Source organism: Onychomys torridus, chromosome 3, assembly GCF_903995425.1.
Source record: "Onychomys torridus chromosome 3, mOncTor1.1, whole genome shotgun sequence".
Classification (NCBI taxonomy): domain Eukaryota; kingdom Metazoa; phylum Chordata; class Mammalia; order Rodentia; family Cricetidae; genus Onychomys; species Onychomys torridus.
The window spans coordinates 12,694,409-12,807,334 of record NC_050445.1 but is presented as its reverse complement, the minus strand read 5'-3'; the positions used below and the strand labels follow the sequence as shown (position 1 = coordinate 12,807,334).

The 112,926-nt window shown below is 45.8% G+C and overlaps 3 protein-coding genes across 6 annotated transcripts; 2 read left to right on the top strand and 1 right to left on the bottom strand.

Moving 5' to 3' along the window:
• Positions 1-27,908: 27,908 nt before the first annotated feature.
• LOC118580905 (pseudouridine-5'-phosphatase-like) lies at positions 27,909-34,848 on the bottom strand. Its single transcript, XM_036182948.1, has 2 exons — positions 34,735-34,848; positions 27,909-29,793 (listed from the first exon to the last, which is right to left on the bottom strand). Exon 2 carries the CDS (start codon positions 29,774-29,776, stop codon positions 29,087-29,089), a length of 690 nt encoding a protein of 229 aa, XP_036038841.1. The 5' UTR covers positions 29,777-29,793; positions 34,735-34,848; the 3' UTR covers positions 27,909-29,086.
• A 171-nt stretch (positions 34,849-35,019) lies between these two features.
• Positions 35,020-41,857, top strand: Ggct (gamma-glutamylcyclotransferase). 2 transcript variants are annotated; one of them, XM_036182092.1, is made up of 4 exons: positions 35,020-35,239; positions 38,731-38,876; positions 40,424-40,559; positions 41,490-41,857. In XM_036182092.1, the coding sequence occupies exons 1-4, from the start codon at positions 35,099-35,101 to the stop codon at positions 41,637-41,639; spliced, it is 573 nt and encodes a 190-aa protein (XP_036037985.1). In that variant the 5' UTR covers positions 35,020-35,098; the 3' UTR covers positions 41,640-41,857. The 2 variants fall into 2 exon arrangements, with proteins under 2 accessions (XP_036037985.1, XP_036037986.1); XM_036182093.1 differs by lacking the exon at positions 40,424-40,559 and having other exon boundaries at positions 41,490-41,547.
• Positions 41,858-51,676: 9,819 nt separating this feature from the next.
• On the top strand, positions 51,677-107,999 carry Nod1 (nucleotide binding oligomerization domain containing 1). 3 transcript variants are annotated; one of them, XM_036182628.1, is made up of 12 exons: positions 51,677-52,044; positions 81,806-82,125; positions 83,343-83,517; positions 84,224-86,048; positions 95,853-95,936; positions 97,024-97,107; positions 98,154-98,237; positions 99,487-99,570; positions 100,306-100,389; positions 102,979-103,062; positions 103,766-103,849; positions 106,880-107,999. In XM_036182628.1, exons 2-12 carry the CDS (start codon positions 81,925-81,927, stop codon positions 106,950-106,952), a joined length of 2,862 nt encoding a protein of 953 aa, XP_036038521.1. In that variant the 5' UTR covers positions 51,677-52,044; positions 81,806-81,924; the 3' UTR covers positions 106,953-107,999. The 3 variants fall into 3 exon arrangements, with proteins under 3 accessions (XP_036038521.1, XP_036038523.1, XP_036038522.1); XM_036182629.1 differs by lacking the exon at positions 51,677-52,044 and adding an exon at positions 77,604-77,623; XM_036182630.1 differs by lacking the exons at positions 98,154-98,237; positions 99,487-99,570; positions 100,306-100,389; ... (1 more) ...; positions 103,766-103,849; positions 106,880-107,999 and adding an exon at positions 97,403-97,664.
• Positions 108,000-112,926: the final 4,927 nt, after the last annotated feature.

Here is a 112,926-nt window from a genome sequence, read left to right as displayed (position 1 = left end):
ACTGCCTCAGAAAGAGGCTACCCAGCCAGAAGCATCCTCGGAGGATAGTGCAGGAGGGGGACACGGAGGTGGACTATTTGGCCACCATAAACACGATAGGTTTATGGGGCTATATGTAGTGATGGTAAGTGGCCTGCTTGAGAAAACAGAAGTCTCTACCTAGAATATTTCATGTTTAAATTTGATCGTGTGCTATCCACAGCCACAAAGCTCACCCGTGACTTCCTATCTCCAGGTCCAGGTCCATCCTCCCAGTGGCCTATGGTCAGCCTCATGTCTAGCCAGTCCCCTCTCATACTCAGCCCCCAGCCACGTCCTCCACACCTGGCCTGTACCTCATATTGGTGAGGCTACTAGGGAAACACGTGACATTGGGGCAGCTCAGAAGGCACAGCATGGAAATAAATCAGGGGATTCAGAGTCGGGGAGATTCTGGCAGACAGGCTCTAGAAGGTTTGGACCAAAATAGCAGAGCCGTGTACTCCCAAGGAACTGTGGTCACGAGTCAGAGGTGTGAGGACCAGAGGTAGAGAGCACGTGCTGTTGCATCCGAAGAGGAGGAAGGTGGTGTGAAGGTCAGATGGGTGTGGGGACCAAAGGAGGCAGAACAAAGTTCTTTGAGCTTCTCTGGCCTTTCCCCCTAAGCTGACGAGTCTCCATCTCCATGTCCGCCTTCCACCTGGGGCCCACATGCCCTCCTCCTCAGGAGCTCTCCCCACAGACTACTACGTGACAGTTACTTTGTATCTGTCAGTTTGACTGGGCCACCGGGCTGGTCAGTCTTCATTGCTGTAACAAAACACCTGGGAGAAACCAATGAGGGAGGGATTCGTTTTGATTTCATTTCAGGGGTCACAGTTGGTGGCCGGCTCACTGTTTCTGGGCCGAATTTAATAACTGCTGTTTACCTCACACAGCCAGGGAGCAGAGAGAGAAAGCGCTATAGGAGGTATAGTGGGTTCCATCCTGCCAGCCCACCTTACAGATGCCTGACTCTCTAATCTCCACAATCATAGGCATCCGTCCGTCCATGTTCCCGCATGTACACACACATAAATACTCACACACCCTGTTACTCCCGTTTCACTGGAAAACTGGAAAACATGGAGAAAGAACTCAGCTGTGCACAGTGTTTGGCACATAGGTGAGGGATAAAGAATGTTTGGTAAGTGCTATGGTTTGATGTGAGATGTTTGGACACCGTGGTCCCCAGCAGGTGGAGCTGTTATTTGGGGGTGGGGGGTGGGGAAGCACATTTAGGAGGTGAGGCATCGCTGGAGGAAATTGCTCACTGGGAGGCAAATCTTAGGCGGGGGTTATAGTCCATTCTACCCCCCTCTCTCTCCCTCCCTCTCTCCTCTCCTCCCCATGCCCTGCCTCCTTCCTCCCTCCCTCTCTCCTTCCTGACTAACGTGACTTCACTAGCTGCCTTGTGACCTCAGATATGCTGGAGGACTGAGCCACCTCCTGCCATGTCCTTCAATCACCCTGGACTGTACCCCCAAACTGTGAGCCAGAATAAACCCTTCCTCCTTGAGTTACTTCTTGCTGAGCAGTTAGTCACAGCGAGCAGAAACGTCATCGTCGTTGTGAACACAGTAGGTCTCCTACAGTTTTGTCTGATACAACCAGCACTTGGGGGCAGCACAGCCCCCATCAGGCCCCACCACCCTGTAAGAAATAGCCATTCCTTCCATCATGCTTTGCAGGGCCAAGGCCCCAGCATCCTGGGACACTGGCCCCTTGTGTCCATTGTCCTGTGAAAATGTGCCATCCCTGGCTGTTGTGGGTGGAGAGATGGAGGTGCTGAGTGTCTGGTCATCTTTTGTCCTTTTCGCCTGCAACCTTAGGACGATAACACATTGAAAGTGTAAAATATGGGACCCGCTCTTCTAAGTCATTTTCCAGGAAGAAAGTGCTATTGCTTCCAACATTGCTGCTTCAGGATGACAGATAAAAGTCTTGTGTTGTGCATCATGAAAATGATTCAAATTATTTTTGTGATTTCTGTAGTGATGTTTAGGAGCTGTGCTCTGTCCATTCTCGAGGTTTCTGTTCTGGCTAACCCAAACAAGCCAGGCTAGAAAGATTCAACATTGACACCAGCTGCTTTAATGAGGACATTGAACTTACCCTCTGTTGTCATCATCATAGTAGTTGAGCAGGATGAGGGTGGAGTGGATGCAGGTAAGGGTGGAGTGGATGCAGGTAAGGGTGGAGTGGATGCAGGTAAGGGTGGAGTGGATGCAGGTGAGGGTGGAGTGGATGCAGGTGAGGGTGGAGTGGATGCAGATGAGGGTGGAGTGGATGCAGATGAGGGTGGAGTGGATGCAGATGAGGGTGGAGTGGATGCAGATGAGGGTGGAGTGGATGCAGGTGAGGGTGGAGTGGATGCAGGTGAGGGTGGAGTGGATGCAGGTGAGGGTGGAGTGGATGCAGGTGAGGGTGGAGTGGATGCAGGTGAGGGTGGAGTGGATGCAGGTGAGGGTGGGGTGGATGCAGGTGAGGGTGGAGTGGATGCAGGTGAGGGTGGAGTGGATGCAGGTGAGGGTGGAGTGGATGCAGGTGAGGGTGGAGTGGATGCAGGTGAGGGTGGAGTGGATGCAGATGAGGGTGGAGTGGATACAGATGAGGGTGGAGTGGATGCAGGTGAGGGTGGAGTGGATGCAGATGAGGGTGGAGTGGATGCAGGTGAGGGTGGAGTGGATGCAGATGAGGGTGGAGTGGATGCAGATGAGGGTGGAGTGGATGCAGATGAGGGTGGAGTGGATGCAGGTGAGGGTGGAGTGGATGCAGATGAGGGTGGAGTGGATGCAGATGAGGGTGGAGTGGATGCAGGTGAGGGTGGAGTGGATGCAGGTAAAAAAGGTGGAGTGGATGCAGATGAGGGTGGAGTGGATGCAGATGAGGGTGGAGTGGATGCAGGTGAGGGTGGAGTGGATGCAGATGAGGGTGGAGTGGATGCAGATGAGGGTGGAGTGGATGCAGGTGAGGGTGGAGTGGATGCAGGTAAAAAAGGTGGAGTGGATGCAGGTGAGGGTGGAGTGGATGCAGGTAAAAAAGGTGGAGTGGATGCAGGTAAAGGTGGAGTGGATGCAGGTAAAGGTGGAGTGGATGCAGGTAAAGGTGGAGTGGATGCAGGTAAAGGTGGAGTGGATGCAGATGAGGGTGGAGTGGATGTAGATGAGGGTGGAGTGGATGCAGACGAACTCAGAGACAGGAGTCAGTGTGGACTGCTGGCACAGTGCTAAATGCTAGATGAAGTGAGGGCCTCACACCAACTAGGCCTTAGCTTCCTTGGAAGGGTCTGGTTGGTTTTTTGAGATAGTGTTTCACCATGTATCCCACTAAGTGACCAGGACTTAAAAGGTCCTTTAGAGAAAGGGAGGAGCCACAATAGATAATGGAGATGGCAAATGTCTGGCCTCTTTCTCATACTACTGACCAGAGACAGAGGCCTAAATGGCTTTTCTCCCAGAGTGTCTGACCAGTTTGACAAGTTCAAGGCTAAACAAGGACATGTTTACCCCAAAGCCGTGGATCTATCAGTCTCACTGTCTTTAAACTGACCAACCCTAAGTGAGAGTAGAAATATCCTTAAAAATCCCAGCCTCTTCCAGAGGACCCCGGTTCAATTCCCAGCATGCACATGGCAACTCATGACTGTCTGGAACTCCAATATCTGATACCCTCATACAGACATATATGCAGGCAAAACCAGTGCACATAAAATAAAAAGAAATCAATTATTTAAAAATAATCCCAGCCCTCAAGTAGAGTCATGGCTTCTACTCTGTGGAGGGTCTTTCTCTCCAAGAACCCTACTGTGAGTATACCCTCACCTCCTAATCAAAGCCTTTTTTCTCTAGTTGGCTTCTATCTGCTGTGTCCAAGAATCTCAGGGTACTACCTATCACGCTTGAGGTCCTTTTAGTGACAGAGAAAATGAACCTGACCAAGACCCACAGATGATAACACCAAATTGATCTTGAACTCACTCTAAAAGCTAGATCAACCTCTAGCTTCTGCTTCCTAAATCCTGATATTGTAGGCATGTGCCCCAACACCTGATTTGGAAAATACATCGTTTAGTCTTTAACAATGAGCAAGCTTGCTGGCTCTCTGGGATGGGGGATATGGTGTCATCAAAGCCGTTCACTTATAAACACAACCTGAGAAACGGCCCAGGCAAGTAGCAATTGAGGCCTTGCACTTTGTTGTCTCCTGCATCCAGGAGCAGTCAGGGCCGGAGGTGGACTACCTCTCACAAATACCCGCTACAAGGTACTTGACCAAACTGAACTTTCCTTTGGCTGCTCTGACTCATCAGACTCATAGAGATGGGGACCAAATCTGCTCACTTTGATTCCTACGTCATTTAAACCCGAGGCAGGGCTGGAGCATGGCTGAGCAGCAAAGCATGAGCTGAGCATGCACACACAAGGTTGAGGTATGACTCTGGCCAGCCTTGGCTGCTTAGCTGAAGCACTCTGTGGGTGGCTAGTTGCCTCATAGGTACTGAGAATCTTAATTCATTTGTTTGTTGTTCTTATAAACCACCCCAGACTGGGGCATTGATAAGAAGTGGAGACATTTATAACCTTTCCGGATACTGCAATGTCTGAGGTTGAGGGCCAGCACTGGGATAGGGGCTTCTGACTGCGTTACTCCTGATGATACCACATAGGAAGAGCTGTGCATATGTGTGAGACAGCCGCTTCTTTAGGAAAGCCACTCCCAAAATAATTAAACCTGTCCCGAAACACTGGCTTCCATCCATCCATCCATCCATCCATCCACAAACATGCACCCTTCTTGATGACACCACAGTGAAGGTGGCCATGCCACTGGCCTCACTACCCCATTTTAACCCTCTCTGCCTCTAATTTTGCCTTTAATGTTTTTCTTCCTGGTAGTTCCCTTCTGCAGTTGACCTTGGATTCCAGGAATGACAGGCCTGAGTGACAAACACCTTTAGGACAAGGCACTGAAGCACCTCCGAGCAACAGTGAGTCTCACAGGACAGGTTACCACACCTGTAAATGAGGGCACTTGCCCACAGTGGTGAGGAAGCATGTGGAACAAGAGCAGTCAGATCATGGGACCCAGATTGCTTCCCATAAGTGATGACAGGAGAGTGGCTTCCCAGAACCCCTTGCAGAACATAAGTGGGATGGACCAGCCAGACCCCTGGCCTGGTAAAGATACCAGCCGAGCATGCCTGTCCTAAGTAGGGTTTTTATTGCAGTGATAAAACACTGTGGCCAATCAAAACTTAGGGAGGAAACATTTTTGTTTGTTTGTTTACAATTCCCTATCATAGTAAGTCATCTAGGGAAATCAGGGCAGGATCTCAGGGCAAGAACCTGGAGGCAGGAACTGAAGTAGAGGCCATGGAGGAGTGCTGCTTACTGACTTGCTCTTCATGGCTTGCTCGGCCTGCTTTCTTATACAATCCAGGGCTACCAGCTCAGGGGTAGACCACCCACAATGAGCTGGGCCCTTCCCCATCAATCATTAATTAAGACATTGCTCCACAGGCTTGCCCATAGCTTGATCTTTTGGAGGCATTTTCTCAATTGAGGTTCCTTCCTCTCATGTGACTCTCTCTACCTTGTGTCAAGTTGACATAAAACTAGCCAGGACAATACCCAAGCCCCTCTCTTCCCTTGCTAGCCTCTGATGATAGACTTGATCTCCTTTTTCTGTTCTCCCCAATGTGCCCTCATTCATTAAATCTCCATTCTCTGCCTTTCCCCACGGCTTGTCCACTGGGACACTCAGAGCCAGGACTCTTACGTTATTAGACCAGAAGCAGCAATGACAACAATTCAGTGAGTCTTGGACAGCCAAACCATAGCACTGCCTGTGTGAGTGAGAGATGTATAATGTGATTTCCATTTATGTGTTCATCTATAGCCTAAATGACGGGTGGTGGTGGTGTGTGTGTGTGTGTGTGTGTGCGCGCGCGCGCACAGTTATGGGGTGCCTGGAGAACAAGCGATATGTATGCCAAATGTAGACTCAAGTTTCAGTAGTCTGGGCAGAAGGGCTATAGGCAGTAACAGACAAAACCCCATCCCACCACAACATGGCTGAGAGGACCCTGCCTATATTCCTGTTTGGGCTCAGGCACTTAGAAGCAGAAGTGAAGGGAGCATAGCCTGGCTTTGCACTGTATCACTAAAATCTCGGGTGTCAGGGACGGAAGCCCACCCTGACCAAACACAGACAAGCTGCCTGTTTTTCTTCCTCCTTGTACCTTCCACACATCCTGAGACACTCAGCAGTCACAGAGCAAGCCTTGTACCTCTGCCCATGAGCTCTAGACCCTAGCATGGCCTAGACACTTTGAAAACCTAGTTAGGAGTCTAGATGATTGGGCAAATTGAGCCATGAAGAATTTAGGGTACATCGCAGGATTAAGGGAAGAACTAGTCGGGTTCTGGGAAGGTCAGACACTTCAGGGGCGACCTCAGGAGCTTGGCTTCGGTCATCTTTGTGCTCCCATTCAGATTCAAATTCACTGAAAAGAATGAGCTCTCCTGGGGACTCATAGTACTAGGATGCTTGCCTGGACCCATGAGGCCCTGGCACTGTAAAATAATAAATAGCAACAGTAACTTCTGGGGAAAGAACCAAACGTCTCAGCTGCTCAGGGCTGATGCCATCTATTTTGGTTTGGGTTTTGTGGAAGAAACACCAGGTATGTCATGCTCGGCCTGTCGTCCCTGGAGAAGGCCTAGACAGCTTCATCAATGAAGTGATGACCACAGGAACCAATCAATACCCCAGGACAATCACAGTAAGCCTCAGGGAGGAGATGGAGGGCTCAGGAGGCAGCACACTGAGGATCACAGAGCTCAGGAGTCTCAGGCAAGAAACTCCTAAGACCCGGAGCAAAGCATGAGGCTTCTGTGCAGTGTTAGACATTTGCTCAGATCACCCCTGGAAAGCTCACTCAAGGTCACGGAGAACTAACATTAGTCCACTTCACTGTACACTTCAATTTCTGTTTGTCATAGCTTTGTGCGATCTAAAGATTTGACCTCAAGAATGCACCTCCACTCTTGCTGTCAGGAGTTCTGGGCACTCTGGAGCAGGACTTTCTGAAACCTGCCCCAAACCAGCCAGGAGTCGTCCAGCAGAGAGAGGGTTCAGTTAACTCGTTAGCAAGATCACTGCTTAGAGGTAGGTGAGGAAAGAGAACTTAGTGAAAATACTCAGATTTGAAATCGAACCTGCTACCGTCGTGGGTCTCTTTTGGAAATGAATACTAACTACCTACTTCATATAAAGTGACATGTTTAATGTTAAAGATCCCAAAGAGATAGGCTACTCTCTGGATGCTCCCTGGACAAGGGTGAAAGCATTTTGATATTTAGGGGAATTGTCAAGAGTTAAGGTCAACAAGCTATTGTTAATTGTAGAGAGCTGCGTGCAGCCGTGCCTCAAAGATGGCGCCGCCTTCCGCCTTCCGCCTTCCGCCTTCCCGATGGTGAGCCCTCTGTGTGATAAACAACTCCTTAATTGGCTAAGGCTGAGAATCTGGCTTGCTTACGGGCACCTGGACCTATTGGTAGTGCCCACATGGCATATCAGGGTTGGCTTCCCAGTGATTACTTAAGGCTGTGAGCGGGTTTCCCCGGGGTCAGAAGTCAGAAGATTGTTCAAGGTCCTGAATAAACTGCAGAAAGAAGAGCCTGGTGTTGTGTCTTCCTTGCTGGTCGAGGCGGTCATGACAGTTAATGTCACGGCTTCTTTGTGGTTATTAAACGATGCTTAGTGGGTATTGGTGTGACTCAGTGCTAGAACCCTTGACCAGCACCCGTGAGGCTCAGTCTCCAACATCACAAAACAAAAATGATGCATGCTGGAGAGAATTGGGAAGATTAAGAAATGTAAAAATCGCTTCTTGTTCTGTCACTAGAAATAAACACCATTAATATTTTCTCTGCCTATATGGTCATAATAATGAGCATTTAAATGTAAGGTTTATTCTTGGCCAGAGAACAGGAGAAGCCTGGGGACCAAGAGAGCTTTACGTCATCAGCTGCTCCCTAAGAACTAACACTGGCTTTACATACCCGTGCGGCACAGTCCGTGGTACACTCATATCATGGTTCCCCCCCTCCCCCCACGCACTGGCTGCCACAGCAGCCCCGGCTTTACAGAGAAAAGTGAAATGCTGTGAGGCTAATCAGCCAGTCTCATAACCAGTGAGTGGCACTGATCAGACTCACCCAAAATTTCTTGTTCTCAGATTCTGAGCCAGCCCGAGATCGTAACCAACAGAGGCTCGCTCTGTCACTAGAAGGACAATGTAAGATCCTCATGGTGCCAGAGCTGGGGTTCGTTTCAGGACACTGTGAAATACTACGGACAAATAAGAGCTGAAAGAGCTGTATACTCAAAGACAAAACAAACTAAAACAAGCAAGCAACAACAATCTGCATGAAACTTTGGTCCCTGCCAGCTCTCTATTATGTTAAGGGAAGAAGCTCATTTTGGGAGAGGAAAGAATGCCAGCGCCTCTTAGTACTGTACTGCCCCCTGGTGGAAATAATGGTGTATAACAAGGTTCGGCAAGACTAGCTCCTAGGGGTGTTCCTAAGCTGGGGAAGAAAGGAAAGGAACAGAAAGTGGGAAGGCTTAGAGAAACTCTCATCATTCTCCTGTATGGCTTATTTGGGCAGCAGTAGGTGTTGAATGTAGGGCCTCTGGCATGCCGTGAAAACTCTATCATTGAGCGACATCTTATACCTAACATATTCTCCCCTTTTGTTGAGACCCTCATTGTTTGATTTTTGATAGAGGGTCTTGCTCTGTAGCTCAGGCTGGCCTAGAGCTCCGGATCCTCTCACTTCACCAAACCCAGACCCTCCCACCGTCTTCTGTTACAATGACTTTACCTCTGACTTCCCATCTACAGTACATTGGATGAGGACTAAATATCATTCAGCCGTTTTTAGGACTTACAGGACAGCATCTAAAAATCTACTCCTCTATGACTGCTAGAAGACAGAACAGTGGTTGCCTACAGCAGGGGAGAGGGATGGGAGAGGAGGGGCTGGAAGGGGCATGGAAGAGCTTGGTGGGTTTGGAAAATGTCCTAATCCTCTTTGGAATGGTGGTTACACAGGTGTACACATACATATAAATGTACTCGTTGCAAACTTGAGTTCTGTGCGCTTGATCTATTATTCACAACAAATACAGAAGTAACACATGTTGTCTATCAGGCTAACATGGAGCAACTGCCTCGCACTCTGCAAATGTCAAACATCATTGGTCCAGTGTTTTCTTTTAGCTGAGGCTGCCCTACCCCAAGTCCTCTGTCCATCAAAGCCACACAGGGCTCTTGTAAGTGGAGAGGGGTGTTGTCAGCTGCCTCAGGCCTGCTGAGACCTGAGCTGAGGCTAGCCCTGTGCCCTTGGCTGAAATGTGGGCTGCTGATTTGAGGCCATGGAGAAAAGCAGAGTACTAACTAGGAGGAGCTCAGGAGGGTTGCCGCCTGAGAATGCCAGGGAGGGCGTGGTGGGAGTGGCTTGCAGCCTACACAGCTTGCTGATTGGGTCTTGCCTAACACAGCCCTTCTTCACAGAAGCTCTAGTCCCAAGAGCCAGCAGGTGGCAGCAACTCAAGTGTGCCTTCACATCACAGCTGAAGAACAGGGCATATGCACCAAGCGGACTATGACTCAGTCATAAAAGGGGAGGGGATATGCCAAGTGAGGACATATGCCAAGTGAGATGAGTGACATACAAAAAGACAGTTATCACATGATTCCATTTATAATGATGTGCCGGCTAGTTTCATGTCAATTTAACACAGCTAAGTCATCTAAGAGTAAGGAGCCTCCATTGAGAAAATGCCTCCATAAGATCAGGCTGTAGGCACTCAGGAGGCAGAGGCAGGCAGATCTCTGTGAGTTCAAGGCCAGCCTAGTCTACATAGCAAGTTCCAGGACAGGCTCCAAAGCTACACAGAGAAACCCTGTCTGGCAAAACAAAAATAAAAAAGATCAGTCTGTAGACAGGTGGCCTGTAGGGCATTTCCTTAGTGATTGAAGTGAGAGGGCCAGCTCACTGTGGGTGGTGCCACCTCTGAGCTGGTGGTCCTGGGTTCCATAAGAAAGCAGGCTGAACAAGGCAAGAGAAGCAAGCCAGTGAGCAGCACCCCTCCATGGCCTCTACATCAGCTCCTGCCTCCACGTTCCTGCCCTGCTTGAGTTCCTGCCCTGAATTACCTCTGTGATGGAGTGTGACCTGGAAGTTTGAACAAAATAAGCCTTTTCCGCCCCAAGTTGCCTTTGGTCATGGTGTTTCATCACAGCAATAGAAACCCTAACAAAGACATATGAGGTGTTTAAAGTAGTCATGTTTGTAGAAGCAGAAGGTGGAATGTAGGGGATCGAGAGCTAGGGAAGGTTCTAGACACCCTGGCTGTGTGGTCCTGTCACCTCCTGGCCTCCGTGGCTCCTGGTGAGGTGACAGCTTGATGTAGAAGAAACTCAAAGTAATAGAATTGGTGTTACAAAGGATGTGTACATATATGTGCTTAGGAAACATTAAGTCACACAAAGTAGAATTTAGCTAAGAATTTTGTAAGTAGTTTGCTAACTAGGCCTGTTAGAGATAAGCAAGGTTTACCATGCTAGGATGTAAATGTTCACCAGGATTGACCAGCTATTAGGTCCATCCCCAAAGAACATGGTTCTAGCAGGCAGCTCAAGGAGGCAGCATAGGTCACTGCCATCATTAAGTCCAGACCTGCCATTAAATCCTGCACTCTTATCAGGAAAGACATAATTCTGCCAGATGGGCAAGCTGACCCTAGGTAATGACTATCCAAAAAAGAACAACACTTAAAATAATTCCGGCAATGTACACTATCTTTGCCATGAAATATTCTATCTGCTTAAGCAGCCAGACTTGCAGACTCCTGGCTCTGTTTCAGCGGTTCAAACGTAACCTGGGGCCAGGACCCAAAAGAGATTTAGGGAGGGCAGTGTGCCAGTGGCGGGCACTTCAGGAAAGGGCTCTCCTTCCTCGCTCAGTGTGCAGAGTGACTTCTCCTCAAGATGGCATCTTACTTCTGTTACAGGCTGTCGGTCTGGCTGGGGTTCTCCTGTCAGCTGTGCCTCAGTTTCCAGATTGTTCCAGCATTTTTAGGATGAGGTAGCTGGTCCACACATCTGTGTGTGTTTAGCTAGCTTGGCGCTCATTTCATTCCTTGGGTTTCTTAAATTCAAAATATTAATCATCAAATAAATGTCCCTCTAGAACTTTGGAAAACTTCAGCCATTGTTTAAAGAGTTTGCTCATCCCATTTTGTCTTTTGATGACTTGCTTAGGCCTTGAACTCACTATGCAGTTCCAGGCAGACCTTGAATTTACATTCCTTCTGCTTGGTCTCCTAAGTAGCTAAGAATTGCAGATGTGTGCCACCACATCTGGCATGAGGAGTGTTTTTTAACCTAAGGTGAATGCTATTGACTTACTTAATTTAATGTGTGTATTTAAATATGTACATACAGAAACATATGGATTAATTTTTGAATATCCATGAATGAGAGCTTAGAAAAAGAAGGACTTTGAATATCTTTTTATTTTTCTGGGTGAGACTGGGCACATGTCTGATCACCTCAGGCAGGTATCAAGAGATCAAAGAAGCATGTTTATTGCGGTTACTTACAGGAACATGGTCCAGGGCTACATAAAAAAGCATGGGTGACTCAGGAATTCATGATGCCCATTGCAAAGTTTCTAAGGATGCTACAGTCTGGGCATCCCGTCCCACTAAAGACTTAGTTTACTGAAAGAAAACAACAACAACAACAACAACAACAACTTTAGATGCACTCTGCTCTGGAATCAGAAAACCATTGACATTTATGAATGTAGATGACATTTGGTATCCACCCAGGACTTTCAGATTAAGAATCCTGCTTTGAGCTTACATGTTATCATTTGCCACCTTCCTTCATCCCTTCTAAACTCTCTTTTGTATGGGTCAAAGCATCAGATTATGAACAAACGGCCATGGTCCTTTTTGCCCATTTTCTTTCCTAAAGCCCTTTGGACTCCACAATCCACTTCTCTCAAGCAATTCAAGTGGCTGCAATTTTTCCAGCTAATGGATTTGACTGATACGACCTTCTAATACATTTGTTTTTGTTTCTTTATTTACTAAGACAGCATCTTACTAAATAGCCCTGGCTGGCCTGGGACTTTGCTCTGTGGACCAAGCTGCCTTTGAACTCACAGATACCTAGCCGATTGCCTCCAGACTGATGCTATTAAAGGCATTCAACACCACAGTTGGGCACGTTTATCTGTCTTAATTGAACTGTAGCCCACAACCATACTAGTCCTGAAAGTTACAAAAGCCTCAAAAGAATTCTGGGAATGCCAGGGATGAAAGAGACATTAGACTCTTCCTCCAGCTGAGTCTAGGCTAATTAGGACGCTGAATGCCAAATGAGTCCAGGTGTCTTTTAAAATTGTATTCGTGACACCTCAGACTGTGAAAACTCCTCCACGGTGGTCTGATGTCCTGCTGCTGGAATGTTACTAAGGGCTTTATTTCAAGCCAGCATCCAGTGGATAATAACTGCATCACAAACGCTGAGCCAGGAGTGTTGGGCCTGCCCGCATCCCGGCTGTCCTCAGGATAAGGGGAATCTGAGCTCAGGTCTGCATGTTCATGTGCCCAATACTTTACCAACTGAGCTACCTCCCCAGGACCCAAACAAACATCTTATTGCCCCGCTATTGGGGTTTGCACCCTGCAACTGCTTTGCTTATTTGGTGGCTGAGGTGGTTTGAATAAGAATGGCCCCTGTAGGCTCTTGTATTTGAACACCTGGCCTTCAGTTGATGGAACAGTTTTGGGAAGGATTAGGAGGTGTGGCCTTGTTGGAGGAGGTGTGTCACCTGGGGGGTGAGCTTTGACTTTCGAAAGTCCATCCCAGACTCAGTCTTGCTGTCTCTCTGCCTTCCAATTGCCAGCTCTCAGCTACTTCTCCAATGCCATGCCTGCCTGCCTGCTGCCATGCTCCCTGCCACGACGATCATGGACTCACCCTCTGAAATTGTAAGCTAGCCGCCAATTATACTTCCTTTTATAAGTTGCTTTGGTCAGGGTGTCTCTTCACAGGACTAGACAGTAACTAAGCCAATAGCAATCTATATATGATGGATGTCCTCTGTAAGTTAGTGTCAACTGTGATTTAGACTGAACTGTCTCTGAAATGCTCCTTTCAAAGGGAATGGCATGGAAGACGGGGCACTGTGGGAGACTGATTAGAAGGGATTAATATGTGGACCACACAGAATCGTGATACAGGTAAGCAAGGAAAGATGAAGGCTAGAGCAGAGAGGAAGACTGTAGAAGGTGCATGACCCAGGGGCACACAAGGTAGAAAATGGGGTCATCACAATTCTGTCCATGCTACCATCTGAAGATGGCTGAGAGAGGAAGCACCAAAGGAGACTAAGCAGAGTTACTAGAAGCTTCCTCAGGGATTGTCTTAGTTAAGGTGACTGACATTGCGATGAAACACCATGACCAAAAGCAAGCTGGGGAGGAAAGGGTTATCTGACTTACACTTCCATATTACCACCCATCACTGAAGGAAGTCAGGACAGGAACTCACACAGGGCAGGAACCTGGAGGCAGAAGCTGATGCAGAGGCCATGGAGGAGTGCTGCTCACTGGCTTGCTCTACATGGCTTGCTCAGCCTGCTTTCTTATAGAATCCAGGGCCACCAGCCCAGTGATGGCACCATCTACAATGGCCTGGATGCTATGGGATGTCTTTTCTGTATGCTGTGAATATGTTACTCCCATTGGCTAATAAATAAAACTGCATTGGCCTAAGGCAGGGCAGGATGGAGCCAGGCGGGAAAATCCAAGAGAGATAGGAGAGAAGAAAAGAGAATGGGGCAGACACTGTGAGCCGCTGCCAGGAGAAGCAAGATGTGAAAGTACCCGTAAGCCATGAAGCCACATAGCAATGCATAGATTAATAGAAACAGGCTGAGTTAAGTTGTAAAAGCTAGCTAGCGAGAAGCCTGAGCCATTATGCCATACAGTTTGCAAGTAATGTAAGCCTCTGTGTGCTGTGGATATTGCTCTATATAACTAAAATGCTGTTTGGCCAGTGGCCAGGCAGGAAGTATAGGCGGGACAAGAGAGAAGAGAATTCTGGGAAGTGGAAGGCTGGGGGAGGAGAGAGACACTGCCAGCCACCGCCATGACAAGCAACATATAAAGACACCAGTAAGCCACAAGCCATGTGGCAAAGTATAGATTAATAGAAATGGTTTAATTTAAAATAGAAGAAGTAGATAACAAGAAGCCTGCCACGGCCATACAGTTTGTAAACAATGTAAGTTTCTGTGTGTTTACTTGGTTGGTTCTGAGTGTCTATGGGCCTGGCGGGTGAGAGAGATTTGTCCTGACTGTGGGCCAGGCAGAAAAACTCTAACTACATCTGTGTGTTTACTTGGGGCCAAGCGGCTATGGGATGTGGGGTGGGGGCACAAGAAAACGTCCAACTACACCTAGGCTCTCCCCCATCAATCACTAATTAAGAAAATGCCTTACAGCTGGATCTTATGGGAGGCTTTTTCTCAATTGAGGCTTGCTCCTCTCTGGGGACTCTAGCCTATGCAAGACAACATAAGACTATCCAGCACAGGGGCAGCATGGCAGGAGGCTAAAAAGCTCTATGAAAATAACTGAGCAGTGACAAAACGCAACAAGGAACAAGCAACGTTATTTTATGAAATTCAAGTGTCACTGGTTGGCTTGAAAACACCCCCATTTCAGAAACCATAAAAACGTCGTCTAACTTGGAATTGATAGAACACAGCGGAATGTGGTCTGACAAGGGAGCAGTGAAGGCAGGAGTCTGGAAGTTATGGGCCTTAAAGAAGGGCCCTGCTCCATCTTGGTAGGCAGGTACATGCAGGACTGGCTTTGTGAGCTGCCACAGTTAGAGGTGCAGAAGGAGGCGTGATGTGTAGACTACCTTGGCAAGAAATGCAGGGAACGGAAAGTGCGATGGAGCTTGTGATGAGGCTGAGAAGAAGAAACAGACGGAAGCTAATGGGAGAAGCTGGTGGGGAGGTCAGAGGTGGAAGGTATGCATGAGGCAGTGTAGTATAAATTACAGCAGAGGCATGACTACCGAGGAGGGCTGGGTTTCAGTCTCACTATGTAGACCAGGCTGGACTCAGACTCACTATGTGGCTCAGGCTACTCTTGAACTGATGGTCCTCCTGCCTTAGCCTCCCAAATGCTGGGAAGCCAGATATGCTACATACCCAGCTAGGACTGAGTTTAAGAAACTTTCGCTTATTATTTGTGTGACACTGAACATCTCCAATTTCTAAGCCCTGTCTGCCTTGCCCCACCATTTAGAGGTGCTGTAGAGTTGAGATTACTCACATGAAATATATGGTAGGAAGAAATGGTGAATGGCTCATGAACTGACCCACTATTGAGAAAATAAGAGAGCATCAATGATGAGCTAAGTCCAAGAGGGAAGGATGGATTCAGGCTAGCCCTGAAAAGGAAAGGCAGTTGGTACACTTTTATTTCAGAGATAGACTCTATTTCCTTTCCTTCTAAGGGCAGATGTCATTTAGTCACTTCCTTTATTTAATAGAATTTGGAGGAAGTTTCCATATGCAACTTCAGAGTGAGTTACAAAACACATTGCAGCTTATCCATGCTATTCTCTTAGCTCACCAGGCTCAGCAAAGTACACACACACACACACACACACACACACACACACACACACACACACACACACACAAGAGAATATCCAAGCAACTCTGTAGAGAGGCCTGTTGTTAACAGCCCTGTGAATGTGCCTGCCACCTTGGAAAAGAATCTCTAAGTGATAGTGGCCCAAAGACACCTTGTCTGTGATCCTATGAAAGGCGCTGAGCCAGAGTTGCCCGGTTAATGACTTCCAGATTGCCATTTCTGTGGAGTTATGAGGTCATTAATGCTTGATCTTTTAAAAAGATTTATTATTATTATTATTATTATTATTATTATTATTATTATTATTATTTGTGTGTTTGTGTGTACCCATGTAAGCCAGAAGATGGCACTGGATCCTCTGGAACTATAAGTTACAGGTGGGTATGACATGCACAAGGCAGGTGTTGGGAACTGAACTCCAGGCCTTTGGAAGATCAGTGAGCACTCTTTACCACTGTGCCATCTATCCAGCCACACCTCCCAAATGCTTCGTCTTTTAAGCTGTTCGGTTGGGAATGAATTTATTATACAGCAATAGATAATAAATACACCTTCTTTCCTGGGGTATAAGGACATCAGAGAACAAGTAAAGGCAGGCATGATATGGGAGGGAGAGAAGGGGAAATGCCCGATGGTGTCTGTTTTCTCTGTAAACTTGAATGTGCGGTTTGTCACCTGCTGACAATGAGGTGGTATGGTTAGGCAGGCAAGGGATTGGAATAGCTGTGCAGAACGGGAAAGGAACTGGGCAGGGAACGTAGTCAAGACTGAGGGCTTCTTGGTGTTCACATTCCTTTGTGGCAAATCCAACCTCAGGTCTTAACAGCTGCTAATGAAGCCAAATCAGAAGCTGTGGGATGAGATTAGGTCCTACACATAAGAGTCTGAGGCAACCCAGGGGCCCCTTGGGAGCAAACTGCTGACATCAAGTTCAGGCAGATGATGGCCCTGGTGCCCCTGAGAAAAGTGCTCCCCACTATCAAAAGTGATCTGTGGCAGCTGGAGCATTGTAGTAGGATAGACCATCACAGGAGAGACATCAGCAAGTGTCTGTCAGCTGTCTTTCTCAGCAAGCATTCTGCAATAAGGGGAGGCATTGTCCCCAACACCACACCCACAGGCTCTTAGCAACAGAGCCCTGGGAGTCACCCCGACTCAGCCATCTGTCTTCTGACTTCTCAGACTAGAACAGAGCTCAGAAACACACCTAGAAGAAACCGGGCCAGGCTGTCATCTCCCAATGTTCCTTTAAAGATGTCGTACCGCCAGCTCCTCTGTTCTCCACTGGCTTTCTAGAAACTGCGTGGCTGTGTTGCCCTGCAGAATGCCAACTCCTCACTTCTTCCTAGCTTGACTTTTCTGTGCTGACTGTTGTGTTTGTAAATCAGGGAACTGAAACTGCCCTGCAGAACGATGCCTTTTCTACCACACACAATAGAGCCTATTCATCCATTGAGCTTTCCACTCACTGGGCTATTTGATTACTTGGCAACCAGCTACTGAATGCCTGCTCAGTAATAACGCTGCATGTTTCCAAGGCTGGGAATAGAAGGTGAGGACCGGGAATAGAAGGTGAGGACCGAGTGTAGATGCACTCCGCTCTAGGAGTAGCCTGTAGAAGCACTCAGCACCCATGTATTGAATTGTGTGTATTGAATGGATGATAAATTTTGTTCTCTTGGGCATTCTGATACAACACAAGAAAGCATGTAGTTGAAAACTTTAAATCCTTTAACACAGAAGTAAAGGAATGGATCGAATATAGTACAGTGTACAGAGGATCTCATCAACTAGAAGTTAAGGGTGGTTTGAGACAAGAGGTAATATTTGTTTACCTTGAAGAGCAAATAAGCATTTTCTAGAGAAGGAAAGTAAATTTCTTTGTAGGTGTTCCAAAATCTCTCTCTCTCTCTCTCCCCCTCTTACACACACACACACACACACACACACACACACACACACACACACACACACACACACACACACACACAATTTTTTCTTCTTTTCTCATTTTTGAGACAGGATCTTACTATGTGGTCCAGGTAGCCCAGTCTGGCCTGGGGCTCCTGATCCTCCTGCCCTTGCCTCGCTGGAGCTGGAGCGGAATTAGAAGTGGGAACTCCCACGGCCCAGCTCCATAGACCTTCTTTGGTTACTTTGTTTCAAGCATTGTTCCCTCGAGCCTGGGCTCCTGCTATGCTAACAAGCTGAATTTAGCTACTGTTCTCAGTATATAAAGACACAGGTGGTGGTGCAGACTGATTGTCAATTTGACAGACTCTAGGATTGCCTAGATCCGCCCCTGGGCTTGTCTGAAAGATGTTACTGAAATTAGATTAGCTTTCCTTGGTAAGTCTGTGAAGTTTATCCAGACTAGGATAACTGAGGTGGAAAGATCATCCTGACTGCCACAGATGAAAAGGAGAGAGGGAGCATCAGCATCCATTGCTCTCTTCTTCCTGACTGTGGATGCAATGTGAAGGGGGCATCCATTGCTTTCTGTAAGATGAATTGCTAAACGGTCTTTTATATATATATATATATATATATATATATATATATATATATATATATATATATATAAAACAAACCATGGAGCCAGATATTGGGGTAAATTCTGAACAGAGGAATAGGACAAGCCAAAGCCAACCTCACCTTACCAGCTCTCAGCTTCCAAAGAGACCTACTTCCTGTATACCCGCACCTATATTCCTTTCTGTTCTGCTAACTCATTTCTCTCTCCGCCCAGCTACATCACTTCCTTCCTGACCAGCTCTGTTACTTCTTGTCTGTCTGTACAGTCCTCCAGGCCTTTATGGTTAACTAGTGTTGGAATTTAAGGCATGTGCCACTACACCTGGCTCTGTTCCCAGTGTGGTCTTGAACTTACAGAGATCCAGACAGATCCCTGCCTCCCGAGTGATAGGATTAAAGGCATGTGCTACCATTGCCTGACTTCTATGTCTAATATAGTAGCTGGCTTTTTCCTCTGATCCTCAGATAAACTTTATTGGGGACACAGATAAAATACCACCACAGCTCTCTGCTTCCTAACTGTGGAGGTGATGTGAAGGGAGCCGAGATTCAGCACCCATTGCTCTCTGCTTCCTGACTGTGGATGCAATATGACCTCCATCTCCTGCCACTGTTGTTGGAGTTTTTCTTGCTATCTCCTGCCACGCCCCAGCAGTCCCTCAACCCACATATAAAATAATCACTCAAACACTTGTATGACTTATAAACTGTATGGCTGTGGCAGGCTTCTTGTTATCTACTTCTTCTATCTTAAATTAACCCATTTATATTAATCTATAAGTTGTCACATGGCTCGTGGCTTACCGGTACCTTACATCTCATTTGTCATGGTGGCTGCTGGCAGGTCTTCCTGCCTCAGCCTTCCACTTCCCCGAATTCTCCTTTCTCCTTGTCCCGCCTATACTTCCTGCCTGGCTACTGGCCAATCAGTGTTTTATTTACTAACCAATCAGAGCAACACATTTAACATACAGAACATTGCACAGCATGCCACCATGCCTTCCCACCACAATGGATATACCCTCTAATCATGAAACCAAATAAACCTTTTGTCCTTTTTTTGTGAGGGACAAAAGGACATTTTATTACAGAAAGGACTAATACACCCTAAGTCTATCTTTGGGGTCCTGACATGAAGTTTAAGTTAAATATGGGGCAAGAGGTTTGTTGCCCAATATCCAAGCAGCCCTGGTCAAGGAGTGGTCCCACCCATTGCTGTCTCCACTCCAAGTCTTCCCTGGAAGGTGGACTGACCAGCTGTCAGACCATGTGAAATCTCTTCCTGGTGGGCTCCGGGCTTTCCTCTCCTAGCATGGGAGTTCAGGAGAAACTCCAGTTCAGTTGGGAGCACTGTTCCAATAGCCCAATAGCATGAGAGGACACATGCTATTTTTAGATGTCTTCCTTCCTGCCGGGGCAGTCACAGCTTCAGTCTCTTCAGTTTGCTTGTAAAAGAACTCCTCAATATTTTGTTGGATTTGAAGTCTTTGAGATTGTTTTTGTTATAACAGGTTAGTGAAATTGGAAACAACTCAATAAAGGAGATTTTGTTTATAGGATTGATAAAATTCAAGAAAAACATATATATTCTAATTTTCTTCCTGACTTTTTGTCATTTTACAACCAGGTGAAAGACAGTCTTCCTTCATAGTAACAATCTCTTCAGGGCTGGGGATATAGCTCAGCAGTTAACTCACCTGCTGCCAATACGTGAGGCTCAGGGTTCCTTCCACACTCAGCGCCACCATTTTTTTTTTAAGTGTCTTTGCTACCTTTAAACCTTTCATCCCACTCTTAGTTGTGAAGCTGCATCCTGCACCCTGTTCCACACCAGACCAGTGGTCTCAGTTCTTGGCTCACTTTGGAATGGTTCAGAGGACCATCTGACACTCTACACATGAATCCAAAATGGCAGAAGGACTTGGAACAGCAAAGAGCAATAATCTAACTTGTCACTATCAATTCATTAGTGATTAAGTACGCTGAGAAAATTCTTAACTGCTTGACAGCACAGAAAATTACCTTACACAAGGGAGCCGAGCTTGCTAAGCCAACAAGCACTTGTGCTTGGAATTCAGAAGGAACTTTTATTTGCAGCAGGAAGGGAGGATCAATATTGACACTCACTGAAATGTTTTAATGAAGGGGCCCTAGTGTGTTTCAAGATCCAGCTGGCCTGGCAAGACCTGCCTGTGTTGCCCCTCTGTGTCCTATGCTAATTAGGTGTGTCCCATGCTAATTAGGGTTATCCCTGAATCTGTCCAACCTGCTCTAGTCCTCTTGTAAATGATTTGACAATCATGAAGAAATACAATGGAACAAAGAGAGAAAAGTGGGGACCACCAAAAACCCAAGTCCATACAGCTCAGTCACTTGCTCTTGGCCTTACCATCAGATTCTTATTTTTGTAGGGCTGCAACTGTTATTGTGTCAAACAAAAGTTGAGGAGCCTTTTTATATATAGTGCTACTGTTTCAAACCAACTACAAGGCATGTAAATAGCAAAATTTCTGAATCAGCCTTGTAAGAGAATGTTCCCTACCACTGGCAGAGCCTGGGCAAACCAGAACAGAACAGGGCAGAGATTTGCAAATCTTCCCTTTCCACCTGGGCCCAGCTTGTGTTCATAAAAGATGGTGCTTCCAGGAGGCTTTAGAATAACACATATAAGCCAGTTTCTTCCCAACATAAGGAATTCACCCATCAGTCCCTGCTCATTTTGTGGGCCATGTGTTCTGCTACTCAGCTGTTCAATACGGTGTCTGCGGGCTTCTCCACCAATAAGATGGTAACAAACAAAAAGCAGAGCTGTCTTTTGGTAGCTCTATGATCACAAGGTGTGTTCATGGGAAGGCAAAAAATAATATTATAAATATAAATAAAAAAGAAAATTAGAGATGGCTGTCAATACTGGGTCAGTCAGCTATACTGGAAAGATTTGAAGATACCCAAAGGTTTTTGTTTTTGCTTTTGAAAAGGTCAACTAGAGTGCAGATGTCTCTGAGAGGAGTTAATTGTTCATTAAAAGCCATTGGAAACACTGACAGCATGAACTCCAAGCACATTAATTAGTTAAGCAGAAGACTCAAGCATAGTTCCTAATTTCAAAGCAAAGAAACCAAAACATTACTAAGGCTTAAACCAGATCTCATTCCAAAAATCCTTCAATGGAGGCATTGCAAGAACTCTAGGTTCTCAACTAATAATTATACATGATGTTAAGAACTGGCTGAGTTTAAACCCCTTTCTAGAAAAAAATCGGGATTTCTAATTAAGTAAATCTACCTCACTGCTCTAATTGTCAGCAATAGATGAGAGGCAACACAAATTTTCCTTTACATTTTAATTTCAGTTGATTTTTCTGTTAATGTTTGAAGTTATCAAACAATGTAATTGGTCTCATTGTGGTCAACTGAATTTAAAGTGTTGCAAATATCATAAACATAGCTAAGAAACAGGTATATTGGCTTTATGTTCTGAGAGGAGTTGACCATGCCATAACAGTCATCAATCTTGGTATGTCTGTCTCAGTCTGACAGTATTATCCTAGCTTGTTTTATGTTCCTGTGATAAACACTATGACCAATAACAATTTAGGAAGAAAGGATTTATTTGGCTTACATGTTCCAGTCCCAGTTGGTCACAGTTGAGGGAAGTCAGTCAGGAGAGGAACTCAAGGCAGGAACTGACACAGAAGCTGTGGAGGAACATTGCTTGCTGGCTTGCTCCACATTGTTTGCTCAGTTTGTTTTCTATATAGCCCAGGACTAAAGTAGTCTGGCCCCTCCCACATCTATCATTAAATCAAGAAAAAACCCATACACTTGCCCATAGCCCAATCTGATGGCAGCAATTCTCAACTGAGGCACTCTCTTACAAGATGACCCTAGCATGTGTCAAGTTGACAAAAAGCTAACTAGCACAAATGCTATGGGAAATGGCATACAGAATGATGAATGGTTCTTCCAGAAGTGACTATGAAGGCTGGCAGCAGGATCCAGAACAGATATATTGTGTTCCTCTCCTAAAGCAGCCTGGAAAACTTTGGCTCTTGTATTCACAGCAACTGCAGCCTCTCCAGATGAAGTCTCACTATACCGTAGATCAAGGTTGACAGGATCCAGCCTGATTACCTGATTGACATGTTTAGTGGTACAACAACCTGGGAATGTGTTCACTGTGTGGGTTTCCCTTAGCACAATCTGTTCAGTTATCACCCTCCTTTTATCTGTCTGACCTTAGATCTGCAGATAGAGACACAAAATTCCATAAAATAGTGTTACTGTGAATGTAATAATACATGTATTTTAAGAGTTTTTAACTACTTATTGTCTGGAGATAGAACTTAGTATGTTGTGCAAATACTCTACTCCTGAGCTGTATCCCTTTCTTCATTGTGTGTTGTTGTGGGATATTTTGTTCACATTCTGATACTCCTGAGACTGTCCAATAAAGTTATACCTTGAATCGGGGGCAGAGCCAGTGGCTAGCTGGCCTGAATTGGCCATAAAGAAGCCAGCAATTTGGATAGAGAAGACATACAAGAAGGAAAGGGCGGGGCTAGAGTTTGAACTCTCTTGGTTCTGGTACGAGGGAAGAGCAGTGTCTCTTGCAGTGTCTCTGGCCAAAAAGCAAAGTCAGCTAGTTGCTATTCAGCCTCTCTGAGCCTTTGACTTCTGAGTCTTATTGGCAAATAGAATGATAGAGACTTAATTTAAACCTATATATGGTGGCCCTGGCAGAGCTGGGGCTGTGGGACAGTAAGCCCCACCAGGCTGCAGTCTGAGTGCCTATTGGGGCACTAACTTAGGGGTCATGGGGCAGCAGACAATAATTAAAGTATCAGTAGATTCATGTACAGCCACTAAGCCAACAGAAAAGCATCAGTGTGTGTATGCTCTGTGTGTGTGTGTGTGTGTGTGTGTGTGTGTGAGAGAGAGAGAGAGAGAGAGAGAGAGAGAGAGAGAGAGAGAAGGTGTGCACGCATCTGTTGGTGAAGGTTAAAAGAATTTTTCAGGTTCTTTTCTATCACTGTGGGTTCTGGTTATTAAACTTAGGTCACCATGCTTATTCAGCAAACTCTTTTACACATAAAATGATCATGCCTACACCTACTATGGTTTTAATATATTCCTCCCCCAACCCCATGTCAAGACATCACCTATACTCTGGTTCACTTCCTGCCATATCACAAGCTAGAAGATGTAACAACAGTACCACTGTGTTTGATAAAGTTTGCTTAGAAGTATTAGTATAAAGCTTTAAATCTTAGCTAAGAACTAAAGGACAACTGTTTCTCCAAAAGTCCAGGGAAATTGAAAAGTTCAGAAAGAAAAATGATTTGGGAGCCAGAACCAGGTCTCAGAGCTTTTTGACTCTGGGTCAATTAATCAGCAACTATTTAGTATTCATCTATGCTGTGGTAAGGGTTGAAGACACCTAAGGTGTGGTCCCTGACTCCAAAGAGTTTACCATCTACTGGGAAATCAGCTGGGTAGACAGAATAGAATCAGATAATAATGGGTTTGCACAAGAGCCCACGTTTGGTAAAGTAATAAACCAAAGATGCTTCCACAGGTCTTTACAGAAAGGTGGGATATGATAAAAATCAGTGTTGAGTAACATGTCTGCACTCTGCTTCATCCCATCTTGCAACCACCACTCAGGCCCAGGCTTGCCTGACCTTGGCTGCTGCCATCTCCCCAGCCTATCCTCTCGCCGGCCATCTTGAACACAGCACCAAGAATGATGTTCCAAAGGCATACAAGGGACACTGTCTGTTTGCAAAGAAGCAATGACTCTCTTGTGATCCCAGAAGAGTCTTCTTAGTTGTTAGTGCAAAATCCCAGGTCCTCCCATAGACCATGCTAATATCCTTCCAGGCCCGCCTCTCCTTCCCTGGTAGGTATCTTGTGCTTTGCACAAGTGGAGCCACTCACCATTCTCCAAACCCACTTTCATATTCCCTCCCGTGATTCCTGCCCCACCCCCATCCTGGGCCCTTTTCTGTCCTGCAGTAAGCAGAATCAGAGAAGGCATCGGCAGGGAAGTTGCTGCTGGCTGATGGGGAGGCAGGAGGGACTAGAGGACAGCAAAGTGGGACACTAGCTGGTCATGGTGGGTCACAGAGTGCTTTTAGGTAGCAAATGGAATTCCCTCTCAACTCTTCTTACTCCACATCTGTGTGGTCCATGCTTATTTCACACTGTGTAACCTGGAACATTACAGAATTGCTGACAGTTTTTCTATTCTCCACATCATTAACATATGTTTACACTGATTTTTGAATGTGGAGTGGGGAGGCAGCAGGGATGTGTGTCCCTGTGTGGGAGGGTGCATGTGTGTGTGTGTGTGTGTGTGTGTGTGTGTGTGTGTGTGTACATATGGAGGCCAGAAGTCATTCATAGGTGTCATTCTCCAGGAGCTGTGTACACCTTGTTTTCTGAGACACAGTTACTGGAACCAGGGGCTTGCTAGCTGGTCAGCCAGCCCCAGGGATCCATCTTTCTCTGCCACCCCAGTGCTGAGATTTATAAGTGCATGCCTCCTAGCCTGGGTTGTTTTTTTAACGTGGGTGCTGGGTATTAAAAACCCAGGTTCTCATGTTTGAGCACAAGCACTCTACCAACTGAGTGATCTCCCAGACCAGACACTTAGTGCTTTTGAAAGATTTTATTTGTGTGTATCTGTGTCTGTCTCTCTGTGTCTGTATGTGTATTTCTGTGTGAGTATATGCTACATGCAATTGGGTTTCCAAGGAGGCCAGAAGAGGGTGTCAGATCTCTGGGAGCTGAAGCTACAAGTAGTTGTGAGCCATCTTACAGCAGTGCTGGGAACTGAATTCCTCTGGAAGAGCAGCAAGTGCTTTTTAACTGCTGAACCATCTCTCCAGCCATCTTATTTCTATTACTATTTGAGATTGGGCTTCACTGTGTAGCCCAGGTTGTCCTTGAACTCATAATCCTTTTGCTTCAATCTGATTGGTACTGAGATTACAGGTGCATGACATGTCTAATTACTTGAAATAATGCAGGCCCACCCAGCAGCGCACTTACTGTGGGAGGTAGAGGTCTTTAAGGCACACCCGAAATTACTGATGTGAGGTTAAATGTATTGCTTTCCCAAACCACATACATTTAGGAAGAACTGGTTGGTGTGGTTGCCCACACCTGTAATCCCAGCATCTGGGAAGCTGAGGCAGAAGGACTCCAAATTCAAGGCTAGCCTGGGCTACATAGCAAGTTTGAGGCTGAGTTATATAGCAAGACTCTGTCCCAAGTAATGATACATTGTTGCCCCATATTTCATGAACAGTGTTGCTTGAGGGCTAGACTCTTTGAACTAGAGAGAGGAACCTGCTTGGTTTCAACAACCGTTGGGGCGGCACTGGAATGTGCTCATGTTTTCTGTATCTCCCTTCTCTGATTTGGATGCCATCTACTTCGGCAGGCTCACCTTTATCTCTTTATCCACATGTCTCCTCCACCAACTCAACGATGAGGCTAATCACTTAGACCCTGGTTCAAATGACTGGAGGAAAACCAGATCCCTTTGGTCATCTTTGAGCATCACTTCCTTCTCCAGAAGAAAAATCAAGAATGACTTCAGTGAGAGTGGACCCAGCGTGGACTCCCGGCAAGTCGCCCAGCAGGTCTGGTCTGCTTAACCATGTGAAAGCATTCCACGTCAGCCCATTTCCTCTGCAGCCTCACTCCCTCCACCCTAGTCCAAGGTACCATCTCAAGCTGTCAAAACTCGGGCCATGGGAGCAGACTGGTGGTAGAGCACTTTCCTAGCATCTGCGAAGCTCTGAATTCAATCCTCTGCACCACAAAGCCAAAGTTTTGTAAATTTCACAGTAGTTTCTCTGTCTCTGAACTACTGAATCCCCCATCAGTATCCAGAATCACTCAGATGAACTAGAATTCAGGTCATATCTTCAGGACTAAGAGAATCTTGTTTCTAAAACAAAAACAAAAAGTGATCATAGTATGCAAAGTGGAAGAGCAAGCTGGCCTGGTAAAGTACAAAAATCAGTCAATTCAATTTTCACTTATTTAAATGAAAATAGTGGGAAGATCCTTCTCTTTAGCTTGTCTTTATTAGTAAAGTAACTTACATAATCATTTAGGAATTTTGCATATTCAGTCCTCAGTCAGCAGATCTCTTCAGCATAGGTGTGAAGCACTACAAGGGAAGGGGTGCTGCTGTCTTGGGGAAGGGTTAACAGTGAAGTTGGCCCTCACTCATTCACCTCTTCTATCTTGGGACTTGGTCATTTGCCCGTGCTTGGTTAAAGGTATCTAGGCAGCAGGTAGTTCTCCATAGGCAGGAATTGAAAGGAGGCTGTCAGTTAAATTACAAACCAGCCTCCTAAGCATTGAGGACAAAGAGCAGCAAGACTCCTGCCAAGGTCAGAGACCAGCCACACCTGCTAAGGTTGGCATTGCCAGCAAGTGAGCCAAGGTCAGCAGCTAACCAATAAATTAAAGGTGGACAGAGTGGGGCTTCAGTGTGTGACTCTTCCAACCTGGCAAGCAGCGGGTGGACACCCTTTCGATTGGGCCAGAGGGTCATGCCCAGAGTGTGTGGGTGCTCCACTAGCTTGGCCACAATATGTCTACAGAATTAAACTATCTCAATAGAAATGACCTCAGTCATTGTCTGGTTTCGCCATAAGTCCTATGAAAAGGCCCTATGCAGACAGTGCATCCATTTTAGCCTCCTCTGGGGCCCTCCCACTCAGTTCTCTCAGATTTCTTAATAATCTGCCTTTGCTTTGCTCTCTTCTCTTTATTTAACTTTATTCCTCATTGACTTGAGACAAAGAACTCCAGAGCGACTATCGCAGGTTGGCTTTTGCACCTTAAGCCCATCTGGGCCGACAGAGGCCCTGTCTCTCAAAGATTTGCATCAAATGTACGTATAATTGATTCTCACAAAATGGAAACATGATTTAAAAGACTTCTACAAAGAACCGGACCAGAGCTGAAGGAAAAAGGTCATTTTTCAGGATTCTAGTACACGCTCCTGTAGCACATTCTGGTGTGCAGCATTTGGTGATGACTTTGTAAGGAATGATAAGGACAGTTAAACATGGCACTTTTTCATGCTCTGCAATTTCCTGCAATGTGACTCTCCATTCTCCACTGTGTATTTTTAATCTTGACCTACAGTGCCTTGAAATTGGCTAATGGGTAAATTTCACAATTTATATCAAAGTTAAAATAGTTCATTTACTTTATGATGGTTGGAGGATATTTTATTTAAAGGCAAAATCATGACTCCCATTTAAATATTATACAACCAAATCACCGCTGTGAGAGAGCTAGCGAGACATCAGAACTGTTTGGAAGAGGAATGAACGGTAGACTGGACGTGTAATCAGGAATGTCGAAATAAACTTGTTACAGCAAAATCAAATTCTATTTTTTCCCCCTTAGGGTAGAAAACACTCCAACATGGATAAGGGGGTAGGTAAAAGATATACAGACAAATCCAGACAGAGGGATCTCTTAGAGATGGAGCTCTGTCAGACATGGAGTCCTGCTGAGAAAACACTGAAGGAAGACCCCAGACTCAAATAGTATGCATGAACAAAGAGTGTTTATTACTATACTAGCATACGCGGGGTCGTTCATCTGTACAAAATGGCGATGACCACAAGAGGAACGTTCAGGGTCCTTTAAGCACAGCTAGGGGAATTTCAGGGATGGTTAGGTCATCTCAAACGTAATTGGCTAAGCAAGCAGCAGTTACAGTAGTGTACTTTTAACTGGCCGAGTTTTTCTCTTTGGACACACTTGGGTAAGTTTCAAGGGGTTGCAGGAACTGTCTTTGAGACACTGAGAGGCTGACCCAGACCTTGTTTGTGCTCTCCCTCGTCTCTGCTGTCAGGGGCCTTTTGATTAATAGCCCTTTGTTTAAAAAACGGAAACTTAGACCCAGCTTGTGAAATGGAGGACGTTTAGACTTCTCAGTCCAAGGCCAGGGAGGTGTCTGTGATGATAGTGAGGCTGGAGTGAAAGGATATTTCTTGATGCTCATCTATCACAAGGCTGATCTGCCATTAAGGTCAGAAGGAGGAGAGAGGAGACTTACTTATCAGTTGGTATTGCAACATTAATGTCTACCCTGAAGGCAGTGGAGTGGTCTATCATATACATGACCTATTACATACACACACAATCTACACATACATGTATACATCTATAATGGCATACACATATACATATATGTGTATGGAGTTTACATTCCCAAATGCCATTATTCACAAAGATTACAAGGAAACCAACATAAATATGATTTTACTCTGGAACATTATGCATTTACATATATACTTAATATATATATGTATGGATATATATTGGCACATGTGTAGTCACACAATGCTGTGTGTGTGTGCATGTTCATTTTCTTCATAAACCACATCACTTTATTACATGACTGTACTCAAGCTGTGTTCTGGGCCATCTCTGTTTGCTATCTACTGACCCAACCACAATCCAGAGAGATGGCCAAGCCCACACAGATGGGGATGGCCATGTTCACAGGCTACAGTGTATAAGCAGGCTCAATCTGGTGCTATGCTTTGTCTTCCCCTTTCTCCTTAATGGCATGGACCCTGAATGTGGCCCCCCAGGATGCCATGTTTCCCCCAGGAGCTATGTGGCCCCCAAGGGTGCCATGTAGCTTCCCCAGTATGCCATGTGCCCCATCCCCCAGGATGCCACAAGGCCCATGGCAGCACCAAGGCTGCCACCTGTCACTCATAGGCAGGCAGACCAAAAAGCTCAGGCTGGAAGTCCTCCAGGGAACTCAGCACCACTGTGGCCTTTCTTGTTAAGTCTCGACTCAGATTTTCATCGGGAACCATGACAACCTGCATCCCAGCTGCCAGAGCTGCCTCCACTCCATTGGGAGCATCTTCAAAGACGAGGCACATGTCTGGGGCAGGAGCAGGATTGAACCTCCGTGCACAGGAGAGGAATATGTCCGGGGATGGCTTCCCGCTGTTGACCTCAGGATCATCTCCTAGCACAATGTGGTTGAACAACCCGAAGAACTCCTTGTGCCTGCTGGTCTTCATTTCGAAGGTCACGGAGCCTGAGCTGGTGGCCAGGGCGAAGGGGATGCTGTGCTTTTGGAGGTGCCGGATCAGTTTCTCAGCACCTGGCATGAGGGCGGCTGTGGGGAAAAGGTCTGCCAGCTTTGCCTGGCTCTCCTCCACCAGCTCCTCCTTGGACATGGGCAGCTGCAGGACGTCGATGATGATCTGCGCGGCTTCTGGAGCCTTCTTCCCCATCACCAGGGACTTGACCTCCCAGCTGTACGTCTTCTTGTAGCGACCGCACAGCTCCTGAAACACCACCGAGTACAGCCTCTCTGTGTCCAGAAGTAGTCCGTCCATGTCAAAGATGAGGTGGGTGACCTGTCGCGGTGGGGACATCGCCATGGTGCCTCCTTCTAAACCTGGGTGGATGGAGGACTTCATTTATTTTTAAGTGTATATTTTGTGGTTATTGTTATCATGTGCTAATAAATTAACAAGTAACAGTATCCATATAATGTGACATAATGCTATTTATTATGTCTTTAATGTATAGTCACATAGGTTAATATACAGAGAATTGTATTTGTGCGTGCTCAAAAAATTTATGACACAATTAAAACACTTGAAAGACAACTGGATTAAAAGATGGCATTTGGAAAACATCTGGCCTTGCTATCATTATCATTAAGTGACTGAAGGCTAACATTATTGTTTCATAATATCTTTGATTGTAACACAGGGTGTATCTGGAATTGGTTATTATTATATTTGGAGCACCCGATTATATTATCTATTATATATTCTATCTAGAGTGTTGCAGGGTGGGCAGTCTGGGCGGCAGCATCCAGGAGTGGTGGAATCTGCTTCAGTCATTGCTAACTACAGCCCGCATGTCCACACCCATGACAGGATAACAGTACCTTCTGTACAGAGCTTTTTGCAGAGATAAGTGACTTAGTAAACAAAAGAATTTAGGCCATGGCCTCACAGTTAACAAGGGTTAGGTGAGTGTTAACTAGTACTAACTTGGGTTTAGTTGAAATTGACAAAACAAATACAAAACCCAGAAGTAACCTTGCTATTTACTGCCCCTTGCTGGCCAACATTGCTTTGCACACCACATTCTCTACGGGATAGCTAAATAAATAATTGGAATAAACAAGACTTTCAGAGTTTAAGGAAACACTGATGCTTCACTTTAGCATTCTTTTCACAAAAACCAGTGTGGAGAATAATTAACAGCCATGAAATTATGCCATCTGAAAGATGTATAGGAAGAGAAAAGAAATAACCTTTAAATAGTTGAATTGCTGGATTTGCTGGACTGGATTATAATCCCAGTACTCAGGCTGGAGAGTTCAAGGTCAGTCTAGACTGCTGCTGAAAGGTCAGCCTTCAGCAGGTCAGAGACATCGAGAGAAGAGACAGAGGAGGTAGACTACTGGACAGACGCACAGATACACGGGGACTTTTCTGAGGGCCAAAGCTTAGCTGTTCATGTTCTTTTTCTCTTTCGGTCACTCCTACTCTTTCTCTCTCTGTTCTAGTCTTCTACCTGTTGTTTTCCTTCTTTTCCCAGATGTTCTCTTTCTATCTTTTCCTTGATGTTTTCCTTCTATTGTATCTTTATTCTTTCCCTTACAGCTTACATGCCCCAGCAAAATCTTTAAAGCAATATAAAAATTACAATGTGGTTACATTCTATTTTTCAAATGAATGATTATAACAAATGCAAGTAAGAAACAGCATGTTGCCGGGCGGTGGTGGCACACACCTGCAATCCCAGCACTTGGGAGGCAGAGGCAGGTGGAGCTCTGTGAGTTCGAGGCCAGCCTGGTCTACAGAGCTAGTCCAGGACAGGCTCCAAAGCTACAGAGAAACCCTGTCTCGAAAAACAAAAACAAGAACAAAACAACAAAACAAAAACAAAAACAAAAAAAAAGAAATGGCATGTTTCTCATTTCACTTACGTGATTAAGCATTTTACATATTACACGTGAAAAACACATCATTCCCAAAGGCCCACATACATTCTTGTCTAAGCAACTTGTTAAGTGTAGGCAAGCAAGGTTCTCCACTAGTTCTTTTACTGGCAGGCTACAGTTTGCAGTTACAAAGAAAGGATCAATCATTTTATTATTTACCTCAAAAGGTATTCTTATAAAAAAAAATCTTAGAAGAACCACAAATCTAAACTTTTATATATAAAAAATAGTCATTTCGCCCTCTTTCTGCTCTCTTCCTTCTGTGTGGTCTCTTCGGTCTCTATCTCTGTCTCCCCCTTCTCCTCCCTCTCTCTCTCAATAAAGCTCTAGAAAGGTAATAAATAAACAAACAAACAAATAAATAAATAAATAAATAGTTGCCAGGCGGTGGTGGCGCTTGGGAGACAGAGACAGGCAGATCTTTGTGAGTTCAAGGCCAGCCTGGTCTACAGAGCGAGATCCAGGAAATGCGCAAAGCTACACAGAGAAACCCTATCTCAAAAAACCAAAAAAAAAAAAAAAAGTCATTTCTACTTTAAGTCCTTAGAGTACACACCCACTCATCAACAATTTTTTATTAAATCATACCTAGAAGACAAGGGCAAAAATAGGTATAAGAAATTAACCATCACCTTTGATTACCAACCCATCTTTACCAAGAATAACATGTCAGCTAGTAATAACTGGGCTGCCTTTGTTCTCGTCTCCTGCTCAACTATTAAAAATGTGCCTTTCCAAACTTTAAATTGTTCCCCAAGATTTTCTACATTAAAGCCATGAACAAAAACACCTTAACCTAACTTTACTAACAGTCTACATGTCTAAATTCTTTCTAAGGTGGTAGTTGAATCTGCTCCAGCAGCAATGCTTGGAAAAAGTCAATCACTATTATTGTAAGTAGCAGTAACACTGCCCAGTGAGTGGCTAGAAACCCCCTGAGAGTTTTCATACAACTCATAGATTATGAGGGATGTGGTGACCGAGAGGGCAATGAGCAGAGTTATGCGCAATAACAGCATGAGGTCCTCAGGACACATAGACCTTGGGGCTCTTCCTCTTACCCAGCATGCTTATGCTGACCGCGCTGAGCCATATTCCATGAGTTCCAAAGCTGCTTGTTGTTCCTCTCATATGGTCCCCAACACTAGACAATATTGCAAAACTGTCTCAAACAACAACAAACAAAATCCAAACCCACATTTTTTGTAGTTAGAAGCACATCTTTAAAACAGAGCCTTACATTGCAGTACTCTGAAGCGCAGCCCTTAAGAGCATAGGGTAATTTAGAGAATGTCAGCTGATAAGCAACTCACTCTCTGAGATGACAAAGTAGGTTTCCAGTTCTGCCCTGGCAGCTGGGGTGAGCAAACAGCAACCTTCTACTTGCAGGTTATACAACAATTGTCTGTTGAGGCACACTAGTACCATGTGCTTTCCTGGTACCTTTTCTGTTTTTCCCCCTCTAATATGAATATGTTCAAATATAAATAAAAGAACAGTATAGTGAACGATAAATACATATCGTTTCCGTTAGCATTTATTTTTTCTCAATTACTTTAAACTATAGATAACAAATGTGTCAGCCTAAACATCCATCTGCATGTAAAAAATTAACTCATTTTTCTGCATAAGCACAAAACCATTATCCATTGTCTAATATCATCTAATATTGCAATCCAAATCCAAGTGCAGCTGTCCCTAAAATATATTTCTATTTGAGTTACTAAATCAGAATCAAGCAAAGACAAGCTATCACATTTACATCACATCTCAAGTTTCTCTTAAGCTAGAACAGCCCTCCTTCAGTCTTCTCTTTCTAAAAACATGTTTTGTTTTGTTTTTTTACATCTATGCATTTATTGATTTTGTATGTATATGTGGGTGCAAGTGGAGGTCAGAGGAAACCCAGGAGTTGGATCTTTCCTACCATGTGGGAACTGGGGCTCTAACTCAAATCTGCAGGTTCCGCAGCAAGTACCTTCACCTGCTGATCCACCTAGCGGGCCCAGCCTTTCCTTTTATGTATGTATTTATTTTTGGTTTTTCGAGACAGGGTTTCTCCATGTAGTTCTGGTGCCTGTCCCGGATCTCGCTCTGTAGACCAGGCTGGCCTCAAATTCACAGAGATCCGCCTGGCTCTGCCTGAGTGCTGGGATTAAAGGTGTGCGCCACTGCCGCCCAGCTTACCTTTTATTTTTAATCACAATAATTTAACAGCTAGGTTCTAGGTGTTCCTGATTGTTTCCATTTTTCTTCCATGGAAATGGTTTCTGAAACATGATGATATAAAAGGCTTATGTTGAAGTTAAAGACCTTTGTAAATTTCAATTCACAGATGCTTGAGTTTTGGGTTGCTTAACATCAGAAGACCATGTCAGGCTAGTCTTCTTTATTGGTGAACAGATTGACTTGCCACCAGGTGAGAGAGTTTAGATTTCTCAAGTGGTTCTGGTCTCCCTCCCCCATGACTAGCAATGATGCCTGGGAGGATACCTGATACCCTACATCTATCTTTGGCATTCCCAACAAGCAGTTTCATTGATGCTCCTGACAAGAAGGTTTGTTTCATCAGAGACTGAATGATGATGTTGTACCCCCTTTTCCTGCATTTAGCTGGTATACGCTGTACAAAGAACTGCTTCTCCACCAGCTAATGCTATTTGGTTTTCCAAAAATATAGTACTAGAAAGGCAGAATAAATACTATTTTCTTAAACACTTTTTAAGAGTAAAGGTGATGAAATGTTCACCACTGATAGTGTGGCAATATGGCTTTCTTTTCTGTTTTAATCTGGCTTACTTCCTAAGGGGAATAACATACTATTAATGCTAACGACCATTTTCGTTTCTAGATGTTTTGATGCTCAAAGTGTCCTCATTTTTGTCTAGTGGGGATTCTTTCAGGAAGGACCTTGTTTGTCTTGGGATCCTCCCTTTCTGAAGCCTGTTCTTCTCAGAGGTAGTGTTCATTCCCAGCTTTGACCTGGATTCAATCATATCTCCAGGAATCCTGGCACCTGTCTGTGTGGAGTTGTATTTAGATCACTATCTGAGGGCTAATGGCAGTCATTTTTCTAGGCCTTCGGTTTGCACGCCTATCTTCATTTCAAGATTAATAACATAGAGGTTTTGTGTGATTCGTTTTTAAAAAGACGAAACAGCGAGCAAAGATGAACAGTCAAGTGTCTAGTAGACGCCATGCAGGGTCTGAACCTGGGGAAGGGCCCCAGGCACCCAGAGTGGCAACTTCAGGGAGTGAAGGATCCTTAGAAAGCCTGTTGGGTTAGCTGGCAGTCCCCGCTCCAGGGAGGCCGAGGCAGGAAGACTGCCGCGGGTTCCAGGCTAGGCCGAGCAGCAGTGTGAGACCTTGACTTACCTGCGCCGTGCGTGGAACCTACCGAGCGAACTAACCAGGGTCTGCCAGGCGGGGAGAAGACGGAAGCGTGTATCCGCTCTCGGACTGCCGATCTGGTCCGCCAATTAGCGTAGCCTCAGGCAGGGGGCCGGACATCCGAGGAGTGTATCCAATGGGAAGGCGGCCCCAGTGGGCGGGAGGCGGTGCAGACAGGCCAATCACAGTAGTTGGCTCACGCCGGCAAGCCGGCAGCCAATCCGCAGCGCGCTCCCTCTGCAGCTCCGCCCACTGCTCTGCTCTCGCCGGTGGGTGGCGGCGCGCTGCTCCTGGTGCAGCGCTGGTCCGGCTCATCAGTGCTTGGCGCTGTAGGCGTGGACAGGCAGATATGGCGAGCTCCGGCTATGAGGACCATGCGGGCCAGGAGGGGGAGACGTTCCTGTATTTCGCCTACGGCAGCAACCTGCTGACCGAGAGGATCCACCTGCGAAACCCCTCCGCCGTGTTTTGCTGCGTGGCGCGCCTGCAGGTCAGTGCCGTTGTGTCCGCTACCGGGATAGCGGGCCAGGTGCGACCCCTGCCGGGAACCTTTGGCTACCTTCGAGGTTCATAGCCCTCCGCTGGCTATCCTTACCCACCGACTTCGAGTATCCTGTAGTACACCTTCAATGGGTGCCTCTTAGACAAGGATTAGCTGCTTCCCACCCTGTGCATATCTTGTCACAGGACTTGTTCCACAATTCTGTGAAATTCTTTGTATCTGTCTTTTCCTCCGGATCTGAGTGAGTGAGTGATCTTGGTCTTGAGACTTGGATCAGGACCTGGAGTCGTGTCTTCCATAGAGACGGCAGTGTTCCCTCAGGAGAGTATCCCTATCCGATAAACTTTAACTAACTCTGGTGAACTGTTGCTCTTGACCACAGTTCATTTGCTTATTTAATTCGTACTCTCCTGGCACTCAATGCTGGGGTTACAAAGATGACTGAGCAGCTTCGCTACTTGGAGGACCTACCAGTGTGCAATCCGATTGTGTGTAGTGTCTTTGACAACTTGAGCCAAACACACATAGTCTTTGATAACCTTGTCAGTGTTCTTCTTGGTTTCAGTCAACAGAAACCGGCTGGTTTAAGAAAGAAAGGGGATGGGAGGGAGGGTGTTGGAAGGCTGTTAGAGAACTCATGGGATCACCCAAAAGACTGGAGTACAGAGCTGAATAAATAGGCAGTCCTGGTGTGTGTGTGTGTGTGTGTGTGTGTGTGTGTGTGTGTGTGTGTGTGTATACAACCAGCATCTCAGGAGAGAACCAGCCCAGCCCTGGGATGCACCCTTCCTGAACTAGTAAATACGATGTGGAGCTGGCTCCTGCCTTCTGCTGTGCCACAGCCCTGCAGTTTCTGAAGCCCAGAATGGAGTCCCTGATCATCTTGAACACTGTCTCTAATTGAGAGCCTCTCTGGGTCCCCCTGATTGGCTAAATCTCACTATGCCCTTACTGCAAGACAATCTGATAACCAACTTCTAGCCTTTGAAGTTTTAAAACTGGGAGTCATACACTGTATTCTATCTGCAACACCTAAGAGTGTAGGAAAGGAGTGTAAATGCTTAGTCAGCACAGGAAAGAAATGTCGCATAAATAATAAATTATAGCTGTGGTTAGCCCTAAAAGAGGACATGCAAGGTGCAACAGAATATATGACCAGAGGATCTGACCAAAATGCTCAGGAATGTGTGAGCTCCTGGGTGGAACTTTGAAGCTAAGACTTGGAGAGGTGAAGGGCAAAAAAGCCACAAAAGAATACTTGTTAAAAGAGCCTAAGAAAAGAGGAAGTGGTCGTTCCAGTCAAAGTGTCTGGAGTCTATAAGGGAGATGTGGCACGAGGGTTGGAGAGATTAAAACAGTAGTGCATCTTAATGTGACCACAGAGACCTCTGGACAGTCTCCTGCAGGCCCTGAGGATCAAAGTGAATGATGGGATTTATGTATTTGAAAGCTCACTGGTTACTATGCAAAATGGAGCAAGGGTGTATATTGGAAGCCTTGTCAAGATTTTTGCCACATTCATATGAAAGATAATGCCACCATGATCTCACAGGGTGGTGTCAGAGAAGGTAGATGTCTCTGAGCAGTACAGAGATAACATCATTAAACCTTGATGAGTGTGTGTGAAGAGAAGCGATATAAATATGACTCAGGTTTTTGCACAACCAGGTAGATGATGGTATTAATGTTAACAGAGGAGAATCAGGTTTGGGAGGTAAAAATTATTAACTACGAGTTTAAGATGCTTCCTAGACAGCCACACAAACAGAAAAATATTAGGGAACATTTGTTAGGCATTACTGTGGGCTAGGCCCTGTTCCAAGTGCTTTTGAGTCTCAGAATAGAGATGTGGCCTGATTTTAAAGGTGGCCAGAGCATTCCATGGTATTAGAAGCTGCTGGAGGTGGTGAGGCTGTCTGGGCTCATTGCTAAATTCAAAAAGGGCCTAAGATGAACCCCAAGAAACCCTGATGTTTCAAGATGGGGAGTAGGGGGAAGTTGCCAAAGAGGTGAAAAGATCAGGTCCAACTCACATCAAAAGAAAGGGCTGATCTGGAGAGGTGGCTGCTTGTGTCTCACACAAGCAGTGAGCCATGGAAACAGACAAGGAATGAAATTGCCTGTAGACAGAGCTTTCCTGTCCTGACTGCCTGCTCCCAAATAACTGACACAGAGGCTTAATGTTATTTATAAATGCTCAGCTGATAGCTCAGGCTTGTTACTAGCTAACTCTTACGCTTAAATTAACCCATATTTCTTATCTATGCTTCGCCACGTGGCTCATAGCTTGTTATCTCATTTTCTATATGTCCTGCTTCCTCGGCAGCTGGCTGGCATCTCCCTCTGACTCCGCCTGCTTCATCCCAGCATCCTCAGTTTGATTGCCCCACCTAACTTTATCCTGCCTCACTGTAGGCCAATCAGCTTCATTATTAACCAATGAGAGTGATACATATTCACAGTGTACCGAAGGATTATTCCACAGCAATTGCCTGCTGCATTTAACAATAGGCTGCCAGTCTCTGGTGTGGATTGTATCTTTGGTAAGATCTATTGATGCTGGAATACCCAGTATGCTGCTGGAAGGTCCTGGTTACTTGGACGAGCGTTTTCCCTGAGTTATCAAACAAGGTTTTTGAGACAATCTAGGTGACAGGGATATATAAACCAGAAAGGACTACAGCACTGTCATTTAGTCCATCCTGTGTGCTGTGGAGAGATGGAAGGACATCTTCTTAGGTCACACAAGGCAAATGCCCTCACTCCCTGGCTGCCCATCAATGATAGTAGAAGCTAAATTAGAAAGATGTCTCTGTTGCTTATTAGTTATAAGACCTTAGGGAAGTGACTTAATCCTTCTACACTGTAATTTTTCTGCTGTAAATTGAGTAAAACACTGGTTCATGTAAAGTAATAGCTAGTGCATATAGCACATAATAAATATTCAAGAAGTATTAGCTGCTGTTAAGTTACTGGAAATAAATTGATAACGTTCATGAAGATTAATGTTCATATACCCTAAGCCAGCTCACTTAGAGTAAATACAGTGATTTGCAGGTAAGTTACTCTAGAGACATAAAAGTATATTATAACCCCTATGTAACCATCACCCAGAATGTCTGAGTGGAAATACATGTGCACTTAAGTAGACTGAGAAGTCATTTGCAAAAATGAAAGCTAAAACTATTGTACAGTATATTGGGTTTCCTTAAGCGTTTTTTTTTTTTTCCTTTAAATGTTTAGATGCCAATATATTCAGAACTAGCTTCAATTTTAAAGGAAAATAAGAAAGAATCTATATTCCTTGAGATTTGGGTCTTGGTCTGTTTCTCTTTATTTTCCACATCTTTACACACAGAAACAAAGGTTATTGAGTGTTTTTCTTGCATGGAAGCCAAGGCAAAATCATTTGTATTTTGAGGAGGGAAATTCCGGCTAAAATAGGTATTGATCATCTATCACTTTGGTTTTCTTTGCAGGACTTTAAGCTCGACTTTGGCAATTTCCAAGGCAAAACAAGTGAGAGGTGGCATGGAGGTATAGCTACCATTTTTCAAAGTCCTGGCGATGAAGTGTGGGGAGTAGTATGGAAAATGAACAAAAGCAATTTAAGTTCTCTGGATGAGTAGGTGGCTTCTAATTATAAGTTAAAATAATACTTAAAGGGGGTTATATGGATGTACATTTGTAGATACACTGTAGATACATTCTTTATACTTCAGAGGCAGGACAGTAGTTAGAAACTGCGACTTTACTAATACATCTAGAAGGGTCACACCTACTGATTGTGGATCAGGGCGATGTTTGTAATCTCTTAGGCAAAAAGATAGAAGCCCTTATTTTTTAATTGTCTGTCTTTTATTAAAAATTATCCTTTGCCGGCCAGTGGTGGTGCACTCAAGAGGCAGAGCCAGGCGGATCTCTGTGAGTTCGAGGCCAGCCTGGTCTACAGAGTGAGATCCAGGACAGGCTCTAAAGCTACACAGAGAAACCGTGTCTTGAAAAACAACAACAACAAAACAAACAACAACAACAACAAAAAATCTTTCTAGTTTCATATAGAAAAAGTCATGAAGCTTTTTATAATCATTACGTATTTTTATTGACCTGGAAAGTGAGTTGGTTCTGTTTTTTTAATTCTTTGAGGTTACAGTTGAATAAGTAATAATCATTTTAAAGGCATTGACTAACACAGTAGAACTAAAATTCTCAGAGTTGTGTGACAGAGTTCTTGATACAATGCAAACTGTCGGGGAAGAGCTGGCCTTGAAAGAACATAGTGTCTGGCACTCTGCACTTGGCCCCGGTTAGAGTAAGCAGTCCCTCTGCTTTCTCTTCCGGTATTCTCTTGCTGTCAAATTACTGCTTCAGGGCACAGAGGTTAAAAATAAGCATATTGAAGCATGTTTTCAGACAGTGAAAAATGCAGAGATCTGCTAGACGTGCACCAAATGCAGTTGTTCCTCTGTGTTCACCGGGCATTGCTTCAACCTCCAAGCACACCAGAATCTACAGTTGTTAAGTCCCTTTTGTAAATTGACGTGATGCTTGCATGTGACCTACCCTTACCCACCTGTACTGCAGTATCATCTCTGGGTTCCTTCACTGCTTAATATGATAGCAGTGTATTTTACCGTAACGGCTTCCCTTCTAAGGGAATAATGACCAGAAAAAAAAAATCTGTATGTATTCAGTTAAGACACAAGTTTTAAAAATCTTTTCAGGGGTTGGGGATTTAGCTCAGTGGTAGAGCACTTGCCTAGCAAGCGCAAGGCCCTGGTTCGATCCTCAGCTCCAAAAAAAAAAAAAATTTTTTTTCAGTCTTAAGTTGGGTGAATCTATGGATCCAGAAGTCAACTGTAACATTAAAATGCTAAGGTGGCACACAGAAACAAGGCTGGGCACACTTTTAATCTCAGCCCTCAGGAAACAGAAGCAAGTGAATCTTTGTGTGTTTGAAATCAGCCTGGTCTACATAGTAAGTTCCAGGCCAGACAGGGCTGCATAGTGTTAAAAAGAAAAAATGCTAAGTGTACATTTGATCTCATGAACTGAGTGAGCAAGCATGGCTATGTAGTATATCATTAACCTTACACTTCAGCTTGAGTAGCACATCTTATAAACCATTCCTCTGTGTCCCCTGTGGCTAAAATGTGCTTCCTTTGCTTTCAGGCAAGAAGGAGTTAAAAGTGGAGTGTATGTTGTAATAGAAATTAAAGTTTCCACTCAGGAAGGCGAAGAAATAACCTGTCGAAGTTACCTGATGACGAACTATGAGAGTGCTCCCCCATCACCGCAGTATAAGAAGGTGAGCTACTTGGACAGTGCTTTTTAATTTCACTGGGCTAAATTAGAGAGCATTTCCTCTTTAGAAAGCTTTTAAGAATTTAAAATTCCACATGAACATTTTAATCAAAATGTTTTAAATAAGGAAAGTGTATTTTTTTTTTTTTTGAGCTGAGGATTGAACCCAGGGCCTTGCACTTGCTAGGCAAGCGCTCTATCACTGAGCTAAATCCCCAACCCAAAAGTGTATTTTAATAGATATGATAGCTATCATATATGTATAATACTCCATACATACACTTTTATAAATTTTTTTCTTCAACAAACAATATCTCATAGAACAGATTCATTTTTCCATGGAGGGGGAATGTATTTTCTGCTGCTGGAGTATTGTCTTCCTTAAATGGGAAGGTCTATAGGCCTTTTAGAGTCAGGGAATCCACCTTCCAAATCACAAGACACAAGTGGGCTGAGGCTAGATGCCCCTTGGTGGTAACAGCTGCTGAGCCTCTGGTGTGGTGTCCAGAGATGAGCCTGGTGGGGACCTGGGGGTCCTCTGAATGGTCATCCCTTGTCCCCCCGTGTCTTATCTAAGCAGAAGTAGACAGTGGTGCTGACAGCTGCTGCCTAAAAGCTTGGCCTTTTTTTTTTTTTTTTAAGACCGTAATTTTTCTTAAAGCATCATGTAACTTTTATACCATAATAGTGCATTTTGTCTTAATAGTAAAGCATTTGAAGTGGTGCTGTTGAGTAGAACCGGTACTCTGCCGGGGCGTCAAGGTGCTTTGAGAACCCTTCTGCAGTCACTCTCAGAATGAGGAGCAGCTGGCTATGCCTTGGGTGTTGTAGAATGTTGCAGTTCTTTAGTCTACAGCCAGGACCGTGGACCTTCAACCGTACAGACAAAGCATGCTGCTAACTGAAAGGCCTTCCGTGTTTTAACCATTTCCAGGTTATCTGCATGGGCGCGAGAGAAAACGGTTTGCCACTGGAGTATCAAGAGAAGTTAAAAGCAATAGAACCAAATGACTATAAAGGAAAGATCTCAGACGAAATGGAAGAAATCATCAGAAAGGGGGAGTCAAAACTGTATAGCGCATAACAGGATCTGAGGATGCTTCTGTGTGCTAGTATGCAGTGTTTTTCGTGTTGGCGAGCAGGAATCTGGGACCTTCCTGTTTTTAACCTATTGATTTTCAACAGCGCGGTGAAGGGCTTCTCACTTAGGCGATTCCGTGTTTTCAACTGGAAAAACGAACTGGGATGGGGGTAGGAATTAGACAATTAAAAGGGTCCAGGAGTCCCTGGAGTGTGTAAGTGGCGATGGCTGTGGGTTCTCCTGCGCACGTTTCCATCCCGAGTCGCATGGAAGCATGACAGTGTGCTCTGTGGCACAGGGTAGGTTTGCAGCCAGGTGGTGCATTGCTGCGCTTGGTCTGCTTTCTGCTCGTTTTTGATGAGCTTGTCAGAGTGAGCAAACTGTAGAGAGCTGGTGATAGGATTTTGAGAAGTAGGCAGACAATACACTGTCCTTTGGAGTGGGTGCCTTTGTGGCTGTAAGGGATTCCCAGCAAGTGCTCCACCTCACTCTGCTAAGCTCAGACTGCACAGAGCAGCCTCGGCCTTGTAGAATCGGCCTTAAATAGTGGTATGGATCTAGAGCCACGCTGGCCTTGAACCTGTGTCCCTCTTGCTCTGCTTCTCCTGTAGTTGGGATCTCAGTTCTATGCCGCTGAGCCTCGCTGAGCCTCACCACTGTCCAGTTGAGACGTGAGCTTTGGTTCTCTGTACCTTAGTTTGTCTCATCTGTACGAGGAGGGATAATCGAAACACCTGTATCTCAAGCTTATTTTGAAAGTTTCATGAGTAAACACGGGGCAAGCTTAGGTCAGAGCCTGGCACTCACTATTAGCAATCACCATCAAGGTTTGGGGTTTTGTTTTTTGAGACATAAGCTCACTCTAGTCCAGGATGGCCTTGCATTCAGGGTTGCCTTGCCTTTCAGCTTTCCTAGATCTAGAGTTAGGGGTGTGTGTGATCTGTGTGGCAGGGGATTCGGGTGTTTTTCTTTTTTAAACCAGTGCTTTGGGCCCTTTAACAAACAACACAACTCTTAAAAAACTAAGAAAGAAAGTACAATTAGACCCTAGATTGCAGAAAAATAAGAGAACTCTTCAAACGGCCAGCCCCTCTCCCCGGGGGTGGGGGGTGGGGGGTGAATTGTGAGCTGAAAGAGCAAATACTGGGAAGAAATGGCCCTGATGTCCTGGAATTAGACAAATAGCTGTGGAGCCTTCCTGCACAGAGTAGGATAAGAAACCAGAACTCTTAGGAAGGACTAACTTGGCTCCCCTTGCCAGCCCCAGTTGTTCCCGAGAGTGTAAGCAGAGACAATAGGAACTTAGAGCTGGGGAAATAGCGTGGTTGGTAAAGTATTTACCACACAACATGCAGACCCAAGCTCAGTTCCGAGAACCCCAGTCAAAACAAAAAAAAAGCTAGGCTTTGGTGTTGGAACCTTGCAACCCTGGTACTGCAAAAAGCAGAGACAGGTAGGTCTCTAGGGCTCACTGGCCAGCCAGCCAGCCTGCTTGGAGAGTCCCCAAGCTGCTGAGAGACCCTGTCTCAAGAGAAAGGTGGGTGGCTCCCAAGGAATGACTCCAAGGTTGACCTCTGGCCTTTGTGCACACCTTCCTCCACATGAACACACACACAGCTGAAGAAGGTAGAGCTGTTTTTAAAACAACAGCTTTACCAGGCATGGGTCTGTGAGCTTGTAGTCCTAGCACTCATATAGTCCTGGGCTGAGGTGGGATGATTGCTGAGTGCAGTCTGGTCAGTATAGTAAAGCTTCATCTCAAAACGACACACAGAAAACCCACACCAATTTAAAATCGGGATGCATAGAGACTGGTTTCTGGGAAGACTGAGTAGGTGTGCTTTTCTCTGTTTCTCCAGTTAAGGACAACTCAAATCTCTATGTATTGCTTATGTGACAGACTGGGGCAAGACTTCAGTAGGGCCTCAAGACCCAGGGCCTCAGGGTGCTAAATTCTCTGAGTTTTCTTCTAACTCATACAGCTCAGGCTTATAACTCAGAAAGACAGTACCCCCCCCCCCCCAAATACCAAAGAGGATATGCTTGAACACATACAGCCTGGTGTAGTGATAGTACCAGGAAAGGGGCAGCCTGACTATATAAAACATTTAGAGCTCAAACACACCAGTCAGGTCATAGAGAAACACTGTAGACTCCAGCTTCCATCATGCTAGCAGAGGCCCAGAGGAGAGCATGGATTTTCACATACACCAAGCATAATAAGACAGACACCCTATAACCACTTTCCCACCACCAATGTAGTGTCTAAAAGCTTGGGAAGGACCTCCTGGCAGCAACACCTCCCCTCAGTGAGTCATCAGAACCATGGGGACTTACACTCCATCCATCACTCGTGGTTCCTCTTGCCTCCCCCCATGCTAGAATGATTGCAGAGTGAACCAGCTGGAACAGGACTTAAATAGACCCAGAGCCTCATAAATGTCCAGTGGACTCAGATTTCAATTGATGGTCACATGCCAAGAGCCAGGAAAATCCCAGATATATGATAAATGATAGGTATGGGTGCCAAGGTGAGGGAATGTGTGTTAAGAAACAGCCATCGGTGGCGAGCTGGTTCAGTTGGTTAGTGTACAGAGCTCACAAGGGCAAGGTCATGAGTTTGATTCTGCCACAAGCTGGGGATAATATAGACCACTACACTTGTGACCATTTCCAATGACCAACTCAAAATGTACATCACCAAGCCAAAGTGCCTTACTCATCAGAATGCCTTCACTTAACCACAGTGACTGAGTAAACAGCCACCATTGAAATGTCACAGCAAGCAACGAGATCGTGCTGGAAGCCAGTGAAAACATAGCCTCAGTGGAGCAAAGGATAGACCCAAATGTATTTAAAAATGTAGCTGAAATCTGAAAACTCAGTGAGTGGGCTCACCAGCAGAATGATGGGGACAAAGAAAGGAACAAACGAACTGGGTGATGGGACAGTAGCTGCCAGTGTGGGGGCGGGGGGATATAACGAGTTGGAGGCAAGACCAAAAAGCCAAGAGGTTTTGGAGCCCTGTTAACTTCTAACAGAAGAGCTGACATGTTACAGGAAGAGGGCAGGCTGCAGAGAGGCCAACACAAAGGACAAAGAAGCTGAATGGGCCTCAAGCAAGCCCAAAGAAATACACACCCAAACCCTCCATAGTCAAAGTTGGGAAAATCAAAAATTCTTAAAAGTGGCGAGAAGTAACACTTTCAGAGAAAAAGCAGAGTTGGCAATTACTTCACCTATCCAAAATGGTGGAGGCCAGAAGAAAGCACATGTCATGAAGAGCTGGACAACAAACCCAAACCAAGAGACCCCAGAATCTCTAAGAATGGGGGCAAATTAAATAAATAAATAAATAAAATTATTAGCCATCCTTCCCAAAATAATGAAAATAAAAGAAATAAGGAAGCTTTGAGCATCAAAAATATAAGGGTCATGGTGAGAAAAACTAGGATAAATGCAATAGGCTTCCCTTCTCAGACTCCTCATACTTGACAACAGAGCAAAAGTTTTAATACTAACTGCCAAGGTCCTGAAATACAGAGCATGGTTAAAAGGAGAAAGCAAACAAGCTAAGTGTCCCATATTTGTGTAAAATACACCAGTAGGCAACCATAAAACAAATGCAGAAAGGATTTACTCAAAAGGAAAAATTAATTTAAAAAAGAAAAACCTCATATCTGTTAGAAGACAAGTAGAAAGCTTGTGTGTGTGTGTGTGTGTGTGTCATGCGCGCACATGTATGTATACCTATAATCTTAGCACTTGAAAGGCTGAGGCAAGAGGATCATGAATCAGCCAGCTTCAACTAAAAAGCAAAATTAAAATAGCAGAGGATCAGCATCATCAGTCATATTAAGTGGAAGTAGTCTCAGTATGCCATTGGAGCTACCAGAAAGTCTCTGGTTACAAGTGTTCACTGCTCTTTAAAAGAGCTGGATTTAGGGGTAGAGCGCTGCTTGCCTAGCAAGTGCAAGGCGCTGGGGTCAGTCCTCAGCTCCGGGGCTGCGGGGGGGGGGGGGACCTGGATTTGGTTCCCAGCACCCACACAGTGGCTCACAACCACCTCTAATTTCAGCTCCAGGGGGTCCAACACCCTCTCCTGGCATCCTCAGCACCAAGCATACATGTGGTGTACATACATACACGTAAGCAAACACTTGAACATCTAAAAATACATTTAAATACGATAATTAAAGAAATTGGCAAAATGGGTTTAAAACATAGCCCAGCTTCATGCTGTCTACAAGAAACTTCAACCGTAATGAGTGAAGCAGTTTGAAAGGGAATGGTGGACAAAGATCTGGGATGCAGCCATGAGCCAAAGGAAACAAGAACCTTGTTAGCCCCAGACAAGTGTAGAGCAAAGGAAACGAACAGTTGCTAATCTTACCTAGCTCATTTTTATGAAGCTAGTATTAGCTCGGTACCCAAACCAACAAAGATAATACAAAAATAAATAAATAAATAAACCCACAGGTGAATATTCTTAATGAGTGTGGATTTTTAAAAAATGCTTAAGGAAACAGGAGTTAATAGGATTCAGTCATATCTAAGAGTTGTGAGCCATGACGAAGTGGTTTATTCCAGAGATGTCATGATGGTGTAGTATTTGCAAATCTGTCAAGCCACTTACTTCAGTGACAAAAGAAAAGAGAAAAAAAAAAAAGCCACATATCAACTGAGGCAGAAAAAGCATTTGGCACAAGTCAACACCTGTTCACAATCAAAACACTCAGAAAAATATGCACCAGGAACTAAATTTGAAAGAGTTTATAAAATTATTGTTGGAAACATTACACTGAATGCTTTTCCTCTAGAATTGGGAGCAAGATGGACATGTGCTCTCCCTACTCATTCAACACAGTTCAGTTAGGTGAAGAAAAAAGTACAAATAGTAAACTGGGCCGGTGAGATGGCTCTGCAGGTGAGGACTGGGCCGGTGAGATGGCTCTGCAGGTGAGGACTTGCTGACAAGCCTGATGACCTGTTTGATCCCTAGGACCCATGTGGTCGAAGGAGAAAACTGACTCCTTCAGGTTTTTCTCTGACTTCTGCGCGTGCACTCGAACACGAACACACACACACACGCACACACACACACACACACACACACTTTAGATCTAATAATTTGAAAAAAAAAAAAAGTTGAACCATCTATGTTTATACATGGTTGACATAATTGTCCATACAGAAAATACCACGGGAGATCTTTTTTTTAATCTCCACATCAATGAAGTAAGTTCAGCTGGGTCAATGAATACAAGATGATGTACAAAAAGTCCATAGTATTCCTCTACACTAGAGATGAACTCATAGGCACTGAAAGTAAAATACAGCACTGGGCTTGTAGCTCAGGAGGAGACAGCTTACCTCCCAGGTGTGTGCCCTGCATTTGATCCCCAGTATAGCAAATGTAAAAAACACCGGGCAGAGAGAGTTCAAGTGGTTAAGAGCACTAGCTGCTGTTCCAAAGAACTTGGGTTCTTTTACCCACATGGTGGCTCAGGATGTGATGTCCTCTACTGGCCTCCACAGGTACCAGGTGTTCATGCAATATGCATACATACACGCAGGCAAAACACTCATATACATTAAAAAGCAAATTTTAAAAAAGAACACCACTTCCAGACTTTTAGCTATATTTTTATAAAGTAGTCATTTTAAGTGGACAGTTGGCATTTTATACATTCAGTGTTATAACCGTCTCCAGTTCTGAAACATTTATGTCACCCCAAGTGAAACCAGGTACAAAAGGTTGCTACCTGCTCTTCTCCTATTTCTGTCAACCTCCAGTCTATTCTCTCTGTGTGTAGATTTAGTTATCCGTGTATATTTTATATAAATGGGGTCACCCTCACTGTAGCTGGCATCTGAATCTTGTCCCTTTTTATGAATAAATACCGCAAGTTGTATGCATACATCACACTTTGTTTCATCCCATCATGGGCACTTGGACTGTTCTCATCTCCAACTATTATGAGTATTTCTTCTAAGAACATTTATGTTTACATTTTTTGAGTACTACTTTTCAATTATTTTGGATTTATACTAGGAGCAAAATGATGGATCATATGGTAAATATATATATTTACACCACAATTTCCCACTTGGGCTGGAACATTGTAATTCTTACCAGTCATGTATACAATTTCTTTTTTTAAAAAAATGAAAATACTAGCTTTGCTTATACTCACTGTGCTTGGGAGCCTGAGGAGGCAAGGCTGTGAGTTCAAGGTGTGCATGGACCACACAATGAGATTCTGCCTCAAAATAATAGCAAAAAAGAAACCAAAACCATGAAAATGCTTAAGTGTAAATCTTAGAAAACTATGAGCAGAAATCAAAGTGGGCATAAGTGAATGGAAGACAAATGGGAAGAGTCATGTGTTGGAAGACCCAAAGTAAATATTCATGGGGAAGACCCATAGTAAAATTGTTGGTTCTCCTCAAACCCAGAACAGAATTAACAAAACTCCTGTGTCAAAATTGTAACATGATTCATTTTTCTAAAACAGTCAAAGTGGAATCGGTAAAGCAATTTAAAAAGAGAGAATAAAAAGAGACTTTGGTATAATTGCTAGTGAACGGATAGATATATAGAACAATGGAGCAGAACAGAGAATGCAGGGAAAGAGCCAAAAGAATACACCCAACTGACTCCTGGCCAAGGCAGTTTAATGGGAGAGCCTTTATAGCAAACGATCCTGAGTCAGCGATGGAACACTTTGCAAGGAGAGGGAGGACTTTAGAGTCGAAGAGCAATTGTCTGCTGTGAACTGGCCAGCCATGGTGGCATAGACTAACCCCACAACTTGGGGAGGACCACAAGTATGAGGCCAGACTGGGTTATATTACAAGATCCTGTTAAGGAAAACAAACAATAGAATCCCAAACCTGTAAAACTATTAGAAAAAAAGACATAACTGCTAATTTTTAAGATCTAGGAGTTGGCAGAGTTCAGATTTGACTCCAAAAGCACGATCCATCAAAGGGCAAGTGAGTAGGCTGGGCCTCACAAAATGAAAGGGCAAGCCAGGGTTTGTGGCATGTAACTTGGTTGCTAACAGTCCTTGCCTGGCATGCCCTGGGTTTGGTCTACGGTGTCTGACCATGGTGGCATGTTTTCAATCCCAGCTCTTGGGAGAAGGACTAGATGTTTATGGTCATATTTTGTAGTAGAATATTATTTTAAGATGTGCTACTTTTGTTTATATTGCATTTGTTTAACTCTGTGAAGCTGTGTTACTGTGCCTGTCTAAAACACTTGATGGTCTAATAAAGAACTGGCCAATAGCAAGGCAGGAGAAAGGATAGGTGGGGCTGGCAGGCAGAAAGAATATATAGAGGGAGAAATCTGGGAGAACAGATAAATCTAGCAGCCAGAGAAGGAGGAGGACTCCAGGGGCCAGCCACCCAGCCACACAGCAAGCCACAGAGAAAGAGTAAGATTTACAGGAGAACCGGAAAAGCCCAGAGGCAAAAGGTAGATGGATAAGTTAAGGAAAGTTGGAAAGAAAGTAAGCCAAGCTAAGGCTGGGCATTCATAAGTAAGAATAAGCCTCTGTATATGACTTATTTGGGAGGTGGGTGGCAGGGCCCCCCAAAAAGAGTAAAATACCAAAAACATCAATCTTTGGCAATAGAATGGGTTTCATAGAGGTAATATGTGACATCCTGGAATATGTGAAACCCTGTTGGAGAGAGGGAAGGAAGCAGAGAAGGAAGAGGAAGAAAGAAAAGGCAAAGAACTGGAGAAAATGTTTACAAGCCACACATAGAAACTCTCAACATACAACACTTAGAAAATGAACAAGAGACACAGAGACATGCTCTCCTCAAGAGAATACACAGATGGCAAGTAGGTACATGCAAGAAGTCCAGCATCATCAGCAAGCTAAAACCACAGCGATGTCTCACCAGGACAACGCAACTGGCCAAGATGAAACAGGACACACCAGAGGCTGGTGAAGAGTATGAAGAGTCACTTGTTCGAATCTCAGATGGTCTCTTAATAAAAAAAAAAAAAAAAAAAAATTAAATTAAATTAAATTAAAAAAAAAAAAAAAACCCAGAGCCAGATATCAGGATGAGAGCTGAAAGATCAGAAAGATCAGCCAGCCACTAGTTCTTACCTCTATGAAATCCTCAGTCTAAAGAGAGTAAGTTCCTGTTTCCTCATGCCTTATATACCTTTTTCTGCCCAGACATCATTTCCTGGGATTAAAGGTGTGTGCCATCACGGCCTGGCTGTTTCTTTCCTATACTGGATCAATCTCATGTAGCCCAGTGTGGCCTTGAATTCACAGAGATCCATATGGATCTCTGCCTCCTGAGTGCTAGGATTAAAGGTGTGTGCCACCACTGCCTGACCTCTATTCTAGTGACTGGCTCTGTCCTCTGATCCTCAGGCAAGTTTATTAGGGTACACAATATATTACCACGGTCACTTGGCAGGTTGATGGTGGAAATGTTAAATGCTTTAGCTATTGCAGAAGATAGCCCAGCAGGCTTTTGAGATACTGACCTGCAGATGAAGACTTCAGCTTAACCACAAGGTTGTATAGGAATGAGCAGAGTAGTTTCCTCATTGTAATCACAGGCTGAAAATCACAGGGTGTCTGTGAACAGGTGAGCAGTGTTTTTTGTTTTGTTTTGTTTTTTAAGCTACCAGAACTCATGTCTTGAAATACTGCCCAACAATAACAATAAAAGGGAAGTAACTATCGATACAAGCAATGGTCTACGTGAATCCTTTCAGGACTATGCTAAATGAAAACAAAACAAGAGTGAAATACTATCCAGAGCTGAAATGGCTCAGTGGGTAAAAGTGCAGGCCACCAAGTTCAAGTTCAATCCACAATGGTACGCATGTACTCACACATGCAAACACACACACACACACACACACACACACACACACACACACACAAAGAAATGTAATACAAAAGTTAAAATGTTATCCCAAAGTGCATCCAGATGCACGATTCCATGTATTTAAGTCTTGAAAAATTATAGAAATGGAAACAGGTTTTCAGTTGCCAGAGGCTGAACAGAGCGTGGGGTGATGTAAAGGGATGCTTCTGGTGGACCTGTTCTGTATCTTGACTGTATTAATGTCTATTTTCTGCTTACCGTAGCTTTCAGTACCATAATCCACAGGGTTAGGGGGAAACTGGGTCAAGGGCGCATGGATCTGTGTATTATTTCTTCCAATTCTTTATTAATCTACAATTTTCCCCAAATAAAGGAAAAGTCCAAAATAACATGCAAGGAACAGCTGTCTCAAACAAAACAAAACAAAACAAAACAACAACAAAAGCCAAAAAAAAAAAACCAAAAACAATATAAACTACAGACTAAGCGAAGATCAGAAGACCGAATATGAACAATGGGCGGGAGGTGCACCGTGCGTTTTTGGCTCTAGGTCCGTCTCCAGCCCTTGAAAACAGATCAGACTCTCAGAAGAAAAGTTAGCTGTCTCTTCTGCGTGGAGCACCGCAGCACACCGCAGGAGCTAGGAGAGTCGCGGCCTTCAGTCCCTCCACCCCACCCCACCATCCCCGCAGTCCCCCCACCCCACCCCACTCCACCCCACCATCCCCGTAGCGGCCCACCGAGCTCGCAAAGTTTCGGTTTTGCTTCTTCTCAGAGGGCCAGGCTTCACGCGTGCTTTCATATCCACGACTGTATGTGGCCACATATCTGAAAGCACTTTTCATTAATTGTCAGTAACGTCTGAAAATACTCATACCGAAAATGTATTAGAATGTTAACAATTCCTTCGCGTGGTTACAGTAAATGAAAAGGCTCTAAAACGTTCACGGTCAAGAGAAACTTAAGACGGGGATAAAACTTCGGTCTCTAAAAGTAGATCGAACTGAAGTTTGCTTAGTGGGCAGCTTCTTGCGAGGCACAGACTCCATTTAACAAGCCTTCCCGCCCGGGTCCGGGCCATCGGTTGTGGTTACGGGCACCGGGTGGCACTTTTAGGGGGCGGGCCTTGGCTCTCGGCGGCCGTGGCAGAGCTGGCACGACGAGTTCCCAGTGTGTCACCCCTGGGCGAACTCCGAGGCCTGCCCACTACCTCCCGGCAGGGGCGGCTCTCCCAGCGCAGTATGCGGCTGCTCTGGCCTGGGAAGAGTGACAGGGAGCAGCGCTCCGGCCCGTCCCCTCCTCGTCCGCCCGCTCCGCCCCATTCTTTCCCGGGAGCCCACCCGAGCCCGGGCGCGGCAAGGCGGAGCGGCCTTGGTGCTCGCCAGTTCCCGTTCCCCGATCGCGAGCCGCAGTGCCCACCCTGCCCTCCAGCTGCTGCCGTCCCCTCCGGATCCGCGACCCTAGTCCCCGGATGCCCACACTGCGGGCCCCCGAGCTCCCGGGCCACCAGAGCCAGCGTTCTGTCAATTTGGTAAGTCGTGGGGGTTGGTGCGGGCAGGCTCTCTGGATCAGCTGGGGAAATGTAAGGCTGCTGTCGAAATGCTCCGGCTGAAACCGGGCGGAAAAGCACCCCGCACCCCCCCCCCCCCCCGTTGCAGATGCAGTCTGAGTTTGGAGTCGTGCACTTCCGAGCCAGCGGCATCGAAGATCCCACTGTGATCTAAGGCCCGCATTCTCAGCCCGCCAGCCTGCAACTTAGAATCATCAAGTGTGGACCTCGCAGATCCAAACGACCAGACCATTCCACAGGCCAATTCTGTTGGAGTCTCTAAGCTATTACTTCAGAGCTGCCTGGGTGATTCTAATGTGCTCGTAGGGTTGGGAGCCAAAGACTAGACCAAAGGGTAGCCGCCAAAAGAAAGTGCCCGCTGTTTGGGACCTTCCCGAGTGCAGCGTGCAAACAGGCTGGCTGCTTCCAGGGACCTCCTGCGGTCCTGAGGTCCAGGGAGGACTTCCCTTGAGTTTCATGGGATACAAAAGAAGGAAGCAAGACAATGCTTGCTTGGCAGGGTCGCCTTTAAGGGTGAAGCCAAAGGTGTGCCTGCAGGGTAGACTCTGATTGCTTCCTTAAAAGCAAGCTTCCTTGCTTTAGATTTTAAGAATACCAGGAGTGTTCAGGGTAACTTCCAGGAAGTCTGTTGGGGAGGAGAGTCCTCCTGTTCATACCTGGGAGTAGATGCCAGTGATTGTAATCCCGGAGCCACTGGGAAAAGGACAGGCATCCTCATATATGCTGGTCAGGAGAGAGGCAGATTTTAAAAATCCAGGACCTAGAGGTAAAAAAGGACCCTTTCAAAGGCTGCAAGAGTAGGTTTTGTTTTTCTGGAATGGAGACCCAGTAAGCCTGGTTCCGATCTTATATTCTGTCACCTAGAGTGATGTGATCTGCAACAAGTTAAAAATGAGCCCTCTGAGCCTCTCTTTTCTTACTGATAAATCTGGACAGAGTGAAGCTAACAGCTGGATAAGGTGGCATTATCCGGCTGTTAAGGTGGTCCACAGCTGGGGCTCCGTTCCTGGAAGACAGAGTAGTGGTAATTTATGTGCCACCATTATCTATTTTAGTGTGCCCACTATGAAGGAGTGTGTTTGTCCAGAAACTGTCTTCCTTAAAGCCTCACTCTGCTGCTCCTCTGCATCAAATACATGTTTAAACAGTTCCTTTCAAGAAAGCTGGGCTGTCAGCAGGACTCAGAATTGATGCGGCACACATGGCTCTCCTGCTGGCAACAGCCGGAGATATTGCATCCAAAGTTCTTGGTTCGCTCTGGACTGTTGGCCAGGGACTCTTTCATCAAGGACAGTCAGGAATCTGTACGAGAGAATTCCAAATCCTGCCCTGACTGATGCCTGCCTTCCATCTGAAACTGCCACCCAGCCGCCCACTCTGATGGGACTGTCGCTGGCAGAATAATAGGGGCACTGTTTAGATACGTTCAAAATGTAAAGTGTGAAGCCATGGGGGCATGGAGGACAAGTGTCTGTAAGTGTATGTGTGGTCACTGATATTTGCTTCAACAACAAAATACCAAGGCTGTGTCTTGTATTCAAAGGAAAGGTTCACTGCTGAAAATGGAAGGCATCTGATTTCCAGAATTTGAATTTTTAAAAGACAGTTTCTTCTATGTTTTTCCTTTGGAAGGTTTTGGGCAAGATGAAGTTAGGAGAGCTAATATGTACTTGTGTGTCCTGTAGCAGCCCATCCTTAGATGTCTGCAGGTTATGAGTGTATCTGTGGAGGATCAGGGAGGGCAGGTGTTTCATCTGAACTTGACTCTGTAGTGAGAGGGAATAGTTGCTGTCTTTTCAATTAACTGATGGATTTCAGCCAGTGCTGGAACTCTGGCCAACACAAGACTTCCTGGCTTGGATGCTTACTTAAACTTGAATTTCATCTGGAATTGGCAGGCACCAAACTGTGGGCAGAGAGTCCTGTCAGTCACAGCAGGAAGCTCCACCCTCCCCATTTACTCTCCTGCCAACCCATGGAGAGTAGGCTGTCATCTGATGGGGCCCTATCCTGGGCTCTGATGGAACACAGTCCCTAGTAAGAGATGCATTTCTTTATAGCCAACAAGGCAATGAAGTACCATGCTTCCTTAAAACCAACAGGGTACCCAGTAAACTCACTTTAGAATTTGTTTTTGCTGACAAGTAATTTTCCTCTGAATTACAGAAAAACTATATGTATATATATTTGGTTTTTTTGAGACAGAGTTTCTCTGTGTAACCTTGACTGTTCTGAAACTCTCGCTGTAGACCAGGCTGGCCTTGAACCCACAGAGATCCACCTGCCTTTACCTCTAGAGTGCTGGGATTAAAGGCATGAGCCATCACCACCTGGCCAGAAAAGCCATCTTTTAAAGGAGTAATAAATGGTTGAAGACAAAGACCCAGGAAATGCCCAGTGAACACCTGATTGGCACTAGGTCTTGGTACATCATGATCATTACTACTGCTGTGTTGGGGACTGAACCTAACACTTTGAAAATTCTAGGCAAGAGCTCTGCCTTTGCACTGTAACTCTGCCCTCTTCTTACTTTTAAAATCTTGAGTCAGGGTCTCACTAAACTACCCAGGCTGTCCTTAAACTCTGTCTGTAGCCCAGCGAGACTTGGGCCCCACCACTTTAACCTCCTGAGTAGTTAGAGTTTCAGGCCTGCATCCTTCTATATTTGTTTAGAATGGAGATGTCCCTTGCTCTTCTGTTATATGGTCCCCACCACATATGTTACGGTTGGAAAAAGTGGGGGGTGGGATAGTAGTTAACGACTCTGTGGATGCTTTCACAGCCATGTACCACTAAGACAGTCATGTATTAATGAAGTAACTTCTTCAGAGAGCTGTGAGAAGGTTAAATTTTCCTTGGGAGAATATGTGTATTATTTCTAATTCCCAGGAGATTAAAAATGCAATGGCCAAGAACTTCTGTGCTTCATGTTAACAAAATGCCATTTCCCCCCTATGACCCACAGAGCAAACTTTCTGGAAGAAAGCAGGTAGAAGGCTAGACTTTCTCTTGGGGACAGGCAGTCTCTGTATACTACAGGACAACAGACCCTGTCTTGAGAGGGCATTCCTGGCTCTATTTAACAGTGGAGTTTTAAATTTTATTTTATTGTTATTATTATTTTGTGGCAGGGTCTCACTTAGTAGCCTTGGCTGTCCTGAAACTCACTATGTAGACGAGGTTAGCCTCAAACTCATGAATCCTCTTGCCTCTGCCTCTAAAGTGCTGGGATTGAAAGCAGGCATTACCATGCCTGCTACAATGGAGATTTCAAAAACATGCAACCAGGCTTGCTTCCTGGGGCTTCAAGTGCAGGATCTTGATCTCTGTAAAGCAGATAGCAGATGGATGTGGAAGAAACCTTGGGATGTGGAAGAAACTCACCATTACTTTATCCTTAACTAAAGGTGGTATCTTCATTTGTAAAATAGGACTTTCTTTCCAAACAGGGTGTTTTGAGCTAATGATGAGCTAATCTTCGAAGCACCCTCCACCTCACCTTGCTTCCAGTAACTGGTGATTACTGTGGTGATAGCAATAATGACAGCAACTGTGGTTCTAGGGCTGTTTACCATCTCCTCGTGTGACCTTGGACCAGGCTCTGGCGTCTGTAAAATCGGGGTCAATGCTCATCTGGATGAACCGGGTTGACACTAGGTTTGGTGAAATAAAGTGATGATACAACAGATTTCAGATAAGGACGAACAGGTCCACAGACTAGCTGCGTGACACACTGGGCTAAAGGATGCACGATGTGTTGTTTTTTTTTGCTTTGTTTTTCCCCCCACATTGTCTTCCCAACAGCCTCCAAGCCCTTAGCTGTATCTCCCATCTTCCAGGTCGGGTAGCTGAAGTCCCGTGAGGTTAAAGAACTAACCCCAAGTCAACAGTGTTCCACTCAGGATTTGCAGCCAGCCCAGCAAGCCTGGGCTCTTAATTTCTGCCTGGATGTTCAGTGGGACCCCACCCTCTCTGCTGGCCCCACCCACCTCTCCAGGTTCCTACCTGTAATTAAGGGCAGGTGTGCGCATGTTTCCTGCAGAGCGATGTTTCTGCCAGTTTAAGGAGTGGAAGTAGGAGCTTCCTCTTGTGCCTCTCAGATGACTTAAACCTCAACCATTGCTTGGACTGTAACTGAAAGAAAGCACACACACACACACACACACACACACACACACACACACACACACACACAGAGAGAGAGAGAGAGAGAGAGAGAGAGAGAGAGAGAGAGAACCCAAAAGCCTGTTACTGGTAGAGACTTAACTTTATTAGAGTGTATTATAATGTTTATTTTGTGATAATGTCTCCCACTGAATGCAGTAAAGTATGCCTTTATGGCAGGCAGGTGTGTGGGTGTGTGGGCATGTGGGTGAGGAGCACAGAACCCCTACCAGGATGGGACTCAGGTAAAAGTGACAGACTTTAAATAGTTCTAAGTACACCCCAGCTTTTAAATTTGTATTCATCTCCCTTATCCTTTGCACCCCAGTGGCTTCTCTCTCTCTCTTTTTTTGTTTTTGTTTTTGTTTTTGGTTTTTCGAGACAGGGTTTCCTCTGTGTCACTTTGAGCCCTTTCCTGGAACTCACTCTGTAGCCCAGGCTGGCCTTGAACTCACAGAGATCCAACTGGCTCTGCCTCTCCAGTACTAGGATTAAAGGCGTGCGCCACCACCGCTGTTTCTCTTCTTGATTTCTGCCAACTTTCCCAGAGGTTTGTGTGGGGTAGGGTGGAGGACGGAAGGGTGAATGTCAAGAGTAAGTGGTAGGTGCTTTAGCACATCCAGTAATGAAGTGGCCATTTCCAGGGGTGTGAAGTACTTTGCTGGCTCCTTAGGAAGGAGGAAGACCGGTATAAAACTGTCACTCCTGATTCTTCCTGGCTCTTTGGAGTTTCAGTTCTTCAACACGTTATCAGAAGGTCTCACTGGGAGCAGGGGTGTATAAATACTTGGGAACTGTGGGTATAATGCAATGATAGAGGGTGTGTCCAGAGTTCCCAAGGTCCTGGGTTCAAGCCCCAGCACTACTGAAAACATAAGGCTCAAGCATGTTTCCAGCTGGGTCTGGCAGTGCTTGCTTGGAATCCCAACTCTCTGGAGCGAGGCCTGGAAGAGAGCAGCTGTGGGGCCAGACTCTATAGAATAATGTGTGGGTTAATGAAATATACAAGCTAGTGGTGGTCATCCTTATGACAAGCTTCCTTAGATTCTGTGTTCCAAACAACAGCTATTTATTTCTTTTAGCCCCGGAGGCAAGGACTATGAGACTGGGCCTCTAGCAGGGTCAGGGTTAGTTGGTTCTCTACCTGGTTTACAGATGATCACTTGTGTCCTTGTGGGACAGATGGAGTAAACAAGATAGCATTCTTCTGTCCCTTCCTATAACTCCACGAGGCTCAACATGGGGCCTTCATCCCCAGGGTATCATTTAAACCTAACCATTACCCAGGGTCCTCTCCAAGGCTATCTGGCTGGGGGGTTAGTACTTTGACTCATGAATGGAAACATGGACATTCAGTCCTTTGTGGGGCAGGGTGTAAACATACAAGAAGATACATAATTATAAAATGTACTGAGTGCTGTAAGGAGCTCTGAGACAGATCAGAGCGTTCCTAGGATTAGAGGTCTGAGGTTCCTCTCTAGAGAGCCTTTCTGCAAGGAGTTGGGGATGTACACAAGGAGGAGTGAGATTTGAGAGTTAGGGAACAGCATGTCTGAAGCCCAGAGGGGGGAAGGAAGTGGGTATGTGAATAGTGAGTGAGTGGCTCTCTTGTGGAGAGAGGGAGAAGGGACTGAGAGGAGCTGGAGAATGAGCCAAGCTCAGGCCCAGCAGCGACTCCTGGGCTGAGTAAGGATGGGACTTTATTCTAACATGAAGTAGGGAGCTGCTGAAAATCCTCCTCCATCTTTACCTTATTGTCTTAGTTAGGGTTTCTATTGCTGTGAAGAGACACCATGACCATGGCAACTCTTATAAAGGAAAACATTTAAATGGGGTGGCTTATATTTTCAGAGGTTCAGTCCATTATCATCAGGGTACACATGGCGTCATGCAGGCAAACATGATGATGGAGAAGGAGATGAGAGTTTTGCATCTTGATATGCAGGCAACTGGAAGTAGACTGACTCACTGGGCATGGCTTGAGCATATATGAGCCCTCAAAGCCTGCCCCCACAGTGACACACTTCCTCCAACAAGATCGTACCTACTCCAACAAAGTCACACCTCCTAATAGTGCCACTCCCTCTGGGGGCCATTTTCTTTCAAACCACTTCACTTATCAATCTATAAGTAAGAGATCATGGGAAGTGTGTGTTGTAAGAGTGCCAAGGGCCTCACATGAGAGGGCAAAAACTTACTTCTATAGCAGACCCACTCATGATATCTAATCTACTCCCTTGAAAACCCCATTATTGTGACAGTCAGCTTTCCATTACTGTGACAAAATGCCAGAGATGATCGACTTAAAAGGAAAAAGGTTTCATTTTGACTCATGGATTCAGAGGTGTTGTAGCCATGATGTCTTGGCCCTGTTGTCTTTGCACCTATAATGAGGCCGAATACTATGACAAGGTGGTGGAGTCATGGTGCTAGAGTCCTACTAACTATTCCTTTCAGTGATTTGATACCATGGTGTAACGCCCTTCCACCTACTAAAGGTCCCACCATTTCCCAGTAGCACATAGGTTGGTAACTAAAACTTTAATATATTGGCTGCTTGGAGACATTTAGTTGTGGTCCATCATGAGGATGGGATCATCATAACCCAGTCTCCTTCAAAGGTCCCACCTCCACACCATGACCTTGAGAATCAGTTTCCAACACAAATATTTTGAGAGGCAGATGGTTAAACTATATCAACTATTGCAATATTGAATTCAGTAAGCCTATGCTACTCCATCCTCAGTACTGAAGAAAAACAGGAAGGCGGGGGGGGGGGGGGCAAGCAAGCCTGGGCTAGAGTGTGAAACAGTTCTGAAGGGGTGGAGGGAGCAAGCCTGGGCTGCAGTGTGAAACAGTTCTGAATGTAGGCAGTGTTTTCAACTTCTAGATGAAGGATCCTGAGCTCAGAATGCAGTGGAAGTGGGTTCAGAGTCAGGTGTGCCCAGCCTGCAGTCCCTGCTCTGAAGTTTCCTGAGAAAGAAGAGTATGAACGGGTGGGGCTCTTCTAGGCATTGAGCATCCTTCATCAGGAGCTCCAGTGGATGGTGTATGAGACATTCTAGTCCATTCCAGCTCTGGAAGCAGAGTGGACTGAGGTTGGGACTAGGTGGGATTAGAGATTGCAGGCACAAAATACTAGCTATCCTGTGGTTAGAGGGCGGGTCTCACACATCTGTTGTGCCACCTCTGGCTGAAAGAGGTGCTTTCCCCACCCTCATTATCTTTGAAAACCCAAATGCATCTTCTAGGGAATTTGCATATTGTTGGGAGGTACCTGGTTGGTTATGTTTTGCCTTTTTGTTCTTAGTGCTGTGGGTTGAAACCAGGACCTTTTAGATGCTAAGCATGGGCTCCATTCCTGAGCTACATCCCCAGAAACCAGGGTTTGCAAGGAAAAAAAAAGAAAGAAAGAAAAAAGAAAAAGAAAGGAAGGAAGAAAAGAAAGGAAGAAAGAAAGAAGGAAGGAAGAAAGGAAGGAAGGAAGGAAGGAAGGAAGGAAAGAAGGAAGAAAAGAGAGAAAGGAAAAGAAAGCAAGGACAGAAAGAAGAAAGGAAGTCTTTACTTGGCACATTCGGGTCACAGAGAAATGCTCCACTGCCCTCAAAAGCCTGCTGTCCTGTTGCTGGGTGGCTGCACCACCCTGTCCTTCTCCGTTGCCTGTATTGTGGCTGGTTAAACAGGTCTCCGTGTGATAGGCGCTCACTCTTCAAGGCCTGGCCCAGACTGTGCAGGCTCTGAGGAGGACAGTTTGGGATGGTGGTTCTGTCATCTCAGTGTCTCATTGACCCTCAGGGTCCATGCGCTCCTGTCTTCTCCATCTGAACTCCCATCTGAACTCCATGACAGATTTGTGTCCCGGATTCTGCTGGCTGTGCACATGTGTTCAGGTGGAGCAAGACAGACTTCATGGAGACCTTTGGCCAGCAGTCAGCTCTATGTTTATTTGTTCACAGCCAAGTTTCACCTCAAGCTTCTGTGGTGACTAATACATGCTATTCTTAAGAAATGCCTTTCATCTGAGACGCCTCAGACACTTTCTGTGTAGATACTAAATGCCACCTTCAGATATCTCCTGGGTTGCAGATCTGCCCTGAGTCTAGCAGCCCCTCCCACAATTGATATTACATGTACTTATTTATTTGGGAAGGGGCATTTTTGGAGGTCAGAGGACAATTTGTGGGAATCAGTTCTCTCTTTCTATGCAAGACCTGGAGATGAAACTCAGACCATCAGTTTGGCAGCAAGCCTAACTCAACAAGCCATCTTCCTGGCCTTCATGGGTACCACTTCTTCACTCCCTTTGAGAAATTCCAGGACTGGGTAAACCAAGGGGCTGATTTCTTGTATTTCTTCTTCTTCTTCTTCTTCTTCTTCTTCTTCTTCTTCTTCTTCTTCTTCTTCTTCTTCTTCTTCTCCTCCTCCTCCTCCTCCTCCTCCTCCTCCTCCTCCTCCTCCTTCTTTTCTTTTTGGTTTTTCGAGACAGGGTTTCTCTATGTAGCTTTGCGCCTTTCCTGGAACTGGCTTTGGAGACCAGGCTGGCCTTGAACTCACAGAGATCAGCCTGCCTCTGCCTCCCGAGTGCTGGGATTAAAGGCGTGCGCCACCACTGCCTGGTTTTGTTCTTATTAGGATTTTTTAAAAGCTTTATTTATTTTATATACAAGCGCTCTATCTGCATGTACAACTTTATGCCAGAAGAGGGCATCAGATCCCACTCTAGATGGCTGTAAGTTGCTGGGAACTGAATTTGGGACCTCTGGAAGAGCAGCCAGTGCGCCTCGGATGTTTTATGCACTGGCCCCTCAGCGAGGATCTCCAGTCATGATCTTTTTCAAAGCCTACATTCGAACAGGAAGAGTGTCTGTTAACAACAGTTGAGCATCGGTCTTAAGAAGGGGCGTGGTCACTAAGTTTCAGTGATTCACTTTCAAGCCCGTACACTCATAATGCTCAAAAACTGAGACCCGTGCTCTAACTTTGTCTTTTCCTCCCCCCTCCCCTTCCTTCTGTCTTACTTTTTCTCATCATGTAGCTTTGGCTGGCAACCTTCCTGTCTCGAAGCTGGGTTTACAGGTCTGTGCCACCATACCTGGCTCTCTAGTTGTTTTTGTTTTTGTTTTTAAGGTGGTAGCCATATGAAGGACTTAGAGCAATAGGAAGTGCCTGGGTGCAAATCTGCACTCATCCACTGATAAACTCAGGAGGTGGTGTTTCAGAAGTGAGTCTGTGGACTATGCGCATGCGCTGATGCCCCTTATTGCCAGTGTCTCTTGGCTTATGTAGCATGAATCTTAAAAGGTCTTATTAATAAAAACAAAGCCGGAGCCAGGTATTGGGGTGAACGCTGAAAGATCAGAGAGACAGAACAGGCCACAGCTAATCATACCTTGCCAATTCCTCAGCCAATCCTGTTTCCTCAAACTGAAAGCCTCTGAGTCCTCATCTGGAATAAATCTCAGCTGAACTGCTGCTAAAAGCCTAAAAGCATAACCAGGCTCTAGTTCCTGGTCCTCATGCCTTATATACCTTTCTGTTTCCTGCCATCACTTCCTGAGATTAAAGGCATGTGTCACCATACCTCTCTGTTTCCAGTGTGGCCTTGAATGCACAGAGATCTGGATGGATCTCTGCCTCCAGAATGCTAGGATTAAAGGTGTGTATGCCACCATTTTCTGGCCTCTATGTTTATCTAGTGGCTGTTCTGCTCTCTGATCCCAGATACGTTTATTAGGGTGCACAATATATTGGGGAACACAATATCACCACATGGAAGAGGATAAATAATTTCCAAAAGAAAGTACCATCTTCCATGAAACTGGTAGGGATAAAGTACATGGGAATCTGCAGTGGGAAGAGATGAGTTTAGGGGAGGACAGATTGAGGTGGAGTCTGGACCTTCTCTCATTTGGTCCCTACTGAAAGATGGGAAGAGTCATTGCTGAAGGGGGCTACTCTAGCCAGAAGCAAACAGAGAAAGCATTTGCCTCACAGCCAGGAGCCCTGGGTTCCAGTTTTAGTTGATCTACACAAGTCTTTGCCTTGCTAAGGGCCTCACTTTCCATGTTTGAGTGGGTGTATGGGATGGTCTGCTCTACTCTAGAAGCCCAGGATCCCAGAAGAGTGGCTGGCTTTGGGGCACTCTGTGTGGGGGATTTGGGGCCAGAGGAAGGAGATGCTTGGCTCTGTAGATGTGGAGGCATCACCGGACTTCCCAGAAGCTGAGCAGTTATGAAACAATGTCTGTACGTCACTGCTGAATTCTAAGGAATGCTTGTATCAGATGTGTCTGCATTCCTTTATTTGTGGGAAGGATGGCAGTGCCTGTGTGCCTGGGACTCAAGTTATATGGAAAGAGAGAGAGAGGGAGAAGCTCTGAATGGGGGATGATTTCTCTCTCTGCTTTGAAATGCTAAGGGATTAAACGCTTTTAGATGCTTAAAGTCAATGAGAGCCAATGGAGCTTAAAAGCACTCAGTAACTTCATCCACCTGCCCAGAGCTCTCCAGATAGATGTCCTGTCAATCATTTCCTGGTGTGGCAGAAACAGTACCAAACTGGGCTGTTCCTCCATGCTAAGTTCATTAAGAGATTGACAAAAATAAAAAATAAAAAATAAAAAATAAAAAATAAGAAAGAGAGAAATGTGGATTTGGATCATGTAGCAGAGATGACAGGACCCACTTAAGTGGTTTGGTTGAGCATGTGTGCCTTACATTGCCGTACGAGTGCTGCAAAAGAACAGGCTAGACACTGGTATCCATTAGCCAGATCTTAGGATGAGTTAGCCCACCCAGTCACTGCCTGACCGCTGGAGGAATGGAGAGCCATGCTGCTCAACTCAACACTTTAATCCATCCAAGTAGTTCATATATATGCAAATACAGCATAACAGTCTTCAACACTGGAAACCTCCTCAGAGAGGAGGCTGTGGGATTAAAGTCCCCAGAATGACTCTTGCACAAGACAGAAGCTGTTTCATAAAGGAGAGTGCAGATGTGACCCTTAGCATTCATGGATGTATGTTACAAGCTGTGCCTGAGGTTTTGGTCACACTGGTGTCTGGACCTGGTGTGTTCTGAGTGGCACTTTCCATCTAGATCATTTCAAGTCTGAGATGGCAGCACTTATTTAAATTAGGAATGACTGGTGGTTTTCACCGGCTTCCATTCAATAAACAAATTCTACTCATATTTCTAGTGTTCAAGACTGTACAGTCTTTTGCAAGCCCATATTGTGTTCATCAAGTTCTGACCTTGCTGCAGATGTTATTTGCTGCTAGTACTTGTGTGTGTGTGTGTGTGTGTGTGTGTGTGTGTGTGTGTGTTTGTGTGTGTGTGTGTGTGTGTTTCACTACATAGCCCAGGCTGCTCTAGTACTTCACTCATGATGCTCCTGCCTCAGCCTCCCAAGTGCTAGGATTTCAAACGTGCTACTATCCCCCACTCTAAGACATACCTTTAATAAAAAGGGAGAAAGAATCTGAAATGTTTCATTGGTAATTATTTGGATGGGGGCCAATAATGGGTAGGAATGAGAGAGGTGCCTTGCCGTCATCCATCTGCTTCAGAGAAATCAAATTACAGCATTTCTGGGATAGGGTTTAAGGGCTAGGGGTATGTCTCAATGGTGAAGTGCTGATCTAGCCTGCATGGTTTGGGGTTTAATGCCAGCACTGGGGACAGGGGTGGGTGGGGGACAAAACAAAACAACAACACAGAAGTAGAGCACCAGTGAGAGACCAAGGTAAATGCTCCACCAAACTCTAACTTGGAGAACCAATGAGTTCATTGAACTTACTTACAGAGCTTACTTATAAAAACATGGGTGACCCAAAGCAGCCACATCACAGAGTCCTACCCTAGCCTAAATGGTGGCTTCCCCATAGCTGGATAGATGGAGTCCCCTCTGAGTTCAGCTAACCTTCCACACCTCTGGACACCACACAATCACGTGACGATTGGGCAGGACTACTTACCACTAGGAGGGAGGTGTGTATGGCTGGAATCTCAGGGGAGGGGCTAATGGACCATCCCTTCTGCTTCTTCTGTGACGGATGTCAATAAGCCCAATCTTGACAGTCACTTAAAATAAGCCCAAGTTGAAGCTTGCTCACAGGTCATCACAGCTGCCCCAATGGAGATAGTAATGGACAGTGTTCTACCACATACTGGAGAAGAAGGGGAAGGCAAGGGTGCGGGGAGATCGATCATTCTGGAACGTGTTTGCTGTGCAACTCCAAAGACCAGAAACCATGTTATTAAAAAGCCAGGCATGCTGGTGTGCACTGGTAATCCCCACACTTGGGAGAGTGACAAGGAGATCCCTCGAGGTCATTGGCCAGCCAGCTTAGCCCAGTCAGCAACCAGTGAGCCCCAGCCTAATGAGAGACCCTCTCAGAAAAGGGAAGGAGAGGACCCTAAGGTACACAACGGAGGAGTTTGATCCCTGTGGAGCATGCTCATCCACACAAAGAGCCCCCAACATACCCCCACACCCTCTCCAACACACACCCACACTCACACAAAGGAAACAAAAGTGAGGACATGTAGACATGACCGGTAAACAACATTTCCTCTGTGTGGTGCTGCTTGAGGTCTAAGGATTTAAAAAACAAACAAACAAACAAAAAAAAAACCACAATCACTTGAAAGTTTCTTGGCTTTTCCAAAAAAGTTATTTCTGTGGGGTGTTTCTTCCCTCTTTTTAGGTTCCAACTAGGCTATCAGTTGCTAGGCCCTGCCCAACTGAATATAAAATAAATCTGTTTAATCTAGAACCTATCCTATTTACTGGGGTATTTCCCCAAACCAGAAAGAGCTTTCACTATTCTTGGGTGCACATGGCAATGGAGTCTGAGACTTTAATGAACACTGTTTCCCTAAATAAACACTATTTCCTTAGGTGGACACACTGTTTCCTTAGGTGGATGCCGTTTCCTTAGGTGGACACTGTTTCCTCAGCAGCTTCTCCTACGAAATGGGATGGCTGAGGGGAAGTGAAAGCTCCTAAGGATGAATTACTGAGTGGTGTATTCTGTATTTTGGCTTTGCTCCCATAGGAACTGCGGTCTTGTGAGGGAAGGGGAGGGCAGGGGTGAGCTTCCTGGGCAGATAGATATCTTAGACACCCTCCATGCTGCTTCCTGTTTGACAACCAGTCTGAACCCAGCTTCCTTACGGGCCCAGTATTTTTGTCTAAAGTTATTGTACCTGTCAAATGATTGGGAAAGGTTTGCCACACTAATGGATAATTAAGCAGGTTCCTCAGATCAAACAGTTGTAGCTTATTTCTTGATTGCATGCCAAGGTCCTTTGCAAGTTGGCAAGATGTTCCACTTGGGCCTGAGAGACAGCTCAATGGTCAAGAGCATTTGCTGCTTCCCAGCACCCACAATCTCCAGTTCCAGAGGCTCTGATGCCCTCTTCTGGTCTCCAGAACCAGGAACACACATGGTGCACATACAAACATAAAATAAAGGTACTCACACATACACATAAAATATAAATTAGAAAATCTTTCAAGCTGGACAGCAGTGGTGTATGCCTTTAATCCCAGCACTTGGGAGGCAGAGGCAGAGACAGGTGGATCTCTGTGAGTTTGAGGCCAGCCTGGTCTACAGAGTGAGTTCCAGAACAGCTGGGGCTACACAGAGAAACCCTGTCTCAAAATACCAATGTGTGTGTAATATATATATTCTACTCACTATGGGGATTTGTGAGCTCTAAGGCTGGGGGAGCAGTCACCTGTTTGCAGGGAGGCTGTGGGGGGGCCTGCCCCCACTTTTTCCCCCAGGGTACTCTTGAGCTGGGAGAAATGAAAAATACTTAGACAGAAATATAAAGGAGAGAGACAGTTAGAAACACAGGATAGCCTGGGGACGGCCTGGGTCAAAACCCACCAGCCCCTTCTGTCTCTACTAAAGGGCTTTTAAAGGAATGCCAAAGGGTGGAGCCAAAGACTTCCCCTTAGCACAGCTAAGTACAGACCATCCTAAACACTTGGTGACCATGCACGTGGTCAAGCCACCCCCTAATGAAACCCTGCTGTGTAAAGCAAGCTCCGATCTCACTAGAAAACCTTTGTGAGCTCCCACACGAGGCTAGTCATCAGTCCAGAAGAGAAAGATTGAAACAGTGATAGCTGTGTGCCCACCCTTACCACTGTAAGCCTGGGAAACTCGACCTCTATTCTCAGTTCCTAAGCCACCACAAAGGGCTGGAGACGGGGAGCCAGGCCTTAGGAGGGACAGCAGCGCTGCTGAATGGACAGCAGATGTCTACCTGTGTCTGTCTTCAAGAAAAGGTAGGGCAAGGCTGTATAAACGGTTGCATGGTCAGTAAAGTCATCCCTCTACAAACTGGGCCTTTCTGTGTCCACAAAAGCATTGTTCTGCTGATGCTGCTACCATGGTCCCTGACTCACAGGCTGCTTATGAGCTCTCCTTCCAGGAAAGGAGCCTGAGGAGAGAGAAACAGGACTGGGAAAGAGGTGGATAGGGTGGCCAGATTCTAACTCTGGCCTTGCTTTTGTTTATGCCCAACCTCTTTACAGAAATACTTGCAAGATGGCCTGACCACTTAAAAGCAACTTGGTGTAACTCTAATTAGCATCTGCTATGTTGTTATAGAATGTTTCTCTGGGAAAGACTCAGATCCACTTGAAATCTTATCTGCTGGTATTGCAACACCAACTTGGAAAAAAGCGGGGCTGTTTATTTGGAAATACATAGAGTTTAAAAAGAATGAGTGAAGGTTCCCAACAATGGGGTGTGTAAGGAAAGGGTGGGATCCTAAGGCTGGCAGGGCTGATGGGAAATGATTTCCTTGAGGTTTCTCTTCTTGGCTCAACCGCCAACTCAGGGATGGGATCTGAACTGCAGCTGTGCTTCTGAGGAGATGGTCACATTCCAGACAGGGCAGCATCTGCAGGACAGAAGCACCAGATGGCTTTGTACAAAACAGAGCCTCTGCTGACAGAGTGTTTCTCAGCCACAGGGAGCTGTGTGGATGGCCTCTGGTCATGAACACTTGAGACAGTGGTGACAGGTTTGGGTGTGTGTGGAATGTTTGGGGGCTACTCAAGTGCTCTCTCTGTGTTCCTCTGGGTATCTCAAGTTCAAACCCCCTGAGAGAGACGGCCTCTGCCTACACTCATCTCCCTATAACCTTTTGCTACAGAGGATCACATGGGCCCTGCACCTTTGTGGTCTTGGTGACAGACAGAAGGATGCCTTCAGGAGAGTGTCAGACTTGCCAGACTCCCCCCGCCCCCCTTTTTAAGGTGGCCTACAAAGTAATGGATGACATCACGTTTTCACAGTGTGGCTTTCCCCTTCCTTGTTCTCTACTTACTAATTTCCTTCCTCTCCCCAGGCAGTCAGTTCCCTTGTTTTCTTCCCCATGTACTCCCTCACCTGTTCCCCACTCTATTACGGTCTCTTCCTCCCCTTTCACAGACCTCTTCCTAGTTTTATGACTTACATGTGAGTCTTACACACTTACACACACATGTACACACACAAGAAGGGAAGGAGAGAAAGAGAGAAAGATTTAAATCTAGGTTCAGCATTTGAGAGAAAATAAGAGTATTTGTCTCTGAGTCTTGCTGTGGGATGTTCAGCTTATTTCATTTAATGTAGTAACCTCCGTTTTTTATGCATTTTCATGGCAAATGTTAGCATTTCATTTTTTCTTTATTCTCCAGGCATTTCTTAATCCCACTCACTGGATCTGTAATACTTCATTCTGAGTCTGTCTGTCTGAACTGCCAGGTTATAAACACTGAGGGTAGAGATCTGCTTGGCCTCATTGTGCTCAGTAAAGTGTTCCTCACCTGAGGTTGGCGGAAGGATGGGGATAACAAGGAAGGTGATAACTGGGGATCTGCTCTGTGTCAGCCTGGTGGGGATCTGCTCTATGTCAGCCTGGTGCAGGCCCTTCTAGCATATTAACTCAAAATTTCTTGCAACACCCTAAGACACTCTAACTTGCTAAGAGTGCTGGTCTTCGCGGTGAGGGATCCTTGTTTGGAGCCCCAGGAACAGCCATCACCTCTGTGTGCCTTGTCCTGAAAAGCTCTGGCCAGCAGCCCATTCAGCTCTAGTCCAGGTAACTGATCACACTAGGTGTGAACGTGGGTGAGTGGGGTGAGGCTGGGGGGGGGGGTGGGGTCTCCAGAAGTCATGCATTCGACCCCAGTTTGTCGTGCCTCTCACAGCATTTGTAAAGCAGTCGGTGAAGCTGGGGCCCAGTCAAGAGCTGACTATGTTAGCTGTTATCATTGGTGCCCAGATGAACCGGCACACAGCAACTCTGAGGAGAGAGGGAGGAAGACAGTAACATCAGTAGACTCTCCTGCTGCCTTTCCACACCTGGCAGCCATTGTTCCTCCTGGTGAGCATGGAACCCTCTCAGTGATGACGTTGGCATCCAGACTGTGGTGGCTCTTTATGGTCAGGTCAAGAAGGACACTCCACTTGGCATCACTGTTCAGCCTCTTGGGTGTGGGGATTGCTCAGTCACAGAGTCTGAAGCTGCAATCCTGACCCTCCAGTTCTTTTGCTCTTTGTAAAGGGAAAGTCATGCCAGGCAAAGCACTCTGCTGCTGGAGAGCTGGTCTGTTTCTGCAGCTCAAAATCAGTTTCTATAGCTCAAAAGAGGGCCCTGGCAGTCACAAAGAAACACAAGGTAATCGAGAGGGCACAAGGAAACAGTGTGGTACCAACCCGGAAAACATTGCTTGTGCACACAGACATTGAGGGTGGAGGCTGGAGGGGACTATACAACATGCTGTCTCAGGAGCTAATGGATAGCTTTGTTTTGTTCTCTAAGCTTTCTGTTGTTATTATTTGTTTCCTTTCACATTTTTTTTTTTACAGTGACCAGGTATTGCATTTATGGTTGGTGGACAAGTTACAAAAACACAGAGAAGATGGGCTCACGAGACAGTTAAATGAGTAAGGGGCTTGCTGCCAAGCCAGCCTATTGGAGTTCAGTCTCTAGGACTCACAAGAGGGAAGGAGAGAAGCAGCTTCTGCAAGCTGTGCTCTGATGAAGACAGGGCAACATGGTTTCTGGCTTGTTTTTCTTATCCAGCACATGAACGTGAGATGATATATTTTTTGTTTTCTACAAATTTGATATTCTGTAATTTCATTACCACATAGTTCAAAATACTTTCTAGTTTCTATTTTTCCTTTGGCCTGTGAATTTGGAGACTTTCCTATGTCTTTTTATTGTTGACTTCCAACTTAATTCCACTGTGGTCACAAAATGTAGAATGGATGAATCTCATCCGTTGCCATGTGTTAAGAGTTTACAGTGAGGTCCAGAATGTGGCCGAGTTTGAAGCCATGCACTTAGCACCAGGCCCTGTGCTGTTGTTATGCACAGTGGGATATACACACACGACAAGATAAAAGTATTCATTTCTTAGATCTCCTGACATGCTCACTGCTTTCACAGTCTGTTTTTTCAGCTATTAGATGAAGTACCATGTAGTCTCTGACTACGATCAGACATTTGGATGTTGCCTTTTTGCAAATTGTTCCTTTAATGTATTTTCAAAATATACTACTAGATGAGTGCAAGTGAAAATTCTCCTACCAACCTGAAGTCCTATTCATCATTCTGTTACAGGATTCTTCAATTTTAATTTCATCCCAGTTTAGCTGTGCTAGCCACAGGGCATTCTTCTTCCTTGACTGACTAAACACTGACATTTTATTGAAGATACACCTCTTTGAGTAGCATGTAGGTTTTTTTTTTTCTAACAAATTTGGGGAACTATGTTTTATAATCAGTATACTTGGACTATTCATATTTGACTTAATAGTAGTATTTGGGGATATAGATATGTACACACATGTAAAATTTATTTTGTTTCTTTACCTGTTGTTTTTTACTCTTTGCTCTTTTCTCTTTTGGGGGTCTCCAGCTTCCAAATAAAAACATATGAAGGCCTATTCTTAATTATAAATGCCAGACCTTAGCTTGGCTTGTTTCTTGCCATCTTTTCTTAACTTAAATTATCCTGTCTACCTTTTGCCTCTGGCCTTTTTCCTTTTTTTACTTCTGTATATCTTACTTTCACTCTTACTCCATGGCTGGCTGTGTAGCTGGGTGGCTGGCCCTTGGGGTCCTCCTCCTTCTTGGCTCCTTCTTCCTTCCTTTTTGTTCTCTTGCTCATTCTTCTTTTTTCCCCCAGATTTCACCTTCTACTTATTCTCTCTGCCTGATAGCCCTGCCCATCCTTTCTCCTGCCTTCCTATTGGGCATTCAGGTCTTTATTAGACCATCAGATGTTTTACACAGACACAGCAACACAGCTTCACAGAGTTAAACAAATGCAACATAAAGGAATGCAATACATTCTTACATCATTAAACAAATGTTCCACAGCATAAACAAATGTAACACATCTTAAAATAATATTCTACAACATTTGCCTCAATTTTTAAGGATTGATTTGTTGTTATTATTTTTTTTTTTTTTTTTAAGACCAGGTTACTCTGTGTAGTCCTGGCTGTCATGGAACTAAAAGTTGTACTTTTAGTTAGGCAAAGTTGTACTTTTAGTTAGGCACAGTGGTGCATGCTTTTAATCTTGGCATCATGGAGGCTGAGGCAGAGGGAGCTTGAGCTCAAGGTAAGACTGGAGTATACAGCAAGACTGTCTCTCAAAATGAAAACAAAACACTTCACTACAGTATAATTTCATATAACATTTTGAACTTTAAACATAGTTTGATGACATTTAGCAAATCGTGTGTGTGTGTGTGTGTGTGTGTGTGTGTGTGTGTGTGTAGATGAAAGATTTACTGTGTCCCACCCAACCCCGAAGTTGGGACAAATCTCTCTCACCTGCAGTCCAATAGGTGTTTATAAAATAATCACTCAGAGGCTTAATATTAATTACAAACTGTATGGCCTATGGCTAAGAATTCTTGCTAGCTAGTTCTTTCATCTTAAATCAACCCATTTCTATTAATTGATGTATTGCCACATGGTCATGGTGTTACTGGTCTGCTGGCATGTTGCTCCTTGGGCTGTGGCTGGTGTCTCCTTTGCCTCTGCTTTTTTCCTTCCTGTCTCTCTCTTGGATTTCCTGTCTGGCTATAACCTGATTCGCCATAGGCCAGAACAGCTTCTTTATTAACCAATCATAGCAACACATATTCACAGCATACAGAAAGACATCCCACAGTACGCACACACACATTCTTCCCTCAGTGTCTGCAGGCATCAGTGTCAAAATGATCCAAGGATAACAAAATACACTAGTGCTCAAATTCATGATACAAGACACGATGAGTGTCATGATTGTCTTCATATCACACAATACCCTCCTGAACACTTCAATCATCTCTAGATTATTATGGTGCCTAACACATTGCAAATGCTATAAAAGTTGGTATACTATTCAATTTAAGAAATAATGATGGGGTTGGGGATTTAGCTCAATGGTAGAGCACTTGCCTAGCAAGCCCAAGGCCCTGGGTTCGATCCTCAAAAAGAAATAATGACAATGAAAATATCTATAAATTATTCCATGTTTAGTGGGGTACGATATTTTCCTGAATATTCTTGGTCTATGTTGATTGAATCACACACACATACACACACACACACACACACACACACGCACACACGCACACATATGATACACATAGCACTTGCTCAGGATACACAGTGTTTCTAGGTCTCCAGTTATTTGCCTGACTCTTGTTTGCAATCAGTGTCTCCACAGCTGCCATCTCCCTGCTTCCCCTGGAGCTGATTGCAGGATTCACACAGAGCCGTACAGTACATTCTCTTTCTTTGAGACTGACTCTCTCTGCTTTGCCTCTGTGACACTCATGCTATATTTTATTCCACTCACATGTGTTGCTGCCTGGTGCTGCATTTTGTGGCTGTAGACACTGTGTTGACTCAGTCATTGGCAGTTCTTCTGGGAACTGCCAACTACTTTCTCACAGTTAACAGCAGGGATCTTGTTGGAACAAAACAAAACCAAAACCCTGTCAGAACTGATTCTCCTCAAAGGGCAGATTTCTAGGAAGGGAAGTAGCTAAAGAGACTTCTCACAGGCTGTTGATCAATAATATCGAGACAGTCAAGGCTCACCACAAGGGGAGGGTGAACAAACTTTGGGCCCTTGACCTGTCACTTGTCCATGGACTCTCAACAGCTTGGTTAAGATATCAGATCACACCACAAGTATATTGGGTAGCCATTCCAGCCTTGGCCTGGAAGCTCCAACCCCCACTGAGGCTTTGGTAACGGTCACGCCTACAAGGCGGGGCTGAGAGAGGATGCTGAAAACCTGGGTTCCAGATGCAAGGGCTCTGTTAGGGAAGCCTCAATAAGGGTTGGAATTTCCAGGTCAAAGCTGGAATGGCTACCCACTGCACATGAGTCCAGAGTGCCTGAGAGGCTCTTTCTACCCCATCAGCTAAAACTACCTGAGTTCAATATAGCCGCATAAATGGCTTCTAGTAGATCACCAACGCGTCAAAATTAGCTATTACTGAGATAAAACTTGGTCCTATTAAATGTCCTTGGAAAGCTCCCAGAATTTTGTTAGACCAGTATCATAACACCTGCTCTTACTTGACTTAAAACCCTCCAGGACTGGAGGTCACACAGCAGGCCACCATTACTAGTTTCCCACTAGCTGCAGATAACATCCCTGAGGTGTGGACTGTGGCAGTGACATGGGCTAGTTATTCTGTAGGGACTTGAAGCTGCTTTGGCATAAAAACCACAACCAGAGACGACCACTGACTCTTAACTTGGATTTCAAAGACTAGAAAAATGGGACCCTTTTCTTCACAATGTAGCTTAACAGGGACTCTAATACATCTCTGACAGGAATTTACAAATGTGTTGAGGAAAGCCAACGTGTTGACAGTGGCGCCCTGTGGTGGAATCCCATGGTATGGGCATTGCGGACATTGGCCCAAGTCACATGTTACAATCAGGACTGCAGCTCATGAGCAGGAGGAGCAGACAGGGATCAAAAATGTGGTCTGGCTGCACACTGACTGTAGGGGCCCTCAGAGTCAGCTCAAGACACCCCAAGACCATGTTCTCAGCATAAAGATTTATTGCCCCAGAAGGACAGAGGGCAGGGAATAAGAGACAAAGACAGGAGAGAGAGGACAAGGGAGAATGGAAAGTGGAGCACAAATCTTTTTTTAAATTAATTAATTATTTTTTTTCTATTATTAGTTTAATACAGTATAAATTCTTATCTTAATAGTGAAATGTTTCATTGAGCCTTGCTCAGTAATTGAGTAAAACCAAAACTTATTATAAGCCACAGTCATCCTTAGGTCCCCCCTGCTTCCCTGGTTCTGTGGGTTGCAATCTGAGTCTTCTTTGCTTTCTATCTAGAATCCACTTATGAGTGAGTACATACCATCTTTGTCCTTCTGGGTTTGGGTTACCTCACTCAGGATGATTTTTTCTAGTTCCATCCATTTGCCTGCAGATTTCATGCTGTCATTGTTTTTCTCTGCTGAGTAGTACTCCATTGTGTATATGAACCATATCTTCTTAATCCATTCTTCAATTGACGGGCATCTAGGTTGTATACAAGTTCTGGCTATTACAAATAGTGCTGCTATGAACATAGTTGAGCATGTATCTTTGTGGTATGGTTGAGCATTCCTTGGGTATATGCCCAAGAGTGGTATGCCTGGGTCTTGAGGTAGTTTGATTCCCAATTTTCTGAGAAACTGCCATACTGTCTTCCACAGTGGTTGTACAAGTTTGCATTCCCACCAACAGTGGAGTAGTGTTCCCTTTGCTCTGCATCCTCTCCAACATTGACTGTCATTAGTGTTTTAGATCATAGCCATTCTGACAGGTGTAAGGTGGTATCTCAGAGTCGTTTTGATTTGCATTTCTCTGATGATTAAGGATGTTTAATGATGATTAAGACCAAGTTCTCAGCATAAAGATTTATTTGCCTCAGAAGGACAGAGGGCAGGAATAAGAGACAAAGACAGGAGAGAGAGGACAAGGAGAAGTGGAAAGTAGAGCAAGGATCTTAAAAGAACAAACCCAAGAGCCAGGTATTAGGGTAAAATCTGAAAGATCAGAGAGACAGAACCAGCCACAGCTAATCTCACTTCACCAATTCCTCACTGATCTTGTTTCCTCAAACTGGAAGCCTCTAAGTCCTCATCTGAATGGATCTCAGCTGTACTGCTGCTCAAAAACCCAAAATCTTAACCTTCCCGCCTTATATACCTGTCTGCTTTCTGCCATCACTTCCTGGGATTAAAGGTGTGTGTCACCATGCCTGGTGATGTCCTTGAACACACAGAGACTCTGCCTGCTGTGTGATTGGTTTAAGGGCGTAGGCTACCAGTGCCTGACTTCTGTTTATGGCTGACTATGACCTCTGATCTCCAGGCAAACTTTATTTATTAACATACAAATAAAATATCACATTTCAGCACAAAATAAAATATCCCCACAGGAAAGAAACAAGGGAGAGAGGGGAGGGGTATTTGTCCTGGGGTGGGACAAAGAACTGCCTCTGGATAAAGAGGAGACTGATGAGACCTGTAGGCAAACTGTGGTTTATAAAGTTGTACCTTTGTTAAGATGAGGTGTCTAATTTTAATTGGGCATGTTCATTAGGTGAGCCAAAGGGGACTTTGGTTGTTGGGTTTCCGTACTTTGATAGCTGGACCTTGGTAGTCAGCCTCAGGAAGAGGAAGTGGACAAATAAGGGACTAGCTTGGTGCTAGCTACGGAATGTAATCTAACAGTTTTTAGCAAGGCAGAGGAAATGGGGGAGAAGGGCAAGGCCTGCCAGAGCCAGAGCCATGCCTGCCACACTCGAGCTGGCCAGAGTCCCTCACTGACCAAGGGCAGTAGGTTTCTTTTTCTTTTCTTTTCTTTCTTTCTTTCTTTTTTCTTTTTCTTTTTCTTTTTTTTTTTTTTTTTTTTGTGGTTTTTCGAGACAGGGTTTCTCTGTAGCTTTGGAGGCTGTCCTGGAACTCTCTTTGTAGACCAGGCTGGCCTCGAACTCACAGAGATACACCTGCCTCTGCCTCCCGAGTGCTGGGATTACAGGCGTGCACCACCACCGCCACCACTGCCCAGCAGGCAGTAGGTTTCTATTTCAAGTGTACAAAGTTGCAAAATCACCTCTACCATGTGGCCATTGAACACTTTCGATGTTGCTGGCCGGACTCTAGATGTTCTTTAAGTGTAAGACACACCAGATTTAAAAGCCTCGGCGTGAAAAATAAGAACACAGACATTCCTTCATTAAATGTGTGTCTTGTGACATGATTTCTGGGGGAGATATGAACAAATGTTTACCCCAGACAAAGAACCAATGATGGACCAAAGTGTGGATATCATTGAAGTCCAACTTGATGAACAAATGAGTTTGGTTGGGGCTACTTAGAGGAGTGTAGGTGAGGGGTTACTTATCGGCACAGAAATGCCTCAGAGATCGGCATCACCAAAGCCTGAACAGCCTATAGGCAACACAACAGGTTGGAAAAGTGTCCTTTCTGAGCAACTGGGCTGGTGTCTGCTTCTTGCAGGGGCCTCAGTTGGACTCAGGCTCTTCTGGGCAGCTCAGCTAGTCTGATAGTGTCACTGAGCTGTCCCTACGGATTATATATGCTTGGGGCCTAGTGTAGACTTCCTGGAGCTCTGAATTGTTTACCTCTTGATCTTAAAGAGTTTCCTTGCAGAATGGAATGTTTTACCTCCGTTTAGAACAATGGATCTCAACCTGTGGGTCGTGCCCCCTGTGGATCACGTACCAGATAATTTACATTATGATTCACAACAGTAGCAAAATTACAGTGATGAAGTAGCAATGAAAATAATTTTATGGTTGGGGGTCACCACAACATGAGGCACTGTATTAAAGGGTCCCAGCATTAGGAAGGTTGAGACCTTAGAGCATCTTGTTTCCCCTCCGAACATCTTACGTCTTCAAGAGCTTCTCTCCAAGACAGGTTTCCTCTCAGAGGCAATGGCTCTACAGCAATGTTATACTGATGATGTATTAGAGCAATGCTTTGCACATATTTAATTAGTTGAGAAATCTCATTAGGTCGCCTGCTTGTTTTTACTTTCACTAATGAGACTACTAGAAAAATTTAAATTGCCAGTGTTGATAATATGGCTCGAAGGCTAAAGGTCTTACCTGCAAAGCCTGAATTTCAGTACCCAGACCCATATAGTAGAGGAAGGGAACCGATTCGGGCAAGTTGTCTTCGCCCACCACACATGCACCCTGGTGCTTGTGCACATGTGAGTGCATGCACACACACTAAATAAATACATGTAAGAGATTGTAATAGTAAAATAGAACTACCACAAGGATTCTATTTTATTTTATATTAATAACCCTGCTCTACTATTTTTTAGCGTTATTCTTTTTAAGCACTGTGTTGTGTATGGGTACTCAGGACCCTGAGCAAATCACTTGAGCTCATGGGTTCAAGACCAGCCTAAGAAACATAAAGAGCCTTAAAAAAAAATAAAATAAAGACTCTGCTCTCTAATCCCTTTTCCTCTAAGTTACTGCCTTCCCACAAATCTACTGTTCAGAAGTCCAAGCTGCAAGATGGGATGTAGAGACTTATTTCCACAGGACTGGGTGGGGACTCTCCTAGCCTGGAGACAAAACCTGTCCGACTGGAGATCAGAAATCCAGAAGGAGCTTTGCCTGGTGGCACAGGCCTACAAGTCCCAGGACTCAGGAGGCTGGGGCAGGAAGATTGTGAGTTTAGGTCAGCCTGGGCTACATGGGAGTCCCTGGCCCTGGACAGCCAGGGTAACACAGCAAGATCCCATCTTAAAAAAAATTAAAAAGCCAGAAAAAGAATTGGTGGGAAGGGCCAGTCTAGCAGCCTCCAACACACACACACACACACACACACACACACACACACACACACACACTCAGAGTTTCTTCCCACCAACATACTGTTCCTGCCTCTGATTCAAGATGAGGTTCTGGGCCGTGGGCTCACCACTTACATCTTCTACCTTCTGTTTTCCATTTGATGTTCTGTCCTGCATTCTGCAGCCCCGGGAACCTGTTTTCTGGCCACATCATTGACCTTGAACTGTTTCCTTGGGCTGTCTGGACAGGATCTCCCTTCAACATCCATCCTCAGAGCTCCACATCTGGAGATGGGAAAACCTCCCCCTACAGAGTGGCCTGGCTCTCAGAAGCCCAGTGCTACCCATTGTCGTTCTCCCTCCCCTCTCTCCACCCCTTCCTCCCTGGCTCCAGCCCTCCCCTTCCCTTCCTCCGCCCCTTTCCCACCACTTTCTCTTTCCCCCATGCCCTCCATTTGCATGACAGGACCCACTCTTCACCAGGTAAGACATGAAGGACCCTTCTGAGTCAGGAGACACCCCGCTCTCTGATGTTTCTGGTAGCACATGCTCATGAAGGATAACCCCCTCTGAGGTGTCTCATGGCAGCTTGGTCTGTCTCTGGCTTCTGCTTACCAGGCACTGTTGTTTCTTTTTTGATGTCCATCCTTCCTTACATTCCTGCCAATGTGAGCTAACTGCCCTCTGGGAATTATTTTAAAAAAGCAGCCTCTCTGCTAGCTAGTTGTCCTGTGACTGGTGCGCTTTGTTCAGGTGGTCAAAACTCAGGGGACAGCTTCCCCCTTTGCTGGTACATAGTGGGGTGTCTATGGTGGGTATTACAGGACCAGTCTGGGAAAGCCAGGGACAAGTTTTGTGGGTATCGAAGGCACGGGAAAGAGAAGCAGAGAGTTAATAGCCTTCTCGGTGATACGAGAGGAATGAAGGATGTTGCTTAAGTTCCTTTCCCAGCCTTCTAAAGCAAGCTGACTCACCAGGGGAGAAAGAGCGGCCTTTCCCTGTTATCTCAGACTTGTGGTTATCTTCAAGAGAAGTTTCTACTCTGGGCTTCAGTGTTTCTCACAGGCCTCTCAGGGAAACCAGCTTCACAGCCTTATGCCTGACTGCTGCTGCTGCGGCAGTTCCTGCCCCGATTTCCTTTCCTTTAATTGATTTGTTTAGCCAGTTAGTTATACTTAGAAATTCATTTTTCTTATTGTCACAATATACAATTTTAAAGCATTTCTAAAATTTTTGAGATTATAATTTGATTACAAATCTTTCCATATACTTTTCCCTACTCTCCTGCAAATTCATGACCTTTTTTCTCTATTATTGCATGCATATGTATTTGTATTATATTCCTAAATATAACCTGTTCAGGCCATGTAATGTTGCTTGTATGTATGTTTTAGGGCTGACCATTTGTCACTTAACAACAAATGGGTGTGCTCTTCCCCAGGGAACACCACCTTTCCCACTCCCGGCTTCCCTCAGTTGCCCATAATTCTTTGTGCAGAGCTGAGGACCCAGAGGCTTTTCTCCATCCAGTTCGGCATGTTTGCCAGTGTCCTCCTTGTTCGGCTCACATTTGGGCGGTCCTGTGGGTGAGACTTTATGGGTGTAGCTTCTGATATTACTAGGAGACACAATCTCATAGAAGACTTCCGAATCCTCTGGCTCGCACAGAATCTCTGCCTCCTCTTCCAAATGTTTCCCTAGTCTTAGATGTGGGGCTGTTTTGTAGATGTGTGCACTGGGACTGGGCTCCAGAACTTGGCCTTTTTTTATTAGTTGTGACTTTCTATAGTGGTCTCCGTCTGTTGTGAAAAGTTTCCCTGATGAAGGATGAGGAGTGGGTGCAAGGACAAATGTTTATGAACCATTGGTTGGGATTATGCTGGTTTAATAAATTAGTATTGTAAATTCTCTTCCAGGAACCATGATTTCACTAGTGCAGAGTAGTTAGGGAGGTTTCAAGTACCAGGCATTGTTCCCTATTGCCGAGCAGGTCTTAAGTCCAACTAGAGAGCTGTTGGTTACCACCAACGTGCTGCCACTGCACCTGTAGGGTTCTTGTGCCGTGCTGGTCGTTGATGTGACTCATAGGCATCACAGCTGGTAAGATTATTGGTTGCCTTCCTCCTCCGGAAGCTCGCACAGTGCCTTCTGGTATCACGAAAGCTGGTCCTCAGGAAGGGATGTTCAGATCAGTTCCAGCTCAGGGGTCTCTTGACCCTGTTTCTGAAGTAGATGGTGTCTTCAGCAATTGGGACTTACCTTCGACCTCTGGGGATGGAGGGTGGTAACCATGGACAACAGCAATAGGTTGTATGTTTTGGGAGTCTCTTAGATAGTTATGCCCAACAAATCAAAAAAGGGCTTCTACTGTCTGGTATTGAGGTCTTGTTAGGTGATCTTTGGCTATTTGAGGAAGCATTGTCAGCCCGGATGAGAAAATTTCATTAAAACTATATACGTATGTTTATACACAGAATTACATGGATCAGAGGTGTTTTTTTCACACACAGTTAACAGTATGATTCCTTGTGGTGTTTTCATACATCTTTATTGCCGTTTTACCACCTCCTCCTCTTGCATGTACCTCCCCCTTTCCTAAGGAGCCCCCACAGTCCCCAAAGCAAGATTAAAGTACAGGTGAGACCTTAGATGTGACAAAGAAACATGGTGCCCAAATGACTGATGGTGGAGAAACATTGCCTTAAAAGAAGAAAACTGCAGAGTACTAGGAGATTCTATCACCATTTCCAGTCATTCATGATTCAGTCCAGTGGCATTTAATGTTGATTGATTGATTGTATATATGCACATGGCCCCATGTAATGTTGGCCAGAGGTTAATATTGTCTTCTTCAGGTGTTGACTCTTCCTTTTTTTAAATTTTGGAGATTGTGTCCCACTGAACCTGTAGCTACAGAATCCAGCAGACTGACTGGCCAGGGAGCCCTCAGGATCCTCTTGTCCGACTCCTCAGTGCTGGGATTACAGGCACATGCCTCCATCTCTGGCGCTTTCAAATGGGTGCTGAGAGGATCCTTATGTGTCACAGGGAGCACTTTACTGTCTGAGCTGTCTTCCCAGCACCCTCAAATACCATTTAAAAACAAAAACAAGTCTGGGCATACCTTTAATCCTGGCAGTCAGAGCTATATAGGGAGACCCTGCCTCAACCAACCAACAAACAAACAAACACCAAACAAACAAATAAACAAACACCAAACAAGACTGAATGCAAGAGATGAAGACGAAGTAAGAAAGGGGTATAAAGCTAATTGTTTTTCTAGTTCTAACTCTGTCATGGGTTTTCATTTGGGGTGATGAATAAGTATTTGATTCTGGGAGAGCAATACCCGATGTGAAGTTCCATAGCTTTCTTTCCAAATGGCTATTTTAACTGTACAGAAGTTCATTGAAATGTAGTCTTAGGGTCTGGTTAATTTCAGCATTTTTTTGCAGTGTTTTTTTATAATGAAGTTGAAATATAAAAAAGAGACTATCTTTGTGTGGAAGGGTCCCTTTGGGCTTTACAGCTGGCAGGGAAATGATCTGCAAAAATACAAGAACGAAACTTGGAACAGCCTGATTTTGGTGCTGGACAAGAAGTTCTGGAGTCTGACACCAGATCCTTTACTTTATCCGTATTTGAGCACAGCACAATTTTGGGGAAAAGTTTTCTGGTAACAATTAACTCAGCCCTGTGAGTACAACAAGCTCAAGACAGGTTTACATTGACTCTCTTTACAAAGTACGTTGGCATCATCTGTAAGATGCATTCCTGTTGACTTAGGAACAATGTTCAAGATAAGGGTCTAGGGAGAATGGCTGAGGTAGATATAATGGCTGGCCCTAGGATACCATAGAAGTCACTTGGGCTGTTGTAAAGTACAAACGGCATCTCTCACTAGGATGAGTTGTATGGCCTGGAAGTCATGCTCAAGGGTTTAGAGGGAACGGATCTGGGGTAAGTAAAACAGAAATTCTGGGAGATATGGGCAGAGCCTGGCTCATCAGACAGCAAAGGGTCACCAGGTGGTAAGCTACATCCATTCCCAGCATCCCATCTCTTTCCTTTGAAGGAGGCCTGGGAGTTTAACTTTCCTGGATTCTCCAGTGTTTACTGTGTGCACAAGCATTTTTTACCATCTATATCTTGATTAGCTTTGCAGATTCCAGAAGGACAGTAAGGGCCTAAGGGAAGAAGGCCACGTTAGAGTATTTTATCCTCCTTCAAAGGATGATGCCTAAGACTCAGTATGACTAACCATTGGAATTTGGTGTCGTCAGCTGGATGCCTTTTGGGAGTCACTTACTGAAGTCATGGGTCCTGGTGGCCACCTTTCTTCCCTCTTTCTCACTCTTTCCTCCCTGGTCTCCCTGCTCTGCCACACCTTCCCCAAAGCGAAGTACTGAAAGCAAGAGGAGACCAACTCTTCCCTCCTCAACATTGTTCTCTTGCTGCCGTGACAGAAAGGCCAATACAGTTAGTGGTGTGGAATCCCGCCAGCAGCAATGAATTGTGATTGTTGCTGTTGTTCAATATGTCCCTGATAAAGTTCTTTGGCATGACACCCTCCTGTAGGAGGTAGAGGAATGCAAGGGGAGATGGGAAAGAGGGCGAATCCTCCAGCAACATTTGTTTTGTTGACAATGTCCTTTACCCCTTCAGGGTCAGCAATGAACGGCAGGATCCTGGACGGTGGCCCTGAAGCCTGAGTGCCTGTCTGTCAGGGTGACACATGTGGTTAAAGATGAATTTGAGAAAAGTAGCTGCTGCCTTCTGGAACGATGGAAAAGCAGGGCCATCATGAGATGGAAGCCATCCCAGTGGGCTGTCACTCCTACATTAAACTGTTGAAGATCAACAGGGAACATCTGGTCACCAACATCCGAAACACTCAGTGTCTGCTGGACAACTTGCTGAAGAATGGCTACTTCTCAGCTGAAGATGCAGAGATCGTGTGTGCTTGTCCCACCAAGCCTGACAAGGTACAGTTACTGACCTGGGTTTCCCCCATGTTGGACCAAATTTCCCACTGGGGTCTTTGTTTCTGTTGTTGCCATAACCCCTGCCTCAGCTTCTGTAGCACAGGGAGTATTGATTACAGGTGTACATCGACCCTGGGGTCTTCGGGATGTTTTCAGATTTGTGCCTCAGCCTATGTGTTACAGAAAAGATTGATTATAGATGTGCGCTCACACTGGGGTCTTGGTAGAACATAAATGAATGCCCCAAGTTTGAGCTTCCTGCCCAGTTAGTTCACTTCTGTTTGAGGCTGGAACAAACCCTTCCATGTCAGCTCCCCCTGCTGTGTGTATCGATACCTAGGCAACTTTAAGTGGGCTTCAAATGAGTAGGTGAGGAAGAGCTTGACACCCAGTGCCTCCACACCCAAAGGGCACAGAGGCAAAGACTCGGGGTAGCCACCCACAAAGCCAGATTTAGAAATGACTGCCTCCCAAGGTGGGAACCCACTGAAGACTTTCCCACGCTATGAATGAGGAAGTAAAACAACCCTGGGTTTCCTAAGCTTGGGAGCATCATCTGAGAAATAAAAGAGTCCCGTAAGTCCCTGGATAGAAAAATGAAGCGCCTATTGGATGAGGTAGGGAGGGGCTAAGCGACACCCAAAGAACTTCTGGGGGGGGGCACAGCACACTGGGATCCTTTGGTTTCCTCTCTTGACCACCACCCCCCTTTTTTGGCTTTTTGAGACAGAATCCCCCTCTGTAGTCTAGGTGGAGTTGAAACTCTGATCCTCCTGCCTCAAGCTCCCAAGCTCTGGGACTTTGGTGTGTGCCATGATTGCTTTGCCTGTGTTTTTAATGAAAAGACCATTTTGAACATGTGATTTGATGGGAGTCTGTTACTCGACTGCAGAGTAGCTCAAATACGCTACTTCCTCTTGTCTGTAAGGTTGACTACCTCCTCTACCTCCTAGCACACTTGCCCCTGGATGGTAGACATGAGATTAGGAGGGAAAGCCAGAGATACTTGCTGGGCTCTTACTGCCTTGGGGTGAATTCTTGCTAAAGAGGCCCATTTTGCAGATTCTGTGCTGACTCTTATACTGGGTATGCAGGTGGTCAGGTTATTGCTACTGTGCTAGCACCCGCAGCCCTGAGCTGAGTGTACCCCAGGATCCTTTTGACAGGAGGATGCCCCTCACACCAGCTCATGCTCTTAATGTTCGTGCCATCCATAGGTCCGAAAAATTCTTGACCTGGTGCAGAGCAAAGGTGAAGAGGTGTCCGAGTTCTTCCTCTATGTGCTCCAGCAGCTCAAGGACGCTTATGTGGACCTCAGGCTGTGGTTATCAGAGGTCGGTTTCTCTCCTTCCCAGCTCATTCGGAGCAAAACCATCGTCAATACTGACCCAGGTAGGAGTCAGCCCACGAGGGACTACAGGCAAGGGTATGAGGGAAGGCATTGAGCTCACCCTTGGGGCTTACACTGAGCATCTATGACTCAAGGTGCTCACCCTGGGAGCTAGAGGCTACACTGTTTTAGCTCAGCATATTTAGTTCTGATGTTTGAGGCCAGGCACAGATCCTCTGTAAATCGGATTTATGTCCAGCCTTGTCTTTTATAACCAAAAGTTTTGTCGTACAGTTTTGTTAGATCCTTATTAAAGAACCAAAGAAATGCTGGGCTAATTTCCCCTATACAAGCCTTTCAGTGGGGCCTGACTCTGCTATTCAAAGAGGACTGTGGCCTGCAGTGGGGCGGCAGAGCTGGCTGGCCTGGCCCTCAAGTGTGAGTGGCTTCTGTTTCTAGGGTTCAATGACAACATTGTGCAGAGGAACAAGGGAGGCCTGTCTCAGACACTTGACCTGGAGGGGCCTGCAGCCCTCCAGCTGGCTAAACCTGAAGCCAAGCAGAGGGAGGAAAGGCCTGACCCTCAAGCTCTGGGACACTGGCTCTTTGAGGTCCCCAGGGCTCCCGTTAAAGGAGTAAATGCCTTGGCTCAGAGCCTGGGCTGTTGGTTTGTTTGCTTGTGTGCTCTCTGTCCCAAGTCGCCCTGTTTAACGCATCTACTCCGTGTCCCCTCACCTGGTTGCTGGGAAACACTCCTCCCCGCTCCAGTGAGCAGGTACACCCAGCAGCTGCGACACCAACTAGGCCGGGACTCCAAGTTCATGATGTGCTACGCCCAAAAAGAGGACCTGCTGCTGGAGGAGACCTACATGGACACACTCATGGAGCTAGTGGGCTTCAACAACGAAAACCTGGGCAGCCTGGGAGGCCTGGACTGCCTGCTGGACCACAGCACCGGCATCCTCAACGAGCATGGCGAGACTGTCTTCGTGTTTGGGGATGCAGGAGTGGGCAAGTCCATGCTGCTGCAGCGGCTGCAGAGCCTCTGGGCGTCCGGCAGGCTGGCATCCACAGCCAAGTTCTTCTTCCACTTCCGCTGCCGCATGTTCAGCTGCTTCAAGGAGAGTGACACAATGAGTCTGCAGGACCTGCTCTTCAAGCACTTCTGCTATCCGGAGCAGGACCCGGAGGAGGTGTTTTCCTTCCTGCTACGCTTTCCCCACACCGCGCTCTTCACTTTCGATGGCCTGGATGAGCTGCACTCGGACTTTGACCTAAGCCGTGTGCCGGACAGCTGCTGCCCCTGGGAGCCGGCACACCCGTTGGTCCTACTGGCCAACCTTCTAAGTGGGAGGCTGCTCAAGGGAGCCGGCAAGCTGCTCACTGCCCGTACAGGCGTGGAGGTCCCCCGCCAGCTCCTGCGCAAAAAGGTGCTGCTCCGGGGCTTCTCCCCGGGCCACCTGCGCGCCTATGCCCGCAGGATGTTCCCCGAGCGCATAGCTCATGAGCATCTGCTGCAGCAGCTAGATGCCAACCCCAACCTCTGCAGCCTGTGCGCGGTGCCGCTCTTCTGCTGGATCATCTTCCGCTGCTTCCAGCATTTCCACACGGCCTTTGAGGGCTCCTCCCAGCTGCCAGACTGTGCCGTGACCCTAACCGATGTCTTCCTGCTGGTCACTGAGGTGCATTTGAACAGGACGCAACCCAGCAGCCTGGTGCAGCGCAATACCCGCAGCCCGGCAGAGACACTGCGTGCAGGCTGGCGCACGCTGCACGCACTGGGCCAGGTGGCGCACCAAGGCACCGACAAGAGTCTCTTTGTGTTCGGCCAGGAGGAGGTGCAGAAGTCGAAGCTGCAGGAGGGGGATCTGCAGCTGGGCTTCCTGCGGCCTCTGCCCGACGTGGGTCCTGAGCAGGGCCAGCAGTCCTATGAGTTTTTCCATCTCACGCTCCAGGCTTTCTTCACTGCCTTCTTCCTGGTGGCAGATGACAAAGTGGGCACCCGGGAGTTGTTGAGGTTCTTTCGAGAGTGGACGTCTCCTGGGGAGACATCAAGCACATCCTGTTATCCTTCCTTCTTCTCCTTTCAGTGCCTGGGTGGCGGTAGCCGGTTGGGCCCTGATCCTTTCAGGAACAAAGACCACTTCCAGTTCACCAACCTCTTTCTGTGCGGTCTGCTGGCCAAAGCCAGGCAGAAACTCCTTAGGCAGCTGGTGCCCAAGGCTACCCTGAGGAGGAAGCGCAAGGCCCTGTGGGCTCACCTGTTCGCCAGCCTGCGCTCCTACCTGAAGAGTCTGCCCCGAGTCCAGAGCGGAGGCTTTAATCAGGTGCATGCCATGCCCACATTCCTGTGGATGCTGCGCTGCATCTATGAGACACAGAGCCAGAAGGTGGGGCGCCTAGCCGCTAGGGGCATCAGTGCCGACTACCTCAAGCTGGCCTTCTGCAACGCTTGCTCTGCCGACTGCAGCGCCCTGTCTTTTGTCCTGCACCACTTCCATAGGCAGCTGGCCCTGGATCTGGACAACAACAACCTCAATGACTATGGAGTGCAGGAGCTGCAGCCTTGCTTCAGCCGCCTCACGGTTATCAGGTGAGGCTGCCAGCTGAAATGGATGAGGGGGACAGACAGATAAGCTTGGGGCCACAGGACTGGTAACATGGGTCAGGATTCTTGGTTCGCCCATTACACAGGGACTCAACCTTCCTGTCTGGGGGAGGGATAGGGGAGGCTTGGAGGAAAGTAAGTCCGTCAGGTGACCAGTTCAGCTTCAGCAGGGTGTTTTGTAACTAACTGTGTAATCTTGGGGAGCCCCGGGGGCAGGGCGGAGAGCTGTTATTGTCCTAGCGTGGCCAAGCCAGCAGCAGTGTGTACTGAAAGTGAGTGAAATGCTTTAGGATTGTAGCCCAGCCTAATTCTCTTTCTACTGTAAGGCAGGAGAAAATTGCTGTTGCCTTAGAACAATGGTGCACATCTAGGCAGATAGGAAGCCAGACACAGAGAAGTTAATGAACTGCTGCAGGCCCCACAGCTGAGATGCGGTGTGGCCAGAAGGGGAAGACCAGCCCTTGAAGATAAGTCTGACTGAGGCTCAGAATTTCTGCCACAGTTTGGCTCATTCAATTCTGCAGAACAGTGGGGATTTGGAGCTCAATCTCAGGCCTGGGAACCGGAGTGAAAAATCGTGTGTGGACTTGGGGTATATGAAGCTCAAGGTGCAGCCTAGAACCAAAAGCCAGCATCTGTCCTCTGGCTGTGAGTCAGCCATCTCCTTGGCGATCTCCACCCTGCCTTGCTCAGTGCCCGTTCTGGAGGGGGAACTCAGCAGCAGAATGGGATCCTGCCCTGTCTGGCTGTTCTCCACACCAGCAAAGGAAAAGGCAGCTTATGAGGAAAGCAGGAAAGCTTATGGTTGACCAGATGGAAGTATCTTGAGTTCCCTGAAGACATCAGGAAGGATTAATTGCAGTAAAGAGTTTGAGAAAACATCAAATCTTGGAAGTTTACAAATGTTATATCTCTCTGGAGCAAAGCCTAGGAGTAGACAATAAAGAATGGTACATTGTCTGTCTGATCAGAACCCAGGCTCTTTTTGTTTTACCTGGCTTCTACATCCTGACCCAATAGAGTTGCCCAAGATAGCTCCAGACAACTCCTTAGTATAGTAGCCAGAATCAATCCGAAGGACATGTCCTATTTTTTTTCTTCAATATTGGGGTTTGAACTGGAGGCATCATACATGTCATACAAGCACTCTACTATTGAACACGCCTAACAGTTTTAAAAAGCTGTTGCCAACAATACAACTTCTTAGCTTTCTTTAGGCAGGACTGAATTGGATGTGCCAAGCTGGAAGAGAGGAGGGGAGCCCAGGGGATTGTATTGGTAAGAACACACAGATACCGGAAGCTCCTGCCATGTCAGGATTGAATGAAAACAATGAAAAAGGGAGGTCATGGCTGCTCCCAGGTATGGTAGAGAAGAAGGTTCATTGTAGATGTGAGGGAAAGCATAGCCTGAGGCAGAAACATCTGGGAGAGTCCAGAGTGGACATGACCAGCAGATCAAGCCAGGCCGTGTGAGGAGGGAAGTGAGGAGAGCCAGGAGACCAAAAGGCCAGGAGGGCAACAATGGTGAAAACGTACTAGCATAGCCAAAATGGCCAAATTACATAAGGAAGAACAGCTAGGGGAAGAGCTGGAAAGTTCAGGGCAGGGGCAGGGTAAGCCAGCCAGGAGGACCCTCTCACTGGTAGGGACTAAAGGATGCTGGGAGGACCAGGCAGCCAGGGTTCACTTTGATATGCATCTCAGCCCTGGGTCCCAGGTTTGAGACCTAATAAAGATGGCTGTGCAATGTGTACCTTGTAGACCAGGCTGGCCTCGAACTCACAGAGATCCACCTGGCTCTGCCTCTTGAGTGCTGGGATTACAGGCATGCGCCACCACTGCCTGGCTGCCCTTATCTTTTTGATGTGGCTTAATAACGAAGCTTTTTCTGTTCTCTCTCTTTTTTTTTTTATTATGTGTTTTAATTTTATACATCAGCCATGGGTTCCCCTGTCCTCCCCCCTCCCGCCTCCACCCCCACCTTCCCCTCAGCCCCTCCCCTCCATTCCCATGTCCTCCAGGACCAAGACACCCCTGAGGATTCATTTAAACCTGGTGGATTCAGGCAGGTCCTGTCCCCTCCTTCCAGACTGAGCATGTGTCTCTGTGTAAGCCCAAGGTTCCAAACAGCCAGCTCATGCACCAAGGACAGGTCCCAGTCCCACAGCCTGGGTGCCTCCCAAACAGATCAAGCTATTCAACTGTCTCACTTATCCAGAGGGCCTGATCTAGCTAGGGGCTCCAAAGCCGTTGGTTCATCATTCATGTGCTTTCTTTCGATTGGATATTTGTCCCTGTGCTTTTTGCAATCTTGGATTCAACAATTCATGCTCTTGCAGTCCCTCCTCTTTCTCGACTGTTGGACACCTGGAGCTCTACCTAGGGCCTGACTGAGGATCTCTGCATCCACTTCCATCAGTTATTGGATGAGAGTTCCAGCATGACCATTAGGGTGTTTGGCCATCTGATCAGCAGACTAGGTCAGATCAGGCTTTCTCTCAACCATTGCCAGCAGTCTATAGAGGATGTATCATTGTGGATTTCTGGGGACCTCCCCAGCACTCTGCCTATTCCTGTTCTCATGTGGTCTGCATTTATCATGGTCTGTTATTCCTTGTTCTCCCTTTCTGTTCTTGATCCAGCTGGGATCTCCTGTTCCCCTAAGCTTTCTTTCCCTCAAATCTTGCCCTTCATTACTCCCACTGTCGTCCAAGTTGTTCATGTGGATCTCATTCATTTCTCTGTCATTGGGTGATCCCTGGGTCTTTCCTACGGTCCCGTTTTCTAGGTAGCCTCCCTGGAGTTGTGTAGCAGTCTAGTCATCTTTGTTTTACATCTACTATCCTCCTATGAGTGAGTACATACCATGTTTGTCCTTCTGAGTCTGGGTTACCTCACTCAGGATGATTTTTTCTAGATCCATCCATTTGCCTGCAAACCTCATGATGTCATTGTTTTTCTCTGCTGAGTAGTACTCCATTGTGTATATGTACCATATTTTTTTTATCCATTCTTCAGTTGAAGGGCATCTAGGTTGTTTCTAGGTTCTGGCTAATACAAACAATGCTGATATGAACATAGCTGAGCAAATGCCCTTGTGGTATGATTGAGCATTCCTTGGGTATATGCCCAAGAGTGCTATAGCTGGGTCTTGGGGGAGATGGATTCCCAATTTTCTAAGGAAGCGCCATATTGATTTCCAAAGTGGCTGTACAAGCTTGCATTCCCACCAGCAGTGGAGGAGAGTTCACCTTGCTCCACATCATCTCCAGCATAAGCTGTCTTCTGTGCTTTTGATCTTAGCCACTCTGACAGGTGTAAGGTGGTATCTCAGAGTCATTTTGATTTGCATTTCCCGGATAATTAGGGATGTTGAGCAATTCCTTAAATGTCTTTCAGCCATTTAAACTTCCTCTGTGGAGAATTCTCTGTTTAGTTCTATAGCCCATTTCTTAATTGGACTGTTGGGCATTTTGATGTCTAATTTCTTGAGTTCTTTATATATTCTGGATATCAGCCCTCTGTCAGATGTGGGGTTGGTGAAGACCTTTTCCCATTCTGTAGGCTGTCACTTTATCTTGTTGACCTTGCCCTTTGCTCTACAGAAGCTTCTCAGTTTCAACAGGTGCCATTGATTGATTGTTTCTCTCAGTGTCTGTGCTACTGGTGTTATATTTAGAAAGTGATCTCCAGTGCCAATGCATTCAAGAGTACTTCCTACTTTCTCTACTATCAGGTTCAGAGTAACTGGATTTATGTTGAGGTCTTTGATCCACTTGGACTTAAGTTTTGTGCACAGTGACAGATATGGATCTATTTGCAGCCTTCTACACATTGACATCCAGTTATGCCAACACCATTTGTTGAAGATGCTTTCTCTTTTCCATTGTACATTTTTGGCTTCTTTGTCAAAAATTATATGTTCATAGGTGTGCAGGCTAATGTCAGTGTCTTCAATTCGATTCCATTGGTCCACATGTCGGTTTTTATGCCAGTACCAAGCTGCTTTTATTACGGTAGCTCTATAGTAGAGCTTGAGGTCGGGGATCGTGATGCCTCCAGAGGTTGTTTTATTGTACAGGATTCTTTTGGCTATCCTGGGTTTTTTGTTTTTCCATATGAAGTTGAGTATTATTCTTTCCAGATCTGTGAAGAATTGTGTTGGTAATTTGATGGGGATTGTGTTGAGTCTGTAGATTGCTTTTGGTAAGATCGCCATTTTTACTATGTTAATCCTGCCTATCCATGAGCATGGGAGATCTTTCCATTTTCTGACATCTTCAATTTCCGTTTTCAGGGACTTAAAGTTCTTGTCATATAGGTCCTTCACATGCTTAGTTAGAGTAACCCCAAGGTATTTTATATCATTTGCGGCTATTGTAAAGGGTGATGTATCTCTGATTTCCTTCTCAGGCTGTTTGTCTACTGTATATAGAAGGGCTACTGATTTTTTAGTGTTAATCTTGTATCCTGCTATGTTGCTGAAGGTTTTTATTAGCTGTATCAGTTCCTTGGTTGAATTTTTGGGTTTACTCATGTATACTATCATGTCATCTGCAAATAGGGAGAGCTTGACTTCTTCCTTTCCAATTTGTATCCCCTTAATCTCTTTGTGTTGTCTTATAGCTCTGGCTAGAACTTCAAGTACTATATTGAATAAGTATGGGGAGAGGGGACAGCCTTGCCTTGTTTCTGAGTTTAGTGTTATTGCTTTGAGTTTCTCTCCATTTAATTTGATGTTGGCTGTTGGCTTGCTGTAGATTGCCTTTATTATGTTTAGGTATGTTCCCTGTATTCCTGGTCGCTCCAAGACCTTTATCATGAAGGGTGTTGGATTTTGTCAAATGCCCTTTCTGCATCTAGTGAGATGATCATGTGGTTTTTTTCTTTGAGTTTGTTTATATGGTGTATTACATTGATGGACTTTCGTATGTTGAACCACCCTTGCATCCCTGGGATGAAGCCTACTTGATCATGGTGGATAATTGTTTTGATGTGTTCTTGGAGTCTGTTCACCAGAATTTTATTGAGTATTTTTGCATCAATGTTCATGAGGGAAATCGGTCTGTAGTTCTTTTTCTTTCTTGCATCTTTGTTTGGTTTGGGAATCAAGGTAATTGTAGCCTCATAGAAGGAGTTTGGTAATATACTTTGTGCTTCTATTGTGTGGAACAATTTAAAGAGTATTGGTATTAAGTCTTCTTTGAAGATCTGGTAGAATTCTTCAGTGAAACCATCAGGTCCAGGGCTTTTTTTTGGTTGGGAGACTTTTAATGACTGATTCTATTTCCTTAGGGGTTATTGGACTATTTAAATGGTTTATCTGGTCTTGATTTAACTTAGGTATGTGGTACCTATCCAGAAAATTATCCATTTCCTTTAAATTTTCCAGTTTTGTGGAGTAGAGGTTTTTGAAGTATGACCTGATGATTCTCTGGATTTCCTCATTGTCTGTTGTTATGTTCCCCTTTTCATTTCTGATTTTGTTAATTTGGATGCTCTCTCTCTGTCTTTTGGTTAGTTTGGATAAGGGCTTGTCTATCTTGTTGATCTTCTCAAAGAACCAACTCGTTGTTTCATTAATCCTTTGAATTGTTCTCTTTATTTCTATTTTATTAATTTCAGCTCTCAATTTGATAATTTCCTGGCGTCTGTTCCTCCTGGGAGACTTTGCTTCTTCCTGTTCAAGGGCTTTCAGGTGTGGTGTGCTGTCAAGTCACTAGCGTGAGATTTCTCCAGCTTCTTTATGTGGGCATTCAGTGCTATGAATTTCCCTCTTAGCACTGCTTTCATAGTATCCCATAAGTTTGGGCATGTGGTGTATTCATTTTCATTGATCTCTAGGAAGTCTTTAATTTCTTTATTTCTTCCTTAACCCATTGGTGATTCAGTTGAGCATTATTCAGTTTCCATGAGATTGTAGGATTTCTGTAGTTTTTTTCTGTTGTTGAAATCTAACTTTAAACCATGGTGATCTGATAGAACACAGGAGGTTATTCCAGTTGTTTTGTATCTGTTGAGATTTGCTTTGTGGCCAAGTATGTGGTCGATTTTAGAGAAGGTTCCATGGGGTGCTGAGAAGAAGGTATATTCTTTTTTGTTTGGGTGGAATGTTCTGTAGATATCGATTAAGTCCATTTGAGCCATAACACCAGTTAAGTCCATTATATCTCTGTTAAGTTTCAATTTGGCCGGTCTGTCCAGAGGTGAAAGTGGGGTGTTGAAGTCTCCCACTATTAATGTGTGGGGTTTTATATGTGATTTGAGCTTTAGTAATGTTTCTTTTACATATGTGGGTGCCCTTGTGTTTGGGGCATAAAGGTTCAGAATTGAGACTTCATCTTGGTGGATCTTTCCTGCGATGAGTATGTAATGTCCTTCATCATCTCTTTTGATTGATTTTAGTTTGAAGTCTATTTTGGTGGATATTAGGATGGCTACACCAGCTTTCTTCTTAAGACCATTTGATTGGAAAGTCTTTTCCCAGCCTTTTATTCTTAGGAGGTGTCTGTCTTTGAGTTTGAGGTGTGTTTCTTATATGCAGCAGAAAGATGGGTCCTGTTTTTGTATCCATTCTGTTAGTCTGTGTCTTTTTATAGGTGAATTAAGTCCATTGATATTAAGGGATATTAATGACCAGTGATTGTTCATTCCTGTTGTTATTTTTATTTTTTGGTGGTAGTGTGTGTGTACTTCTCCTCTTTGGGGTTTGCTGCTGTGGTGTTATCTATTGCCTGTGTTTTCATGAGTGTATCTGCCTTCCTTAGGTTGGAATTTTCCTTCTAGTGCTTTCTGTAGGGCTGGGTTTATGGATAAGTATTGTTTAAATCTGGTTTTGTCTTGGAAGGTCTTGTTCACTCCATCTATGATGACTGAAAGTTTTGCTGGGTATATTAGTCTAGGCTGGCATCCATGGCCTCTTAGTGTCTGCATTATATCTGTCCAGGTCCTTCTGGCTTTCAAAGTCTCCATTGAGAAATTGGGTGTTATTCTGATGGGTTTGCCTTTATAAGTCACTTGGCCTTTTTCCTTTGCTGCCCTTAATATTCTTTCTTTATTCTGTAAGTTTAGTTGTTTAATTATTATGTGGCGAGGGGACTTTTTTGGGGGGTCTAGTATGTTTGGTGTTCTATAGGCTTCTTGTATCTTCATAGGCATTTCCTTCTTTAAGTTGGTAAAGTTTTCTTCTATGATCTTGTTAAATATATTTTCTGTGCCTTTGAGTTGGTATTCTTCTCCTTCCTCTATCCCTATTATTTGTAGGTTTGGTCTTTTCATGGTGTCCCAAATTTCTTGTACATTTTGGGTCATGACTTTGTTGGTTTTAGTGTTTTCTTTGACTGATGAATCTATTTCTTCTGCCGTATCTTCAACACCAGAAGTCCTCTCTTCCATCTCTTGCATTCTGTTGGTTATACTTGCATCTGAAGTTCCTGTTTGTTTACTCAGATTTTCTATTTCCAGCATTCCTTCTGCTAGTGTCTTGTTCATTGTTTCTATTTCCCTCTTCAGGTCTTGGACTGTCTCCCTTGCTTTTTCATGATTTTCTTTCAAGGACTTACTGTTTTCTTCTGCTGTAATTTTCTTTCCTCTAGTTTTTTATAGTGTTCTTCCCATTTTTTGTTTGTCTGTTCCTCTACTTTATTTTTGATTTCTTCTATATAAGGCTCTAGCCTCTTCATGATGTTACTTATAAAGTTGTTTTCTTCTTCTTCCATTCCGTGATGTTCAGGTCTAGCTGTTGGAGAAGGGCTAGGTTCTGGTGATGCTGTATTGCTCTTTATTTTGTTGTACGTACTTCTGCCTTGACGTCTGCCCAACTCCTCTTGGGTTCGTTCTTGGTCTTATCAGTGTACTTGGTCCAGAGAGAGCTGACAGATTTAGGGAGCCTTTCTCTGGTCCAGATGGAAGCTCTGGGCCAGATGGGAGTGCTGGTCCAGATGAGAGTGCTGGCCGGATAGGAGCTGGGGGGGCTGGACTCTGAGTCTCGGGAAGTCCCTGGGGTCTCCTTATTTTGTCCAGATGGGAGCTCCTCTTGTCCAGATGGGAGTTCCTCTGGTCTCTGGTCCAGATGGGAGTTCCAGGGCAGGATGGAAGCTGGGGGCTGGTCTCTGAGTCTCAGGAAGTGGCTGGGGTCTCCGGCAGATGGGTGTGGGGGCAGGGTGTGGAGACTGCAGGGTCTGCCTGCAGTCTTGGAAAAGGGGAGCCTTCCCGCAGGGCCCGCCAATTGGCCAGAAACTGGGGCCAAGTTGGTCAGGTCCTCCCAGGATGGCCTGTGTCCAGCGGTGAGACCCAGGGGCAGTTGCCTCTCTGGCTATAACCCCAGGCACTCACCTCTGGTCCAGATGGGAGTTTCTGGGCAGATGGGAGCTGGGGGTTGGTCTCTGAGTCTCAGGAAGTGGCTGGGGGCTCTGGCAGATCTCTGTTCTCTTTTTAATTGCCATGGATGTCACCTTTGTGGTCAAACCTAGTCTGTGGCTTGCGCTTGTAAATCAAGTTTTATTGGACTGCTGCCATACCTGTCATTTACTTCTCTGTTGTTTCACACTGTATGGTTGAGCATGTATGCTTGGCCTGGCACAGCTTCACCATTTTCCAGCTGGTCTTAGTGTAAAAAGTCTGCTCACGCCCCACCCCCACCCTCAATCCCGTCCCCTTTTGGGAGTCCTGCTCTGACCTTGTCTCTCAACTGCTTCCTTTCTTCAAGGTCAAGGAAGCTTGTTACAAGATTGCTTGGGGTAGAAAGAGAAAAAGAAAACAGGGAGAGGGGGGAGGAGAGAAAAGAAGGCTATTGGTAGCTCAGTGGCACACTTGCCTAGCATGCTGCAAGCCCCGGGTTCTACCCCTGGAGATTTTTGTTGTTGTTGTTTGTTTGTTTGTTTTGTTTAATTTAATTTAATTTAATTTAATTTAATTTAATTTTTTTGAGACAGGGTTTCTCTGTAGCTTTGGAGCCTGTCCTGGACTATCTCTGTAGACCAGGCTGGCCTCGAACTCACAGAGATCCACCTGCCTCTGCCTCCCGAGTGCTGGGATTACAGGCGTGCACCACCACCACCCGGCAACCCCTGGAGATTTGTATGCATTATTTACCCAATAAATACATTCACACATGCACATTTTGCTCATGAGAAGCTATTCTGCTGGTTCAGAAATTTTTCTAGAGAATTTTTCAGTCTGTGGCTGGCCCTTGACCTACAGGGAACTAGTCCCAGAGGCCCTGTTTTCCTGTTCTTCTGTATGCCCGTTCCCTGCCTGGCCTGCACAGGCAGCATTTGCATGGAGAGAAGCTGGAGGGGGTTGCTGCCAAGACCCACCCTTTCCCAGAAAGCTATTGGTTTCTCTTGAGATTTCTAACACGGAACTGCTTCAAAAGAGCACTTTCCGTGGGTGGCAGGATGTCAGGCTTCCTCCTGCATTTGAGATGGGTCAGTTCTAGTGGGGACTGTCCTGTCCTGTATTTTGCAAGTTATCTCATGACCTGACTCCACTCCTAAAATGCAAGGATACCCCCAGTGGCAGTGGTCCCTAAAGGCAGTCCCTTACATTTCAGACCCCATGACCCCTCTGTGCACAAAGGATGGAGAAGCCAAAAGCAAGACGTTGGAGATAGAGGGAAGTGGCTGGCTGTGGGTGCCATTCTTAGCCTCTGTGACCCTTCTGCTTCAGGGCTAGACCGCAGCCTTGTTGCTGGCCCTGGCCTATAGGCAGTTGGGTTCTGAGGTTGAATATTCCCTTGGAAGTTGCTCTGCCCTGACTGACCGTTGTTTTTGCCGTTGTGTTTTAGACTCAGTGTCAATCAGATCACAGACACAGGGGCGAAGGTGTTGTGTGAAGGACTGACCAAGTACAGAATCGTGACATTCCTGGGGTAAGTCTTGCTTGAGGACATTGGGCCTGTGACCTTGTCATAGTTCTAAGTAGCAGAAAAAACGACAGCCATGTGGTCCACTGGTGACAGAAACCATGGCCAGTGCTGGCATCCTCCAGCCACAGCCTCCCACATGCTGGTATTACAGGCATGTACCACCACACGTGGCTCCGGGTTCTGGTCTAGGCTCAACTGGTATCTAGGTAAAACTGGAGCTATTCCCAAATGCTTGTGGAGCCCCAGCTTCTTTACTTGTAAAAACTGGACCCAATCCAGGCAAGCTATTTTGGAGGATATGAAGAAAAAGGATGTGGGGGTAGGTTTTGTAGATGTTAAAACACCTGTTAATACATTAGACTTGACTACTTTGGGTCTACTCCCAGGTCTAGGTCAGGGGCATATATGTTGAATAGTAGTGACACACCCAGAGGGGTCCTGGATCCCTCCTCAAATACTTCAATAGTGCTGCAGAGAAATAAGTGAATACTCAAACCAGGTAGAGTTAAGTAAAGACCACTCATAGACCCATATCGGTTGCTAAACCAGTTACAAAGAGCTTCGAGTTTTGGAGTTTGAGGTGAGAGCATGTGGCCCCATGACTGCTGCTAATCTTGTCACTGGAGCAGTTGCTGGGTACTCCTGGACCTCTGGAACATGAGGACACATAAGCAAAAGGTCCCGTGCTCCTCTCTGTTGTGTATGATGAGCGATAGTGGAGAGAAGCCTCACTGTTTTTCTGGTCTTATTTTTCAATCAGAATGGTTGAAAAAAAAAAAAAGGGCACAGGGCTTTACTCTTCAGAAAACCTGAATCACCACCACCTGCAATTACTGAGCATCGTGTGCCAGGGCTGTGCATGATGGCATATACTCCCTGTGACCATGGGAAGAGAGGTGTTTGGATTCATCACAGAAGGGAAGTAAGGGAGCTGGTTTTAGAGCCAGGCTGATACAGAGCCCAAAACTGTGGTCTCTGTGAGTTCCCCTTTCAACTTAGACAGTGGCAATCAGCAGGCAGCATTGACTCACTAGAGGAGGAGGTGTTCATGTGACACTGTGACTCACCCTGGCTGTGCTTTCTCTCCAAGCTTGTACAACAATCAGATCACTGATATCGGAGCCAGGTATGTGGCCCAAATCCTGGATGAATGCAGAAGCCTCACGCACCTTAAGTAAGTAAGTGGGGAAGGGGCAGGGACTCCCTAGAAGTTTGTTTTCTCTACAAATATCTGGGTCACCCTTTCCGTTACTAGAATAAACAACGTCATCATAAAGTGGCCTCACTCTAACACATCCGCCAGCCCCATGGCCATACTGCTCCCACTGGCCAGGTGTGCTCATCTTGTGGAGGGAATATGCCCCAGTGTGGGGTGTCAGCACTTTAGTCTCCCTAACTACTGGCTGGAAGGGAGGGTTGTATCTATTGTCCTTTTGGGGATACCAGAGAAAAATCCTCTTTCTTTGTAGGGTCAAGGGAGCTTGACCTTTGGCGCTATCACAGATGTGCCCCTTCAGGCTGTTGGTCATCCAGTCCTGGTAACGGAAACACTCATCTTGACCATTGTCAATAAATATGGGCATTCTTGAGCCTGCTCAAATGAGTGATGGTCCTGGGGTCATTTAGAGAACCCCAGGAAAGGCTCCAATGGTTGACCACCAGCAGAGATCATGGGCTACCTCCTAGGGAGGACACTGGTGGCTGGTCTGTGGGAGGTCAGCTGGGAGACCAGCTCCCACATTTTAATCCAGGGTACTCTTGAGTAGTGAGGGATAAGAGATTTAAATAGAAGGATAGAGGGGAGAGAAACACAGGAGAGCCTCGAGAGGGCCTGGATTCTTATCCATCGTCTTCTCCTGGCTTTTCTAAAGAGCTATTTATAAAAATGCCAAGGGGTGGACCAAAAGACCTCCCCCTAGCTCAGCCAAGTGCAGACATTTCCAATCACCTGGAAACCATGCACATGGTCAAGCAATCCTTCAATGCAGCTCTGCTGGGTAAAGCAAGCTCAGATCTCACTAGGAAACCTTTGTGGGCCTCCACACTGGTCCCAGGCTGTGGGTCCCTCCCTGAGAGGAAGCCTCCAGCATGGATATATGTGTGCCAGGTACAAGATCACACTAGCAAGAAGGCCTGGGTGGGTTCAGTGCTGGGAAGGAGGATGGCCTTCTGTGGAGCCCTAAACAGAGGCTAACCAATCATGCATCCCTCTCTCTGCAGACTGGGAAAAAACAAAATAACAAGTGAAGGTGGCAAGTGTGTGGCTCTGGCTGTGAAGAACAGCACCTCCATCATTGATGTTGGGTGAGTAGAAGGGACCCCCCCCCACACACACACACACACGGGGTGTATACAGACTGCTGTCTGTGTGGGCACTGGCTGCTCCTCTGGACATCGGTGTGCCAGAAGGACCCTGGGGCTGGCAGCACTCTGGTGGCTTCTGCATGACAGATGGGTGGAAAGTCCCAGAGACAGTGACAACTGGGACTGTACAAACTTTTAATTACTTATTTAGAAGTCAGTGTCATTGTGACTGGGACACAGGAGCCTAGCTCTGTGTGTTCACTGCGCCAGAGGTTGGTCTTGTTTTTAAGAATTTATTATCAGCCGGGCAGTGGTGGCGCACGCCTTTAATCCCAGCACTCGGGAGGAAGAGCCAGGCGGATCTCTGTGAGTTCGAGGCCAGCCTGGTCTACAGAGCTAGTCCAGGACAGGCACCAAAACGACACAGAGAATCCCTGTCTCGAAAAACACAAACAAACAAACAAAAATTTACTAGCCTCTGGTTAGCTTTGTTTCTGGTTTTATATTAAACATTGTGATAAAATGCCCACATAAACATGTTTTAATTACGTAGTTCAGTGGCATTATGTGCATTCATGTAAGACAGCCATATCATCATCGTTCTCCAAGGTGCTTCTTGGTCCTGGCTGTCCATTCCTAGGCATCCAAATCCAAGTGATGGGAGACTCTCATCATGCAGAATGAGTTGGCTGGTTCTCTGAGAGATCTGCCTGAAGAGGGAAGTCAGTTTCATTGTTCACAACTGGACACTGAAGTGGCATGCAAGGCCTGGATGGCAACACCCTTGCCACACACAAAGAGCGTTAGTACTATGGTTTCAGCCACAGTTCCAGCTCTTGGCTTCCTGGGAGGCCAAAATCATCTACAGCGGTGGTCCCTTTGCTTGCTCTCTGTTGATCCAGGGTGGGAGTCTAACTCCTGTGCACAGCCCTCCTTTCAGGCCAGGGTAGCCTGGGAGTTTCTTTCTAGGGCAGCTGTGGGCTGAGGATCTCAGACGGGAGCCTTTGCAAAGTTCGGAGAGGCTGATCTTGAACCACACAACCTGCTGGTTGGCCTGTCTGTATTTGAGGTTGCTGCTGCTTTCATGGCTCTCTGTAACGGAGAGCCCAGGGCAGGCTGTTTGTGCAGCTGCAGGCTGGGGCCCAGGTCACCCTGCTGGGAGTTGCCTGTTGAGAACGAGTCAAGAGGGGCATCTGCCATCTGATGGAGGGTGGCTGTGTGAAGGTCCATTTCTTACCTCTGCTTTCAGGATGTGGGGCAATCAGATTGGGGATGAAGGGGCAAAGGCCTTCGCAGAGGCATTGAGGGATCACCGCAGCCTGACCAACCTCAGGTAACATGCCTTCTGAGATGGGGCTCCAGGGGCCCAGGGAGGGGTTGCTGGGAGGGGGTGGCTGGCTTTCCTACTAGGGCGAGTGATTGGCACGTGGCTTCTCTTGCCAAAGTTTTTCTCAGTGGGTGTGAGGTATGCAGTAAGTAGGTGTTTAGCTCAAAGAACACCAGGGAGACCTAGGACACTTGCAGTCCCTCGGCTATCTTGATGGGCACCCTCAGAGATGGGGCTGGGAGCAATTTTCAAGCCCAGATAAAACCACAGGGACACTAGCCAGCAGGTTGCTGCCCCTTCCTCTTTCTCAGATAATGAATAGTCTTCTGTGAGCACCCTGACTTGATTCCAGTACCTTGGAGTCTTAGAGCCTCGTCGGCTCTACCATGGAAGGGGGCCCAGGACTTTGCCGAAGAGGTCTTGTCATAGATGACCTGAGCTGCCCGATGAATGCCCTCATACATACAAGCCTGGCACAGTCCACTTGGGGAGCACCAGGATTCCTTGACCTTCAGCTCAAGAACCCCTGAATTCTGCCTTTGCTTTTCAGCTGGTCTCTTCAGAAACAGCCATAAGCCTGCCCTTACACGCTCAGGCAACGAAGCCCACGCACTTGCTGATGGGCCGTGCACTCCACTTCCTGCCTGGGACTGTGTCCAGACAGAAACTTCCCAATGACTGAGGGCAAGACCAACTGTGGCTGTGTCTGTACTAATCCATCCCCTGTGTTTCTCTTCCTAGTCTTGCATCCAACGACATCTCTCCAGAGGGAGGGAAGAGCCTCGCGCAGGCCCTGAAACAGAACACCTCTCTGACAATATTCTGGTAACATTTTGAGTCATTTCCAAGGGTTGGGTCTGGTCGGTATTTCCAAGGTTATAGAATCGAAACTGAGAAGCGCTTCTCCATTATAAAGGAGAATTACATTTCCCCTAGCCATTTCCACAAACCCATGGACGAAGTGGGCTTTGTCACCCTCAGCTTCTGTGAAGGTGCCAGAAGTCCCCTCAAAACACTCACACCCAGGCCCAGCTTTCATGCACCTCCTCCAAAATACCCACTTCACCTCTCGCACTGCCAATCATCCATGCAACTGTCTCTGTCCATGTGTATGCATTAAGATTTGGCTTCTGTGCCCCAGATGGCCTGTCACTAGAAACCTGGAATCCTTAGTCTCAGTAAGTGGACCTTGCCGCCATGGTGCTTTTGGTCATCCCCCCCTTTCTGGTATGTCATTTAACCCTTTGTTTTTCCTTACCTTTATGTGTGAGCAAGTTGCATTATCAAATATGTCATCCTCTTGCTCATCGGATCTCACTAACCTCTCTTGTTGCTATGACAATATACCTGTTGAAAGTAACTCAAGGAGAGAAGGATTTACTCTGGCTCGTGGTTTGAAGCTACCATCCATCCTGACAGGGAAGGCAGGGCGTTGGGAACATGAAACAGCTGTTCATACCTCGATGTTGGGCAACAGAGAGATGAATACTGATAACCCTGTTCGCTTTCTCCTTCTGATTGACTGTGGTGCTTGTACCCATGGGATGACACCATCCACATCTACCTCAGTTAACCCAATCTAGAAACTCCCCACAACATGCAGAGGTTTGTGTCCTCAGTGCCTCCAGATCCTGGCAAGTTGACCATCCATAGAAACCATTAGACATAGTTACTGAAAATCCCACACTCTGCTCAGTGTAGTGGAGAACACATATAGCCCCAGCATTCGAAGGCTGAGACTGGAGGGTTGCAAGTTTAACACCAGCCTGGCCCTTGTAGGGAGAGCCTGATTTGAACAATAATGACAAAAATTAGGAGAAGAAAGTACTTCTCATGTTTTCACATACTATTGTTCCCTCCCAGTCTTTTTGTATATTCAAATGTATATAAAGTAGAGTAGCATTTGGCTATTATACCTCTTCACTCTGCATTGCATATTAGACATGTCCGTTCTTGTCAGGGTCTCTCACCTCCACTCTGCTGACGTTGCTTGGGGCTGCCAGGGCATTAAATGGTATATAGAAGCATTCCTGACCTCTACCTGTCAGATGCCAGGAGCACTCAAATTATGATGGTCAAAAATGTCCCCCTCTAGGCACTGTTCAGTGTCCATGGACAGAAAAACCACCCTGGTTGAGAGCCACTGCTCTGCATGGACAGGAATGCAAAGTTTAATTTCTTTAAAAAAAAAAAAAAAAAAAAAGAATGCAAAGTTCTTACTGTAAGCCATGGGTCCTTCTGCACCTTTCACATGCATGGACTCGTTCCACGGCAAGTTGGTGTCCAGAGCACCCTCACACTGCCTCCTTCTTTATTGTCTCTAAGGCACAATCCACCTTTGAATGGATGCATTCTACCTTATCAGTGTCTTCTTTTGACAGGTACCTAAAACAGTTCACCTTTTGCATCACGAGCACAATACCCCAGTGTGTGTGTGTGTGTGTGTGTGTGTGTGTGTGTGTGTGTGTGTGTTACAAGGCCCACGCTTTTGTTACACATCTTCTTCCTTTTCAGCACTGAGGTTCAAACTCAGGGCTTTGAGGATGTTGGCCAAGAGCTCTGACACTGTGCTACATTCACATGCTCTTAAATTATTCATTAAATTTTGAAATAAAGTCTCATTAAGTTACCTGGGCTGGCCTCAAACTCACAATCCTCCTGCCTCTGCCTCTGCGAAGCTGGGGTTACAGAGGCCACTTTTCTAAGCTTTGATGAAATGAACATCTTGCAACGTCAGGGTGAGTTTCTAGTCTGACCACTTTTATCTGAAAGTGGAATACATTTAAGATCGGGGTAGATGTGACCCAACTGCCCTGCAAAGAATGATCTTTTAAACGGTGCTAACTCTACCTCAGTCTTCTTTCAGCCACTGGAGCAAGAGGGTCCTCTGTCGGGGACATCTGGGAGCTGCGGCACTTTGTCCTATCAACTGCTGAGTTTAGAGCAATCGAGAGGCTATTTGAATTTGTTACCAGTTCCCATCACAGTAGCTTCAGAGGACAGCTGAGCACGGTTCACCAGGCGGGGCTTTTCCAGGTCTCCATCCTGATCTGGGCAGTGTGCTGCCAGTGGCCTAAAAAGGTCTAGGGGCTGGACGCTGACCCAGAGGCTGACCTGCAGGAGGGGCTCCCTGTATTGTAAGGCCCTCACGTCTATAAAATCCAAGAGTGCTGTCTGGGTAGGGAACTACCCTGCAGGAAGGAGGGCAGGAAACAGAGCTCAGGGAAGGACTGATTGGAAGCTAGTATCCTTGTATGAGTTTACACGCCATGATGCAGGGGTTCAGTGCAGAACAGGAGCCTGGCCCTCAGCATGTGATGCCAGGCAGGAGGGAAGGCCCCCGAATGGCCTCTGTGAACTCATAAACAACATCTGTCCGTCAGCACTGCTGACGCAACACCTCTTTTCTTCTAGGCTGACAAAAAATGAACTTAATGATGAGGCAGCAGAGTGCTTCGCAGAGATGCTGAAAGTCAACCAGACGCTGAAGCATCTGTGGTAACTCAGGGGGCTCGGGCCTGGACTCTGCTTTCCACTCATGGTCTGTGATAGAATCTACATACCACAACACTCAACCTTTGAAAGTTTAGAGGGTTTTGGTTTCTTGTTTTGTTTTGTTTGTTTTCTTTTTTGTTTTTCTGTTTTGTTGCTGGGTGGTGGTGGCGCATGTCTTTGATCCAGCACTTAGGAGGGGCAGAGGCAGGTGGATCTCTGTGAGTTCAAGGCCAGCCTGGTCTACAGAGTAAGTTCCAGGACAGCCAGGGCTACACAGAGAAACCTTGTCTCAAAAAGCCAGAAAAGAAAGTTTAGCCCAATCCCTTTGGGCTGGGGATCCCTGCTATGAAGGAGAGAGAGAGAGAGAGAGAGAGAGAAAAGAAGAAGAAGAAGAAGAGGAGGAGGAGGAAGAGGAGAAGAGAAGAGAGAGAGAGAGAAGAGGAGAGGAGAGGAGGAGGAAGGGAGAGAGAGAGGAGAGAGAGAGAGGAGGAGGGTCCATTTACAATTATGCTATGTATGAGTCTAGATATATCACAATCACTGTGTAAAAAACACTGCAGATTTTCAGGGCTGTTCATTGTTCTCTTGTGAGGCACTGCTAGTCCAATGAGGAAGTATGGGGATCCTGTCACTACCTAATCCTGACCCCATAGATTCCAGATTGGACCCAGCCTTCTGTGTTCACAGATGTGTACTCTCCTTTCAGGCTTATTCAGAATCATATCACAGCCAAGGGGACAGCCCAACTGGCTGAGGCATTGCAGAAGAACACCACCATAACAGAGATCTGGTAAGGCCATGTGCATAACACCATATATAACCACTACATATAACCACCATAACAGAGATCTGATAAGGCCATGCTCTTACCACAGCACCCAGTTCCATGGTCTCTGAGTAAGCGCCACTGACCACTTTATGGGGTCATGGAGTCCCATTCCACTTCCTTCTTGCCTGTGAGGACAATGTGGGGAGGGCCGCCCACCCCCCCACCCCCCACCCCTCACTCTTTAAAGCTCTTGCTTGCCTGATCTGAAAACAGTGGCCCTGAGTACTCACAAGTGCTGTGGAAATGTATCTGGCTGTTGCTGAGAATCCAGTGGTGAACACGTGTGAACTGCCCTCATGGGCTCAGTCTGAGGTCAGGGAGGCACACAGAGGGAGAAATTGTCAAGTGTAACCACAAAGCCTGCAGGATCAGGCAAGGCCAGAAGGGAGTTCCCAGAAGGACACAGGGAAGGCCTCCTAAGGGAGAGACTTTAGACTAAGCCACCAAGATGAATGGGCTTGGAAGGCCAGAGTAGGTCTGACAGTGTGACAAGTTGGAGAAGGACACACACAAAGGCTCAGAGTTTGAGACAGTGTCCATCAAGAACTACAAGCAGCCAGGTATGGTGGCAGATGCATTTAACACAGCACTCAGCTCTATGGGAGTTTGAGGCTAGTCTGATCTACATGGAAACTGAGGCAGAAGCATCATGACCAGCCTGGGCTACATAACGGGGCCCTGCATGGTGATTGATATTGACTGTCAGTTCGAAAGGGTCTAGAATCATCTATGAGGGAAATCTCTGGGCATGTCTGTGAGGAAGTTTCAGTTGAGTTAACCGATGTGGAAAGACCCACGCTAAATGTGGGTGGCACCATCCCATGTGCTGGGGCCTCAGACTGAAGAGAGATAGAGATGGAGATAGTGATAGATAGAGATGGATGCTGGGAGCTGCAGAAATATGAAGTAGGAATTCAGCTGCCTGTGGCAAAAGCCAAGGGCATTTCCAGAGGATAAAGCCAAGACCCAAGTTAGTCTTGGTGATATTGGCTGTTGAATATTGGCCATTTTCGTACAATGAATTTCTTGCGTGGTATTGTAGCGTCTCCATTTCTAGAACAGTGTGTTGATCATTCATTGGGCACAGTTTCCCCTATGCTATTGGAATATTTGGACAACCTTCCCCAACTGTGCTAAAAGCAGTAACACAGCCAGACACCCAATTTCAACCCTCTCTGTAATTGTCATTAGCAACATCTGGCCAGAACCTTCTCTGGATGAAAGTATCTTATCTGAGAACCTTCCCAGACTTCTTAAGAACAGACCATCTATCAGAAAAGGTAAAGATCTATACTGACAATTGCCCAGGCCAGGCAAATGGGCTAATATTAAGCTTCACCTTCTCCTTTCCAAAGTATTATCTCTAGTTTTAGATCTATCTTTAACAATTAACTCAGAACTAAAGGGTTTCTACTTAAGGTACATCAAGCTATGACTCTGGCTGCCCAGCCACCGAGTGCACTCCCCACCCTGCCAGAAAATGGTGGCAGCCGAGATAGCTTGGACAGAAAGGGACCAAAGGAAAATAGGGCAGTTTTATTTTCACTTGTCACTGATAGACTCCTAACGCTTTATCTAACCACTTCGAAGAATATGGTTTGAGCACATAAATTCCCTTTCTCTGGTCTAACTGAATTTAGCCTCAGTTGATTCATTCCCCATTAGCCACTTCCCTTTTGGGTTGTGATTGATGGCTGACAATTACGGCTCTTTTGTGTGGATCTTATTGCCCTTCCTTTGACCTTGAGGGAATTCAAGCCTGGTGGCCTTGCCTTAGCCAGAACATTGCTACTGCATGGTTATGTAACTTTAAACTTCAGAGACTTGAGCAGAACTAGATTGGAGGAGTAAGAGAGAGAACTAGAAGAACAAGATGGAAGATGAAGAGCCAGGTGAGGGAGAACAAGATGAGGAAGAAGAAGATGAGAAAGGAGGAGATGGGAGAGGAGCTAAGATGGAAAAGAACTAGATGGATGAGAACCTAGATGGGGCAGAACTAGATGAAGGAATTAAGATGGCACATGGAGGGAACAGCAGATAAATGTAGAAAATCAGGCAAGAAAGGAGCTAGATAAGAGAGCAAAATAGAAGGTTGTAGAGAGAGAACTGACTCAGAAGAATAAAGTGAATAGACTAAAGAGTTTTGTGTATGAAATTTATTAGAGAATCCCTCAGATTAATTAATCTGTCACTGGTAGCACCTCTTCTGGAACTCTGGGAGAAGGCTATCAAGGGGCTGAACTCCAATAGTCATTGCTAGATAGATAGATAGATAGATAGATAGATAGATAGATAGATGATAGGTAGGTAGATAATAGATAGGTAGATAGGTAGATAGATAGATAGATAGATAGATAGTAGATAGATAGAGGGGTTGGGGATTTAGCTCAGTGGTAGAGCGCTTGCCTAGCAAGCACAAGACGCTGGTTCAGTCCTCAGCTCCAAAAAAAAAAGATGATAGATAGATGGACAGACAGACAGACAGATAGATAGCACAGAGCAACAGCACTCATCTCTCACCGCTCCCTGACTGCAGAAAAGAGGCCAGGCGCTGAAGTCCCAGTTGGTCCCCACCTTGGAGGAAGCCAGTACTGAAGATGAGGGCATGAGAGAGCAGGCCCAGAACGAGTACCCAGAGATAGGAGAAAAACTAGAGTCCACGATGTCTGCCTGAGAGAGGACACAGTGCTTCAGGGAGGAAGAAGTCAAGTTAGCCGAAAGCCCATGAAGGCTCGGAAGAAAGATGAGGCCTGGAAATATCATTAAGCTCAGGCTTATGCAGGCTGCTACTGAGCCCATTGAGATCCTGTAAACAGAGCAAGGGCAACTGGAAAAGAGTGGTATTAACATGAAAGCATAATTTGGCTAGGATGTGCTCCTTCACTTCAGGGTTGTATGACGCACACAGTGAGTGGGGTCATTTGTTTGCAAGGAATGGATAATATTCTGCAACAAGTTGCCTAAAATTTGATTTTTTCTCCTTTCCACTAGTCTCAATGGAAACTTAATTAAGCCCGAGGAGGCCAAAGACTTTGAAAATGAGAAGCGAATCATCTGTTTCTGATAGACATTCCTGCCCCGGATCTTTGACCTAGGTTGCTTCTCAGTCACAGACTGCACTGTGTCGTCAGCAGGGACATGGGATGCTGTGCAGGGCCTGCAGCAAGGGGACTGTCAGGAGCCCTCTCCTGCAGATGCTTGGAATGGTAGCTCCCTAGCTGTGGCCGGGACTCTGCAGAAGTGTCTCAGGAGCTGCTGTCATCATTCAAAACCAGCCAGGCATTGTCTGTACGAAGAGACTTCCCTGTATATCCATAATGATGTCTGAAGATGGAAGAATAAGAAGCAGAGGGAGCCGAGCTCAGGTCCCACAGATGCTTGCTTGAAGGGTTCATGGGACCGATGTCACCTTCAGGAAAGAGCAGGGAACTTGGGCAGAGCCGGCAGCCATGTTTTAGAAAAAGGCACCTAGTGACCATACAATTATCTTGAAATCTCCTTCCTCTCCTCAGTATCCCTGGTCCCCACCGTACAGATGTGTTTTTTCCTCGCAGCTGTAGGTCCACTGTGGAGAGGACTCATCCAAGGACCCACCGCAAGCTGGTAGTCAAGGGCTCATCACAGACTTCGGTTTCAGTTTTAAGGGCTCATCACAGACTTTGGTTTCAGTTCTGGATTCTCCCTGGCTGCAAATGAGAGTCAGAGGCCACCCTCTAAATCAGTCTCAGAGGAACTCTATGCCTTAAGGGGACTGAGGTTCTACCCAGAATTTTTTCCCATCTCTACTTGCCCCAGGAGGAAGCATCAGTTCCCATCTGCCAGCCACAGCAGCATGGCTTGTCTCAACGGTCCTGAGATCCCAAGCAAAACTCTCTCCCTGCCCGTGAGCAGGAAGTATCTTCATGCGCTCAGCAGTTCGAGGGTAACTGAGCATAACCAAGACTCAGGGAGCTGGCTGAGAGCCCCACCAGTAGAGTATGGCAGATACCCACCACTATGGTGGGTATGTGGGGACGCCCAGCAGGGTGGGGTGGTTGGGGCTGTTGTTGCCAGATAGCACGTTCTTTTGCCACCACATTTGTTAATAAAATACTGAAAATGCTCACTATTTCTAATGGCCAAGTCTAATGGGGTTTTCTGAAGGGACTCTGCCAGGAAGAAATGCCATGAGTCTTGAGCCTCAGCCTGGCTCACTGCAAAGGGGGTTCTGGGGTGTCATGCTATACAGAAGGCTGAAACACAGAAGCCAGAGGCGTCACCAACTTGACACTTCACAGTTTTCACTACTCCACTAGGGGACAAGAAAGGTGAAGGCAGCCTCCAAGGCCACTGTATCTCTGAATCCAAACAGGGGCTGCTCCTGAGTCAGGACACAGGGGCATGTTGGGGTGGAGCAGGCCCCATTTTATACCATCACGAATGCACAATGGGTTCTGTGGGCCATTTGTCTTCAGGTGCTCACTGCTGGGTGGAAGACCAGGTGAGCTTGTGACAAGGGGCACTGAGTTAATTAGGGGTAGCAGGAGATAGTTCATGGGACCCTCCAACTTCATCGTTTTGGTCCTAGAGTTCATGTGGTTTTGGGTGGCAGCTTGGAAGGGAGGGTGCAGTTGAAGTTTTGGAGAATATTGTAGGGGCTGACAACCTCATAAGGGCAGTTCCCTTAAAAGCACTACTATGGGGATCTCAATCCTCCCCACTACAGGCCCCAGTATTCACCTAATAATCACCCTCAGGAGTGTTAACATTGCCCTAGCCAGATTGGGAGGAATCTACCAGAAGCATGGGAAACAGTGGCATGCCGCAGGTCAGTGATGCTAGCAATGGACTGCACACTCACCACGTCTTACAAGAACTTCTCTGAGACAAAGCACAGATTTATTAACAGTCAAAGTGAAACCCTCCAAGGGTTGGGGATTTAGTTCAGTGGTAGAGTGCTTGCCTAGCAAGCGCAAGGCCCTGGGTTCAGTCCTCAGCTCTGGAAAAAAAAAAAAAAAAAAAAAAAGTGAAACACTCGAGAGGCTAAAATGTAAACTGTGTTCATTACTGCCCTTGCGGCTATCAGAACTGTGACCTGGAGCAGCTGGGCATTAGTGTGGATTTGGATTTCAAGTTTATCATACTTCAGTCCTCCTGGTGGTGAAGGGCAGGCTCTGCTTTCTCAGAAACTCAAAGCAGCTCCCTGCTATGAGCCAGCAGGTAGGTAGAGGCTCCACATAATCAAAGGAAAAGAAAATGGGTCTTCCAGTGGTTCACACCTGTAATCCTAGGTGAAGAGGCTAAGGTAGGACCATGAGTTCAAGGCCAGCCTGGGCTACATGGGAGAGGACTTGCCTAGGAAGTGCAAAGCCCAGAATTTCATCCCCAGCATTTCCCTTCCAAATGTAAATGACAATGGAAATTTTCTATATGAATTCTTAATATAATTTATTTCCATAGGATGTTCTGGCTGATTTGGGAGGGAAAAAAAAAACCAAACAGTTCCTGTTGTTTTTGTTTGTTTTGTTTTTTGTTTGTTTTGTTTTTCCGAGACTGGGTTTCTCTGTGTAGTTTTGATGCTTATCCTGGAACTCACTCTGAAGACCAGGCTGGCCTCGAACTCACAGAGATCCACCTGGCTCTGCCTCCCGAGTGCTGAGATTAAAGGTGTGTGCCACTGCCACCCAACCAGTTTCTGTCTTTTATAGCTGAATTTATGACATATCCAAGCGAATCTGGAACTTTTCTCTTTAAAAAAAAAAAATTATCTATCTATCTATCTATCTATCTATCTATCTATCTATCTATCTATTGTGGTGATATTGTGTTTCCCAAAATATTGTGCACCCTAATAAATTTATCTAGGGTCAGAGAATGGAACAGCCACTAAACAGACTTAGAGGCCAGAAAATGGTGGAACTCACACCTTTAATCCTAGCATTGCAGAGGCAGAAATCCCTCTGGATCTCTGTGAGTTCAAGGCCACATTAGAAACAGCCAGGCAAGGTGACTCACGCCTTTAATCCCAAGAAGTGAGCCTTTAATCCCAGAGAGTGATGGCAGATAGCAGAAAGGTATATAAGTCGTGAGGACCAGAAACTAGCAGCATTTGGTTGGTTAAGCATTTGGCTGGTTAAGCTTTTAGGCTTTGGAGCAGCAGTTCAGCTGAGACCCATTTGGATGAGGACACAGAGGCTTCCAGTCTGAGGAAACAAGATCAGCTGAGAATCTGGCCAGGTGAGGTAGCTGTGGCTTGTTCTGTCTCTCTGATCTTCCAGCATTCACCCCAATAACTGGCCTTGGGTTTGTTCTTATTAATAAGACCTGTGAAGATTCCTGCTACAATCTATCATCTATCTATCTTTCTTTCTATCATCTATTTCTTCAGTGTGTGTGTATGTGTGTGTATACATATGTGTGTGCACCATGTGAATACAGAAGTCTGAGGACTTGTTGCTCAAGTGCTGTCCACCTTGTTTTTTGAGACACGGTGTCTCATTGGCCTGGAACTCCCTGAATACGCAAGGCTGGGAGCCAATGACCTCTAGGGACCCTCTAGGGATTTTCTGTTTGCCACCATGCCTGACTTTTTTTTTTTTTTTTAAATATAAGTTCTGGGGGTCACACTCAGATCCTCATGCTTAAAGGTAAGTACTTCACTGACTGAGTTATCTCCCCCGCCCTGGAGCTTACTTTTAAAAGCCACGTAAAACCGCTATGTACCTGAGTAGAATTAATTTCCCAGCACTCCCCATTCTGCCGCAGCCTGCCTGGTAGATGTGGGCTGGGCATAAGACTGTTAGAATCTTGATTTCCTCCTTGAAAAAGGAGAATCTGAGAGTTGTACCTGAGGAGGGTAACAGTTGAGAGGAGGTGTCATGGATGGTACTCAGCAGTGCTGGTACAGGGTCCCCCCACTCTCCAGGCACCAGTTCCCACAGGCCTGACTTCCTCATTCCCACTCAAGTGGATTCCCCACTTGTTTCTTCTCCTTCGGGCTGAGAGATCCTCCAAGTAAAGTCAAACAGGACAGTCATGTTCTCATCCCCTCCCCCAAAATACTGGACACCACACTTCCAGTAATACCCTAGCTCTGCCAGTGAGAACAGCAGCTAGTCCTCACCAGAGTTCCTGAAGGGCATTGCAGTTTAAGCAGGACTTGCTGAGCACAGCTGGTAGCCATGTCTCCACCTCACAAGAAAGAGCAGGATAGGGCTAGCACTACAGGGCAGACCTAGGCCCATGGACTGTTCCAATTGTCTTTCCGGTTCTGCTCTGGCTTCATTTCTAGCTCTTTCCCCCAGTGTTCATGTGTTGAAGATTTGGTCCCCAATATAGCAAAGTCCCAAAGCTGGAGTTTTGGGAAAGTAACTGTATAATGGATGTTCTAGCCTCATCAAAGGGTTAATCTATTGATGAATTATTGGAAGAAGGTTAATTGGGGTCAATTGGTTAGGTCAACAGAGGGCATGCTCTTGAGAGGGTGTATCTTGTCCCCTAGCCACAACCTGTCACTCACTTGCTTCCTTATTTTCAATGCTTCCTGGCCACCCTGCAGAGAGCAGCATTCTTCTACCCCACCTCTCTGCCATGATGTCCTGCCTCACCCGGGGCCATCAGACAGAGCCGAGAGACTATGAGCTCAAACAGTGAACCAGGTTGAACATTTCTTCTAAGTTATTTGCTTTCTAGTATTTTGTGACAGAGATGGGAAGCTAACACCACTGACCCAGGAAGGAACAACAATATTTTTAGTTTATTTCCAGATGTGGCACATATCTGTTTCTGGTAGCTAATTACCTAGTTTACAGAAACAAGCAAAACCTTGCTGTGGTGTTGAGAGGTAAAAACCTCGGCCATTATCCAGCTCTACAGAGAATTCCAGTAGCATCTGATTAGCTCTAGAGGAGGCCAAGACACGTTCACACAGATGGGTAAAAACATCCTGTAACAGAGATGTGTGGGTGCGGGGCCATCCCAATATGATTCCCATCATCTGAGATGGAAGGAACCTCACCCACAACCAGCTTAAGATTTCCAGAGGCATCGAGTGCTAAAAAGGCTTCTTAAGATCATTTAGACAACACAGAAAGAGGCTGTGAGAAAATGAGGATGCTAAACAAGCTTGTGGGGTTCCCCTGCTTAATTACTAGGCTACTTTTTTGAGTTTACAAATATCAAAATGCCTCATGACTTTTTCTTAATTGCTTGCTCTCTTTCTTTCTCACTGTAAGGAACCTCAAAGTCAGCTTAAGACACCTCAAGACAAGTTCTCAGCACAAAAGAGAATTTATTTGCTCCAGAGGGACGGAGGGCAGGAATAAGAGACAAAGACTGGAGACAGGAAGAGAGAGAAGGGGAACAAGGTCAGGGTATTTGTCCCAGTGTGTATGTGTGCACACATGTGCACACGCATGTAGAGAGGAGGAGGTGGGGGATGGGGGGGGGGGGGGACGACAAAGGACTGCCTCTGGATAGAGAGGAGACAGATGTAGCCCACAGGCAAATGGCAGTTTATAAAGGTAAAATGGGAAACCCTGTGTTAGGATGAGGTGTTTAATTTTAATTAGGCATGTTAATTAGGTGAGCCAAAGGGGGTTTTTGATTGCTAGACTTCAACACTTTGTTAGCTGGACCCTGGTAGTCAGCCTCAGGGGGTGGAAGTGGCCTTTGAGGAAAAGCTCTTGGTGGCTAGCTTCAGGAACACAATCTAACTGTTTTTAGCAAAGCAGAGGGAATCGGGGAGAAGGGCAAGGTCTGGCAGAGCCATGTTGGCCAGGCCCAGACTGGCTAGAGACCTTTCACTCACAGCACATTTATTGTTATAAAGCCGACAGTAAAAATACTGCATATAATCGTGTTCCTTTTCTGTGGCTTTGACCAAATAAAGAGCTGAGAAATGCAGCGTAAAGGAAAGATTAGGGTTCATGTTTAGAGGTTTGGGACCAAGGTTAGCTGGATGGGTGCTTTCAGGCTCCCAGTGGCAGCAGATATGTGTGGCAGAGGAGGCTGCTTACCTCATAGCCATGGAGCAAAGACCCAGAGGGTAGAGACAAGGC

What these genes read in the sequence shown, in the direction of transcription:
- Nod1 (XM_036182628.1), top strand. Translation starts at nt 81,925, where the DNA reads ATGGAAAAGCAGGGCCATCATGAGATGGAAGCCATCCCAGTGGGCTGT. An exon ending in AGAAGCCTCACGCACCTTAA is followed by an intron (nt 97,108 to 98,153) that starts GTAAGTAAGTGG and finishes CTCTCTCTGCAG; the next exon opens with ACTGGGAAAAAACAAAATAA. An exon ending in ACCACCATAACAGAGATCTG is followed by an intron (nt 103,850 to 106,879) that starts GTAAGGCCATGT and finishes CCTTTCCACTAG; the next exon opens with TCTCAATGGAAACTTAATTA.
- LOC118580905 (XM_036182948.1), bottom strand. Translation starts at nt 29,776, where the DNA reads ATGGCGATGTCCCCACCGCGACAGGTCACCCACCTCATCTTTGACATG.
- Ggct (XM_036182092.1), top strand. Translation starts at nt 35,099, where the DNA reads ATGGCGAGCTCCGGCTATGAGGACCATGCGGGCCAGGAGGGGGAGACG. An exon ending in GCTGCGTGGCGCGCCTGCAG is followed by an intron (nt 35,240 to 38,730) that starts GTCAGTGCCGTT and finishes TTTTCTTTGCAG; the next exon opens with GACTTTAAGCTCGACTTTGG. An exon ending in AATTTAAGTTCTCTGGATGA is followed by an intron (nt 38,877 to 40,423) that starts GTAGGTGGCTTC and finishes CTTTGCTTTCAG; the next exon opens with GCAAGAAGGAGTTAAAAGTG.